Source organism: Triturus cristatus, chromosome 11, assembly GCF_964204655.1.
Source record: "Triturus cristatus chromosome 11, aTriCri1.1, whole genome shotgun sequence".
NCBI classification, from domain to species: domain Eukaryota; kingdom Metazoa; phylum Chordata; class Amphibia; order Caudata; family Salamandridae; genus Triturus; species Triturus cristatus.
Window position 1 is genome coordinate 1,049,864,759 of NC_140594.1, and position 128,846 is coordinate 1,049,993,604.

The window sequence follows — 128,846 nt, forward strand, 5'->3', positions numbered from 1 at the left end:
CTGACCAGATTTAGGTTTAACCTGTTCCATCACCTGCTTATTAGACCTAAGTGTGTTATTTTTAACATATCGGCAGCGCCTTGCGGCTGCGACGGAAAGTCTCCACAGGACATGCTGCATTTTATTTTTTTATGTAAATTTTATGAATTTCCACGCAAACAATATTTAGTAACTCTTTTAAAAAAACTTGGTTTTAAACAAATCAGGCCAGCACTTTTGTACTTGCAGCTTTTGCACAGTGACAGTATCCTCCAACTCAAGGAGTTTTTAAAATTATCCATTAGATTGAGAAAATGCTTGGACAAGTAAAACTCTGTCCTTTCTTTGTCCCTATATTGTTAATGTATTCCTTCCCTTGCATTTGTACCTGGTGAATTGTTTGGCTTTCTGTGATAATGTACTGTATATTTTATGTGTCTTTTATGGTTTGCAAATAACCGAAATAAAGTATCATGATGATGATGATGAAGACGGGAAGGTGCAGCCAGGTTCTGAGCTGGGATGGTGCAGTGAGCTAAAAAACAGTGATGGATTAAAACCATGATCTCTTGACTTGGTAAGAGTATTCTGCATCATTCAGAAACTCTGTCCATCACCACCCCCTTTTTCCCAAATCGATTTTATCCACACTCAGTGTGGGAGGGTATGCTCAGACGTGAGTCCCTTGCTCATCAGGAATCAGGCAAGGCCACCCCCTTTTTCCCAAATCGATGATGAAGACGAGCCATAAAAATGTGATAACCACCCCATCCGTTCAGTGATTTGTAAACAAACTTTACATGTCTATGAGACATTCCATTTCATTGATGAGTGAAAACCAATTCAGGATCCCCACTGATAACATTTGAACTCTTTGATTCATCTGCACCAAATTTGGCAAAGACTTAAATATCCCATAAGATATTTTCGCCCTAGGTTTGCTACTGATTGGTCAAGGGGGAAGGGAGCAAAGTCGCTCTGTAGCTGTGGTTATACCTCTGTTCACATTGAAAATGCATTTGTTCGTTTGCTTATTAGTTTGGTGCCATTTTGCCCCTCTGCATGAAATCTGACACTTGTCAAGTGCATTCCTGCATGTCAAATTTTGTGCCGACCTGTCCAGAGGATGAACTGTTACAAGTAGGGCCACAAAATGGTATTACCTCCCATAGGAAAGTTTGTTCACTGATGAGGCAAACTCTCCTGAATTAAATGATACCAAACCTGGTATGAAACTACTATTGCACTCAAAATAGGGCTTTTTGTCGTTTGTAAATAATTCTGCTCAGTAGTTTTTTTGATATTTGTGTTACAAAAAGATGATGGGTGGGCATCAAAGGATTAATCAGAGAGAGGTGTTAGTATATCCCGTCTGCTAGTTCTCAGACCTCCACATGCCTTTGCAGATCTGAAATTACACATTTTGAAAAATTTACAAAATCCATAAGAGGGTGTTGTCTTTTCCTTCATTCAATCGCAGATTCTAGAGTAATAAAAGTGGAGAAGGCTCACAAAAATGAGGCATTTGCCTAGAAGTGCATTTGGGGTGCCTTTCATTTGTAGGTCCTGCCTGAGCCAGTGCATGCACTGCTCTGCGAGACATTTAGTAAGTGGGTTTTCAAAGTTCTACCCACCGGCTTTTGCTGGCCTAAAGCTTGCGTTCACGGGAGCGTGAACGTGCACAGCTGCCAGCTTTCAGCACCCGAGGTGCCATCTGGAGCGTGATTACTTTCACTTTTGGCACTGCTGCGCGCGCACCACTCACGTGTTTGCCGGCGCGCGCACCCTGTAATTTGCCTTCGAGGCGGTTGTATGACTTTTCCCATCGCGCGCGCGCACCACTCGCGTCCACTTTTTGCTTGCGCTTCTTGTTGTAATTTGCCTTCGAGGCGGTTGTATGCTGCTCTACAAATATTGTGAAAAACTCAAGTGAAATGAGTGAGGTTTTTCTGAGTGATGACCAATCACATTTTAGGAGCACATAACAAAGACAAAGCTGGTGTCTAAGTACTGTGCACGAAATTTGCAAAAGCGCTTTGAAATGGCCCGAGCGGGACCAAGCAGCCATTACCTCTCACCAGCGTCAATGTCTCTGAGAATGTTTACTGTGTGCTCTGCGCGTTTTTCTGAGGTGGCTGTACGTGCGCAGCTTGCCTGCAGGTGACACTCTCTTTCTCCTTTTCATGTGCTGCTCGTTGTTTAAATGCAACCTAATCCGTGAAGAGGATTGTGTGCTAAGAGTCTCCATTACCCAAGATGAGTAGACATAATCCATACATGCTGGGGTGTGGGAATCCTAGCCGAGCAGTCTCCCGCCCTGCCTTTTGTTAAAAAAAAACTGCTTACCAGTTCATTAAAAAGTCTCTCTTGTTTTGGTTTACGCCGTCTATATCTCAGATGTTTGGCAACAAAGGTCGATTTGTGCAAAAAAGCTTGGCTTCTTGGGAATGCTGTTGTGCTTTGTTCTCTCGCTGTACATATTTTTGATTGTGTGTATATCTTTTCAAGAAAGCAGCACTAATGGGGCCACGGTGCTTTTGATTTTCACGCAGTGAAAGTGTCATTTCTGGTCTTGTGTGAATGGGAAGCATTGAGGAATTGACTTAACTGCAGGAGTTTTTCATTTCAAAGAGCTCCATTCTTGCAGTTTCTATCAAGGGCCTGACAAAGGGCTTTTTTCGTTTCACTTTCGACACACGGTGGCTCAATATTTGAATGTTAATTTATTTTTAAACTTTTCTTGTGCACTAAAAGGTTAAATTTACAAATGCTTCAAATAACAGGAAAAGTTATGTAAACAGTGCCTTATTCAAATCAGGTCCAATATGGAAAAAAAACCTCTTGAATCACTTCTACTGAAAGTGCTGAAATCTTCCCAAATCTGAGAAATATTGAAATGGTCGACATTTTTTCTCAGTTTCCACTGACATTTCCAGTAGAGCAAAAATAGTCCCATGCTTACTCGCAAACATGTGTGTGATGAAGAAATAACTGTAAGTCTTTGAAAGTTTCTTGAATCTTGTTTTTTGCCCACCACTAACTTGGTTACAGAGGGACAACTCATTCTAGTATCCTTGCATATTAATTTCAGCAAACGTTGGGCCCAAGTAAGAGGGATTCCTGTGTTTGGAAAAGGTGGGAGCTAGAATATCTCATTATGCACTTTATTCTTTTAAGGCGATTTATATACCATTGTTTTTGAGTTTTATGAAAAAGAATCAGAGGCTAATTTTGCTTCAAATTTGGGCTATGTGAAAGCTGAGGCTTCTGAATCAGTGCCAAGCTGTATACCCAAAATGTAATGCATGCTTACCCCACTCTGTGCCATTCCTTCTGTTTTTATTTATTGACTCTTGTTTTATTTAGCGCTAGTGTCTCCTTATGACTTCAATGCACTCTTTAGTTGGTTAATACCATGTAGACACTGGACAATTAAATGAAGCGATGAAATACCGCAAGGCATCTTGTAACTGTCACAAATATTACAATATGAAATTCACCACAAGGTTGACGGTATTACATACATATTTCAAAAGATTTTAATGTTGTTTCTATAACGTTTTTTAACACTATAGTGCATTTGTTGTTTCACAGTGGTCTGCCTGAGACGGGTGTCTATAAAAATAGAAGTCAGTAATGCTTTTAAGGAGGTTCTGTGTTGCTGTTTGTCATCCCCTATTTAGTTGCTAAATGTCGTTCAGTGATTGTTTAGGTCTCGCCTGACCCTGCGCTGCACTGGCGAGACTTTTAGTGAGGGCTTAAAAAAATGTTACCATGGCCGGCCTAGAGCTTGAGTGCATGTGCGCGGGCGCGCGCAGCGCTTGATCGCGACCGCGATCACTTTCGCGGCCGCACGGCCACATTGAAGTTCTCCCTGAGCCAATCCTTGTTTATTCGTTTTGTAATGCAAATACTTGTTTAAAATGTAATCACTTGCTCACTCCCAGTTGTGTTCCACCACCCGTCCCCTCCGACCTGCTACTCCATTGCTCCTCCACCTCTTGTGATGGTTTTGTTTTTACATTCTTTAAAGATCCAGGCAGCTTTCATCTGCTATTGGGCCACATCACTTTCAGAAATATCCTTTTGTGTGAATGAAAATTATTTGTTTTACTGTCTGCCACCTTGGATCCGTAAATTAAAAAAGAATGACTTAAAGCGTGTTGGCTGCCTTCATTAGGATGACTTGGGCGGCAGTAGCATTGTGAGACACGTGTGGTTACTCTTGCATCATGTCATCACAATTTATTTATTTTTGGGCTGATGTATACAACATTGGCAAAGCCAATAGTCACAAAGTTGAGTCCTATTGGCTTTGCCACTGCTGTTTTGCATTGAAATAACCTGATGTTCAGAATCGGTATTTGCGTCGTACCACTGAGGCACTCTAACGCCCATAAGTTCTTTCCACTCTACAAAACTATGCGAATACGTCTACAGCCATCCCATGTGCGACGCAGAGTTGTTGAGGGAGAGATTTGAATGAACGGTGCATTTGCTATTCTAACTTGATGTCTCCACTTCGATGCCGTGTTAGGTTGTGCAGTGGAACAAGAAAATCTTTCTGTATTCAAACATTTGACTTTATATCGGACTTTATAAACAGTATAAAAGCTGGCAAAGTTGTTTACTGTGTATTATATTATTTAAAAAAGGCAGGCCCCCACATGACCCCTTGCCCCCTTTACCTCCTGTTTTAGTGACAATCTGTTCTGTGGCAGGGGCTCAACAACACTGATCACATTTCTACATCAGAAAGACTGATCCTGTAAATACATGGTGTCTGAAAGATCTCTACCTTTTTTTTAGGTCGAGCCTAGAGCAGGGCATGCGCTGCTGCTCGACTTTTAGTAAGGGGCTTTTCAAAGTGCTACCCACAAGCTTTTCCTGGCATAAAGCTTGCGTGCACGTTTCGCGTGCATGCCGCCATCTGCCTTTCTTATCTCTTCCTCCGCATCGCTGGCCTAATTACTTTCACTTTCGCGGCCGCTTTGATGTGCGTTACTTTTACGGCTGTGCTTGTTTTCCTCACAGCAGGCTCCCTTTAATTTGAATTGCTTTACTTTTAACATTAAATGTAAAGCGCAGGTTCCCCGATTATAGCAAAAGTAAAGAAATAGAAAAAAAACATTGATTTCTTTACTTTTACTATAATCGCGGCACCCGCGCTTTACTTTTAATGTTAAAAGTAAAGCGCCGGTGCCGCAATGCTTGTTTTAATGGTCCTATGAGTTTCTCAAGCTTAGAATATGGTGAGCGCTCATTTTCCATATAGCTCCTCAATTCTGCTTCGCCAGTGGGGACTATTATGCTAAATAGGGAGTTGGTTAGCATTGGAAGAATGGCACCAGTTTGAACAAACTGCACATTTCCCAAAGAAGGCAGGATTCCCCGCCATCCCTGGTGTGGGCTAGCATTTAGTTTACTACTTGGGACACAGCTGCCTCTGTAACTGTCTGACCTATTAAACACAAGTGGGAGTGGAGGCAAGAGGAGAAGCCACGCACTCTTTCAATATACACGCACGAAAGTTGCAGGAAACAAAAATAACTAACAGAAAACGTGGAACTATGCGCTGAAGGGATTGGACGACAAGCAATTGGGTATTAGTACAAAAATTAGTCCATGTAAGCGGTGCAAATAATCTGGCAACGTACTTTTTTCTTTACGAAAATGCACATGTCAAAAGACTGCAGAAAGCCCATAATTCGCCAGCCTCGGCCTGAACCAGTCTCCTTGAAAATCTCAAGCAGAGGTCACACACTTCCGTAGCTACTGGAAACAGGTCCGACTTGCTCAAATAACACCAATGACTGCATTGCACAAAGAATGTTGCTGCCAAAGAAGTGAGCTGCAATTTTCAGCAGTCTTTAGGTCCGGCGAGAGACAGCTTGAGCAGTCCGCCAAAGCTCATGTGAGGGGGGCTGGGGGGGATATATGTTATTTTATACTACAAAAATAAAAAGGAATACAAAGAAAATATGTTGTACCTAAACATGGCCACCGTATTCTTGCAATACAATTTTAAAAAACATTCAAAGATGTGGCTGTCTTGCTACTGATATGTTTAAACAATAAACCTTTCAGTTGCATCGTGCATTGCATTATTGTTTGTGAAGAAACAAAAATAAATTGCCACTTAACCAAGCACTCAAATAGCAGGATGTTACAATGTTACTTAAACACTGTATATAAAACATACATTTCAAAAAATGTACAGGCAAAATAAGTAACCCGTTTTTAAAGTGAATGTAACACAATTAATCAAAGAAAAACTGATGTTAAGGCACACTTCAAAGCAGACTTCGTTCCTTTCACTTTAGTTTTATTTTAAGCGGATGTGAAAATTGCACAGAGCCTTTGTGCAGTCACTCAGTGGAGGGAACTATCAGCACAAGCATTGGCATGGCCAATAGGTCTCGCTTTTGGGACCTTATAAGTATTTAGTTATGCAGCACAATTTCCTTGGTGCAACAACACTAATTGTTGCATGGCTAAACACTTATAAGGTCCCAAAGGCGAGACCTATTGGCTATGCCAATGCTTGTTCTCTATTGAAGCGGTGTTCTTGACAAATAATTCGTGCAATTGTGCCACATTTGTGAATGGAAGCACCCTTTGTGCTGGGGGAAGCATGCTGCTCTGTCCTCAGGGGGTGGGGGTGTTATTGTCTTCCACTGAAACAGTATATATTAGTCATTAGTCAGCTCCCTGCAGAGCAGGGCTTATGTTATAGTGAAAATGTCAACATTCTCTAGGCGCTGCGTGTCTTGTGCTCCCTTCTCTTGTTTTCAGAAACATGGAAGGGGTGTTTAGTTTCTCCTTACAGAAAAAAGCCCACTCACTGCACCAAAGGGAAACATGTTGTGCGGCATTTAATGAGAGGCTTAACTTATATTCTTTGTCATATGCTTTACAGGTTCTGGTTAGCATCACCATTTTGTTGCACCACTTAAGGCATAATTCTAAACAGAAAGGTACAGTAACAAACATTTGCAAAACCAATAGGTGTGTCTTTTGTGACCTATTGGCTTGTGACCTATTGATTTTGGCGATGGTTGGTAGCCACGCTGCAGAGCATCCCAGATGCTGCGCAGAATGGCTAAAGTAAAACAAGCAAAATAAAATTTAAGGCAGCCGCCAGCACCATTTGGTAGGTGTGCGCATGACGCATGCACGCACGCACGAACGCCGCAACTACAAAATGATGTTTTTTTAATAACTTTTTATTACTGATCCAAGCGGAATTCGTAACTAAAGCTCTCTCTCTCTCTCTACCTCTCTCTCTCTACCTCTCTCTCTCTACCCCTCTCTCTAACCCTCTCTCTACCCACCTCTCTCTACCCACCTCTCTCTACCCACCTCTCTACACACCTCTCTCTCTCTCTCTCTACACACCTCCCTCGACACACCTCTCTCTACCCACCTCTCTCTACCCACCTCTCTACATACCTCTCTCTCTCTCTACACACCTCTCTCTCTCTCTAAACACCTCTCTCTCTCTACCTCTAAGTGGCAGCCGGAGCCTCATAGCACTGCTAGTCCTTTAAAAAAAAAAAACAAGCATTGGCATAGCCAATAGGTCTCGCCTTTGGGGCCTTATAAGTGTTTAACCATGCAACAGTTAATGTTCTTGCACCAAGGATATTGTGCTGCATAACTAAATACTTATAAGGTCTCAAAAACAAAATCTATTGGCTATGCCAATGCTTGTTTTCGCTGGTGCACACCTGTCAGCCTGAACCCTATGACTTTTTTTTCACCAAAGACGAACGTCTACAACAAATGCACCCGGTTTTATTCTCATCTTTACTTCACATGCAAAGTATTTAATTTACAAGTGAGAACTCTCTTGTGCTCCACACAATGGTTAAGGACATCACTTTACACTTTTCAATGCTCTTGAAAATTCTCACTCATCTTCAATTAAAGCGAAGAAGAGTCATGCTTATGGCACTCTTTAACGATTAGATTGTATCCTACACAGGTCGCCTTCAGCGTCTCAAAGGTGGCTGCAAATATTCAAAAATCAGGTAAACATATTTTTTCTCATTCCCCAGGAACGAAACCCTATGAATCATACCCTCAAATCGCTGTATTTTTCCAAGTTTAGTGAAGTATTAAAGTTTAGGTTCTGAGCTTCCTTGTGCATAACCCTAGAACAGCTTTATTAGAGAATCTAAGCATACCGCCTGTGTGTACCACTGTCAATGAGATTAGAAAACAAGGTTTCCAAAGAGTAACACCTTGAGGCAGATGACTGGGAGCAGAGGTTTCGAATTTCTGGAATTACGGGAACACCAAATATATGTAGAGTATGTATAAAAAAAAGACATTTTGAAACTATTCATTTTTTTAATGAATCTCGTTTTGCTTTATTGAAAAGGAACTGCATCTTTTTTTTTTTTTAAAGATTGCTTTATTTAAAAGCAATCACAGGCATGGTGGTCTGCTGGCCCCAGCAGGCCACCATCCCTGTAATGACAACAAATCGTAGTGGGGCACAGTTTGCGACCTACCTCATTAAAACGAACGAGTGAAGTCGAAATTTCGACTCGTTACGATTAGATACTTTGTGAACCAATTTATTAGCACATAAGTCGGCCCTTAAAAACCTTTACTGGTTTGAAATACATTGGTCATTACATGCAATTGATATTTTGTAACCAGTAAAAAGTACCTATGGCCCAGTGCGAATATATATCATTTACAAAGGGTTTCGGGGCATTAAGGACATAGTAAAAAGTCAATTTCCCCTTGACCCCTCCTCCGCCTCGTGGCCTGTACTGTTGAAATAGGGAGGCTGCTGAATCATTGATTCTCAGCGCCCACTATCTCCTGAGAGAGGTTGACAAACTTTGTGTCCTGGTGAAAATGTTTGCCTGGACTTGCCTTATTTGAACTGTTGAAAGAGGGTAAACAGGGGCAAAGCTCGCCCTGCTGCTTCTCATCAATGACAGAATTCTAAACCAGGGTGGACATTAGTGCAGAATCCTCTCCAGGAGCCATCCTTACAAGATAGTGGGGTTGTGCACCAACCATGAAGTGGTTAGCTGTGCTGCTCCTTTGCTCCCAGGTTTCCTCCAGCAGGGGGGACCCCTCAACCATTCAAGATGCCAACTGCAACGACCCAAACGTCTTTGGAGCTGTAGACCTGGCACTGAAGAAGTACAACGCGGGCAGGAAAGAAGGGAGCCAGTTTGCCCTGCGGAGGATCACAGAAGCTGGCACCACAGTAAGGGCGTTTTGTATCCTTGTAGCATCTTTACATTGCCTCTGATGCCTATGGGGGCACACTGTGGGGTAAGGGTTGCACCCGCTTGAAGATGCAGGTTAGCATCTTAAGAAACAGTGATATTGCACTGTACTGCAATTACATTCTTCTAGCGCTTCTTGCCCCTGACAAAGCCCCAAAGCGCATTCTGTGGGTGCGTAGTTTACTCCGAAGGTTTTGGCCATGAGTCAGAACTCGCTGGAATGATAGCAGGATAGACCCGTTCTGTGCGTGAGTAGTTTATTCCGAAGGTTTTGGATCAATGCGTCAAAGCTCAGTGGCATGATAGTTGGATAGACCCGTTCTGTGGGTGAGTAGTTTACTCCGAAGGTTTTGGACTACGAGTCAAAGCTCACTGGTATGATAGATGGATAGACCCGTTCTGTAGGTGAGTAGTTTACTCCGAAGGTTTTGGACTACGAGTCAAAGCTCACTGGCATGATAGATGGATAGACCCGTTCTGTGGGTGAGTAGTTTACTCCGAAGGTTTTGGACTACGAGTCAAAGCTCACTGGCATGATAGATGGATAGACCCGTTCTGTGGGTGAGTAGTTTACTCCGAAGGTTTTGGACCAATGCGTCAAAGCTCACTGGCATGTTAGATGGATAGACCTGTTCTGTGGGTGAGTAGTTTACTCCGAATGTTTTGGACCAATGTGTCAAACCTCACTGGGATGATAGCTGGATAGACCCGTTCTGTGGGTGAGTAGTTTACTCCGAAGGTTGGACTACGAGTCAAAGTTCACTGGCATGATAGATGGATAGACCCGTTCTGTGGGTGAGTAGTTTATTCCGAAGGTTTTGGACCAATGCGTCAAAGCTCAGTGGTATGATAGCTGGATAGACCCGTTCTGTGGCTGAGTAGTTTACTCCGAAGGTTTTGGACCAATGCGTCAAAGCTCACTGGCATGATAGATGGATAGACCCGTTCTGTGGGTGAGTAGTTTACTCCGAAGGATTTGGCCATGAGTCAAAGCTCACTGGAATGATAGTTGGATAGACCCTTTCTGTGGGTGAGTAGTTTACTTCAAAAGTTTTGGCAATGAATCAAAGCTCACTGGGATGATAGATGGATAGACCAATTCTGTGGGTGAGTAGTTTACTCTGAAGGTTTTGGCCATGAGTCAAACCTCACTGGGATGATAGCTGGATAGACCCGTTCTGTGGGTGAGTAGTTTACTCCGAAGGTTTTGGACTACGAGTCAAAGCTCACTGGCATGATACATGGATAGACCCGTTCTGTGGGTGAGTAGTTTATTCCAAAGGTTTTGGACCAATGCGTCAAACCTCACTGGCATGATAGCTGGATAGACTTGTTCTGTGGGTGAGTAGTTTACTCCGAAGGTTTTGGACTACGAGTCAAAGCTCACTGGCATGATAGATGGATAGACCCGTTCTGTGGGTGAGTAGTTTACTCCGAAGGTTTTGGACTACGAGTCAAAGCTTACTGGCATGATAGATGGATAGACCCGTTCTGTGGGTGAGTAGTTTACTCCGAAGGTTTTGGACCAATGCGTCAAAGCTCACTGGCATGATGGATGGATAGACCCGTCCTGTGGGTGAGTAGTTTACTCCGAAGGTTTTGGACCAATGCGTCAAACCTCACTGGGATGATAGCTGGATAGACCTGTTCTGTGGGTGAGTAGTTTACTGCCAAGGTTTTGGACCAATGCACCAAAGCTCACTGGCATGATAGATGGATAGACCCGTTCTGTAGGTGAGTAGTTTATTCCGAAGGTTTTGAACCAATGCGTCAAACCTCACTGGGATGATAGCTGGATAGACCCGTTCTGTCGGTGAGTAGTTTACTCCGAAGGTTTTGGACCAATACGTCAAAGCTCACTGGCATGATAGATGGATTGACCCGTTCTGTGGGTGAGTAGTTTACTCCGAAGGATTTGGCCATGAATCAAAGCTCACTGGCATGATAGATGGATAGACCCGTTCTGTGGGTGAGTAGTTTACGCCAAAGGTTTTGGCCATGAATCAAAGCTCACTGGAATGATAGCTGAATAGACCCTTTCTGTGGGTGAGTAGTTTACTTCAAAAGTTTTGGCAATGAATCAAAGTTCACTGGGATGATAGATGGATAGACCCATTCTGTGGGTGAGTAGTTTACTCCGAAGGTTTTGGCCATGCGTCAAACCTCCCTGGGATGATAGCTGGATAGACCCGTTCTGTGGGTGAGTAGTTTACTCCAAAGGTTTTGGACAATGAGTCAAACCTCACTGGAATGATAGCTGGATAGACCCATTCTGTGGGTGAGTAGTTTACTCCGAACATTCTGGACCATGAGTCAGAGCTCACTACTGTGATAGATAGACAGACGATTATTAGCAGGAGTAATTGTAGCAACATTCAGCAACAGAGTTCAGGTTTGGGTTCAGGTTTGGGTTTTGTGTAGGGCTACTGAAATTATGCGGCAAGAGAGGACCACATTATATGGGAGCGGTGACTAAATTATGTGGCAGGAAAAGGTAATTTATGTGGCGTAATGCGCCATATTTTGTGATAGTATTACTTCATTATTTTGTCATTTTCACCCGTATTAACACTGATTTACCAAGGTTTTCGCTTCTTTAGTACCAATTTAACACCCAAATACAGCAATAAGCTACTGAAAAGTGATCAGTCAAACTTTGGGAAGGGCCCTCCACTGAATGGCAACTCAAGCTACTGCACGCTTAGTAACATTCGATCTGTTTGAGCTAGAGACATTTTTTGTTACAATCTGCAAATTATGCAGCAGATAATGGATTATGCAGCAAATTCATAACTATGCGGGAAAATGCCACGTCTGAAGAATCGCATAATTCCAGTGAACCTGCTTTTGTGTAGTCATGCACACACGGGGCACGTATCATACAGGGTGATCTCCAGAGCCCACAAAGTACATACACTTATAAGTAAATACTAATGTATAAGTAAATACTAAGGTATATACAAGAAGTCTTGAATGCTCGACCTAAAAACGGAGCCACTTATGGGATTTAAGGTTGTTGTGAACACAATGATGAAGGCAATAGCAATGATAATGGGAAAGTGCCTGTGAACTAAGAGTGACAGGGTCCTCATTAAGATAACTTGATCCTACTCTTAAATCCTACTCTTTTCCTTTCTCAGTCTAGTAGATGGATTCTACAGCAACTGAGAAGAATTAAAGGGTGTAGGATAAGGCAGCATCAGGCATCTTAGACGTAAGCACACATACTCGGGAGAACTACCTGGCCAAATCTTTTAACCCCTTCGATGCGTGTGACGGAGCGGTTCCGTCATGCACGTCGGTCGCGCTGTGCAGATGACGGAACCGCTCCGTCACGGCCCCGCCCGTGCACGAACCCTTCAGCACAGCGCAGTAATCCGCGCAGCGCTGAAGGGGTTAATACTCACGGAAGAAGTTCCAAGAGGGCAGAATAAGCCTGAGATTCCTTATGTAGCCACCACGCATACGTATCTCTCAGGGATATGCTTGGGGAATGCCACTGACTATGCATTAGCCCTAGTGAAGTGTGATCTGAGGAGGGATGGTGTTTGGGCTCCCTGTAAAGTGCAACAATCTGTAGCTTTCACTCCAGCCCAGGAGCATGCAAATGAATACGCCACACACAGCTTTGGATTGTACGTCTTTATTCCTCCGCATACAATCACATTCTGTTCTCTGATTATGCCATAACCATTAATAACCACACCTAAACACCTACCAGCAAATTACATACTTCCTTCACTAAGTGCACCCAGAACCATCAGGGTCCTGACACACATAGTCTCACACCACTACATCTCCCCCTTTGTTAAATAAAAAGTACAAACAACAGCTACATTATATTTCTTCAATGCACTTGCACAAGTCAGCCAGATGGAGTGGCGTGAAGTGGTTGAGATTCACACTGTTTATGCTCCAATGGTACAGGGTCTGATGCTTGATCTGGACAGTCAGGTGGGAGGGCCTCTTTTGTAGGTGCAGGAGCTGATGATCGCAGAGCTATGTGCTTCAAATCTGAGGTGCCCCGTATGATGGACTGTCCGGAATGATGTGCAGTCACCATATGTCCTTTGCACGTCAGTACTCTCAGAGGATAGACAGCACATGGAGGGTCTGTTTTCTGCTTTCAATTCTACTTGGCCAGGACTAAGGGCCTGATTATGAGTTTGGCGGTCCATCCCACGGTGGCAGAGTGGCAACCGCCACACCGGGGGTTTGATAGCCGTATTACGACATTGGCAGTCCGACTGCCTTAGAACCTCTGCTACCGCCAGGGATCCGCTATCCCTGATGGTCTTGCAGCGTTCTGAGGCCACATTATGCTGGCAGTGCAGCTGCTGCACCACCAAGCATAATATGAGTTTCTTCACTTCCCTCCTTTTCATTACGGTGAGCCCACCATGAAAAAGGTGGCAGTGAGGAAACTATGGGGGCCATACAGGGTCCCATGGTGCCCTGGTGCATGGGGGTGCATGCAGGGGGGGCACATGGTGTGAACCCTGTCTTCTGCACCCAAGTTCCTGCACACCATGGGCTTTACCATCTTTACAGTAAAGCTGGTGCCACTAGAAAGACAAAGCACCCTGGACCCTCCATGGTCTTCTGGATGGCCCTTAGAAACAGAGGTCTTGGACAAAAAGCCTATAGGAACACTTCTATCCAGTCCAAGAACAGGCTGCTCCCCAGAGAACTGGACCACCCTGCCCAGGCAGTGATTGCATATTGTGCTAAGATGCCTTTCAAAGATTTTATTTTATTTCATAACACAAAAGCAGCCATAAAAGATGCATAAATAATTACATGCATAAGAAATATTACCATTACAAAGAAAAATCAACATTAAAAAGCCAACACAATACAATCAAATTACAGCCATCCTTGACAAGCAGCACAATGGTCTAAACGTTAATTAAACTAGACAAATCCCAATGACCATAACATTTCCCCTAAGTCAATGCCCTGTCAAACCACCCCCAATTTAGTTTGACCACTTCCAAAAATATTTAAAAAGGTGCAAACGCCACAACAAACATTGTAGTCCTTAGAGACTGAAGAAAGATCAATGCACCCCTGCAATTCCTGAACCTCAAACCTTTTTAGATCGCCTTAATAAATAACTGAAAAAAAAGGTTTGTAAAATTTACAAAAAACATTGAAAAGTTTTCTAAGGCTGGATGTCCACCCCATTCCTCAAAGATAGGGTTCAGGACTTAATGGAGAATGTATCACTCAAGTGATGTTTCGAAACATCTAATACGGCTATCCTCTCCTGTATTTTGATCCTTGTAATGTTGGAGACTAACATGCTATAATAAACTGTGCATTTCCACAGAACGACTACCAGTAAGCAGAGTTGCAGAGAATGGTGCCCTCTCTTTTTTTCACATAAATGAGGACTGTATTGTTTTCTTTATGAATCTCCCCATTGGCAGGAAGTTGTTTAGCTCCTTGTTAGATGCTGCACATTTATGTGCTATGACAAATCTAACCTTTCATACAAGACAACGATAGAGAGTTCCCCATATAGTGAACACTCCCAAAATCTGAGGAGTCAGTAGCGACTGCGAGCTGTATGCAGGCTAGAAAGAAGCAGCAATCCACCAAGAGGGTGGGTGCATGTGTCCCTATCACAAGGTCAAGACCAGAGATGACCAGAATGCAGTGTGTTTTCACTGAGCATGTAGTTATGGACTCAATGTTCTGCTAGATGTGTTTGTAGGAAAAACCAGGGTCGGACTGGCCGTAGCAGGCTCTGGGCGTTTCCACGCACAAGCCCCCTCCACCTCCCAACCCGCCGTCGGTTTGACTCAATTGCCAGGGCTGGTTTGCGTTTCCAGTCCGGCCCTGGGAAAAACATATGGAGCTTGGTGGTGGCACCATCCCTATGCAAAAACCTTGAAGTCCCTGAAATCTGTTGGATATTTTAAAGTCTTGTCAGTCAGCAATGATCCACTTCCTTGATGATAATCATTACTTCTCTATGGAAGGGAAGTCTTTTCCCATGCTTTAATGTAAAACAGACCATATTACCTAAGTCCTTTTGCCAAGCAAGATTTGGCACAGGTCTCGTAGAACTCAAGACCAGATAGAGTGGTGAGAGACCCCTTTGACAGTGCATGGATGGTAAATTGCCCAGATATGGATATTAGAAAAAAATTTGCTACTAGAGAAAGGCCTCAACTAAGGCTAGGATCTTGTTTGTGTTTGTCACACACTAGGACAGAAGTGAGCTAGATGGTGGTCATTTCAGAAGCTGTCTAGCATAAGTTGGTTTTCTCCATCTGAGAAGACCTCAGCAGTTATCCGTGAATTGTAGCAGTAATGGATTGGAGTGGTTCTGCTGATATTGCACTGAGGGCAGTGACAGATCCCCAGAGTGGTCACTGAGACATTTCAATTATTCTTCTCTATGAAAGGCCTTCTCTTTGAATACCCTTTTCTTAGGGAGGAGGAGGCTCCAAAAGGTCTTAAAGCAAAATAATTCACTGGCCCTGGAAGTATTGAAGGCTTTTGTTGCCTTCACGATAAGCAAAGATCTTTACAATAACAGCTTTCATGGTGCTCAGCCATCAATGGATCAAATAAGATCTTCCCATAAAAGAGAATATCATTGTCTTTTTCTAGGTTTCCAGCTTCAGATCTGAGGACTTGAGATATGACTTCTAGCCCATGGCAAGAGTGTTCAGTTCAGTTCAAAAATAATGTTTATTTAGACCAATTGGTCTTTAAACCACAACATTTACAAGAGTGAATTTCATGGTCTAGTCGCAGTGTGGAGTAAGTCCCAAGATATCAGCAGCCTTCGCCCTGTAGTTTCCTTGCTCAAGTTTAACATGAATTCATACTTTTCCACATACAGTTTGGGAGCAAGGCGATGCACTGGATGAATTTGTGACAAAGATGGCCCACGAGGCTGCCCTGATTTAACTGAAATGTACCATTCTCAGGCAATACCACCAGATTGCATTTAATTGTTGTGAGTTACTGGATACGTGGCCTGTCAGAGAACATCATTTTACCGTGTAGAGAAGTAATTGCCACCAAAGACTGATCTGGGGATAATGATGGGAGAATCATGGGGTGCCCAATACTTGTATTCAGAGCATTTTGAGATGGTTGACTCGAGATGTAGCTTTCTCCAAACCTCCTGAGCCTTTGTGAAAACATGCAACTCAATGGACAGAGCTGGCAAAGGTGTGGCTGTGCAGCAACCACCAAAAAATAAATGCCCTTATTCTCTACTGAGGACCACAGGGTAATGTTTCCAAACGTCTTACAGACTCTCTCCTGAGGCGGAAGCCGGGAGATTATAGCTCACTAGCACGCTGTTGTTTTAAAAAGCATTTGACTGTCACCTGCATTTTCGTTGAAGCGCTCGCTCGCTGGTTACACCTGACCGCCCAGCAGATCCATTGCTGTAGCGGAGAGGGTTGCCACAGCAACGCCGCCCTCGGTCACAGGACACGCCCAGCGGCGCTCACCACGCCCACAAGCCTGGCCTTATATTGACTCGCGCTGAGCACTAGCGCTGTCTTACAGACTCTCTCCTGAGGCGGAAGCCGGGAGATTTTAGCTCACTAGCACGCTGTTGTTTTAAAAAGCATTTGACTGTCACCTGCATTTTCGTTGAAGCGCTCGCTCGCTGGTTACACCTGACCGCCCAGCAGATCCATTGCTGTAGCGGAGAGGGTTGCCACAGCAACGCCGCCCTCGGTCACAGGACACGCCCAGCGGCGCTCACCACGCCCACAAGCCTGGCCTTATATTGACTCGCGCTGAGCACTAGCGCTGTCTTACAGACTCTCTCCTGAGGCGGAAGCCGGGAGATTTTAGCTCACTAGCACGCTGTTGTTTTAAAAAGCATTTGACTGTCACCTGCATTTTCGTTGAAGCGCTCGCTCGCTGGTTACACCTGACCGCCCAGCAGATCCATTGCTGTAGCGGAGAGGGTTGCCACAGCAACGCCGCCCTCGGTCACAGGACACGCCCAGCGGCGCTCACCACGCCCACAAGCCTGGCCTTATATTGACTCGCGCTGAGCACTAGCGCTGTCTTACAGACTCTCTCCTGAGGCGGAAGCCGGGAGATTTTAGCTCACTAGCACGCTGTTGTTTTAAAAAGCATTTGACTGTCACCTGCATTTTCGTTGAAGCGCTCGCTCGCTGGTCACACCTGACCGCCCAGCAGATCCATTGCTGTAGCGGAGAGGGTTGCCACAGCAACGCCGCCCTCGGTCACAGGACACGCCCAGCGGCGCGCACCACGCCCACAAGCCTGGCCTTATATTGACTCGCGCTGAGCACTAGCGCTGTCTTACAGACTCTCTCCTGAGGCGGAAGCCGGGAGATTTTAGCTCACTAGCACGCTGTTGTTTTAAAAAGCATTTGACTGTCACCTGCATTTTTCGTTGAAGCGCTCGCTCGCTGGTTACACCTGACCGCCCAGCAGATCCATTGCTGTAGCGGAGAGGGTTGCCACAGCAACGCCGCCCTCGGTCACAGGACACGCCCAGCGGCGCGCACCACGCCCACAAGCCTGGCCTTATATTGACTCGCGCTGAGCACTAGCGCTGTCTTACAGACTCTCTCCTGAGGCGGAAGCCGGGAGATTTTAGCTCACTAGCACGCTGTTGTTAAAAAGCATTTGACTGTCACCTGCATTTTCGTTGAAGCGCTCGCTCGCTGGTTACACCTGACCGCCCAGCAGATCCATTGCTGTAGCGGAGAGGGTTGCCACAGCAACGCCGCCCTCGGTCACAGGACACGCCCAGCGGCGCTCACCACGCCCACAAGCCTGGCCTTATATTGACTCGCGCTGAGCACTAGCGCTGTCTTACAGACTCTCTCCTGAGGCGGAAGCCGGGAGATTTTAGCTCACTAGCACGCTGTTGTTTTAAAAAGCATTTGACTGTCACCTGCATTTTCGTTGAAGCGCTCGCTCGCTGGTTACACCTGACCGCCCAGCAGATCCATTGCTGTAGCGGAGAGGGTTGCCACAGCAACGCCGCCCTCGGTCACAGGACACGCCCAGCGGCGCTCACCACGCCCACAAGCCTGGCCTTATATTGACTCGCGCTGAGCACTAGCGCTGTCTTACAGACTCTCTCCTGAGGCGGAAGCCGGGAGATTTTAGCTCACTAGCACGCTGTTGTTTTAAAAAGCATTTGACTGTCACCTGCATTTTCGTTGAAGCGCTCGCTCGCTGGTTACACCTGACCGCCCAGCAGATCCATTGCTGTAGCGGAGAGGGTTGCCACAGCAACGCCGCCCTCGGTCACAGGACACGCCCAGCGGCGCTCACCACGCCCACAAGCCTGGCCTTATATTGACTCGCGCTGAGCACTAGCGCTGTCTTACAGACTCTCTCCTGAGGCGGAAGCCGGGAGATTTTAGCTCACTAGCACGCTGTTGTTTTAAAAAGCATTTGACTGTCACCTGCATTTTCGTTGAAGCGCTCGCTCGCTGGTTACACCTGACCGCCCAGCAGATCCATTGCTGTAGCGGAGAGGGTTGCCACAGCAACGCCGCCCTCGGTCACAGGACACGCCCAGCGGCGCTCACCACGCCCTCTACGTTAATTCGACTCAACACTATTTACATGCATTGGAACCGGAAGCGCAGCGGACGAGCGCAGCGGGCGCGACGATTGCGCGCCGAAGGCGCGCATAAGGCAAGCTCGTCTGCGCTCGTCCGCGCCGAGGCCGGGCCTAGGGCCACCCCCCCTGTTCTGCCCGGTCCGCGGCCCATCGCCAATTCTCCTTTGCTATCCTACTCCTCTGCCGAACTCCTGAGATATAAACCATACGCCGAGAAAGCCCACCCCATACCATTTCTTAACTACAAATCTTGCATTGGACCGCTTAAATGCCCGACTTGCACGGAAACGCTGCCCATAGACACTACTATTTTCCCACCCACAGTGTCTGCAGCCCTAATAAACGTCCGCTCCTTACCTAAACACAGAATTGAAATCGCTGAGTTCATTGACTCCCACGATCTGGATATTCTATTTCTTACCGAGACATGGGGAGACGAATCCTCCGGACCTGACTTCAGAGACGCTACGCCTAACAACTATTGTGTAAGCAAGCTAGATAGACCCTTAAGAAAAGGCGGAGGAATAGCAATTATACACAAAGAACACCTAAGACTAACAACATCGGAAATAACTCTTCCGGAGTGCGAGGCCCTCCTTTTCACCATTTGCATCTCCAGTAAAATTACTTTTAGAGGTCTGCTAATCTACCGCCCCCCAGGTTCGAGATCAATATTTCTCTCTAATATAGACAAAATCATTGAGATGTCTATTGGATCCCAACACTTCACCGTTTTAGGTGACTTCAATTTTCACCTTGAATCCTATGAAGACCCGGATACAGGAACACTACTCAGTGACTTGGAGACAGTAGGCCTCATGCAAATTGTCAAATCACCTACCCACCTAGCAGGGCACACCCTAGACGGCTTATTTACCAACAATAAAGACATCACAATCACTAAGGTCATCCCTTTAATATGGACAGACCACTCTGCAGTATGCTTTTCATTTCCCAGTAATCCTTGTCTACCCTCCCAGACAATTTCTGGATCAACAAAATTCAGAGACTGGAAGAACATTAATCTAAACCAGCTCACCCAGATCATACATGATAGCCCTCCGCTAAACACTCAGGACCCTGTAGCTGCTTCAGCTACCTATCTGGAGAATTTGAACGCAGCCTGCAACAAACTAGCCCCTATAAAAACCTCTCATAGGAACAGAAAGCTGAGATCCGCCCCCTGGTTCTCGGAACCCCTTAGACTACAGCGCCAATATTGCAGAAATTTAGAAAGGCAATGGCGCCGACACTATAATAACGCGGATAAGATTAGCTATAAACACGCCCTCTCTAATTACAAAAAACTGATTACATCCGAGAAAACCGCCTACTACACCAACCAAATAAATCTTGCCAAAAACTCATCAGGTAAACTGTTTCAGGTGGTAACATATCTGTCCAATCCTCTGATGCCCTCCTCGGAGGGATCTCAGGCCCTTTCAGATACACTGGCCACTTTTTTCGAGGATAAGGTCAGAGCCATCTTCTCCACCTTTTCGCCTGATCCTTCCGTATCCCATACCGAGCACTCCACTGCCAATAATACGACACAATTTTTAGCCTTCAAAAACACCACGAAAGAAATTGTTCAACCCCTGATCGTCCGAACTAAATCCGGATCACCTCTCGATCCATGCCCTCCTGCCGTCCTTAACCTCGTTGCAGAAGCCGTTGCCCCTTCACTCACTACCATTTGCAACGCAATGTTTACATCCGGCACCTACCCTTCTGTATGGAAAGAAGCCATCATTAAACCACTACTCAAAAAACCCAGCTTAGATCCTTCTCTTCCAGCCAGCTACAGGCCTATTGCATGTCTCCCGTTCCCGGCCAAAATCTTTGAAAAGATCATGAACCAGCAATTGTCAACGTACATCCATAACAACAACTTATTGGATGACACTCAGTTCGGGTTCCGTCAGGGACACGGCACGGAGACAGCTCTCCTGAAAGCCGCGGACGAGATACGATCCATTATGGACAATGGAGGAGCTGCAATCCTCATACTTTTAGATCTGTCCGCAGCCTTCGACACGGTCGATCATACCATACTGATCGACCGTGTCTCGGCTATAGGAATAAGGGACAAGGCTAAGGAACTTCTCGCCTCATTTCTGTCAAACCGCCTACAAACGGTGAAGTTGGGACAATTCACCTCCCAGACTTTCTCCCTGCCTTGCGGTGTACCACAAGGATCCTCGCTAAGCCCGACACTATTTAATATATATGTGTCTGACTTGGCGAGGATCATCAAATCCTATGGAATTTCTCTCACCACATACGCAGACGACACACAACTGGTGTTGTCCGTATTCGATGATGGCCATACAGTAGCTTCTAACTTCCAATCTGGCATGAAAGCAATAAGCTCCTGGATGTCATCAAACTGCCTTAAGCTGAATTCTGATAAAACAGAAGTGATGACATTCGGGAGACTACAACCAATCTGGTCTCCACAATGGTGGCCCCAACGAATGGGACAACCACCAGAACCAGTAGTTAAGGTACGAAATCTGGGGGTTGTCTTTGACAACAAATTGTCCTTCCAGCAGCATGCAAATTCAGTGGTTTCATCCTCCTTTTACACCTTAAAAAAGATCAAAAAACTCATTCCGTACTTACCATCTTCGGCAGGCAAAACTTTAGTCAGCACGTTAGTCTTTTCTAAAACAGACTATTGTAATGCCTTGCTTCTAAATGCACAACAAAAGGTCCTCAACAAACTACAGACTGTACAGAATGCAGCAGCCAGGATCCTGCTACCCATTCCCAAATTTGCATCTGTCTCCCCTTACATCCAACAGCTACATTGGCTGCCGGTGAGGAGCCGCATCAAATTTAAAGCCTTGTGCATAGCCTATAAGGCGATCCACAATTATGGCCCTCTATTCCTAAAACAAGCCTTACACCGGCCAGAACAGCGAAGAACACTGCGTTCATCCTCAGCCCATTTGCTAACAGTCCCCCGTACAAGAAAGGCTAACTGGGGAGACAAACGTTTCACCGTTGTCACAGCTAGACTGTGGAACACTCTCCCTCTTCATATCAAATGTGCACCGACTTTGCTCAATTTCAGAAAGAAATTGAAAACATGGCTGTTCCAAGCCTAATCCCCCCTTCCCCTACAGAGAGTTCTGTGACAACAGCGCCGAGACACCCTCGGGTAATTGCGCGCTCTAAAAATCGCCATAAATAAATAAATAAATAAATAAACATCAACAGCAGGGTAGTGACTTGGGTGCAGTTTCTTATGGTAACTAGTATTGGTGTAAGGGTCAGTGTGCAGTGCTTCCAACCAACCTCTCTTGCCGTAGGACTGGGAGATGTATCCGTGAAGGGTTCATCTATTGCAAATGGCCTTACTGGAGTGGTTGGGAATGATGCTGATACTAGCACTTGGGATGAGACTGATGGTTCCTGTTCGGACATTGGGCTGTGGGGCATTGAGACTGGTCCTTGAGGAGGTCTTCAGTCCCTGGAAGATGTTGCAGAGTCTAAGGGAGCTGCACCGTGAATAGCAGGATCTACACCAGAGCGGCCTCTATAGCCTTCAGCTTCATGCTCATAATTGCCAATCTGCTGATAACTGAAAGCAGACAGAAGGCAAATACCTTCATCCAAATCCAGGAAGCCTGTTTAAACAAGCAAAATAATAAGTGTAATGTTTTGTATTTGGTGCTCTTGAATATAGAGGTTACCAAACACTTTGGCTGTCCACTGCCATTGAAGCAGCTCTAATGATTTTGTCCTTCCTCGCATTTCTCAGGACAGCATGGTAGTTAATGGTTAAAGTCATAATTTACCATACAATGGCTCACTTTTGTAAGGTCAGTCTGGTTTCCCTTTCTTAACAGATGGCATCGCTGCCAAGTGACCCATGTTTTCCAAGTAACCCCATGTCATGTGTCACAACAGCACACAGTTCTGATGTTTTGAAAGCCACAATCACATTTTATGATAGGATTTTAGGGCCATATGTATGACCATAGTAAATTGCGACTCACAATTTGCGCTAGATTGCGAGTCGCAATTTACTATGTACAACAGTGTCAGACACACTGATTGCGATTCCCAATGGGGTCGCAAAATGCGAGGCTCATGAATAATAATGAGCCACTCACATTGTGCCACCCCATTGGGAATGGCTGGCCCTCCCAGGGATGGTGGCCTGCTGAGCTCAGCCGACCACCATGTCTGGGAGTGCTTTTAAATAAAGCAGTTTTTTTTTTTAAATGCAGCCCACTTTCAATAAGGGAAAACGGGATGCATTTAAAAAATTAAAAATGAAACTGTTTTGTTTAATTTTTTAAGGGCAGTCAGTGGTCCCTGTGACCACTGCCTGCCGTAAAAAATATTTTCGCCTGCATTTTCAAAGGGGAATGGGTCCCCTGGGGACCTCTCCCCATTTGCGATCTCATTACCATCTACTTGAAGTAGGTGGTAATTTGCGAGTGTTTTGCGCCCGCAATTGCGGACGCAAAACATTCATACATGGCTCATGAGTCGCTGTTAGGAAGGGAACGCCTCTTCCTAATAGTGAGTCACAAAACCTATTTTGTGAGTCGCTAATTGATTAGCGAGTCACAAAATAGGTTTTGTACATGGGCCCAAGGTTTTTAGCGTGCGAAAACGGGTCTAAAACCAGTTTGCGCACGCTAAAAACTGTCGTACATCTGGCCCTTAGAGCCTACGCCTACAAAGCTAAAAGCTGAACTACAATCGTAGAAAGCTTGCTATAGGCAAAAAAGTCTGGGCTGGCTTAAAGTGCCACACATGGCATCCAGCCATTTGAGAACTATTCTGATGAAAGTAGCTGGAGTGTGCGGCTCTGAGGATGATTCCCAAAGCCAAAGTTATTAAGAGTAGGAGGTTTAGCCGGAGACTAAAAAATTCAGGTCACACAGTCATACACACGCTACTCAGATCAGGTTGATTTACCTCCATTCCCCAGAATCCCCTTAGCCACGCCTGAGAAGATACCATATAGCTCTCTCACCTATTCCACTTTTCAACTGTACCTCGGCACTCTCCAATATTCATATCACTATTTCTAATGGTGTAACAAATTTATGGTTCAAAAACAATATGACTACTCACAGGAAACTAGTCAAACCAGATAAATTCTGCAAAATTATATTTAATATCAAATGACAATGTTTCATTCGCAATTGTAAAAGTCCAATATTCAAAATACAATCTAAAGCAAGGACATATGTTGTATTACAAGTGTGTTGTTATTGCTAGTTGATCCATGAAGGTCATATTCATAGAGCCTCCCTGTTGGCAATGATGAAAACTGCCGACACGTGTTTCGTCACGATTGTAACTTCTTCAAGGCTTATACACACAAGAATGTCGATCCAAAAGATTTGGATTGTCCAATACGCAAATATATTGCTATTTAACAAACAGAACTGGGAGACCATTTGAAAGGTGTCAATCTCTGGCCAGTCATGGGAAATTTCTCCAATAGGAAAAGTGGAGTAGGAAAGGATGTGTCCAGCATTTATCCTCCCATGATAGATGCGTACTCTCTTATAGATTGTTTGTATAACTCTCTGGCTAGTACTGGGAAATGTCCCCAATAGGAAAAATCAATTAAGGAAGGCTGTATCCAGCTTTTGTCATACCACCATGGGTGCGTACTATCTATAATGCATGTGTCCCCCACTTTGGATTGATAGTGAATGTATTAATGAGCAAGTCAGTTCGTATGACGGTCTTGTTAGTGGTGTGGAAAAACGAGGGCTATGATTTGCCTCTCTATATCTGGCGTGATCGCCGTATTACGGCATTGTGTTTCCAGTCAGGCAAAGACTTTTAATTGCCTAGAGGGTCCTTTATAGTTTGGATGGTGGCCTGCAATCTCACCAGGTTGGTGGAATCCCTAAACTCCTCAGTGGAGAACCACACATCATATTTAGAGATCCCGAGAGATTTGATAGCTGAAAGTGCATCTACAGATTTCGAAGATGCACTTTAGACAAATATGAATGCTGAGTTGGCTGACATGTTTCAACCCATTTAATATTTCTTTAACTTTTAACTTTTCATATACTATCAAAGTGGAAGTTTGTGAATATCAAAAACACAATACTACTCAACTGCAGTGAGTTCTCTCAATGTATGTGGGCCCATTGTTTATTATCAGGAGGACCACCCTAACTAAGCAGGACTTCCAATGCTTCAACAGTAGTGTGCCTGAGGTGGATGAGGAGCTGCTGTTGACTAACTGCAGGTGGAGCTCATGGAGGCCATACCAGTGGTTAATCTGTGGTCTTCCTCCCTCTAATTGAAGTAGGGAACTGTACATTTAGCACCGATTTACAGTGGTTGGGCCCACACCATATGCTAAAAGAGCCCCATGTCACACAATGCACCTAAATTGAAAATAACTGGCCTATTTAAAGTTTTGTGGACAGGGTACTGGGGGATGATTTTTTTACTGGCAGACAGAGTATTTTCATTGGCCTGGTGGAGGACTTTACGTTCACCAGGTACAGAAAACTCCGTCCGCCAGTTTTATAAATGTTCACCTAACCAACAGTGCTTCCTGTCAATGCATGTTACTGTTCTTACAGGGCTGCATAGGAAGGACTAAGTTCTGTATGAAACACTATTCTGTTTTTTCTTTTCAAAAAGAAAATCCCAGAATGGGATTTTCTTTTTGAAAGAAAAAAGTAATGCTCCTCCTCACCACAGGAGGCTTCTCTCAAGGAAAGTGGAGCATTAGAATGGTTTTACTGTTCCTCACAGCTAGGTTTTACCTGGCGGTAAGGAACAGTAAAAAATGATTACATGTCTACTCATCTAAATTGGGTGGGCGCATAGGTAGCCATTTCTTTGATGGCCCTTACTCCCCAGGGCCATCAGAGTTGTTCGGCCACGGCAGAGATAGAATAGTCTCTGCCATAGCCAAATCTAAGGTCTGCCCGCAATTAAAATTTTCCGGCGGACCACTGTATTGGCAGGGAGGGAACGCCATTGCTACTGAGTACCATCTCCTCCAATATATCAATCAGGCCATTAGTCATAAACAAACAGTCCCCTCTGCCATATTACAATATTACAAGTGCATTATAGCCAAAGCATTTGTCATACGGTAGAAAGGAAATACCCCTCATTTGTGACCAATTTCCCTGTGTGACAACCTCTAAATAAGGCTCCAAGTGATTTTGTCACAGTAGTAATAGGTAGCTACCCAACCTTAGACACTCAGTTCTGGACCAAATGGGCAATATGATCAATCGTGACTCTCTAATGCCTAGCCAACACAAGGGAGCGTTTCATCCCCAAATGGAGTTCAAGGAAGTCAATCAAGTCGAAGACGTTGGGGTTCATTTAGAGTTTTGTGGATTGGAAGAACTGCAGTAAACTGGCCATCTGCCCACCCCAGCAAGCGCCCAGTAAATAGGTCTCCCTATGTGAAGGTTTCACATTGCAGTGCACATGGTTGTGCAATAAGTCTTGGGCAGAAAAGTAACAGACACATTCTCCATGCTGGAAGCTCCAATGTGTATATTGTCTGACATTGTGTTCTTTTGGTCTCTATGATGCATAAATCCATAATTGGTTGGACTTGGCATGAGGACCTCAGGATAAAAAAAAAGGTGTCAGCAAGTCCACCAACCAACGCCACTGTTGTCACATATGTGATTCCTGACTGTGGACAACATAGTGAAGAGCCAATTCTAGAATTCACATAAACATCGGTGACACGCTGAGAGATACACACACACTGGGGGGCATTCAAATACATATATGTGAAGGACTGTTATAGTTCCAGTGTTGGTTCAGGACAAAATGGCCTTCAATGCAATTGGAACCCTAATTTGAGTGGCCCATCAGATGCTATTTTGTTCACACTGAGATTAACCAAATGGCTAGTCCCAATGGTACAGCTACTCCACCATCGAAACATCACTTACTGCTGAAATCTAAATGGGGAAGACATAGAGAGAGGTCACATGGACAGGACTTTCACCTGCTTTTGGCAGAAATCCCTTTCTCACCTTTTATTGAATGAGGTCCTCAACTTTTTTTAATGTCAATAATTCTATTTTTTTTTCAAAACCGCAAAAATTATAAAGAATGAACTTCTTATGGGCAGATAGTAAGCGAGCTTACAAACAAAAGCAGAGCTCTAATCAAGGATCCCTTGATACCTGACTAGGTGTCGTGGTGGTCGGATAGCAGTGGAGCCTTCACTATTGACCTGCTTTTGTTTCTATGTGATACGGTGGTTAGATAGCAATGGAGTCTTCACTATAGACCTGCTTTTGTTTCTATGTGATACAAAGGTTGGATAGCATTGGAGCCTTCACTATAGACCTGCTTTTGTTTCTATGTGAAAAGAAGGTTGGATAGCAATAGGGTCTTGACTATAGAACTGCTAGAAGGAGATGCAGGTGTATAAAAAAGCCCCCCTTGCTATCCAACCAAATTTGTCTCACTTTTGTGCTGTTTTGGGGTCCCGGTGGTGGACAAAGTTAAAGAGCTGACCCTCAATTTTCTCACTTAGTGATGCTTCTGTGAAAAATATGCACATATCTATTTCTGCTACACGAGTCACGATCATGTAGTTTTTAAAATTTCTACTTCCTGTTGATCAAGTTCACTATCAATGGGCCAATCCTTTCTACTGCTATTCAGTGCGCTGATCTCTATCGATTCATTGGTGGATCTCATTTTTTTATTCTCACTGCTCACACTACCAAGATAAAATTGTTACCACCCAAATAATCTTGTTGAATGATGCCATTTTGTAAGTAGAGTATTAGAGGTACCCCTCTTGGAATCCTCAAGGCTATGAAAGGGACAAAGTATGTGAAAGGTATTGAATGTACACATGCTGTAAAAAGCACCTTCTAATTTATTTCCTATCATTTGTATCTATTAACAAGCACCGACATGCCAGTAGGCCTCACTTTAATGTACTAAGGAATGGAAACAAAGGTGTAAACTAACAACATTTTTGTGCATTAACACTTTCAAGCAGAAAAGTGTCTTTGCCAGTGTTTTTTTGTGCATACACAGGTTAATAATGTATGTGGTGTTTTCTCCACAGGTTTCAGATGAAAGTGAGCAACAATACCACGTGGCCTACGAAATCATAGAAAGCATATGCGCTGCTGGGGACGGTCACGAGTGGCAGTATTGTCAGTTCAGACCGATCATAGATGCGGTATGTTTCCAGCTGGTGATAGAAAATCACAAATATTTATTGGTTAAACTTGACTTTTGCATTTAATTTGCTTAGTATGTTGGTCACCTGGTTCTCTTGTGGCCAAAGTTATGCTAAAAAAAATAAAAATGGAGCAATTCCACTTTGCACCATTTTTTCTATTGAGTCATAAAACTTGGAGCAAATATGATTTGCACCACAGTAGAAAAAGAGAACAAACTCATTTTGCGATAATTTTATTTTGTTAACATACTACCAAATTGAGGAGACACCTGTCTATACTTTTCAAATGTAAATGATGGAACTACTTAAAACCATAATTTAAAAAAACATTTTTTAAAATGATAAAATATGTTTGAGGGAATATCAGTCTGTGTCAATTTAATCAAATAAATACATCAAGACCAGCGTTGACTATATATACTGACAATTTCCTATTGAAAGTACACAGGGGATTCAGTAAGTTTGTATTATGCATGAATCATTTACCTGCAAAACAATAATGCTCATTGTCCCATTACCACTTCATAATCCAAACCAAATCCATTGTATTGTACAGTAAGGCACATTAACATTAGAACATGAACAGTAAAATCTTTAATAATTTACTAAACTTTTTAGGTAAAGAGACTGCGTACATAGACATTGTCAGCTAAGGACATCAAAAACTACAAAAATAAATAAAATCAAAAACACTTTTCACATATACAAGTGTCCAACAAGTATATTGTTTATAATATCAAAAAGAGTCCAACATATAAATACATATACTGCATTAAAGACTGGAGAATCACTGGTCTCCTTTGGTTAGGGAGTGAAATCTTTAGGTGTCTTTTCTTGCCTTTTATGAATAGTGAAAAGAGAGCTTATACAGGACCCGTCCATTATTGGGGCGCGCTCTCTTCAACCCTACATACACTGCAACGCATTTGGACCTACTAAGAGGGATCTGCTATTTACGATGAAGGTCTTTCTCTGGGTAAACCTAAATTGGTGTAGGACACTAAGTGAAACAAAAAGTAAAAACTACTTGTGTTTCTTACTCCACATATATATGTAATTGATTGTCTCATGTCAAAATATGTTGTACATACTCCACAATGCCCCTATGTTTGTGTGGGTTAAATTCAAAAGCTCTCCAAGGGCATGTGGTCCCCAAAGACTTGAATTGATCAACCCAGCCTGCACCTATGCTGAGGTATATTAAAAAGAATAAGCAGCTCATATCTTGCCCCAGAAAGGACTCATTTCAAGCTCCTTTACGTTTAGAAACTGTTTCCACCACTCGGGCCACTCGACAAGGAAAGGAGCTGGTTTATAGTGAGCAGGGCACCCTGTGCAGCTGTTGTAGTCCTACTGAAGCTTTCTGTTCCCCTGAGAGGGATGATGTGATGGTACTGTCTCTGATTGTAAGCGGTGAAAAACTCAATAAACATATCTTTGAAAAAAAAAAAAAGAATAAGCATCTTTATTAGTGTCTGCAGTGTTGACCCCCTTGATTAAGCTCCACCACCTTTACCCCAGTCACTCACCCTTCCTTTTTAGGTCCGGCCATTGAGACAGATTTGGCTGTTTTGTCCAAAAATTATTTTTCCAAAAATTCAGACATAATATTCAAATATAGAGGGGCTTTCAGTCAGCAGGCTTCATTCACTGCCCTTTAAATTATCGTTCACATTTTTCTTTCACTGACCACAGGTTATAGCATGTTGCAATCGTCTCCCTAATTTACTGATTGGCTCACTTGTCTTTGAGTGGCTGCACAGAGCCTGTACATATTGATCAGTTTCACTAAAAAATAGTTCTTTTCTCTTAAGTTGTAAATCTGGTTGTTTTTTTAAAATGTTATTTATTTATATATGAACTTTAAATACCAGCACTTTATGTTGCCTCTTTTTAGATATGGCATTTCCCAAAACCATTTTAATTTACTAAAATTATATGTAATATATTCTTATTTATAGGGGCTTTCAAAAAAAAAACAAAAAAAACAAAAAAAACTCTCTTTATCTACTGTTTTGTTATTGAGACACTCATGTTGTCTCACACCCACTAGAGCAATGGGTAGGTACTGACTAAGTTCAGTGTGAGCGACATTCTCCTCTTCCACAGGGAACACATCTGTACACTAGTAGTTCCATACAGTGTCAAGAACTGCTATGGCAAAGTTGCTTTTTTAAAACCAAAAAATACTATTGCTTTCTGTCAGTGTTTTTTTTCTATACATTGACGAGGACCCGGCAGCTCTCTTAAAACTAACATTTTAAAAAACCCATGGCAAAACAAAAACAAGCATAGAAAAAGCCAGTGCCAGGCCCATTAGCTTTGCCAATACGTGTTGATGTTTCAACTTTTTTCTCTCTGTCTTAAAACTTAGATAGCAAATTAAAATTTACTGGTAACTGCCAACATTCTAAAAACTTGTAGAACATTTGCAAAAAAATTTTCAGGGATAGGAAAATCAGTTGATTTGGTCAGAATCATATGCTGCTGAGCCAACGCCAGGGCTTGAAGCTGGTTCCCCACTACCAAGATCTGCAGCTCTCTCTGTAACGCCACATCCCCTCCACCTCACTAGATAAGCAAGATGAGTACTTCCAACAATCAGCCCTTCTTAGAATCACACTCAGCATCTGTACCACACACTTCCGGGTCTGCCCACACTTTTATCTACAAACATTTAATTATCTGGACTGTGTCACACACCCATGCATGCAAACATTTAGGAAAAAGAAAGTGGGAGACTTTAAAAAAACATAATCAGGAGAATATATTTCCACGATTGACTTCTATTGGAGCAGAGACAATTTCAGGCAGGAGACAGCCAAAATAAAGTCATTTTTGGCTTTAATATCAGGAGTGTCCGACTGAATCGGGTCTATTGGCATGTAGGCACACCAGACAAGGGTTGCCCTAACCCATAGAAGCCACTCTTCCAACCTCTGTGTCTTTTCCATTTCTATAATTTCTTGTTTACAACCTCTCTTAATTTTATTGTCTCTAAATTAAATCACAAGATGCAATGCCATGATAGTCCTGTCCAACACAGAGTCTTATGTTTACACTACTTAAGGCGATGCAGTACATTTCTCCTGTATCCTGTCGGCAGAAACTTTGCCCAAACAACTATTCCAGCTTTTTTACATTGAGGGGAAACTAAGTTAGCATTTAATAACTTCAATCTGATTCATTATCCAGTGCAACCCATTAGCTACACAGTGAGGACCAGGAATCGGTAGCCAAGTTTAAGAATGTTTATTACAAATGTGTAAATAAATTCAAATAAATCACTCTCAATAACGTGCTATAAAGATACAAGATTCCTAAAGAAATGGAGGCAGAGCCGAATTAAACAGACAAGCAATTCAGTGGCAGAGATGCAAAATAACAATACCAGTAACTGATGTTCAGGAAACAGTCATCTATATCCCAAGCACAGTCCAAGGGAGAAGATGGTTCAGTTAATCTACTAAGTCTCAGAAATCAGTGAGTTCCTTTTAGGAAACAGGGACAGGGCAAGGTAAATCCAGTAGAAGAAGTGTTAACTTCTCAATCGCTCGATCAAGAGTTTTCAGTGGGTCGGAAATAAGGGTTAGCTTAAACCCCACTTAGGGAAGAATCCAAAGGAAGCATTGACATCTAAACCTCTCAAAGTCCATTCAAAGGGTAACGTGGAATTATGGAAGGTGTCCGCAAGAAATACAAGGGTAAGTTCTGCATAGAGTCTGCAGAAAAGGGAGTTCAGCAAAGAAATCAGTGAAAAGTTTAGCAAAGTCTGTAAGTGACACCACTTTAGTCACACCATCACAGAAAGTCCATTGTCCATGTTTGTATACATATTGCAGATTGTAACATTCACTAAAGGTTCGACACTAGACATGGGAACAACATCTTATTCTCACACCCAGGTCAAGAAAGAATAGTCCTTTCATTAGTGCTCCAGTTTCCCACGTGCTTTTGTCAAGGTCTGCTTCTCAAGCTATGTACCTATCTCTAGTACAAAAATGTATCTATTCTAATCTAACAATGCATGTGAATACCTACAAGAACCCACGTTAGCAGAAGCTGGAATACAGTAATTTATGAAATGTATGATCGGGAAATACAGGCCTAAACCATTAAGTCAAGTTAAACATTTAATTATATGGTGCACATTTAACATGTGTGCACAATTAAACATATTCAAATTCTTCAGTACATTTACTTCATATTGAATAAGGCATTGAGTGAATAAACAAATTACTCAAAGGTAAGTATGACTGAGAACTACGTTTGAGTATGCATACATGTAACTTTAATGCATATATCACATAAGTTTTGTCATTTAAATTGAAATGACATTTTACACATGTGAGAATGGTTTTGAACTAATATTCAAAATACTAAATGTTACTCAGACAATATAGCACACATTTAGGAATCATGAGTCATGTATTACCAGTAAAGCACAATAATGTGAGGACGGTTTTAGAATTCTTATACATTTAGCTGTCAATGCTCACCACTTTATTAAACATATATCAAATTATTAATTCTAGGTCATCCATTTTCTATAGGTCTACAAAATAAAGATGAGTTTTTAATCGAACATCAAGTAATACTTCAATCAACATAGTTAAACACATACTTGTGAATAAATTCTCAAGTTCTACAGTAAAGGCACTCTGTAATAGTATTATAAATCATTGTACAAACATTTGTTGTACGTGTCCGTGAACATTATGTGTAAAGAGGTGCACCATGGTTTCTTTTGTTTATTATCAGTATTATTGCGGTTTATCCTTGTTTACTAGTAAAAACGCAATAAGACTTCTTTGAACTAAAAAAAAATTGAAAAACCTAAAACGCTGGCTTTCATAATTGTTCTCTGAACTCGGACTGCCCCCTAGTGGCGCAACCCTGTTGGCACGCCATATTGGAAAATACAATTACTTTAAGGACGGCAACAAATGTTCTAAATGGTGGTACGAAATGTCGGAAAAATAAGTTGTTCCGCATCTTGGCCTATTTAGATCAATGTAGGATGCGACCAGAAACTCTGCTATATATACATGCAACAGATGAAGCAACTTATTTAAATATATTGCCTTAAATATGCCATATTTCTGCTAAAAGGCTTCAATGAGGCTCACATTTTCTCTTTGTTTTTAGGCAACAGGCGTATGCAAAGCTCATATTTATATCAAGAAAGCAGAGAACCGAAGCAGCATCATTTCTCAGCAGTGCAATATTACCAATGGTATGTAACTATTAATAATGGTACAAAGCTCAAGCCTGGTAGGTGCCTGGCTCTGTCTCAGCCCGAGGTTCTTTTTGACCCTTGAGCCAAAACAAAATAAGTAGAGCTTTCATGTGGCTTCTGCCTGCAACCCACACTCTAACCTTATACGACAAGAATTAAACACAAAGGATTAACCTTTGATGTAAAAGAAGAGAGAGCAAGAGATACCCATCTAGTGGGTGCTTTGAACAATGTGAAACCAGAAACCTGGCTTGACAAAACTGTGATCTTAGGCAAACATTTCCTTTCAACAAGCCTTTGTTTTCATCATTATCACATGAGAGCACCTTGAAATACACAAGTTCAGGATATGCAATTTATCTAAATCTCTCAATACACTGTAATATTGCTCCATTTATAATAAGACTCTAGAGCAAATACAGGGTGCACAGGACAATCGACATGCCACGTACTTCACTAATGTCATTGTGGTCAGAGTGGGTGAGGCCAGACATGCACATAAGTTTAGGTTTAGAAAGTGTTACTAATAATAGGTGCCTCGCTGCAGTGATATAAACTGATGCACTAAGGTGAAATGCTTCTGCATGTTAAAGAAATACACTTTTTTGAATTTTGAAGAAACTGTATCATTTTTACATGATGTTTGTGATTTACTTGCAAGAAGTTTTCATACCTCAGTTCGTGCAATGGCTCTTAGAGCAAACCAAGACCCTTGGCTCAGCTTTCCATGTTAATTTGTTGCTCGCTCATCTCTAATAAATGGCAGACCTATAAATCGAAAACTTATGTCCTCTGTAGTTGGTTGAGCAGTTCTTATGTCAATAAATCTTGAAAGGTGCCTGTTACACAGAGTTGCAGTGAACCACTCAAGCTTCAGGTAGCCTCTGTAAGCAGCCTTTGTGCCTCTGATTTCTACATGCCTGATGGCCACTAAACTTCAGTAAACTAACCATAACCCCTCCTTATGAATAATAAACTTTCCTTCTGAGTTACCATTCTTGCGATACCAAAGCCTATCTACTCAACCAGCTCCCACAAATCACAATGTCTCATTCTGTTTACCCTCTCCTTGATACCTCACAATATCTAATCTCCTCCACCCTATTTCCTCGCCTTACTTTTTCCATGTATACTACCACACTCTAAGAATTACACTTAACTCCTAATAACTTAATAAATCATCATTTGAAAATAAAGGAAATTATTCATTTTCTGCACAGTACTAACCCAGTAACCAACAATTCTACAAGAGTAATGAATAACTACTGGATTAACCTGTAACTTTGGGCTACTGAATAGTGTGCTTCCCATTATAAAATGCCTCAATGCTTTGTCAGGAGTAGTAAGTGTTTTGTCAATGCAATCACATGGCATTGGGTGGAGCAACAGAGATGCTGTCCGAGAGGGAGGGAGAGAGGGAGGTTTGAAAGGAAATGGTACTTGGCTTGAAGCTGACATCTTTTATGTTGTTCTTTAAGCTGAAGGTCCTGTGGTTTCTACACATTATACGTGTCTTGGATGTCCACATCCCATACCCACCAACAGTCACGAGCTGGTGCCCATCCTTAAACATGCCGTTAAAAAATTCAATGACGAAAGCAACCAACCTAATCTCTTCAATGTGACAAATGTAAAGAAGGCGACCAGGCAGGTATGTATTTGCAATATTTGTATGTGTGCTGCTCGGTGTCCCTTTCCATGTGTTTTGGGGCTATATATTCTTTCTGACTGGAAGTGATTGCATGTGTGTTCATGTGGGCATAGAGCCTGGGGTGAGCCTATAAGTGTATAGCAAGTACAGTGGCACCAAGGCCCTTGGACGTGAGGGTCCCTCTAGATCCCAATTATGACTGTCCCATCCTGCGGCTGGGTCAGTCTCCTTGCGGGCAGCGGGGATCCATGGTACCCTTTCTACACCACTGAATAGACTAGCTACATTTAAGGGGAACTGCATGGATCATAGAGCAAGGGCCTGAGGGAAAGAAGTCACTCCCCCTCCCCTCTCAATGAGCAACACTGCTATTTTTAACCCCTTAGGTTCTGGTCTACCTCCCACCCTCTGATTCTGGACAATTCTTGTTACAGGCTTTGCTCATTAAAATGTCACCAAAATAAAAAATTTAAAAGTAAACACAACTACTTTTAAAAGCACATATTCAAATATACATAACAACCAATCATTGGCAATGACAAAAGGTTTTGCTTATGAATAAAAGAGCCTTTTGTGTTAATAAAGGGTTTAGGCACTCAGTAAGATCTCATACAAACACTCTGTCACTTATCTTTGCACGCATGCATCCATTAATCCATCCACAGACTCAGTCTTGCATTCACCCTCTGACACAACCTCAACAAAACACACACAAGCTCAACAACATATGGACGATGAACTAAAAGAATACAAAAGTAAAAAGAAGAAAACATACTGCCATCTAAACGCAACTGCATATGCTTTCATTAAGTAATCTAAGCATAGCAACGGGTGTCTGTCCTGCAAAGGTATAGTAAATAGTCTATTGCTTTAAAGTGTCCGCTGTATTTAGAACCAACATGTTGGCTATCTTGGAATGATAAAACAATGATATACCATGGACAACCAAATTCTATATTGGGCTTGTGGTTTAAAAGAAGTGGCTATGTAGGATGCGGTGCACTGCAGATGAAGTGAGCGGCATGCAAACAACCCGTTAGCACTGCCCGGAGAGCTGTCGTATCCTCTTAAGATGGATGTATGTCATTACATCGCATAGTAATACCACGCATGCCATTACAACGCGGGTATTACTACGCGATGCCATTCCATCGCAAACTTTTACCACAAGTATGCTTTTACCACGCATGCCATTACAACGCAAAGGCATGCGTGGTAAAGCTATACTCGTGGTGAAAGTTTGCATGGTAAGTGACTACCCTACCCCTACACAACCCTCCCCCGCCATCCAGTCCTCTCACTACAATAACACTACACTACCCTGCATGAACCCATGACACTACATTAAAACACTACACTACACACTACAACACTACCCTAAACCCTAATGCACTACAATACTCAAACACTACAACACTACCCTAAAACACTACACTTCTAAAACTCTACAACAGTATCCTAAACCCTAAAACACTACAACACTACCCTAAACCCTAAAACACTACACTACACAAACACTACCACACTACCCTAAACCCTAAAACACTGCACTACCCTAAACCTTAAAACACTACACTACACAAACACTACAACACTACCCTAAACCCTAAAACACTACACTACACAAACACTACTACACTTCCCTAAACCATAAAACACTACACTACCCTAACCCCTAAAATACTTCACTACTCAAACATTACAACACTACCCTAAACCCTAAAACACTATGCTACATAAACCCTACTACTCTACCCTAAACCCTAATACACTACACTAAACAAACACTACAAAACTACACTACACTACACTACAAAAAAAACACACTAAAACGTTATAAAAAAACCCACACAAACATTACAACACTACGTTTACACTACCCTAAACCCTACAAAAGTAACCCTCACCCCAAGCTCAAACACCCTTACCTCTCTCCTCTCCAGCGTCGCCATCTCTGCTCCTGGTTCCTGCTTTCTCCTTCCTGCTTGGTGCACGTCGTTGTGAGGAAACAGCCTCTGTTTCCTCACAACGACTTGGATAGCCACCGCCATTACACATTACATCACATGCGTTGCAAAAGCGCATGCGATGTAATGGTATGTGTGGTTTTTACCAGGCGTTGTAACATCGCATGCGTTGTAACGCATGCGATGTAATGGCAACGCGTGGTAAAAACCGCGTTGTAATGGCTGTTCCCCTATTAAGATACAATAAAAAAGCAGAAAAGCAAAGAAATGAAAGGGGAACTATATGAGGAGAAACTTCCAAGCTAAAGACTGGTCAACCATCCCTGACACTAAAGCGCTCTAACTTTCGGATCATTTACACATATAATCGGAAAATACCATAATGCACAGGGCAAGAAAGCCAGTGACTGTAGTGAACTGAACCATTACCCCATGCAGTTTGTTGTCATGGATGGAAGTCAGTGCTTAACTTGTAAAAGAATGAGTGCCAGTTCCCGGGGCTCTGCTCAGAAGCACGCAGCCAAAGCAATTGAAAGTTGGGGGATACAATACCACGTAGTCCTGTTTCCACCTCACGCCTCTTTAATCCACTACCAGACACTGCCTGCCCCTTTATCTCTCTCCTACAGGTTTCTGCTTTCTTCCTTTGTAACCGTTTTTCATCTTTCTCCTTCTTTGCCCTTTGTGTGTTTCTCCCTCTCTTGCTCTTGTAAATGTCTGACCTGAAAATATATGTGTCGGTCCACAAAAGTGAGTGCTGGTGGCCCCCACCGGCAACCATCAGCTCAAATTAAGCACTGATGGGGGCATGCCCAGGGAGGACACCCGACAATTTGGTCTGGGCGTAAAACGACACTATGCTCGCGAAGTGTGCCTAATTTGCGCAACTACGCGCTACGCGAATCGCACGTAGCACAGTGCAAAAACGTGTAGCGTAGCGGGCATTTTTTGCTCACTCGTGATCCTCAACGTCAAGTTGGCGACCACGAGCGAGCAAAATCAACATCCCGGCGAGACTTTTTCCTAGTTCGCGATCGGCAACATCAAGTTGCCGATGGCGAGCGTGGAAAATAAACCTCCCGGTGAGATTCTCAACGCGGGGAGGTCAGGTTTCGCATTCCGAGTGGTCGCGTATGCTCGCGACCGCTCACGATGAGAAACTACCAGTCCGCGTTGAGAAAGCAGCCGCTCGAGTACAAATCTACTCGAGAGGCAGAAAACGACCGCTTGCACTGTGCATGATACCGTTTGCAATGATTGCACAGTGTGGACAAGCATCCGGCACTGTGCAATCATTGCGAACAGCATTTCCCTACCGCACTACACAGTTCGCGTAGCTACGCGTAGTGCTACTACGCGAACTATGCCCAGGGTTACCGACAATACACGTCTCTCCTGAGCTCTGCACAACAGGGCCCCCAATCCACCCCTAAATGGCAGGTTATCAGCGATAATTTACCCCCTGGTCCTCCCTCACCTCAGTGGGATGGCAGGATGGCAGAGCCCCCGCAGAGGCCGTCTTGTGTTGTGGGGGAGGGGGTTGGCTAGCTGGCGTACTGACCCCCCTCCCAGAAGTCGCCCTTCCCTTCTTATCATGGGGCAACGGATTGCTGGGCGTGTGTTGGCTCGGAGGTCAAATCGGGCCATGGCCGCGCACGCTGTCACTGGGGGTCGGGGAGTGACTTGCCCCTGAGACCTCCCTTGTGTTCTGCTGGAGGTGAGAAGTGACGCCTTAGAGTTTGGGGCACGTGGCGGCTCAGGGGTCTCGTCGCCCAAGGCCACCTGCAATCTATGATTTCAGATTCGGTACCTGCAGCTGAAAGCCAAATAATTGTTGAAACTCATACGAGAATACTAAAATATCTTTTCACATTTTCAGACTAGCGGTCATGTATTGTGCTCCGGTGTATGCATTTAACTTTTATGTATTGTTTATAATTTCTTTACGTAATTTACATTTAAGCATATTTTAAATTATACACATTTTTCATGCATGATTATTACAGGTAGTAGCTGGGTGGAACTATGACATTGAATATACAATCAAAGAAACTGACTGCGCCAAGAATACAATTCTAGAATTAAATCCGGACTGCAAAATGGGTGAAGTAAGTAGATCGTACAAGTAACACATGTTCTACCAATGATATTAGGATCCAGGGTAGGTGTCCTACATTTCTTGTGCTAGTGTGCTACAAATGTTACAACATAGAATCTTGACTTAGGGTCTAATTTAATTTTTGGTGGGAGGCTCATTTCTCAACCATGGCGGCAGAGTAAATTACGCTGTTGCCCTGGCGGAGATGCCACCTGCAAATTTAGAAATGACCACCAAGCTGGGGGTCATTTCTCAAGCATTGGCTTTTACAGTTTGGTGCAGGAATCCGTCAACATGATGGAGCCTTGCACCAATCTGGTTTCTTTTTCTCGAAAACAAAAATTCTGATGTGGGATTTTCTTTTTGAAAATAAAAAAGTTAATGTCCCCCTCGCCATGGGAGTCCTCTTCCATGGTGGGGGGTGGGGTATTTTGTGTTTTTTACTGTCCCTTACGGAGTAGTCACCGTCATGGCCAAACTTAAGGTCTGCCCGCATTTAGATTGGGTGGGCCGGGAGGGAACACGATCGCTATTGCAACAGAGTTCTCTCTCTGCAACATATAAATTAGGCCCTTAGTGTTTCTTAACCATGTTTGAAAGTCAGTGTAAAACTTTTAATCTCTTAGCTCAGATTTATATGTTATTGTTTCACTTTCCTTCCAGTCACACTGAAGTTAACATGGCAGACAATACTTCAATTAAGATTAACATCTGCCACACCTTCTCACAAATGTTTATCAGGGAACACAAGAAACTCCTCCTAACTGTGGTACCTACACTGGAGCATTGTAGGTGTTAGAATGGGGAAGGGCATCACCCGGAACTGGTAATGCCCATCTGGTGTAGAGAATGCGGACCTCTCTTTGGCCCCATCAGTTAAGGCGATCTGCCAGTACCCAGACGTTAAATCGAACGTGCTGAGGTACCGTGCAGCCCCTAACCGATCGATGAGCTCATCAGCTCTGGGGATGGGGTGCGCGTCAGTCTTCGTGACTGAGTTGAGTCCTCAGTAGTCCACACAGAACCGGAGTTCGGGCGTGGCACCCGGCGCTGCAGCCTTTGGGACCAAGACCACTGGGCTGGCCCAAGGACTGCTGGAGGACTCAACCACCCCTAGGGCAAGCATCTTCAAGACCTCCTCTTTGATGCAGGCTCTGACCCTGTCAGTTACCCGGTAGGCCTTGTGCTTCACAGGTAAGCTGTCTCCTGTATCTACATCATGGACGCACCAATTTGTGATACCAGGAACCAGGGAGAACAGGTCAGGGAACTGCCCCAGCAGCTGGCGACAGTCACCCTGTTGCTCAGGGGTCAGGGTGGGTGAGAGGTTAACTCCATCCACTGACCCGTCTCGCTCTGAGGCTACCAAGAGGTCAGGAAGAGGCTCGGACTCCTCTTCCGTCCCATCATCGGTAGCCAAGAGCATGCCCACTTCGGACCTCTCCAAGTGGGGCTTCAGTCGATTGACATGTAGGACCCTTAAGGGGTTCCTAGGAGACCGCAAGTTCACCAAGTAGGTGACAGAACTCTTGCGCTCCACAATCTCAAAGGGTCCTGTCCACTTGTCCTGGAGTGCACAAGGCTCCACAGGGGCCAGGACCCACACTTTTTGGCCAGGCTGAAGCTCAACCAGAGTGGCGTTCTGGTCGTACCACCACTTCATTTCCTCCTGGCTGGCTTCCAGGTTTGCCTCAGCAAGTTGCCTGAAACGCCTAGTCTGGTTCCGGAAAGCCAGCATGTAACTGTATACATTCTGGGGAGGTTTCCTGGGAGATTGCTCCCAGCCTTCCTTGACCAGACTAAGAGGTCCTCGTACTGGGTGGCCATACAAAAGCTCAAAGGGACTGAACCCTAGAGACTTTTGTGGCACCTCGCGGTACGCAAAGAGAAGGCATGGTAAGAGGACGTCCCACTTACGCCTCATGGGTTCCTCGAGACCCATAATCATGCCCTTCAGGGTTCGGTTGAAGCGCTCAACCAACCCGTTTCCTTGGGGATGGTAAGGTGTGGTGAACTTGTAGGTTACACCACACTCTTGCCAAAGGGACTTCATATATTTCAATATGAAGTTGGTCCCCCTGTCAGACACCACTTCTAGAGGGAATCCTACTCGTGAGAAAATTCCCATCAGTGCCCGTCCCACCACGGGGGCCGTCACTGTCCTCAGAGGGATGGCTTCAGGGTACCGGGTGGCATGGTCCACCAAGACCAGGATAAACCTGTTGCCCATGGCTGTCTTGGGGTCCAGCGGCCCCACAATGTCAATCCCCACCCGCTGGAATGGGGTACTGACCACAGGGAAGGGTTGGAGTGGAGCTCTCAGCTTCCTTCCACTCTTGCCACTTGCCTGGCAAGTCTGGCATGTCCTGCAGTGAGTGTCAGAACTCCTGCGCATTTGGGGCCAATAAAAGTGGGTGACAAGCCTTTCAAAGGTCTTGTCCTGCCCCAAATGTCCTGCTAACGGTACGTCGTGAGCCAGCCCCAGTAGGAAGGCTCTGAACTTCTGGGGTACCACCAGTGCACGGGCTGACCCAGGTTCAGCAACCTTAGGCTCGGAGTATAGGAGGTCGTTCTCCCAGTAGATCAAGTGAGTTCCGGACTGATCACCATTGGCCTGGGCTGCAGCCTGCTGCCGCATACCCTCTAGAGAGGGGCACTCTTACTGCTCCCTGCAGAATTCCTCCCTGGTGGGGCCTCCTTCTTGCTGCCAATGGGTCAGCTCAGGCAGGTCCCCCAGTTCGGCTATCTGTTCCCCGGTAGGCTCCAGGGCATCCCCCTCAAGGTCTGCTTCCTCCTGGGCCGTGGGAACTTCAGGAGCCGGATTCCCGTGCCTCCCTTGCCCTCTCTCTAAGGCCGGTTCCTGGGCCTCTCCCTCAGGCTCCAGGGTTCCTTCAACACCCCTACCGGCTGCCATCGACCGGGTGGTCACGCGCGCCCAATCAGGCAATCCCACCATCCGCAGGTGAGTTGTCTTCTCCACCTTTTCCTAAGGGGAGCTCTCCAAATCGTTACCTAGGAGACAATCAACAGGCATGGCCTCTCTCACAGCCACTTGCAGAGTACCAGAGACCCCCCCCCCACTCAAAGGGAACCTGAGCCATTGGACACTGACTCTCTGTGTTGTCGGCGTTGACAACACGGCAGAATGCGTGTGGGACAACCTGCTCTTGAGACACCAGGTGTTGCTTGACAGCAGTCACACTGGCTCCTGTATCTCTAAGAGCCCCCACCCTCTTGCCATTTATGGTCACCCACTGCCCATACTTTTGAGTATTGGGGGCAGCTGGGCCTCAGCGACCATCTCACTGTCCTCTAATGAGACTAGGGTCATCTGTACGGGATCCCCCGCCCCTTGGACATCTATCTCCCTCCCCAAGGCTACACTATTCACCTGCTTGGGGGGTGGAGCACCAGAGGGTGCTGGTTTACCATACAGGGGGCACTTGGGATCCACGGAAATGTGCCCCAGGTTGTTACACTTGTAACATCTGAGGGGCCCTCTTTGAACAGGGTTACCTGTCGGGGCCCCGGTCTGCTTCGGGGGTGGGGGTGGCTGAGAACCTTTCCCTTGGTTCCCTTGGGAATTACTTTGGGGCCCTCTGTAGAACTCCCTCTGTTTACCCTTGTCCCCCCCACTCTTCTGCTGGGGACCCTGAACACCTTTGGCGGGGCCTCCCACGGGACCCTTGTGGACCCTGGTACTGATCCAGCGGTCCGCCTCCTCAGCAAGCTTCCTCGGGTTGGACAGCTTGCTATCGATCAGGTGCTGGCGTAGCTCAGGAAAACAATTATCCGACAAGTGCTCCCATGCAATTAAATCAAACAGCCCTTGGTAATCATTCACTTTGCTACCCTTCACCCAACCATCCAGCGCTCTGCAAAAAAAGGTCACATATTATACATAAGTGGTACCAGGTTTCTTGGTGCAATCCCTAAATCTCTGTCTGTACAATTCAGGAGTTAACCCATACCTTGTCATAAGAGGCTCCTTCATGTGTGGATAGGATGTGGTGACATCAGAGGGGAGATCCAGCAGTGTGTCCCGCCCCTCACTCAGGAACCTTCCCCACAACCCCGCTCCCCAATCCTTCTCAGGGACCCAGTGGGAGGACATGGCTACTTCATAGGCCCTGAACCACTGCCCAATATCATCCTGCTTATAATATTCTTTGACTACATCTTTAGGAATGTGCACCCTTGACTCTGTTGAATTGCTGCCACCAGAGGGTGAGTTGTCTAAACTCCTGGCCTTGAGATCCAACTCCCTCATTTTTACCTCATGCTCCATGGCCAGTTTCTGCCTTTCCATCTCCATTTGCAGTTTTGCCATCTCCATCTCATGTGCTTGTGCAGCACTCCTGTCGGCCATCTCTTCGGGCGACAGGCCTCTGTTAGGCTCAAAAACACCTTCCAGGGGTATCACCTCCTGTGCATTCTCTGGGAACTTTGATTCGTGCCAGGCTCTCAGCGCTGTCACGTACTGATCTTTGTTGCCAAGTCCACTTTGCTTAATTCTGTACTTGGAGAGATATCCCTTCAGGACATCATTTGTGCACTTCCTCAGTGCCTCGGGCTCCCAATCGATGTCGTCCACTCCAGAGAATACAGAGGACGCTCCGCCTCCATTGACTGAGCTAGGCATGGTTTCTTAAGGTGGAGATTCTTCTTTAGCAACAACTGTCAATCAATCTGTGGCTGCGTTATAGGTCTGCTCTATGTGGGGATCAATAATTCACTGTATGTAAATCATAAATGCAAATTCGAAATCCCACCGCTGCCACCAATGTTAGAATGGGGAACCTCTGGTTGGCACAGGTAGGTACTTGTGACAAGCAGTGGTCCCTTCTTCTATTCAGGGCGAGAGAATTACCCCTTCAGAACAACCCCTGCTCACCCTATAGGTAGTGTGGCGCGAGCAGTCAGGGCTAAACTTCAGGGCGCTAGTCAGTTAAGCATTTATGATCACACACAGTAAACCACAACGATCCCCCACAAATGGTCACCAGGCGTAAGTTGTATCAAAAATACGGATGCTTTATATAAAAGATTCTTTGTTACGCAGGCATGTACAAGACCATCAATAACGGTTGCGAAATGGAAGCCACAAGATGATAATTAGGCACTGTTCCTTTCTTTGGTAACTTATTCGATCACGAGCGCTTCACAGGGCTCGGTTGAGTCGGTCCAGTCACAATGATGCGCTGTGCACCCGGGGTACAGTGATACGGGGAAATCAGAACGTTGCGGACCCCGAGTCCGATAGAGAGTTCACTGTACCTGGGAACGTGCGATGTGCTTGGACGAGTCTTCGGGGGAGATGCAGGTTCTGCACCTCGCGGGTTTCCGGATCAAGAATTCAGCGGGCGGCTCTCGGTAGACAGGTGCGACCCAGGGCCTCCGACACGGACTGTGCGGGAGGTCACTTCGGGGGGCGGCACGGTCAGACTCAGGCTGGGAGGTGAAGCGGGGCGGCCGGATACGTTACGACGTACGGGCGGCCGTCCGAGGCTTGATTTCACTTCCCAATTAGAAATCCGGCGGGAGGGCGAGAGGGCACCAGGCACGCTCCAGTGGCAGGCAGGTGACAGGGAAGCGGGGCGGCCAGACTCGATGGGTCCAGAGCGACTCAGGCAGAGCGGGGCTCTTGGCGAGGGGAGGCGGCCAGGCTTCTGGGTGTCACGGCCCTAGGAGGGGTGGCAAGGTGCGCAGAGCACTCCGGCGGGAGAAAGCACACGGCTCGAGTTCTCAGACGAGCGGAGACACGGTGAACCCACTGGTCCTGGGGTTCAGTTCAGGGGGCAAGCTCTTCTTCCAAGCCCTTGGAGATAGTTGAAGAACAAAGTGCAAAAGTCTCTTTCAGTCTTTTTCCTCTCCTTCCTCAGCAAGGCACCTACTGCAGGCCAATCCCTCAGGTCAGGGAAAGTTACTCCTCCTTCAGCTTCTTCCAGGTCCTTCTAGTCGGGCAGAGTTCCTTCGTGGTTCAATCTGGATCTGATTTCTTAGGAGCCAGGCTCCTACTTTTATACAGGGATTCTTTTGTTCTTTAGCGCCAGGGGGCCTGGGCCTGGCTCAGTCCAGTTCTGGAGTACTTTGTTTTGGTGACTCTGCTCTTTCCTTTCAGCAGCAGGGCAGAGACATCAGCCGCTCCACAGGGGGGCGGAGCCGGCTTTGTGGTGGCAGAGCACAGGTCTATTCAAGAGTCAAGGTGTACTCCTCCCACCCATCCTGGTGTAATCTCTCTACCCACCACCTGGCAGCCAACCTGTCTCCTGGAATCCCCCAGCCCTGCTCCTGTACTGTTGCTAGGCAGAACACACACCCACAGCAGAGGCGGACTGAGATGGTCAGGCACGCAAAGGCTAACTTTCTGAAAGTAGCATTTGCAAACCCAGGATATTAAAATAACCTTTACTAAAAGATGTATTTTATTACCCCGAGTTCAGGCATACTAAACATGACTTTCTACCATACTCTCTGAGTCCACTGGGGTCACAGCGTGTAGCGATCCCAGCAGCCCATACTGGCCTATGGAGAGCAGGTAGCCTTCAATAGTGAAAAACGAAAATGGTTGTAATTCACTATTAAGACATGCCACACACATCAGGGCATGTCCTACCTTATGCCTACAATGCACCCTGCGCTTGGGCCTACCAGAGGGGTGACTAACATGTAGTTAAGGGAAGGTTTAGGGACTGGCAAGTGGGGACACTTGCTCAGTCAGCGCGACGGTACCAGACCGCGCGCAGGTTCTGCAGTGGCAGATCCTAGACACATTTTACCCCGATGCTTCGGTGGGTGGCACAATCAGTGCTGCAAGCCCACTAGCAGCATTTGGATATACAAGCCCTTGGCACCCCTGGTGCACTCTACTAGGGACTGACAGTAAACCAAATATGCCAAACGTGGAAGTCAATTCACATAATACATTTTACCATCGGGAGCACTTGCACTGTGGCACTGGATGGCAGTGGCACAGTGCCCTGAGCAGCTAACACCAACACAAAACACATTGAGGCACAGACAAAAATGGAAGGGTGACCCACGCCAATGGTGCCAGGTCTAACAGTAGGCATAACAGTGCCACTCATGCACTTTTTGGATAGGGTGATTTTGATGCCAGGGCATACTCAAATCACTCAGTACCCCACTGTGTACTTGAACTTTAGCTTCAGGTGATCAAGATGTGGAAAAAAAACTGCATGCTCCAATGGGTGTAATCTATTTTCACCACAACCCAGAAAGTGAACACCATGATTGCTGTGTCAATTCCATCCTGACCCACACCACTAATGGGGAAAGTGAAGAAAAACTACATTGAAGTCAAACAAAGTAGCTTTAGTATTTCAAAGGTGAGCATAGATTAATGACATGATTACCTAATCGTTTGCTTGCCGGTACAAAATTTAATACCAAGAGAAGACACCTGAGATCTAAGGAATTGGCTTGTGTTTTGCAAGTTGGAGCAGGTCAAGCCACCAGTGCTCAGCAGAATTGGTTCCTATGAGTTGAGGAGCAATGTGTTGTGTCTTCAGGCCACTGTGGACGCCTAGAGAATAGTAGACAACAACTGCAGGAGATTGCACCCTTTAAAACCCATTAAAGTTCTGAATACAAATATGAACAGCAAGAAGCCTCTGTAGCACCCAACAGACCCTTCTCTTTTGTAAGAAGAAGAACTGCCTCTTAACACATATAAACGGATAACCTTGAATCCTTATACATTTCAAGGAGATAACCTTGTGAGAACACACAACTCCAACATCCATATACACATGGAGTTCTACAACCTTAGATAAGTTTCAATATTCAAGAGCTTGGTAACATCACTGATAGTTTTTAAAGCAGGGCTGGTCACACACAACCTTGTCATATTCCTTTCTCAACCCTCAAAGATTGTGTTCTCAGTACTCAACTTCACAACCTCAACTTGATCAAATTAGCATGATATAAGGCAATGATGTACCTTCGATTTCTTTTCCACGCACCTGTTGGACAGCACGGCTGTGTGAGCCTCACCTCTCCCCTCTTTAACTCATCAAAGGCACTCCTTAGATTAATGAGGATTCATGATTTGTGAGGTAAATCGCCTTTTGACACTGGAAGGACAAAACCTTTGCTTGATCTATCATCTACCAATGGTTGGAACCAAGACTGGGTATCTAGAATAAAGCCATTTCGCCAAACCAATTTATCAGCAATGTTTGAATCATTTTATCAAACAATTATTCAAGGGACTTAATTAAAAAGGCATTTAACAGGCAAGCTTACCTTTCTAAAAAATGGGTGTGAATTCTTTTTGTTTTTTAAGACAGCACAACCTGTGGTGTAGCGGCTATTTTGTTAAATTCTTTATTACTTAATAAGACCCAGACTAGAGGAGCACTCTTATGAGGATTTACGGGTATCCAGTGAAGCCATACACCTTTACCAGATTTTTACCAATTCATGATTCTTTTTGTTTCCCTGATAGATGAAGGAATTATATTAACACTGCATTGTGTTAACAAATAACTGGGGTGCATCTGTTAAGTTAAAGTGAATCTAAATAGATGGATCCAAAGTAAGAGAACTCTGGGCATTAAATAGAGTTTGGCAGTCAAGTCACTTGATCACAAACATGGCTGATAGCCTGTCCACCGTATTAATGCTTGAATTAGTCTCAGTCACTGGTAAATCTTCAGGCTACAATTTAGTTCATCAGTTTTTACAATGTGTTACCATAGACAGTGGCCAACCACCTCAAAATCATCGTAACCCAATAGGGCAGTCTAATCAGAACTGCCACGCAAGGCCTGCTTTGGATGGTAATACAAGCAACCCCGGAATTGTATCACCTTGCTGGGCCTCAACATTGTGATGCATCTTATGTCATATGGCACAGTGAGCAACGGGACCCATGACACAGCATACGCAATACACTTAGGGCACCTCACTGAGATAAACAAAAGGTTGAGGGACTGCTTGAATCAATCTCAGCCATCAGTAATTACTTAGCCCCTACTACAGCCCATAATATGTTTGCACACTGTGCCACTTTAGACAGGAAACAACTTTCAAATTAGTTTTGGCACTGCCCCAAAATGCACACTGCATCCAGCCATGGCCTGTGCAGGTGAGAGGGGTGGGGCCAGTTGAAGGGTAGATTTCGACAGATGATGACGAGGTAAAATGAAATAAATAATTAATTTTCCCTTGTCATTGTCTGTTGAAATCCCAGCCCCCCCCCCCATCCGGCCCCACCACTCTTGACTGCATCCCAACATGCCAGGTCAAGTCCCATCCGCATGCAACCCCAGACATGTGCCAGCTTTGTTGAGCCTTGTCAGTGAGGTCCAACTGAGGTCCTTGGGAGCTACAGGTCAGGTCTGGAAATACCCACCATTCTTATAGGGTCTCGCTGAGAAGAACAAAATGTCGAGCCAATAGTAGTTACTAGGGGCAGCATTCCAGTCCAATATTTTTTGCTCAATCGCAAGTATGTCTGTCTTAGGCCTGTCCTGAAAGGGGCAGTCCAGCCAGATTTATCAGGCAAAGTCCCATCTGCATGGGATACAAGTAACCTTGACACGCTTCCGCCTTCATGGGCTTAGCAGTTTGGGCTGGACTGTTTTAATTGGAGCAACACGAAGGCTGATTTGCATGTAATTGGTTCTCTTCAGTAATACCCCAGACAAGCTAGAAAATATTGGATTATTTTCATGCATGAGTACACTCATTAAGGGGTGTGCAAGCAGCACCGGTGTACTATAAACTCCCCCAGTTTGCAGCAGGGAAGCAAACACCCGTTTTAGGCCCAAACCAGAGTTTGCAATTTCAATTTGTGAAATTTCTGTCACCAGTTGTTCCCATTTGCAGGTCACTAAAATGCCACTGTAGGTAAAAACAATTATTGACCAGATATTGCAAAATTAAAGGTATGTTGTATGAATTATTTACATTTCTGCGTTCTGTCTTCTCCAGTGCTTCTTTGTTCACTCCACAGTAAGCTCTATGTTATATTTGTTGACAGATTTCAGGTGTTTGCAAGGCTGCTGTGTACGTCGCCACCAACGGTATCATAGCTGCAATTCATCAAGACTGCAAAGTAGAAGGTAAGATGCTAGACTGCACTATATATCTATTATATATATATAGATAGATAGATAGATAGATAGATAGATAGATAGATAGATAGATAGATAGATAGATAGATAGATAGATAGATAGATAGATAGATAGATAGATAGATAGATAGATAGATAGATAGATAGATAGATAGATAGATAGATAGATAGATAGATAGATAGATAGATAGATAGATAGATAGATATATTACCTATTGGCGGTCCTTGTTTCTATTCAAAAAGTGTTTTCTTTTGCCAATTTTCAAAACTAATGGTTCACTCAGGTCAGCTCCTGTCTTGAAAGTTTCTGGGTGATTCGTCAAGCGTGGGCCGATAAAAAAGGGGGGTCCCAAAACGCATTTCCCCTATGTTAATTTCCATAGGAACTTTAGAAATGGGTAAAGCCCGAACTGCTGAACGGAATTACACCAGATTTGGCAAAAAGGTAGCTCTTGGTCCAGAAAGCGACCTTTTTTTTTAATGGTGTAAATCCGTTCAGTAGTTGCTGATAAATTCAAAAAATGAAAATTTATATATCTGAGCACCGAGGAGGATTCGCGAACCCTCCCGAGCACAAGCTTAATTCTTATTGGCTGCCAACAATCCAAACCAGAATGTGTTGGCAGCCATCTTGTGACTCAGTAACCGAGTCACAAGAAAACAGTTTTAAAAAAACATTAAAAAACATGAAAAGGGGACAGGGTAGAAACACCCTGACCTCTAGGCCGACTTAGGGTGTCCCACAAGGATCCCCCCACCAAAAAAAAGCATTTTTTGAAAATAGAATCGCCCCCCCCCAGCCCCCGGGGCCCACCACCTCCCCGGGCCTATTTTAAATGTTGGGAGGGGGGCCATGTAGCCCCCCTACTAGAGCCCTCGATGGCCCTGGGGACCGCCCTCGGGACATTGCCGTTTGCTATAGCAGGGCGGAGTGCTCCCGCCCTGCCATAGCAAACACTGCTTTGCTTTTTGGAAGCGAAAGCAATGCCAGCTCCCGCAGGAGGCGAGGAGCCAGCAGGGAACGTGGGGGCATTGGGGCTCCCCCAACAGTCCCCAACGCTGAGGGCCGGCCCCAGGGGATGGGGTCTCCAGGGCCATAATTGGCCTCTGGAGTGGGGTCAAGCAGCCTCCCTCTAAAAAAAAACAAAAAAAAATCAACAAGGCTGGCAGGCCCCGGGTCCATAATTGGCTGCAGAAGGGGGGGGGGGGGGCACGTGGCCCCCCTCCTCATTTTTTTAATTTTTTTTTTAAATAAAGGCTGGTCAGGCCCGGGGGATGGCCACACGACCCCCCCCCCCATAAAATACAAAAATGTAAAAAAGAGAAAAGAAACCGGCAACTCGCCGGAGGCCCCCCCTTCCCTGCATGACTGTGCAAACGCGCCCCCAGCTCGTTCGAAGTTGGGGGATTAAGTCCCTTTCATTCCTGAGGGTCCCAAGGGCCCAACTAGCCCACCAGGTACCTCCAGTAAGCCCCACCCGGTGGGATTGCTGAGAGTGGTCCGAGGCCATGCCCCTTTCTGCACCACTCTGCAAACGCCCCTCCTGGCGCACTGCTGGTGGGGTGATGAGGTCCTCTTGTGTCCTGAGGGTGATTGTTTTTAATTCTCTCTTTCCTCTCTATTTTCCAGAGCCAAACTTGTAATTTGATATTTGATGATACAGTGTAGAAATACTATCTCTACTCTTAGATATAGTGTGTAAAAATTAAGCCTGTCAGTGATACATTTTGTGATTAATACATTTTGATTTTCCAGTGGTAAACTCTCACTCTTAAAAACATCATACATTAACCACAGATGTAATTCAGTATCACGAACAAGGTGTGTCAACATGACACAAAACTACTCCCTTCAATCCTTAAGCAAATAAATGCCTGCTCACTTTTGCACCTCCTGGGACCTTAGAAACATGATGTCACTATCGAGCTTCTCAAATATGCAGCTGAACTGGAAACTCAACAAATCTCTCCACTCACCCCCCCCCCCCTTCCGATGCATCTTCTCCAACTTTGAGGAACAAGAATACCCCTCAGTGCAGACCACGCAGTCTCAGATAACCAACTCCTCTACAGCTAAAATTTCTGCAAACTTCTCTCCAACATGAAAAACAGACACCCACTGTTCACTCTCCATTCCTCTATCTCTATTTGTCTGTTGATTTAAGCATTGTCTTACAGTAGGAAAATGGACCTCCGAACCATCGACGAAAAAGCGAGAGGTGAGCTTCCTCATGCTCCATCTATGTGAATGCCAGCTCTTGATGTAGGTGCACAACGGTCAGCCTCTCCTCTTTGAATACCCTGGTATTGATCACCCTGGTTGTGGGCCAGGCAAGGACATGTGGTGCTTTGCAGGTGCTAATCGGTCTCCTCCAAGAAGGCATTCACTGACCAAGATGGTGTTGGCTTCCTGCCGCTGCAGATCTGAAAGATCTGAAATACTGATATCATCTCCCTCTTGGTTCTGGCATCAACATTTGCCCCTTTCATGTGGCCCTTTGCCAACACAGAAGAGTCCTCTAGACCCAGTATGCTAATGAATGAGATCAAGATAGCGTTGGATGGCGAGGAGCCAACAGATCAGCCGAACACAAGGCAACTCTATTTTCTTTAAGTTGGATTTGGGGATTCAAGAATATCATACATTTGCATCTTACTGTTGACTTCATCTGCTTCCCGGAGGCGTATGGCAGTTCACTCACTACTACGCTATGCAGTACATTCCGCCCTTGTCTTCTAGTGGGGATGTCAGTGGTGGAGGCTACTGCAACTCACATGTGTCCCAACATAAACCATACTGGAGATGGATAGATAGATAGATAGATAGATAGATAGATAGATAGATAGATAGATAGATAGATAGATAGATAGATAGATAGATAGATAGATAGATAGATAGATAGATAGATAGATAGATAGATAGATAGATAGATAGATAGATAGATAGATAGATAGATAGATAGATAGATAGATAGATAGATAGATAGATAGATAGATAGATAGATAGATAGATAGATAGATAGATAGATAGATAGATAGATAGATAGATAGATAGATAGATAGATAGATAGATAGATAGATGGATGGATCTATCCATACTGGGCAGGGTGGATTGTGGGGTGTCATTCAGCCTACTGGCCTCCTGGGTGCGTTCCTCTTCATTTTCTTTCTAGGCTCCATATTAAGGAGTAAACGGATTCATGCGGCTTGGCTAATTTCCTGCACGGCGGCCAACAGTGCTTTCCGCTGTCGTGTGGCAAAGAGGGTGACAGTGCTATTTCCAATTTGCCAGTAGGGGATGCTTCATTGAGGTCCTACGCATGTGCTGCTCAATCTGCCAGAGGCCTGTGAGTAGCCGGGAAACCTTGTGAGGACTCGGGTTCCAAGGAGATAGCTGGTACCTAGCCTGCTACTACTAGTTGCAAGCCCGCTGTCCAGCAAGCATCCGTTTCTCAGTGGTGACATAGTACAGTTCTTCCTGGGGTTTTCCCTAGCGTACACTGTGCTTGAATCCTCAAGTCCTGATCCTCAGATTCAGCGGAGCTCATGCCACTGAGTAACAATGATGCCAGCTCTCCCGTTGGGTCTACCAGAAGCCAAGCATCATACCTTGACTGCCACTCCCACTGTTAGCTATGTAAGGGCGATCAATGTGCCTGAAGGGTTGATAAGATATGGCATGGGTGCTCAGAGTATTGCAGTGCTGCCGCTCTAGTGGGCCAGGAGTTCCCAAACTCCAGAGGGTGCCTGATTAATTACTCCATCACTTGGAAATATTTAACTAGTCCTCTGACTATTCTTGGGATACCCAACCTTCAGTATGGAACATTGTAGTACGTTGGTCACTTGGGTGTCACTTGTGTCGGGAATGGGGACACATTTTATTTTCATTCAAGAGTTTTGGGGAGAGGATGTGGCTCAGTGGTCAGAGCTGCCGACTTAGGAGCTGGGGAATCGAGTTCGAGTCTCGGCATCAGCACAATAATCCTGTGATTCTGGGCAAATCACGTAATCTCCCCGTGTCCATAGACCGCACCTGGATACCCACCCTCATGGGTGATAAGCTGCGCTCTATAAATCTACAAACTTTAACCTAAATAGGCAAAAACCTTCACCGGTCTAAGAGGTGGTACTTTCAGAGAAATATGCACAATGCAAATATGTGGTGCACAGATGTGAACACAGCCGGAAAATGTGCATGTCCCTAACTCATAAAAGGAACCCGAACATTCTGAGGAAGATGGAAGCAGTGCCCCAGGAACAGACACACCCCGCTCCGGTATTCTCCAGCATGTAGGTTGGGTTGAGGGTCTGCTGTACAAAGCAGGCTTCTGTTGTTGGGGCCAAAAATAACATGCTGAGGACAGGCCTTTTAAGGATTTCTCAGAGTAAAATGTAAGACCCATGTTTTGCATTTCTCATCAAATGCAATAATGATATTTATTATCTTCTTGTAGTTTTAGCCATTGTAGCATGAGGCCTTTTTGCCCTGAAGGAGTGCATCCTATGCAGTATGTGTGTGGCTGAAACATCCAGTATAACATAACTTGACATCAGAGACGTTTTAAGGCATCAGCAAAGTGGGCTCTTGCCCAGGGCCCAGTCTCTCAGGGAGCCCCCTGATAGACCCAACTCTGTTCTGCAGAATCTTGCCCTGATGGCATTGAATCATTCTTAAACAGATTGCTTTAAGTACAATTTTCATCTAATCTATTTTAATACGGGTGATGTGCGAGAGTCAATTACAGAGAGTTTGCAGAGAAATGTTGTGTTTATGTGTCCTGCAACATCTATAAAAAAAAAAGTTTATTTTAGATCAAAGAGAATACTTGCAGTAATATTAGCCAGCTGCGGCTGTATTACAATATTGAAAACACATGTCACTATCCCTAAATATTATACGTAAATACATTTAAAATTTGGACGAGTGGGCCTATGCACTGCAAGTGACCTGGCCAAAGAGTGCATGAAAGAGCTGACATTGGTTCATAAAGTCAAAGCTGTTTCGAATAGATGGCCCCAAAATAAGTTTGGCTCAGGGCCCCCAAAATCCTTAAATTGTCACTGCTTGTCATAACATCACTTGCACCCCCTTTAACAAAGGCACATGGTGTCTGTAAAAGGGCACAATGGCAGTCCATCCCTCTGAGAATAAGAGCTACAGACCCATGGTGGCAGACCCCTCTGCAGCATCCGCTGCCCCACAAACCTACCCTTTTTGGGAAATTACCCTTAGGCTAATCAAGGAACTGCTACAGATGTGGGTGCATGCCTGTCTATTTTTCTAGATCCATGATTTGTACATTTTTCTCAAAACCACATTTGGATGAGAATAACATTTGCACTGGCTCAAACGTTTATTGAACCCAATCCAATATTCCTACAGCAGTTGTTTGTAATACTGGACAGATGTTCCTGAAATGTATTTTATCTTTCAGTTTCAGAAGTTGTACCAACCCCTGCCCTTAGGTGCCATGGTTGCCCAACGCCGCTGGAGACCAACAGCACAGAGCTGGTGGAGCCACTGCTTCACACAGTGCACAAATTCAACGCGGAGAGCAACAATACTTTCCTCTATATGGTGACCGACATCGATGAAGCCACGAAACAGGTGTGTGGGAATTGTCTTCATGTGTTTGGTTTTACCCTGGACAAGCAGCGCGTTGCTTGCTTTGGCACTCAGGCAGCAAGGAATATGGGTGACATCGTCAAATTGTGACAGATATGGTTTCTGCTACATTACAAGTGCCAGAGGCTTGAATGCATTTGTAATACAGCAGACAGGACATCAGTCAGGTTTGTGATGGAGAATCCCATCTGCCAAACTCTAAATAAGACCCTAAGGCCCTGATTACAAGTATAGATGCTATTTAGAGCACTTGATAAATAACAATACAATGGGGTATGCTATTTATCTGGTGCGATAAATAGCAGCTATTATGAGTTTGTGGGGAATACATGTTAAACAGGGGGAGAGAAGTTGGCCTAATGGCTAGGGCGGTCGACCTCGAATCTGGGGAACTGGGTTCGAGTCTTGGCAATGACGCTCAACATCCTGTGATTCTGGGCAAATCACTTAATCTCCCCATGCCTAACAAAAATGAATGTATCCTCATGGAATGCAACTGGTGCTATGTAAAGTGCTCTGATACCCGATTCGGGTCAAGTTCGCGCTATATAAAACTCCGGGGGGAAAAAAAACACACACAAAATCCACATGGTACGGTAAAGTACATATTTACCCTCCTAAAGGTTTGACCTGCCAAAATTTAAGGGAGCTTGAAGTATTTAACACAAACGATACCTGCAAACTCGTAATTCCAACCCATTTGTAAACAGGTGTTTATGCCTGGGTCGGAATTAACCGACCCACTCGTAATCAGGCCCTAAGTTTTCAAAGATGTCTGAAGGATAGGGTACTATCGTTGAGGTTGAAGGTTTGCAGCCCTCACCACATCCCACACCCCCCTCGGCGCCTAGTCAGAAAGTCAATCATCGGCCTGCCACTGATCCCACACTCTAAGTAATCCTCAATGTCTTGCTTCTCACTCATCAGTTACTTACAGGTAGTCTTCATTACACTGTATCATTATCCTTCTTATCTCAGTCCTAATGTCTTGGGTGTGACCCACCCCTCTGGAAAGGCCCTGCACCGCTACTTAGCTCCTTCCTTTCCTTGAAGGTCATGCAAGGGTCACCTTTGTGTGTGCAACTTCCTGTACCATACATCAAGAAAGCAAAAAACTGAAATGAATCAGCACAAATCTGTGCTACTGGGAAGCCAGAAGAGAGGTAGGACAACAATGATGGAGAGAGCAGAACTCAGTGCAGTGAAATCTACTGTAAGTAATTAGGTGATTACCACTTCCTCCCTCTTCCTCCCTTCAGTCCTTACATACAGAAGAAACAGTAACAACAAGTTATCAATATCCAGAAAGGGACTGAACACTTCAGGATCTGTACACTTTAAAACATCTACTAAATCAATATACCAGACCCCAGCCGAGCTGAGGACTCTTAGGACGGGTTAGGGAATGTGAAAGGTGCGCCCCCACCCCCCTCATATTTGGAGACACAATGGAATGCATGAATGGTTTGTGACGACAAATGTGGTCACAAACCTTTGATAAGTTATTGATTCCTGATTTAGGGTGGTAACTGGCCCGCAAAGGGGAAGCTGTCCCACGGGAATCCATGATGACAGCCTTCGGGGAGCTGGTGGTAGCCAGGACCACTGTCTGTTCCCCATTATGTGTTCCCAAATGGGTGACATGTTTTTTAAAGCAGCTCCTGTCCCTTTAATGGACAGGGCTACTTTAAAAAAACGTTTCAAGCTTGGGAACACAAAGGCAGGCATGGAGGTCTGTTGTCCCCTGCAAGCCTCTATCTCTGTATTCGCAGAAAGTTACAGCAGGTTGCAAATTACAATCTTTCTCATTTAGATATATTAAGAGGATTATTCTGCAAACCTTGCGAGTGGACAATTTGCAATTAGACCTACTAGTACATAGGTTGCGTTGCATACTGCATTCTCAATCGCTAGCCAGTGTGCCAATTGCCATCCCTGGGTTGGGAATGGAACTAGTACAGTTGACCTATGTTTTTATTGGCAAATTAAAGTGTTGGCAAGACCAAAGTCATGGTGGAATGACGGCTACCCGTCAAATCTGTTTGCACCCAGTCCATGAGGCTGTAAAATCTATGGTAGACGCAGTTGGTCCCGAGTCAACAGCAAAGAGTGCCATTTGAGACATTTCCATTATCAAGGCAGGTGGTACACACATCCTCAGAGTAGGGGTGGGCTGTTGCCTATAATTGTGGCTAAGCCTAAAGGCAGTAGATGGATTGCATTGGTAAACAACAGCGGCTCTTCCACTATGGCAGAGGAGCTTCACCCCCCCCCCCCGCCAGCACTCTCAAAAACGTGAAAAAGAAAACATGTTTAAAACCCATTTTATTATCGTTTTATTTTTCTTGTGCCGAGTCTTGGGGTCGGGGCCAGGGTGATGACAGGCTGGAGGAGAGGTGGGCACTGCCTTCACTGCGCATGTAGGTTTGGCCGGACATCTCAGGCCGGCCAAACCCTCATGCGCACTGAAGCTCTCTCCAGCCCCAGCTGCGATGCAGAGTTGGAGAGAGCCGGCACAGGCGCCCAGTCTAACTGGGAGCGCAAATCATCGGCGCTCAGGCCAATCCTGAAGCTTCTCTAATTCATTAGAAGCTTCAGGATTGGCCGCAGGGCAGTCTGGGAGCCAGCGCCGGTCTGCAGTGGAGAGGAGCAGAAGAGCCCGATCCTGGAGGGCGGCGGGTAAGTTATTTTTTGTTTTTTTCATTAGTCTCCTTCATGCCCCATCCACCCCCTCCCCCCCCGCACCGCCTGTTTTCAGTGACATGAGCAACTCCTGTTAGTATACGCAATGTAAAAACCTAGATGGAAACCATCAGTGTGTTGTACATAGCACAGGATGGGGGAGGAGCCCATGGAAAGGGAGCTACACGGGCTTGTAAACCTTACTGCCTCCCAAATAGATTCTTACAACACTCCCAATATCCTAGAACTTCAATAAAGCCTCCCTCGAAGGTGGCGCCTCATGGACAAGAGAGTAGTAGTAGTAATTTATTTAGCATAGTTACTTAAAACCATTGCTATACAATATAGATTAAGAGCAGAGAGTAATAAAAGTACAATTCTAATAAAATCAAAATAAAACATTCACATGGACAAGAGAGGGAAAAACATCTCAGTCAGAGTGGAAGCCTGTCACAACGTTTAACATAAAAGCAGGAGCAAGATTGCAGATCAAGCCCCAAAGGTAGGGGAAAACAAGAATTTTTCAGGGAATGGGTACCATAGTGAAGTTTATGCAACAGCGGCAACTCTGCATCTTTTCTTGGGAGAGATTAGACATCAGCTGCCCTTCCAGGAACTGTCTACATCAGCATCACCTTCTATTGTGAATCAGGCTAAGCCTGCTACATCAAACCTCCATCCCTTAATCTAACAACAGAGGAACGCCCTAACAACATAAAGGAACACATTTTCATGCTTACAAATGAATAGAGTAATGACATCACCAAAACAAAATCCTGAAAGATGCAGGTAAGTATTAAGAGTTACGTGAAATGGTAAAAGGAAGGGTAAATGACATGGGAAGAAGAGATTTAGGTTAAAAAAAGAGAGAGTTAAGATCTATCACGAAAAAAAGGAAAGAATGGAAAGGTTAAGTAAAAATGTATAAGGGTTAAAGAATACAATTAAGATAAAAGGAAGGAATTGGCAAGTGTGAGTTATGCATAGAGGCTGCTACCCTTCTATTAATTTCTTTCAAGCATCCCGTTTCCCTCAAACTTTGTTCGAAGATTCCTTCACATTACGATACCCTTGAAAGGTTCTATAAATCTCCCCTTTCACTTATTACATGGTTTTCTAAAGCAAGATGCTTCATTATGTTGTCTATGAAGTCTGTTCATTAGATTTTGTTTCATTCTGTATTGCACACATTTTTTGCTTTCAGTGAAAAAGCGAATACATAAATGTGTTGAAAAATTGAAAAAATACATAAAACACATCTGGATTTCAACATGTGGGATGCCGCATTTACGAAGGAAACTCTCGCGTGAATAACCTCTTAAAAATACAACCAATTTTTTCGATTCATGGGAATGTAAGCACAGGAACCACAAAGCAGTTCCAGTTTCTCCATGAATTTTCCTCCCTGTTACACAAGCAAAAATTGGCACAAACGAGCATTGGCTTCATTTTGCCACTAGTGCAAGTCCAGGCGGTAGTATAGTCGTTCTCTGCACTGGTAATCTGCCTTTGGAATGTATTTCCTCAGGCCATGCCATTAGTTATGGGCAAATTATTAGAATCTGTCCAGTATTTGTGTTTCTGTGCCAAATGTCCTAGCGCCCAGACGCCATTTGTGCACATAGGAACTAGAGGCCATATTTACCGTCACGTGGCGCAGTGCAGCAGCCGTAAATGCGGCACTGCGTGAGAAGCAGAGAGCAGGAGAGGGCCAAATTTGCTCAAATAAGCCACTCTCCTCCCCTATCCGTGGCACCGGTGCTGAAATCAGCTGCCGTGCTCCACGGACACACCTTTGCGCCATGGTGCAAGGGTCTCTTCGTGAGTCTAGCATAGGTCTTGTACTGGAAGGATACCCTTGAAGTACAAAACACTATGCACAGACTGACTTTAACCCTTTTCCCTCTTTGTATGTGTGCTGTACAGTGCAGCACACCAAGCACAAAAGTCGGAAAAGGAAGGAGAAATGAAAGCATTTCATCTTCCTTGTGCCTACTTCAAAAGGGCGCGCTAAACCATGCCTACTTTGTTCAGTAAATTGGGTTTGGCATCAAAAACCTTTGGTGGTTGCATGGGGACTCCTTGCTCCTCCCATGGTATGCCCCCTTGGGGCTAAGTAATTCAAAGGAGCCCTATGCGCTGCTTTGAGTTACTTTCAACGCTGCAAGGCGTATCAGACAAAAAGGATTATGCGGCAATTTGCATCACACACGGCGTAAACTCTCAATAAATCTCCCCCAGGTCTAAGGTTTGCATTTAGAATCAAAGGGTATTTTTTGCTATCTGCCGCTGATCCAGATTCACGGTAGTTGCACTTCTATCAGTAATACAAATAATAGCACACCTTTCCCCTGCTCAGCTTTCGACAGGTAAAAGCTGACAGAATTTTGTGCAAGGAAAACACTGCACAGTTTGAATTTTGAAAGGGGGGGGGAGTAAAACATGTCATTTTACTATTTTGTCTCATGATCTGAGGTACGGAATTCGTTGTGAAGCTGTTATACCACACCAGGTAATTACCCCTCCCTTTATATTGTTATTTAATCATGGTGTGGCACCCTGGCTACCCCACTGGACTGTATAATAATGTCAATCTTTTAGATTAATCCTGGAAAAAAGTCTCAGATGCACTGCATAGTCAGCAAATCTTTCTCTCTTGGATTTTGATTTTCATATTTATTTGGTAGTACCAGTGCCTTCATCAGTCAATAAAAACTTTACTTTTAACACGTTTCTTCGTCTGCTTTACAGGTGGTTGCTGGGTTAAAATATGTGGTGAATTTCAGAATCAAGCCGACAAACTGCTCGAAGAAGGAAAATGCGAATCTGCATGAGGGCTGTGTGATAGATGAAAGTTCGGTAAGTAACCGTATAAAAATGGGATCAAGGGGCATATTATCAAGCCAGGCGATAAAATTATCGCCGCTCTAGCGGCAGAAAACTGCCGCTAAAATGGCGATAATGGGCTTGATAATATGCTCTATGGAATTCCAATTGAAGCCCATGTTAGATGTGAAGGACCTGTCTTGATAATATGCCCCTTAATGCCTTAGCATCCAAGCTTGCAATGGATCTGATGTATGTTCCAGCTTCGTCCCCATAGCAGTGACTGACCATTACCTTGCCCGTGAACATTACCATGATCATTACTGTAACCATCAGCTCGAGCATCTCCTTTACCTCTATAAAAAACTTTACCTCTACCATTGCCATTAAATCAAGCATCACCTCTACATCATCCATCATCCGTACTCCTCATCCCAGTCCTTACGATATTGAGCAGCCCTGCCTTTTAGACAGAAGTGTTTTTTAACCACTTTTAGGAAGTTTTAACTATGATTAGTCCTCTTTCTATGCCCATATGTATGACATTAGCATAAAACCTCCTTCCTCCCTCCCATCATTCTGTATGTTTCCTGTCTCCCAAGAACAAATATATCTATTTATGTTTCATGGCTTGCTTGCTTTTCAATGGAGTCCATCTTGTTAGGCAAGCGGATAAAATGTGTGCGCCGTTCTTCAGCGCACTCCCTGCTTGGCTGGGGCGGAGACAGCATGGCGAGCTGAAGCCAGGCCGAGAGGATGCTTCCCAGTGTTGGGTGCATACTAATGCACACAGAATGGGGAAAGCATCACTAGTAGTCAATGAACTAAGTCTCAATTGATGTTATTTGGTCGCTAGTCACCATTATATATACAGGATTACTCCTGCGCTAGCGCGTATGAGTCCCTGTATAATGGAGACACAAAAAACTGTAGACAAGTGCCACAATGTAGAGTCTCCAGAAGAGGAACAGCAGATTTCTAGAAATTAATTGGAGACATTTATTAAATAAGCAGTACACTTTGCTGTAAATTAGCCACAAACAAAAAGGCAGAAAATAGACTCACAATGAGCAGGTCTCTGCTCCCAAAGGCATCCATAGTACTGTTGATGCTCTAATTAGAATAATTTCTAGGGTTGATGCATATGATCGGGTCTCTGAATATTCGTTATACTTTGTGAGTGTTTGTATGACTGAATCCAGAGCCAGTTCAAATAATTTATACAAGACACAATTCCATGTCAAGCCTCATGGGTTTACTGTAAAATTAAAATCATTACAGAAGGCAAAAAGGAGTTATGAATTAGCTCAACCAAAACTAGTCAAAGCCGTAATCTGCAAGATGACCAGAAGTCCATCACTGAAGCAAAGCAATAGCCAGAACAAAATTTAATCATATAAACAGACTAACATAGAGTCTGCTCTCTAAGCAAATGCAAAATGTTCAAAGAATGAATCAAATGGCAGACTGACATAGAGACTGCATTGTTAGGGAAGCCAGGAAAGTCTAAGTATATAATAAAAAAACAGTGTTTAATACACAGTTTAATAAACATAAAGTCTGCACAATTAGAAAAGTAAGAGAAGTCTAAGTATGAAAACAATAAACACTATGGGCCTGATTTTGATGTCTGAGGCTTTCTGACCAACATCAACTGTTTCAATTCCAACCACCTAATTTCAATCTAGGCGGTTGGAATTTAAACCGTCCAGTCATTCAGGCTGGCTTCCGATGGGCTCAAGGAGCCCGTCAGCCACTCAGAACCGGCACGTAATCCCTATACAGCGGCATTTCCGCCATCAGGATTACGATGTCAGTTTCCGACAGGCTTTCCATGTCGGGGTTTCCGACATAGAAAGCATGTCGGAAAGTGACTTTGGGGGCCCTAGCAGGGCCCCCTTCTCTCTGCGGCCTCCAGTTGGGGGCCAAGGGGACACCTATGGTGCCCCCTGTTAATCCTTGCACCGTGAGGTACCTGCCACACGGTGCAGGGATTAACAGAATATTCCATTTCTCTATGGGAGCTTGTGCTACACCGGTTTACGCGCAGCACAAGCCTCCATAGAGAAATGGGAGTATGCGACCACACAATGTGCTGTCGAAATGTAATACTGCGGTCAGGACCGCCGACCGGAGGTCGGTCGGTCCCGAATCCACGATGATGTCAGTAGGAGCCAACTCCAACCGACATTATAATCAGGGCCTAAGTGTGTTGCCATTCCTTGCTGCTTGACCTGGGCCAATGGCCAATTTTAGGTGCCCCCAGTCAAGTTGAGCAGTGAGATTACAAACCACTGCACAGAATAAACCACAGCTGCTTGAGTCCATCACTGTCCATTTTGGTATCGTGCAATGAGAATGTATTTTCTATTAGCCCCTGGTTAGGGTCTCAAGCCATTGCAATCTTCTGGATGATTAAGACATCAAACGTGCACATTGTATCTATTCTTTCTTTAACCCACTCTCAACCCTTCAACCCGAATTCCTTACAAAAGTAGTGTAGATAGTGGTGTTGAGACTTTTTGTTGTGTGGAACTCCATTAATATTTCAGTGTCTAATTAGTTGTTGGTGAAGAGCGTAATAGCTTGAGTAGAAGTTAAAACCTTACCAGGTTTATGTTTATTGTGATCTTTCCAAGTAACCTAAGAGTTTAGTTTCTTTCATAATGTCTAATCCTTTATTATCCAGTTACCAAGCACACTGGTTTTAATCAAAAAATCTTTATTTTCACATTTTTGGGGTTTACTGCCGATCTCATCCCCTCTTTAGCATTCCACTGTGGTTTCTATAACTTTACGTAATTTCCTTTATAATCGTACAGAAGAGCAACATTGTCAACATATGAACATTCAAAAAAGTCTTCTGTCCAACCTTAGGCTCCAAGGTGACATGTTGTAAGAAACCATCTTGGTGGTCAAAAAGATATGCAGTGAAGAAATACGCAGCAAGACACAACCTTGCTTTGGATCACACTGTACTCGGAAAGTTGCTTCGATTCGCCCTGTGGTTTGCTGTGTTTGTGTATCTTTATGCAGTTCGACTAGTAATGTCAAAAGACAGTTTACATTTTGCACCCCTTTTCAACCTAGTAATAAATAAATAAATTCAGGATTTGTAAAGCGCTGCAAATCACCCGTGAGGCTCTCAAGGCGCTGAAGTGTAGGCACGGGGAGATTCAGTGATTTGCCCAGAATCAGAGGATGTTGACGCCAATGCAGAGACTCAAACCTGGTCCCCACCGCATCTGAAGTCGGAAGCTCAGGTCTTTATGCCACATCCTCTCCTAGTAATAAAACAACCAGAGCAGGACGTCAGCACCCCATGCACTGCATCACTGCAATCATGCACTTTTATATCACCCCCCTGCACAGCAACACCACCCTCTAGTGCCACATTACTAACACCCAGTACTGAACTGCCATATCTGGCACGCATGACTACCCACCAGCACTGCCACCCACCTCTCAGCACTACACTGCACCTCCAGCACCATCCCTCAGTGCAGTGACACCATGCATCATGACTCACCAGCACTCTAACTCCACCTCTCAGAGTGGCACCATTACCGAGCAAAGTACTGCCACCCAGTGTTGTGACATCATCTTGCAACACTGCAAAATCACATCTGCAACACTGCAGCTCCAATGGCCAGCCATAGGCAACCTCTCTTAGCCCGCCAACACCAACCACGACTATGCAACACCACCCTGTTTATTGGACCACCCCCAGCATTCCACCACATTCCACCAGAAGTGCAACACCCTCTACATAACACCCAGACACTTTAATACCCCCAGCATTGCACAGCTCTGCAACACCATTCCACGGCACAGTGACATTTCTTAGAACAACTAGAACAAAATTTCCTAGACCTGGAATACACCACCCCAGCACTTCAATAACAGCCAGCACTTCCATAACCCTGCCACTGTGACACCACCGCCTGGCCTTAAAACAGCAACAGCTACTCCCACCCCAATTACGACAGTATTAATATAATACTGTAAATTATACTCTTCAGTGTATTTCCAAAGTAAGCACTTCATCTATGAAGATATACATAAATTACATATTAGTATGTTGCTTTTCCAGGCTGCTTCCGGTGAATTGCTGCTTTTTAGGTTTCGTCTGGCGTTAGCAGCGCGCATGCGCTACCTTCGCCATGCGAGGGCTTCTTGGAATCAATACGATTCCAGATGCTCGCTTTCTGCTCCGCCCGTGTTTTGCATTGGTGCGCGTCATTTTGCATCACCAATGATGCAAAACCTAGTGTTACGATTGTCCAGGAGGCTTTTTAGTCCCTCCTGGTTACCACCCTGGCCACGTTTGGCCCCGCCCACCAGGACTGGATCTTTTACTTGCGGCGGGAGACAGTGTCTCTTAATTAGCCGCTAAACACTTTGTTCTTTTCTTTGTGAGCCACTCTCACTGCAGGCACGACGTGTTTTTTTTAGTAACGGAGCATTGCGCTTCAATGCGCTTTAAATTTTAAATGCAGTACTGGGCTGTACAAAGCCCTCATTGCTGTGCGTGCGCTATATGAACGGATATTTGTTTGTTGTGTAGTGTGCAGTACTGGGCTGTACAGAGCCCTCAGTGCTGTGCGTGTTCTACATGAACGGATATAATAGGTTCTTGATCTACAAGGTCTGCTGGCTGTTTGTTTGTTTAGCAAATTCATACAGCGCTAACTGAACTCAAGAGTAGTAGAGACCTTTACAAGACACCCAGTTACATTACACAAGTGCACATTCACACAGGAACACATTGCCTTTTAGAAGGCACAGGAGATTAACTAATTTGCCCAGAATCACACATTGTTAAGCCAACGCCGTGACTCGAACAACACCAGCTACCGCACGCGATCATCATGCGTGATTAATCAATTAATCACACGCGATCATCATGCGTGATTAATCAATTAATCTCCCCATGGTCCCCCTGTTTTACTAAAAACGGGGTACTAAGGAACATTCACATAAGCTATGAGAAGGGACCACCCCGTTAAATCTGTTTTGTGTTCTATCTACTCGCCATTTTTTGTTTCTGCCTCTTTCTTCTCTCCCATATGCCCCCTTCGAGATCCTCCTCTCCTTCCGCATTCTGCCAGCACCCTCCAACCCAATAGTCATCCACCACCATGTCCACCACCACCACATCCACCACCTCCACCACCACCACATCCACCACCATGTCCACCGCATCCACCACGTCCACTACCACCACGTCCACCACCACCTCCACCACCACCACGTCCACCACCACCTCCACCACCACCACGTCCACCACCACCACATCCACCACATCCACCACCACCACCACGTCCACCATCATGTCCACCACCACGTCCACCACCACCACGTCCACCACCAACACCACATCCACCACCACCATGTCTACCACGTCCACCACATCCAACACCACCACGTCCACCACCACGTCCACCACCACCATGCCCACCACCACCACGTCCACCGCATCCAACACCACCACGTCCAACACCACCACACCCACCACCATCACCACGTCCACCACCACATCCCTCAGCATCACGTCCACCACGTTCACCACCACGTCCACCACCACCACCATGTCCACAACCACCACCATGTCCACCACATCCACTACCACCACGTCCACCACCACCACATCCACCACCACCAAGTCCACCACAACCACCACCACCACCACGTCCACCACAACCACCACCACCTCCACCACCGCGTCCACCACCACCAGCACCCCCACCATGTCCACCCCCACCACATCCACCACCACCACATCCACCACCATGTCCACCACCACCACGTCCACCACCACATTGACCACGTCCACCACCAACACAACCACCATGCCCACCACCACCACATCCACCACCACCACGTCCACCACCACCACATCCACCACCATGTCCACCACCACCACGTCCTCCACCACTACCATGTCCACCACATCCACCACCACAATGTCCACCACCACGTCCACCACCACCACGTCCACCACCACCACCTCCACCTCCACCACCACCACCACCACATCCAGCACCACCACCACCACCACGTCCATCACCACCATGTCCACCACCACCACATCCACCACCACCACCAGCACCACCACCACATCCAAAACCACCATGACCACCATCACCATGTCCACCACCACGTCCACCACCAAGTCCACCACGTCCACCACCACCACGTCCACCACCACGTCCACCACCACCACGTCCACCACCACGTCCACCACCACCACGTCCACCACATCCACGACCACCACCACCACGTCCACCACAATCACCACCACCACAACCACCACCAAGTCCACCACCACCACGTCCACCACCACATCCACCACCACCACGTCCACCACCACCACATTCACCACCACCACGTCCACCACCACCACGTCTACCACCACCACCTCGCCCACCACCACGTCCACCACCAGCACATCCATCACCACCACGTCCACCACCGACACCACGTCCACCATCACCATGTCCACCACCACCACCACATCCACCACCACCACGTCCACCACCACTTCCACACCACCACATCCACCACGTTCACCACCACCACCACATCTACCACCACCACCTCGTCCTTCACCACGTCCACCACCACCACCACATCCACCACCAGCACATCCACCACCAGCACGTCCACCACCACCACATCCACCACCACGTCCACCACCACCACGTCCACCACCACCACCACACCACCACCCGTAACAGGTAAAGTGTCACTGGAGGGCAGGGGTAATAGGAGTGTCAACCCCGGCTGTACATGGGACATTTGCTTTGCTATACAATACCATTAGCAAAGCAAATGGCTATAACTTAATCAAAGGCGAGACCTATTTTTTCAATGCTTATTTATATGTATTATGCTTATTCTGGTGACATGCAGAGACATACTTTGGTACTGCTGCACTGGTTTCAGCATTTCCCAAAGTGTGAGTTTTGTATTTAATGTTTTCCTCAGATGCCTTTAAAGATGGCAACTGCGGATATGGGCTTGCAAGAAACTATGATCATTAATTCTGCCATCTCTGGCTAATCTGACATTAAAATCACCAGGAACTATTATGGACACACCTATTAGCTATCACAACTCTATTTTGCATAACTTGATTGTACAGTACCAAACAAAGTAATACACTAATACATTTCTTTTTTTATAGGCATCTAAATATTGCAAAGCATCCATATACGTGGTAGCGGTGCTGAATACAGTGGATACTCAAGAGGTCAATTGCTCCTTGCCTGCATATAAGGTAACAAGTACACCTTACCTTACAATATTTTCCTGAAATATCAACGTACATAGGACCTCCGAAGAGAACATAAAATTCTGGATCAAACAGTCCATGTGTCTTGTGATGCAGCCGATGTCTGCACTGGGAGGGGTGTCCACCTGCTCTGCTGCTGTTTCACCAGTATGTAAAATCACAGAATGATGCAACATTTTGTCTTAACTGCAAAACATGAATTCTATATATTGCGTTAAAACATATCCACTCCGTAAAAAAACATTAATAAAACTATCTTGCAATTCTGAATCTTGAACTTACCAACTCACCTTCCTCCCTACCCCTTGTAAAGCCACTTTTAACAAAGGACAGCAATCACCAGGGACCAATAGCAAGATGAGACTTGTATGACGAGTCACATTCTTCTGTGAAGAATGGACCTTCGAAGGTCTTCCACCATAAGACGTTGATTGACGACCTACAACTCACAAAACTAAGCAGCGTCAATTTTGTGGCACTGATACAGATACCAAGGGCCAGATGTACAACCCACCAATTGGCAACTCGCAAATTGCATCGCATTTGCAACTCGGAAATTGGGATCTACAATAGTGTCTCAGACATTGCTTGCGATTCCTAATGGGGTTGCAAATTACATGTCTCATTAATATTAATGAGGCAGGCGCAATTTGTGACCCCATTAGGAATGGCTAGCACTCACAGGGATGGTGGCCTGCTGGGGTCAGCAGACCACCATGTCTGTGACTGCTTTTAAATGAAGCAGTTTTTTTTAATGCAGCCCATTTTCCTTACAGGAAAACGGGATGCATTTAAAAAAAAGAAAAATTAAACACTTCAGTTTCATTTTTTAAGGGCAGGCAGTGGTCCCTCGGACCACTGCCTGCCCTTAAAAAATATTATTTTACCTGTTTACAAAGGGGACCCCTTCCAATTTGCGAATGGTTTACCACCTACTTGAAGTAGGTGGTAAATTGTGAGTGTTTTGCGACCGCAATTGTGGTCACAAAACATTCATACATACAAATGTGAGTCGCTATTAGGAAAGGACGCCCTTGGCACAACCCTTCCTAAAAGCGAGTCACAAACCTCATTTTGCGAATCGGTAAAATTTAATGATTCACAAAATGAGGTTTGTACATGGTCATGCCCTAAATTGCAGTCGCAAAAGGGCCGATTGCCCGTTTGCAACCCCAATTTAGGGTCGTACATCTGGCCCCAAATGTAATACATTTTATGATGGTAAAAAGCCAATGTTTTTCCACCACAATGAACCAAAATTGTAATTGATCACTGCCTCGCTGGGACAGCAAGGCTCTTCCAGGCCACCAACCCCATCAGATTTCCATGCGTGCCACCGGGATTACAGATGACTCCCTTTACCTTGTACGGTTTTGTGGTCTAAACATTAAGGCTTTCTCATGTGGACAGTAGATCAGTACATCAATTGAGGACACATTAAACAATGTTAACATAAATGATGTGATTTCCTAACCTATAAATTCTAATTTCAATTTTAATCAAAGTAGTTTTAAATAATGCACTTAGAAGTGGGAAGTAAAGTCCCTGTAATCGAAAACAAACATTTAAGCAAACCTGAAAAGAGTGAGCAGATTTCAACATCACTAGCACTGGAAAACTAAATATCATGGGCCAGGGCAAAATTGTAATTACACCAGTGTAATTTGCGCAATTTGGGGAATTTTGCATTGCAACTGTTTTGGGAAATTCCTACATTTGTGCCATTAATTTACTGTGAACGGCTTTTGTTCACAGAGTTTTTGTTTCAATGCATCCTTGCCCCAAAAATTGACATGAAGATGCATTTGGTGCTAAAATATAGCATGCAATGACAGATTTGCATTTTGCATAGTTATGTATAATTTGCATAATTTTGCTGTAATTTCATGCAATTATGTGAACGCAAATTACGTACACCTCATAGCGCCCTAGTTCCGATGGCTATTTTTTCCAACTAGGAATCAAAGAACAGTGAAATTGCCACGATCTCAGGACATTCCTTCAAGAAAACAGTTAACGAACAGTCTCCATATTCTTGTCAAATGTAGGAACAAAATTCTTGAGCCGGCGTTAGTTGGTTAAATAGTGACCGATGCCTTAGGCTGGTGATGTCTTATGGGCTCTGTAGATGCTAATGATAGAGTAGCCAGGGACACTCTGTGGGCTTCCAAAGATATGATGGAGATGAAGAAGCTGCTTCTGGATTGACTCTTAACAAAGCAAAGAGATTGTAAATGTATTCTTTTAGGAGGGAAAAGAAAGGTTGCTATTATTTTGTCCAGACACAAAGTACAGTCCTCCATATTTCTCCTGGTTCACGCTCTGCTCCAAAGAACTAAGGAACATGTTACCGACTTACTTCATGATCCAAGAATCGATGTTTGACCTCCCGGGTGTACTCCTTCATCCCTGCCACGTTCAATTTCAGAAACTCAATCTTGGCTCGGGCCCACCAAAAATCACTTGGCAGATGAGCTTGTCACCTTCCCTAACAAATTCGACCAAATCACACCAAGAGTGCATGAACTCTACTGGCTTAAGTTAAGATCTTCCTTGAGTTCATCATGCCAGCGACCAAATCCCCAATAAATGACCTTCAAAGTTGTTGTAAACCAAGACCTCTTGCTTGTACAGTTCTACAGATATAAACCCCCCTTCACTATTTCTTATTTAGACCTTACATATGCAGGGTCTCACATATGCCTTGCTACGCTGCCCTACGCCAAAGTGAAAGGGCAGGAATGCACCGTATTTAAGCAATATGATGCATTCCTGTCCTTTCTGCGTGTGATGGTGCCCTTTTGGCAGCCTAGCTCCAATGTAGGCATCCTTGCAGCATGGTGCAAGGGAGCCTCATGTGCAGGTAAGATTGTTTTTGTGCAGAATACAGCACACATGGAAAGAGGACAAAACAAGGAGAAATAAACACATGTCTCCTTGTTGCGCCTCACCTCTGGATGCGTACGGACTTGGCGCTACCCCAGGTTTACATCACTTTGTAAATCTAGGGCAGCGTCAAATTCCATGGGTATTATGTGGGAAAACCCACCTCAACGCCCATGGAACGCCTCCCGGGTGCAGAGTAAGATGATGCAGCCATATGCGCTGTGTCGCCTTGCTCATGATTTATGAGGCCACTCAGAGTCTCGCAGCATTGCTTTGCGTGGCTACATAAATCTCTTGTCATGCATGTACCACTTCACGCGGTGCAAAAGTGATGCAGGACTCTCATAAATATGCCCCTTAGATTACAAAATTCTTGATACATAGAGGAAGGTAAAGCTCAATATCCATTTAAGTAACAATTGGTGCATAAAACTGATAACAATAAGTTACTTAAATTTGATAGACACGCAATTTTAGGTTGCAAGATATTAAAGTGAATTTTTCCAAATTCATCCTATCACCAAGTTAGTAATCTGTGTTAAGAGGGTGACCCATATCTTGTATAGATCGCAAGACATTCCCTTCCGGACATAACATTTTCCCCAGATGGCTGAACTTAAATTTCAGATTCCCACTCCCTTTTCTGGAAACAGACCATGTCTTTACATTTTTGGACACTGACCTAACACGATACCAAGGCTAAAGTCCTTTCTATCTGCAGTGCCGCATATGGGTTCCCTGTGCCTTGCTATAATTCTAGCTTAGACTGTAAGTCTACTGGAAGCAGTCTTGGGATAATGTCCTTCTTGATGCTTGAAGAGACTATTTATGGACATTTGGCATTCCTCCAAGCTTTTGGGCCAGAAAGAAAAGTAATTTGAAGAGCTGGAGCCTGGAAAACAGAGAGCAGTTTCCAGAGAGGGACTGCTGGCCAATTTGCATTCCTCCAGCAAGATTAAAACAAAATGGAGGAATACAAGTGGAACGTCAGCGTTCATAAGAGGGCAGTCTCACAGGAGAGCCAGCTGGACCTCCTAACTCTCACGCTTCATTATGGGCCCTGTCAGTCATAGTTATGCCCAAACATACAATCATCCATCACACAAGATGAAGTGTTGCACTATTCTATCTGTTTCTACAGAAATCAATTACTCTGGGGATTCTTGCAATAGAAAAGTAAACAATAAAAGACATCTGAAGTGGAAAAAGCACAGCTTTAATGGCTTCCCTAAAGGCCAACTGAGAGGAGATGGCATTTTTTTTTAAATTTTAAATTTTATTTATTTTGCATTTAAAACCAAGGAAGGAGCAAGGTTACAATGAACCACCAAAATTGATAAACCTTTCATACTGCAAAATGAAACACCTTAGCTACGCATTTATACGCCTCAAAAATACAAAGAGGTGGGGATCCGATTGACACCACGCACTGAGGGACTCTTTCAAGCTAACTTCCCTTCCGCTCTCAACCGCATATAAAACGAACTTGCAAGGTGGAAGCCTCTCTTCATATCATGGTTGGGTCGCATACACGCTATTAAAATTACACTCCTCCCCAAACTCCTTTATCTCTTTTAGGCCCTCCCGATAGAACTCAAGAGGGGCTTCCTCCCTAAAGTCAAATCCTTGATCCTAAAATATATTTGGCAGGGTGGAAGAGCACGCTTCTCCTTTTCAATATTACAACGGCCATGCACGGCGGGAGGAGTGGGCCTACCGGATATCAGTCTCTACTACAAGGCTGCCCAGCTGAGGGTATTGATGGAATGGTCCAAACGAGAATCGGAGAAGCACTGGTTGCACATGGATCGCTCTGTGGCGGGAAGATCCATATGGGACCTCATATGGCGCCCCAAGAGAGAACGTCCGTAGGAAACATACATTAGCACTCCCACTCGCACCACCCTTAAGGTTTGGGACTCTGTTTCGGGAAACGACCAATGGACCTCATTTCCCTCACCCCACACACCCCTCCATTTTAATCCAGCCTTCCCTCCGGCTTTACACGAAGGTCCCTTCGACGCCTGGAAGGAAGGAGGCTGTCCAGCGTTAATGCACCTTTTCCATAATGCTGATCCCCTCACATTCGACAACTGTAGATGAGATTATGGTCTAGAACGCACGGAACACTTGCACTATCTCCAATTGCGACATTGGGCCCTCACCCCCCTTGTACACGAAGCTGCTATGCGTCCTCTCACGAAGTTCGAGTCTTTCGTCCTAAACGCAGAATCCATGAAAGGAGTGATATCTTTTCTGTATAACTACTTACTTACCACGGCACACTTCCCCTGACCACGATATATGAATATGTGGGAAAGCATTCTCCAACGGGATATATCGGATAAGGAATGGACAGAGTTATGGTCTGATATGAATTCATTTAACCATTCCATAGGCTTACGAGAAGCCCATCTCAATACCATGATGGACTGGTACTTATATCCAGCTAAGCTTAAGACGATCTTCCCTCATACTTCTGACAGGTGCTGGAGGGGCTGTGGGCTCTTAGGCGACTTTCGACATATATGGTGGGATTGTCCTACTATACGCCAGTTTTGGGAAGAAATTTTAGCGCACATCAAAGATATGCTAGGCTACCCCATCCCGACCACTATTGCGGAGTGTCTGCTGGGCCTTAGAGACCCGACTGTAGAACACCAAACTAGGGCTGACAAAGCTATCATGTGGATGGGTATTGGAGCAGCCAAATTGGCTATAGCAGCGACCTGGAAGAGGAGGGAGGCCCCTGCGATATCCCTTTGGCACTCCCGGCTTTGGAGACTACTCAGCTTAGAACGACTGTCTGACATTTTTAGAGATGACTATAAAAACTTTGAGTACAAGTGGGGCCCCCTGGTCACATTTCTTTCACGAGGTCTGCCCATGGCTGTCTGCCCTTCGTCTGTTGAAGATATGCATCTTTTCCAATTTTAGCCCACCAATGACTGGCCGACTCTGAACACGTTAAGAGCCATGCCACCACCACCACCCTGCGTGAGGGGGGAGGGGAGAGGGGGTTTTAGTTTATTGTTTTTTGGGGTTTGGTTAGGGGGTTTGTTCTTCTTGATTTATTTCTTCCCGTTGAGAGGTCGCAAATACACACCGTCACATAAGAAAGACGGATTGGGCTAGAGATCTTTGGAAATACTACGCTATGCGACCTGATCAAGGCCTCCCATTGATAGAAACTGTACTCTCCTATTTGCACTACCACACAAGAAGTTGGCGTGGATGCATACCTTGTCTTTTACCATATCCCAGTTCTTTCATTATTGTGTTATTGTAGCGGCTCACTGCGCTGAGCATCATGCAACATCAAACAGTGACTTATTGCGAAATGTCAATAAAAAGAGGTTGGACAAAAAAAAAATACAAAGAGGGTATGAGTTACTGTGCAAACAAGCGTCTGAACAATAAATATCGTACAGTACAGATTGGTGCAAAAAGCCATACGGTGTGCAAGTGCCTCGTACAGTACCACGATTAATTAAGCATTCATACCACAGAATAGAGCAGCCCAATTTTCGGGAGGGGAGAGGGTCTGGAGAACTGTGCAAAAAAAAAACGCCTGAGTCGTAACTATCATACAGTCAAGATAGTACAAAGAGCCTCAAAGTGCATCATACCTCGCCAAATTGATTAGGCCCACCCTATGGGTAGTTTATGACAAGCTCTCAATCCATTTTGTAATAGAATGCCATACCCGGGCTTCCCATTTTTGCGACTTTCGCACTTTACATTCATACAGATTATTCTTCATATTGTATATTGCCAAGACCCTGGATCTCCACTCATTGAATGTAGGGGGTACTGGATTCAGCCAGCTCAAAGCAATACACATCAGTGCCACTTCTATGGCGATGAACACCATATACCCTTCTTTTTTGGCTGGCGCGGTATCCACCGCATCTTCACCACCCTTAATACCACCAGTATAGGGTTAATCCTAATATGACCCCCTATAACATACTTTAAAAACGAGCCAATCTCTCGAAAGCAGGGACATAATACCGTACGTAAAAAGAACATATATACTATTTCAGCTTACGCAGCCCCACAGCGTAGCAGCAGTCGTTATCTCCCCTGCCCCATTTATGTAATTTCACTGGGGTATAATAAAGATCAAATATAGTTTTAACATGTTGGCTCTTCAGACCTGTTGTCAGCAGCACTTTGCTGCTTATATCAAGTGATTCTTGCAATATCAGACCGTCCACCCCAAGTTTGATTTCCCACTTTTGGGAATCCAGATCATCTGATAAGTCCTGTACCAATAAATCATACAGAACCCCAATCCTGGCCCCCTTGTCAATAGCCTCTATAATGGGAATGCGGCTGGCCAACAGTTGACTCTCAGGCAGCTTGTTAACAAAATCCAGACTCTGTAGATATTTAAAAACATTGCAGCCTAGTAACCACATATTTCTCCTAAGGATCAACAAACGAGCATACCTGTTCAAAATTAAAAGATCCCCCAGCTGAGAGGTGCCACACTTCATCCAGCTTTCTAACAATTCGATTGTGGAATATAGAGGGTAAAACCAACCTATGCCCCCCGTATAGGTGTATAGCAATTATATTTGGTGATGCTCGCTCTTTTTTTAATTGCCGCCATAACCGAAATGCGCCTTGCAGGACCTTAAATTGTGTTTTCTTATGATAGCAAGGTTCGATATTTTTCAACAGGTATCCTCTGTCTTCCTCACACATGATGAGCTCATAGATTGAGGGGGCTTCAGCTGATTTAAGCATGTGTGTTCTACCCGTAATCAGGATTCCTATATTTTGCAACATGCATGCCCAATAGTACACAGTTATATTAAAGCTCAACCTCCATGATTCTTTGGGTGGGTCACATGTTTAGAGGCTTTTCTTGCCTTTTTAAATCCCCACAAAAAAAACATAACACATGCTTTCAATTTTAGCCAACCAGCAACGATTAATCTCCAAAGGGTGGCCCTGAACAGATATAGTAACTTGGGTAAATGTTTTATTTTGAAGACATTGCCCCTCCACACCCTGCCAATGACAAACGGAGGTGATAATTTCTCCTCAGATCCCGCTCTACATATGGTGCCAGGGGAGTCATATTTAGATCTACTATATGCCCAACATCTAAAGAGATACATATCCCCAGATAAGTTGCCTCCTCCACCACTCAAGGATCAAAGTGCCCAACATCTTTAGTACACACCACTTGAGTTTTCTCCTGATTCAACTTATAGCTGGAAATAGCCCCAAATACGTTTGCTGTCTTCTCTGTCTCAACTAAAGCCTACAGAGGATTTGCTGTAACAACTGCTCCGTCGTCCGCAAATGCCAGCACTTTATATTCAATCAGACCTGCTAGCATTGGACAAATCCACTGGTTCCTTTCCAGCATTGTGATAAAAAGGGTCGATATACAAGTTATGGTAATGGTGAGCATGGATAGCTTTGTCTTGTCCCCCTAGAGAGACGAATTTCTTCAGACTCTATCCACATAATCCATAGTTTACCCATTAGAGCAAGATACAGTGATTTAATAGCTTTAATGAAGCCAGGGCCAGATCCATATCTCCCCGGAACTGCCCATAAGAAGCACCACGAAACTCGATCAAATGCCTTCTCAGCATCGAGTAAAATCAGGCCCATTTCTTTCCATGCTGTTTCAGAAATATCACACTAGGTGATCACTTTCTTTATGTGATCAACAGTCCACGACCAGGGGTAAACCCATGCTGTCTGAGAAAGACTAGCGTAGCAATAATTCTGCCTAATCGATTTGCCAAAGCCTTAGAATAAATTTTAGCGTCACAGTTAATCAATGTTATTGGGCTATAAGACCCTGGGTTCAATGGAGGTTTATCCTTTTTTTTAAGAACAATTATATTTGTTGCTCCCCACGAAGATGGGATCTCCCCACCATGTGCCTTTAAAACAACTAAAAGCATGTCTTGGGCCAACTCAGTATATAATGCCTTATAAAATTCATGGGGAATATTATCTGGCCTCATTGCCTTCCCTGAGGCCAATGATCTAGAGGCCAATGATGTAAGTGTTACTGCTATTTCTTCTGCAGAGATTGGCTGGTTCAAGACAACCTGTTCATCCATAATAAGCCTGGCCCCATCATTTATGTGTAACACCTCATTTTGACCCCCCAATGGTGCAACTGCTTCCTCGGTATACAATTTCTCATAAAAATCTTTTTAAAAGTTCACTATTTCTCCCAGTGAATCATATTTAGATCCCTGGTCATCCTCAATTGCCTCTATCCCAGTTGCCACCTTCCTATGCCTAATGTGAAGTGCAAGAAGACGTCCCACATTCTCGCCATATTCATAGCACTCCATCTTGTGATTACAAAATATAGCTGTGGCCTCTTTGCAAAACACTGTTGTGACTTTAGATCTTACAGCCGCTATCTTCTGCTGGATCTCTGTGTTATCCAGCCTGCAAGAAATCACTTGAATCAGGTGCTCCTCTATCAGTGAAAGATCTCTAAGCTGGGCCTGAATCTCACTGAGCTTTTTTCTTTCTTGATATGGTGTGTAACTTAGCATTTCTTCCCTGATTCTGGACTTTAGAGTATCCCAAAGCAAAGTGTCTTTAGCAGAGCCCTATTAATCTCTAGAAATTCCGCAGTCCATTTTCACAAGTGATCTTGATATTCTAATTACATAGACTTTTTTTAGCAAAAGTCGAATTAGTCCATGGTTTAAAAGCCCCTGCAACAGGGACCTCTACAACCAGTGGACTGTGATCTGAGAAGGCACTTGGGAGTTTCTCAATCACAGCATGGTTGCTAAGAACCATAGACATATAAATGTAGTCTAAACGGACTAGTTTATTATGTGGATATGAAAAATATGTGTACCCCGGATCTGGAGCGTTACATTTCTCCCAGATATCCACTAGACCATGATCTTTAACCAACCAGCAGAGTGTCTTAAAGAGTGAGGGTTTCCTCCCTGTGTATTTCTGAGGGGCATCTAGCTTGTTATCAACCTCCAAATGTATATTAAAAAAACTCGCAGAGTATAAGTGGAGTTGGCCAATTTCAGAGTTCAATATTAAAAAAATCCAATGTATCAGGATTGTCTGTATTTGTTCCATAGATTGAACACAGCGTGAAATACCCTCCACCAATGCCACACTCTAAAATGACTCACCTGCCCAACCTGTTAGTTAAGATCCACAATGCTGTGCAACTAAACTTTTTGGCAAGTAAGGCAATCCCTCTGGAAGGCAGTCCTTGCTGTGTGAAACCCAGGAGCACCTATCCAAGGGAATGCGAGTCTCTTGGAGACAAAAAGTATCACATTTCATCAGCCTAAGAGCTGATGCCACCCTGCCTCTCTTGGCTCTATTTTTTAGGCTGCAAATCTTGAGTGTAGCAATACACAGATTATTATCCCCCATGACACCCAATTGTTTAATTATCTTTCATGATGCTCCCCACAGAGCCGGAGATGGCTTCAATAGCATCACATACTTATAGAGGTTGAGCATGCCAACAATAAAAGCCATGTTCCTCCTTGTTCTCTTTTCAAAAAGAGACTTAACATATCACATTGTTATTAGACCCAAGTTCTCTTTTATGAATACATGCCTACATTTGTCCACTAAGTGTGCACAGTCCAACAGCAAAGAAAGAAAGAAATCATCAGCATCTTATATAGAATATTTGAGCATCTCCAAATAAAGCATTATGATGGTGTTGAGGAGCAGGAGAGATGGGACAGAGGGATTAGAAGAGATGACTAAGAAAGTCCAGATAAAGGAAATGAGAGAGAAGACTTCTGATGGAGCTTTCTTCCACAAAATGCTAGTCTCTTATTGGACACGGTTATGGGCATTATGTTTTGCTGGACTTAGGCATTTTGTCCAGAGGAGGCGGGGAAAAGGAAGTGTAAGACTAGGAGACAAAAATGAAATGAAAAATGAAAAAGCGTCACAGATAAGTGTGATGGGGTTGTACACTGACAGCGAAGCTAGCAGAGTTAGAAATAGCCCTAACACATAGATCACCAGTGGTAAGCAGCTAAAGAGGGGACGTGGAGCGAGTGCTTGCCAAGCACTAGAGGAGAAAATGTCATCAGAGTTCAGGAAGGAGCCCTCCAAAGGGTGCCATAAGCGTAGCAGTAGCACACATCTACTTTAGCGTTACCTGGACTAAGCTTTTAGAGCTGGAACTCTCACCATAGTTCACTCTATTGGCTACTTCAGCAAGGACTATGTATGAAGGTTAGTTTTAAATTGCTCTTAGGCTGCCTAAAACACTCCAGTGAATATGAGAGGAAGATTGGGGTAAGGGGGGGACAGAAGAACAATTCCAGTCTCATTTGAATTCACGCTGAGTCAGCCTTACCTAAATGCAGAATTGTGAACTCAAAGTCTAACACATATCTCTATAGCAGGACCCAAAACAACTAGGTTGTACTGCCAATCGCTAAGACTAGAATGCTGGGTTTAGAATGAAGTGTTTTCCTGCCTTGGAACCGTCCAACGCAGGAAACCAATAATATGCTGCCACCAACTTCATCCTTGAGCATTTAAAAGTCACACACTAAGAACTGTACAACATACTTCTCCCTTCCCAAGGATCCCATGACGTATATTCCTTTAATCTTACACACATATTCTTCAAATCAGTACAGCTAGGTACGCCTTGTGCTACAGTCTACACTTTTGAGTACTTTACATGTGTAATCTACTCTTACACTTTTGAGTAACTTTGCAACTTTTGACTATTCATAAAATCCGAGTGTATAGTTACTCTAAAGAGTAAGAGTAAATTACATTGGTGGAATATTGAGTCCAAAATATCATGTGGATAAAATATTGTGTCAAGCATATTGAGGACAAGAATATCGTGAAGGTAAGTTTGTATGGTAAAGCAAAGTTTTACTATACTTAACTACACATATATGCACCTTGACTATATATGTCTTCAAGGTATGTAGATGTGGGGTTCTGAACAGTAAATCTATACTTACCTATTTGCACTTACCCTTTTGATATTTTAATCATCAATATTTTTGACATGACATTCCGCCCACATAATATTTATGCCCTCAATCCATAGATTGCATGTGTACATTACTCAAAAGTGTACATTATCTTTGTTAATAGCCCCTGCTGTTTGTGAATAGCCCCCAGGCCCTTCAGTTTGGTGGGGACATGCAAGTTACACTTTTGGAGTGAATTTGAAATCGGATGTCGTGAATAGCCAAAAAGTAGCAAACTTACTCGAAAGTGTAAATTACTCAAAACTGTAAAATAGCTTTGTGAACAACGCCCTATATTGTTACAGTACACACTATATTTCTGATATGTCTCCATGCCGTATTATGGCTATGTAAAGTGAGTTCCCTCTGCTTACATTATATGTTGTGTGCGTATTACAAGGTGCCTTATAATTATGTGTAAATTCTCAACAGTGTATAGAAATGCCACTTTAAGTATCTTTATCTTTCTAATCACTTACGGCAAAAGCAGGTTTAAGCACAGAGTGCCATAAAAGCAACTATTTCTCAATATTCTATCCAGATTACCTTATATGTAATAATCATGTGTTTGGAATATGAGTGCACTAACATGTTATATTTCTATTAAGAGAGGAAGAGGTATAGCTGGCATGAGCCCCTTTCGAAGAGTGAGCTTATCGAAACGTGAAGTGGGGCATCCTCCTGGTCATGGAAAAGGGCATGGAAATAAACACGAGGATAAATGTGAACATCCCCATGGGAAAAAAGACAAGAAAAACAAAAAGAAGTGCAAGAATAATGATAACAAGAAGTCTTCAGAAGAATCTCAAGAGCATTATACCCAGACACGGGTTCCTACCACGGTCAAGGGACTGGCAGAGCTTCCAAAACCCACCTCTGGAGTAGTTGCTGAAAATCCAGCCTTGAAGACCACTACACATTCTCCCTCAAGTACCTCTACACAGGGGGCAATTGCAGCAGGGGGGGCTGCAATGTTTCCCCTTCTGCCTCTGCATCCAGAATTTCCTGGTCTTCTTCCAAATCTACCTGTGGACCTGCTACCTGATCTCCCAGAACCTCCAGCCCCAAAATGCCCTGGAGATCCCTGGACACCCAAACGCTTGAGTCAGCCTTCTCCGTCACCAGCACATAAACCATTTGATGATTTGGATCTCTTGTTGGCTGGTCATGAGGAAACAACTCCAGCAACTGTGAAGAAGCTGGAAAAATCACCAGGCACTGTTGCCGAAATCTCAGATGACGATCTCTTGTCACTTTTCTCATAACCTGCAGAAATAAACACATTCTCATATAAGTTTTATTTGTTTCAATGTTTTATTACTGTTGAACGCCACAACATTACAATCACAATGGTATCTGGTTTTGTAGTTTTTAAGATCTTTGTAATCCTTTTTTCCTGCTAAGTAAAATATACTAACCCATCAAGCGGAACCTCCCCAATGGGTATCCAAACCGTGTTTGGCCCTATCTATAGAGGAACAGGCACCCTACCTCTTCCCTGTGCTCACATGTTATATATGGAAACAACATATAGTCAGGGCCACTGGAATTATGCAATTGTGCACCAGATGCGTTTTTCTCGTAATTATTAGTTTGCCGCATTTGCCACATAATCCATCATTTGTTGCATAATCTGCAGATTTTAACAAAACAAAATGTTGTTTCTAACTCAAATTGTTCAAAAGTTACTAAAAACGCAGTGGCACATGGAAGGCCCTTTGCAAAGATCGACTGGTCACCTTTCTGTTGCTTATTGCTATATTTGGGTGTCAAACTGGTATTAATGAGGTGCAACCTAAGCCCAGACAGTATTAACAAGTGTAACAAGAATTGGTAAATGCATTAGGTTTCACCTATGTGATTAATAATAAGCTGTTTTTGTTGTACTTTGTAGCTTGCTGGGTAGCTGTACAATATAAGATACAGAAAGTCTGTTAAAGTGTTGTGACTTGTTTATGTACAAAAAGGCAATCTATCGTGCTGTTACTAGTGGTATAGTGCGGGTAAGTAATAGCAACATTTTGAAAAATGAAATGAAAGAGGAAAATGATAGAATTAATTGATGTAATAGCAATATTATGTGTTTAGAGGAGTTATGACAACTTTTGGCCCCGGTGCCACTGCATCTGCTGCACCATTCAAATCATGACCCATCTGCCTGTAAGCTAACTGCACTTGTGATTGCCTGTTTAGTAGTAAAATATTACAATATTTGGTGTTTAGAGAGGTTCCTAGAGTGTTGGGCCCGGTGTAACTGCACCTGCTGCACCATTTAAATAAAGCCCCTTTCAACAGTAAGGTAACTGCAACTGTGACTGCTTGATTAGTAGTAAAATCTAGCAATATTAGGTGTTTAGAGGAGTTCTGACTACTTTTGGGCCCGGTGTCACTGAACCTGCTGCACCATTCAAATCATGACCCTGTGGTCTGCAAGGTAACTGCACTTGTGACTGCCTGTTTAGTTCAACATTTTAGCAATAATCTGGGGTTATTGGGGTCACTAGAGCTTTTGGCCCCGGTGCCAGAGCACCTGCTGCACCATTCAAATCAAGTCCCTTTTAACTACAAGCTAACTGCAATTCTGACTGCTTGTTTAGTAGTCGAATATAGCAATATTATTAGGAGTTCTGACAGCTTTTGTGCCTGGTGTCACTGAACCTGCTGCACCATTCAAATCATGACCCTGTTTTCTGCAACGGAACTGCACTTGTGGCTGCCTGTTTAGTAATAAAATATAGCATAGCTCTTGTATATTAACTTTATTTTTAATGTACAAGGTTTATTACAACATTCAGAATTTGATCGTAATGACCAAATAGATTAAGTTGAAAAATGTAATCTGATAATGCCTACACAGTGTAAAGGAAGGTACTGAGGCGTGAATAGGAAATGCTACAAACATTCTAAGGCTAAAGCATCTGCTTTACACAGCAAATGAATACAAATCAAGCATTCCTGCATACTGTTAGAAGCTGTCTGCCTTTTCCGTGGGAAGAGATCTTATCTTGACAGTGAATGGGGCTTAAACAGCGTCAATCGCTTTCGTAGAAGATAAGTATCATAAATGCGTGCAGGCAGGGGAAGTTAACACACAAAAAAGTTCATTCAAAAGCGGATGAACACAGTAATTTGGCAATGGGAACTGATAAGAGCCCCCTTTTAAGATATATAAAATACAAGAGATTTCACAAGCACAAGCGCTGTGCAGGAGAAACCTAAAAATGAGAATATAACTGTATATGTATCAAGAGGTTGTCCCAACAAGTCGTCACAGATATGGCAAAAATGGAACGCATATAGGGGAGAGATCTGCGAGCCACCGATGGACAGACAAAGGTTGGACCTTGAGTAATAGTCTCCAAGGTCGATAAATTGTATAATAATCTACTCTTGTCGGGGCAATGCATATATTGTGGACCGCTGCTGACTGCCGCACTGTGAACAATATTGCTTGTACATCGTTTTTCCAAGTGACACCTTGATTTTATTAAAAAAAGAATCATTAAAAAAAAGAATATAATGAAGTCATATCAGAAAATATGCCGCATTACACTGCATAATTTACCTTTTCTTGCCATATAAATTAGTCAACCCTGCCACATAATTTGGCCTTCCCCTGCTGCATAATTCCAGTGGCCCTGCATATAGTTGTACATCTCTAAAGCCTTAATTCTGAATTGCCTATCCACAATAAAAAACATTTTCGTACCACCAATAAAATAGGTGGTACAAAAGTTGGCTGTTTGCAACATGTGCACACACACACACGTTTGCACACACACAAACACATACCCGATAATGTTTTCTCATCCTCACTCATGTTCACACAAGTCAAGTTATTACCCTCCTTCACTCCTTCTCATGAACATCTCAACCCTCCCTGATTGACAGTGATATTTGTTACAGGCAAGGATGCTGAATGGTAATTACTTGTCCCTTGAGTATGGGTGGGAATAATGTCCGCTCCCCTCATGCTGCTCTCAGAAACAGGCTGATATGAAAGAACCCCAGCTGGAAAAGCCAGGACTATGGGCCAAGGATTGTGGGAAGGAACCACCCATCCTGGAAGTGTATGCTACCCCGGTGCCGAGAAACTTACCCATGGGTTAGTAGCCCTTTGTGGTGACACACATCCCTTTTCAAACTTACTAACCACCAAGGCACTGTGGCTCTAGTCCAACAACTTCTTTGACTCCTGTACCTCTGCACCAAATTCTGTAACATAAAGAACCAGGATGTAACCTGCCTGCTTGAAGCTCAAAAAGATCTCTTGCATGGCTGTTCAGCTTTTGATCCCCAAAGGGTCCAATCCTTCCAGTCAAGTGGGGGCCTGCACAAGATTATCATCTTTCAGAGTTGATGGCAGTTCCCTCCCTCCCATCCCGGGCTTATCAGGGCAGTGGCTAAAATATAGCTTTTCTGCAGGCCACAACCACGTCTCTCCTCTCTTCAGCAACTGACTCCAAACTTAATGTCAGATCTTCGAAAGTTCCAATCCGACTTCCTCGCGAAGGTGTAGTCAACCAGATCCCAGCACCTCCCTGAGGCATGGCCATCTTACATAAGTGTCCATTCCTGGAGTTGATACATAAGCCTCCATTCCTGGAGTATATCAATTCCATGCCTCCTTCCAGGCTTCCAATCATATTGCTTGCCTGGTGTTCAGCACGCACAGCACCTCGCACAATCCTCAAATAAAGATACACAATGATGCAAATCTGTCAGGAGATAGTATTGCATATGCTACACTAGATATCATTCTATCTGGGCCTATTAAGTGGAAGTCTTTAGCCCACTTCTTTTACCATGACTTCTCAAGAGATAATTCTGAAAAGAGAACATACTGGTTGTCAACAAGAATAACAAGAGAAAAATATCTCAAATCGTAATAGCACTGAGAATTAATGAAAATTGCAAAAAAAAGACTAAAAAGTAATTTTCTGGATATAAACGTAAAATTAGAACTCTTACAATGTGACTCCACAAGCAAAATACCACTTCTCTATCCCACTGCAAACTGCCTCAGGGTGGACTCCACACAGTGCTTAATTTATAAAAAATGAAGAACCAGGGCCCTCATCAGGAGCCACTGCAGCCTGCAGCACCCATTGCCCCTGCCAGCGTTGCCAATGACAGTACAAGCACAGCTACTAACCATCACACTCCTACAAGTGTGCTAATTCGGACTATTCCAGACCCACAAATCTATAAGACTAGGATGGGCGGCAGGTAATAGTCATTTTTAACATATATTGAATTAGTAAACAACTGTTGTTGTGCTCACTCTAAATCATGCAAACAGCCAACCATGTGGCAGACTGTCATAAGTGCCAGTGCTGCCAATTAAGTGCTGGTGCTGAGCACAGGAACCACTGGCTCGAATTAAGCACTGACTCCACACAATACATACCTGGTTGCTTAAGAAAGCAAACCGAGGGTTTGACCTCTGCCACTTCTGAGTAAGCTCCACATAGCATACAGACTCTGGTAGACCTCACTGGCCCACATGCCAAGCACTCCATGTTGGCCTCTGCAACAGGAAACTGACTTGTCCTAAAAATGGTAGATATGTGCAAATGCATCTATTGTTACATTCTCAAAAACACCAGGATTCCTAACTTTACTACTACTAAACTGAGAACAATTCTAACTTTACGACTTTTGGTATTCACAAAAGGCATTTAGTAGTAGTAAAGTTAGGATTCCTAACTTTACTACAATTAAACTGAGAAAAATCCTAACTTTACGACTTTCGGTATTCACAAAAGGCATTTAGCAGTAGTAAAGTGATTCCTAGTGAATAAATAAAATATATTATTCAGTAATAGTGTAATACAAATGGAGTACAATAAGCTGGAATACGCTCTAACATGGCAGCTGAGGTAAGTAAAAAATGCTTTCCAATGTATGTTGAGTGTATGTTTGTGGATAAGAGTGTTGTTGGAGATGGCCCATTTTGCAGGGTTATCCCTAAATTTTTGGTTCTTCCTCCTATTTTTTCCTGACCTGCTGTTGTTGGTTTTAGGACTCTGGGCACTTTACCACTGCTGATCAATGCTAAAGTGCATATGCTCTCTTTGTAAATTGTGTTATGGATTGGTGATAACAAGATTAGCATATTTGATTTACTTATCAGTCCCTAGTAAAGTGCACTGACTGTGCCAGGGCCTGTAAGTCAAATGCTGCTAGTGGGCTGCAGCACTGGATTGTATCACCTACATAAGCAGTGTCTAAATGTAACTGTGGCCTGCCATTGCAGAGCCTGTGTGCAGTCTATTTTCACATACCAACGTACGAGAAATGTGCAACTACTACAGATGAAAAAAGAGAACACAGTTCCAATTTATACTGGGACTATCCCATGTCATAATTGCGGGAACTAAAATAATATTATAAAAGGGACAATTCTGACACATCCTACTCAGGGGACTCCAATCAAGCTACATGTGACTGCTACTTGTGACCCTGGTAACGTGGTGTATCTGCTCAAATGTCCCAGCGGGTTACCCTCTGTAGGGAAAACTGAACGCAAAATTAAAACACGCTTGACAGAACTTAAAGCAACATACGGCTAAAAGATTTGAAATCGACCGTGGCAGCACATTATTCTGCCATGAATCATAATATCAGCCAATTGAGATTCTTGATTCTGGAACAAGTTGTCGTCAAAGCAGGAAGAGACTATACATTTTTTTATTACAATGTGAACTGTTTTGGATACACAAACTTAATTCATTACACTCAAAAGGCCTTAATTAACGTTTGGAATTTAGCTGTTATCTATAATCAATCACATGTTAAACATGCAAATGTCAACATCCTTTTTTGGTCGCAGTTGCTTTCTGTGATTGTTCTATTCATATCTTGATATGCACAATTTATTGTAATTGGCTTTACATACTTTATTGTTACGTTTTTTAAGAACTGTTCTGTTCCACTTAGCATGTTTTTCTTTAGAACTGTTCTGTATCACTTGTTCTGAATTCTTTTCAGAAACTTTTCTACTAATCAGGATAATTTAATTTGGATAGTAATATTGGTATTTAAATTTTTGTCATTTTACACGTGACTGCTCTTTTAATTTACTCCTTGGTGGTGGTCCTGATTTTCTATCTTTAATTTACCGAATTTCGGCACATTACACTGCTCGCTCCCTACGAGGATGTTTTCAAGTCGGTTTACACTTTTCATTTCTCATCATGGTTTACTTCTGTTTATTTTACCGATTTGTACCGGGTTTACATACGCTGACACACCCCTGCACTTCGCGGACACAATTACACGGATCACGCTCTCTTCAGAGCTTCGTCACAGGTACGATAAATCATACAGCGGTTTTATTACGCTATACGTTTTTTAAAAAGTTGCCGGCTAACTTCGTGGGAATTAAGGTGGTCCACTTCACGTACTGTTCTCGCTGTTTCATTTATATGCTCGCATTCACATGGGAACGCTTTATTATGTACTTGATTAATTTTCTCACGCTTATGTGTTGCACCTTCATCCGTAACACAATCTCGTAATAGAATCTCTTCTGACACGTATATTCTTACGGTATTGCACGTTCATTTACTTGCCATATATGCGCACTGTTCCGATGATTACTTTTCACCACTTCCTCTTGATTCACCTTTATTTTAGATTATTAGACACACAAAGAACGTTCATTCACTTACGATAGTGCACCATTCTAGTGATTTTATGTCCTACTGGGTCTTCTGTTAGATTCATGATCATTTCAGAATATTATTTTTAAACATAATACAGCGCATTTAGTTCAAGGACGACTTAGAGAACCTTTTCTCTTGTTTTAGGGATTTCCTCTGAAGAAGGGCGAGACCTGAAATGCATCGGGGATATAATATATAATTCCTGTGAAAGATTAACATGGATGACTGTACATGACTGTCGTAATGAAGAATTAAATTACGATTTCGTAAAGTTTGAATAATACTTCAGCTACAAGACATTGAAGCAGAAATTACGCAACAAACGAAGTATTGACTTGATTAAGCGATTTTATTTCGCACCGGAGTGCTCACTAGAGTAACCCCTCCAGTGACGAGGGTTTTCTTCTTTTATATTACATTTAACACCTCAAGGTCAGAAGATGATTCTCTACAGCACCCTTACATGTTATACTTAAATTTATATTGTTTACCTTTTTCTTAAAATCAAGGAGTGCGACCACTCTCACAAATATGCAGTCTGGGACTGCCATGTCGATTTGGCAAGTGTAACCACTTGCCAGGCACTAACCTTTCCTTTTCTTATATGTCAGTCACCCCTAAGGTAGGCCCAAGGTACCCCTGTGGGCAGGGTGCAGTGTATGTGTAAGGTAGGACATACTCTGGTGTGTGTGGCTTTTCCTGATAGTGAATTACTGCCAATTTCATTTTTCACTGTTGCAAGACTTCCTGTTTCCCATAGGACAGAATGGGGAGTTTGTTTATAACATCTTGTAAACATAACTGGACCTGGGAACAAGGTAGAGAAATACATTATGCCTGGACACAGAATTTAAAGATGCATCTATTAGTGAAGGTGATTTTTACATTCTGTGTTTGAAAATACCACTTTTAGAAAGTAGGTATTTTCTTGTTCAGCCATCCAGTGGGCCTGGGAAGGAGTAGCGGCTCCAGAGAGTCTAGATGGGTCAGGGAAGGGCTGAATAACCCTGGGCTGCATTTAGAGTAGGGGGAGGAGATTTCCTTTCACCTGAATGGGCCTGGTCCGCCTCTGACAAAGATGTCTCCACCTCCTGCCAGGAAGCTGCACCAGAGAGGACAGAACTGGTTCTGGCTCGGCACAGATACTCTCTGCCTGAGAGGACAAAGGATTTTGGGCTATAAAAAGTGGTGCCCATACCCCTAAACTTTAGAACTCTTTTGGACCAATAAGACTGCCAAGAAGAAGAGCTGGAGAAGCTGTGAGGAGAAACTACCACTTTGCTCAGTGCTTTGTTGTGTTGGCCTGCAGTGGCTGCTTCTGTCTTGGGCAGTGAAAGGACTGAACTTTCTCCAAGGGCTTGAGGTAGAGCTTGCCCCCTCTTTAAGAAGTCTCAGGAACAGCAAAAACTTCAAGTTCTTCTGTACTCAGCACTGGGGACTGTGTGTTTTGTGCTGCAACAGAGGAAAAAGCAACCCGACACCGTCTACGACACCGTCTACGACACCGCTGCCGCCTCCGTGTCCTGAAGGCACTGCAGAGGGCACCGCCACAACGCCGCACTGTGACCCTGGTCTCACCGACGATACCATCTGATGCCGCCACCGAGCCGTTGCTTGCACCGCGACCTGTGGGCACCGCACTCCGCATGGACACCGCTGCTTCCACTGTGGTTGGAGGGTACCACTCATAACGTTACACAATGCACCGCCCTCATCCCGCACTGCAGCCTTGGCCTACCGATGCCAGCGCCATCGACTCCAGTTCGTCAGCTGACGACTGCGCTTCAGTTACAACGATGCCGCTGCTTGCACCGTGACCTGCCAGCACCGCGACGAGCACCGCATCACTTCGCATCGCGACCCTGGTCTTACCGGCGACGCCACTTGATGCCGCAACCGAGCCGCTGCTCGCACTGCAACCTGAGGGCACCGCACGCCGCACCGCTGCACTTCGCACTGCAGCACCCGACGCCTGCCGACGTCAGCGCTCCTGACATCAACCGCGAGGAGTTTGATCTGCAACACGTGTGACTTCGAGGGCCCCGACGACTCCTACACCAACCTCCAGAACCGACGCCTGCAGATGTGTGCTTTCGGAAGCTCAACGAGTGGTCGCTGAACCCCCGCATTTCTAAAGGTACTGTTTTACAGGTCTTCCCGACACCGTAGCTGGCCCGCGGCACAGCGGTTAGCCAGAACTGTTTGGATCTGTTTGTTCACGACGCCGTGATAGCCCCGGAGTGAGCTATCAACTTCAAGGAACTTTATTGCAAGGTTATTTTGATAACTGAAGATTTCTAAAGTATTGTATTGTGGATTTTTATCGTCTTTGGCCTTGTCTTAAGTATGCAAAAATATTGGATATTTTTCTAAACTAGTGTGTTTTTTTTTGTAGTACTTACACTGTATTATTGTTGGTTATGTGCAAATGCTTTACACACTGCCTCTAAGATAAGCCTGACTGCTCATGCCAAGCAACCAAGAGGGTGAGCAGGGGTTATTTTAGGAGTGTAACTCCCTTATCCTGACTAGAAGGAAGGGTCCCTACTTGGACAAGGTACCTACCTCTGCCACCTAGAGACCCCCATTTCTAACAAGTGTGTTTATGTGTCTGAGAGTGTATATGTATGAATTTGTGTGTATGTGTAAAGGATGTGTGTGTGAGTGAAAGTGGAGGTCAATGGTGTGTGAGGTCACTTCCGCTACCCCAGGCATTTCGGTGAATTGACATCCATGGGAACAGTACCACCAAGAGAATCTCTTCATCCTGGGCTCCCATGGATGAACATTGCCCAATGGAGCTCTAAACTAAACTAGTCCTATTAACAACTCCACAAGGCATGGCAACACACAGCCAATCCAGTGAGTATATCAAGGCCACACAGGTTCCTACATACTGGAATTTTGTGGCAGACAGCTAAATACTCTCCTAGTCGAAAGCCAAACATTAAAGGATGACAAGGCTATTTCCAAACATCTAAACGTCATGGGATTTTCTGATAAATTTGAAGAAGTTCAGACAAGGTCTATCGATATTTTGAAAAGAACAATCGTGTACAAGTCCAATTAAGCAATTCTTAATTTTCGGGTTTGCTATGGCACAGAACCCATGGTGGGTCCTCATAACAGAAACTAGAGCACCCTTTCTTATTTAAGTCTTCTATGGACAAGTTAGGAACTTTACAACCCATGCACCTATTTTACTGTTTTTTCATCTAATACATAGTTAAACTACACCATCCAAATGTGGTGATTCTAAACAAATAGTTTTTTCAAATATCCCCATCTAGAGCTGGCAAGACCAGGGCATAAGGCTAAAATATGAGATGCATTTCTGCATTCAAATTACACAGATGGCATCTTTGTTCAAGCATCAGGACCTTTTTCAAAGTCCCTGAGATACCTAAAATATCATGTCCTCAATCACAGGCCGTGGTGCAGACTTCTGCAACAAAGTGAATGGTTTGCACCACTTGGTAAATACTGACAACTCATGACATCCTAAAGTTGACCCAGTCACCAGAACCTCAGCTGGTGCCATGATCTACAGAGTCAATGGGTTCATGAAAAACCTTTTGAAGGTAATTAAAATGGACAATGGTTCACCATTTCAGGGAAACTGTTTACCAGCATATCTCACCAATATGGGCTACAAACAATGCTAGATTACATTGATGTCGCTGCAGGCAAATATGGACACCAAATGTTTTATGAAAATGCTAAAGTGCTACGCATGGTCCCAGAACAGGGAATTGAATTGGAAATCACCTGGTTCATATTCTTGCAGGAATACTGCACTACCTGACATGTGTCTATCAATAATACTTAACTGGTGACAGCCCCCATGGGTTGCATCACCCCAGGAAGCATACACAGGAGACGTCTGGGAAGATTTCTGGTCAAGTTCCTGAAGCTTAAGACTAATACTGAATCCAAAACAATGAAAAGATGGAAAAATGAAGATGGGCGTGGCTTTCAGACATTCGTGCGGGGAATCAAGTGTGAGTGAAGAAGTTTGACTCAGAAGGCAAATTCCAGACCCCTCTTGAGACTTAGCGTATAGCAATCAATGGAAAAAATGACCAGTGATGACAGCAGCGCAATGCCAATACAAGGTCACTCATTATGCCCCTTAGTTCAGGTAAGCGCGGTGGGGCGGTGAAGCGGGGCGGGAAGGAAGTCGACAGACGACGAAATAGGTTTTATGTATTTATTTTTACCCATTCCTTCGTCTGTCGATTCCCCCCACCCTGCCCCTGCCCCGCCGCACCACGCTTACCTGCACCGACCGCCACTGCTGGAACCCTAGCTGTGCTATGCCAGTCATCCGACCATACAACACATCCAAGTCACCTACCTGACTAAAGCATTTAATGTGTAAAAGACACTGCACTTCACACTTTTTATCCTAAACTAAGCAGAATATTACTGCCTGTACAAAACTTAGACACACTGGCTGAAAGATGTTGAGTTCCACTTGTGGGACGCCTGAGACTTGCTATGGTAATCAGTTCAGTGTTTGACAACATATCACAATACACACATCTGAAAGGATGGCATAGAACTAAATAAGAGATATTCCAACACTAAATCAGGAAATCTGAATGATAACTCTTGGGTGAGAGCATAATGCTTTATGTGGCATTACCGCTTGCTAACTCACTAACACTGCACACCTCGCAGGGGGGAATATGATATAATAGTTCCGTTCTGCATGTCTGGTTTGCTAAATTCAGCTGCAAGATGTTCTGCCACAAAAATTAAAATATAATAAAGACATCCCAGTTTGCTTTAAAAATGCAGAACATCGGGGCGGCGGGTGGTGGATGCAGAGGCTGGGGTGTGCATGCGTGATAGCTTTAATAAATGTCAGGAATTACCAATGTGCCAACAAAGGTATTGCACAGCTGTGATATGTAATGACGAAAGGTGTATTTTTGCTTTTTGTTTGTACGAATAAAAATTGTTTTAAAACATAAAAAAATAAAAAATAAAGAAAAAATATAGAACACTAACAGTCTCCTAACCAAACTATACTCAAACTCCAATCCTCCTTGTAGAGGTTACAGACAACGCAGAGTTCAGCTGTTGCCTCCTCTGTCATGCTCTTGAGCATGCTTCTGTTTCTGCCCAGTTCGCAACATTCACTGGCTGACTATTGATAAGAGCATTACGTTTAAAGGCCTGTACTACGTGCACACGCCATGACGCAGACAGGACATAGGATCTAAGGAATTTAGTTCATCCTTACCGCCCTAATTGACAGTTATGTTTGGGAAACCAGAATCTAGCGGTGAGCCCATGAGTCAACCTGGCAGGACAAGAAGGTTGTTTTTTCAAATATCTTTGCCCTGAACTTTGGAACTCTCTGTCCTCCTTGTTAAGGCTTTGTACATCTACTGAGAGCTTCTGCTAGCAGCTGAAGACCTGGTTATTTTAATTCCTTTGGGTGTGACTTGGTCTGTTTTCTGCTAGCGCTGGGAAGCCCTTTGGGCAGCTATGAGTTTGTCAAATAAGAAATAAAGTTGATTATGCAAATATTCAGTTTTTATAGTGTACTTCTATAATGGCAGCAAGCAAGTTTTATGCTTTCCCACATTTAAGAGATGTGGCCCTAAATCCCGGAAACTAAATTAAGTGGGGAAGTCAGGCATAGAAACAAAGTCTCAGTGCTCTCAAGTTTTGACGATTCTGCAGAGAACTGATCAGCATGGAGGATTACCTCACAGAGAGTGATGTACATAGCGTTTGACATGAAAGGCGATATAAGAAGTGAAATTGGTGGCAAAACAAAACAATTTAAACAATGTAAAGTCCAGCTCCATATCATGATGGATCTAAGCTGACTCTGTCCATGTTGTAAGAGGGACATGTCACTCTGTATTATGTCAATTTCTGATGACACAATGTTACTCAGAGAATAAATTCTAGTGGAGAACGAGGTCATACCATTATTGATAACTGCTAGAGCCTTTTCTAAATTAACTCTGTCAATTTCATGTCTAAGCTCGGCAGCTTCCTGCTGGGAAACCTTTTATATTTCGTTTTACATTATATACAAAAAGCATTTTTGATGTGCCTTTCTAGGACCTAAAAAACCATCCTGTAAATACATGTCATCAGAAAGAATAAACAAGCGTTCTTTCAACTCATCTAATGTGGAATGTTTTAGCCATTCATGGTACAATGTTACCTCGTTATATGTTGTTACTATTCCTAACTGCTGTGTCTGACCATAAGGCAGAACTGGTCTGTTTTTTCTAAAGCCCTTTGTATTGTTCAAAAATCATGCATGACAAATATTAGTATCTAATGGCCACATTAACCATCCCTCTGGAATGGAATGTGAAGAACTGTATGTACCATTCCTGAGCATGTTGTTCAGCTTTTCCTCCGTGTACAAGCTGACAAACTTCATCGGAGAGAACGCCATACTCGACTCTTCCCAATCCGGATTCCGCAGTAACCACAGCACTGAGACCGCCCTCCTTGCCGACACAGACGACATCTGCACACTCTTTGACCAAGGCCGCGCCGCGGCCCTCATCCTACTAGACCTCTCTGCAGCCTTCGACACCGTCTTCCACTGCACTCTCACAGCCAGACTCCACGATGCCGGCATACAGGGAGCCACCCTCGACTGGCTCTGCTCCTTCCTTGCCAGCAGAACTCAATTGGTCAGACTCCTGCCTTTCCTCTCTGAACCCAGAGAGATCAACTGTGGACTACCCCAACAAACGTCGCTCAGTCCCACGCTCTTTAACGCTCTTTAACGCTCTTTAATATCTACATGGCCCCTTTCGTTGCCAACGTCAGACAGCATGGACTCAGCATAGTATCCTATGCTGATGACACCCAGCTCATCCCCGAAGCCACCAGACTCAACCTCCAGGAAGGAATGAAAGACGTTGCAGCTTGGATGAGCAGCAGCTGTCTGAAGCTCAACTCGGAGAAGACAGAAGTCCTCATCCTTGGACCCACCCCCTCAGCTTGGGACAACACCTGGTGTCCCACCGCCCTGGGCAACCCCCCTCCCCCACGGACCACGCCTGGAACCTCGGCATCATACTCGATTCCTCCCTCACCATGACCTGTCAGATCAATGCCGTCACCTCCACCTGCTTCAACAACCTCTGCATCCTTCGCAAGACCTTCAAGTGGATCCCCCCTGAAGCCAGAAAGACTGTCACCTACGCACTCATAACAAGCAGACTGGACTAAGCAAACACCCTCTACGCTGGAATCAACAAATCCCTGCTACGCAAACTGAAGACCATCAAGAACACTGCGGCCAGACTCGTCCTCGGCATCCCACAACGTGCGCACACCACCCAACACCTGCGAGACCTTCACTGGCTCCCTGTCGAGAAGAGAGTAACTTTCAAGCTACTCAGCCAGGCCTACAAACCTCTCCACAACACCAGACCTAAATACCTCAATGAAAGAGTCTCCTTCCACGTACCCAAAAGAATCCTCCACTCCGTCTACGTCACTCTAGCAGAAACCCTGCGCACTCGCAGAACCAGAGCGGGTGGAAGAGCCTTCTCCTACATCACGGCTAAGGCCTGGAACGAGCTCCCGGTCAACATCAGACACGCCCCTACTCTGTATACCTTCAGGAAGAGCCTCAAGACCAGGATTTTTGGCTGATTCAGAGCTGCACCCCCCCCCCCTCCAGCACCTTGAAACCCTCACGGGTGAGTAGCGTCCTTCACAATTCCCTGATTGAGTGATTGCAATTTCTGAATTGCTGCCTGTTGGAAAACGAGGCAGTATCTGTGAGGCATACACAAATAACACAACTACATTTGTCCTTCACTGGGAACCAAACACCCAATTGTAGCACCTGACTCTCAGAGGGTAGCGTTGCAGAGCAGTCTGAGGCTTACTCAAGGGAGGTGGTGTGGGCTAGTAATCGCTATGTGCAGGTGCGCAGAAATAACACTAAATAAATGATTGTCCAGTCTGTACTTTGCTTTATAACAGTAAGAGTACAATTAATAAACACACACACTACTCAATACTATGCACCAATTTACAAATATACATAAGCTGTTGGAATTACTTTGTGACATTGCATAACATCTCCACCCCTCCCACGGGGGGTAGGGGCCTAATACCACCACTCCCATGTATGCACATCATCTTGCCCCCAATGCAGTTAGTTGAGCATAACCTGGAGCGAGGGCCCTGCGCACTGCCACTTTCCCAGTGGCGACCCCCCCCCCCCATTATCTCAACAAGCATTTAAAATAGGTAACCCTGCCTTAGTGACACACAACCCTAACTGAGCAGTTCCTACTGACCATGAAGTATACACCTCTACATCTTAGGGCTAGCAGTCTGGGTTCTTCACCTAAGCGCAGTAGCAAGAATACATGTTTAAGCATCGCTTTAGAATGACAGTACTCATCACCTTTGTGGATCATTAGAATGCATTACTATTACAGCCTCTAGAGGCATCACAGACGAAATCACAGGATTACGCATATAGTCAGACGCCCTAGCAGGAATGTCTCGCACAATATAACCCCACTTTGCTTTTACGTTAGAGGAGCGCCTGGCAAAGGGCCCTCTGTGTCATTGAACAATTTGATAGCTTGGAGCGCCTGGTAAAGGGCTCCCAACATCGCCGTTAGTAAGATTCACTTAAAGTTTTAACATTGTTTTACTGTTTTAACATTGTGTAAAATTGTGTATCTTTTAAAAATTACATTTTAACTTAACAAATATCAGCACGGCATTCTTACCGCCTTACGAAGCACATAATCCCCGGTCCACCACCGATTTTTCGGATTGTGTGGAGGGAGTCACGTGCAACAGGAAGGGGCCGGCACTTCCGGTCCAACCCTCCAATCAGCTAAGGGCAAAACAAGTTAAAACCCGATGACCAGCGCAACGCGCAGCGGACGCGCTTAAAGTGAATGGTGAGAGCGAGAACGAGAGTGCCTGCTTTTACGTTAGAGGAGCGCCTGGCAAAGGGCCCTCTGTGTCATTGAACAATTTGATAGCTTGGAGCGCCTGGTAAAGGGCTCCCAACATCGCCGTTAGTAAGATTCACTTAAAGTTTTAACATTGTTTTACTGTTTTAACATTGTGTAAAATTGTGTATCTTTTAAAAATTACATTTTAACTTAACAAATATCAGCACCGCATTCTTACCGCCTTACGAAGCACATAATCCCCGGTCCACCACCGATTTTTCGGATTGTGTGGAGGGAGTCACGTGCAACAGGAAGGGGCCGGCACTTCCGGTCCAACCCTCCAATCAACTAAGGGCAAAACAAGTTAAAACCCGATGACCAGCGCAACGCGCAGCGGACGCGCTTAAAGTGAATGGTGAGAGCGAGAACGAGAGTGCCTGCTTTTACGTTAGAGGAGCGCCTGGCAAAGGGCCCTCTGTGTCATTGAACAATTTGATAGCTTGGAGCGCCTGGTAAAGGGCCCCCAACATCGCCGTTAGTAAGATTCACTTAAAGTTTTAACATTGTTTTACTGTTTTAACATTGTGTAAAATTGTGTATCTTTTAAAAATTACATTTTAACTTAACAAATATCAGCACCGCATTCTTACCGCCTTACGAAGCACATAATCCCCGGTCCACCACCGATTTTTCGGATTGTGTGGAGGGAGTCACGTGCAACAGGAAGGGGCCGGCACTTCCGGTCCAACCCTCCAATCAGCTAAGGGCAAAACAAGTTAAAACCCGATGACCAGCGCAACGCGCAGCGGACGCGCTTAAAGTGAATGGTGAGAGCGAGAACGAGAGTGCCTGCTTTTACGTTAGAGGAGCGCCTGGCAAAGGGCCCTCTGTGTCATTGAACAATTTGATAGCTTGGAGCGCCTGGTAAAGGGCTCCCAACATCGCCGTTAGTAAGATTCACTTAAAGTTTTAACATTGTTTTACTGTTTTAACATTGTGTAAAATTGTGTATCTTTTAAAAATTACATTTTAACTTAACAAATATCAGCACCGCATTCTTACCGCCTTACGAAGCACATAATCCCCGGTCCACCACCGATTTTTCGGATTGTGTGGAGGGAGTCACGTGCAACAGGAAGGGGCCGGCACTTCCGGTCCAACCCTCCAATCAGCTAAGGGCAAAACAAGTTAAAACCCGATGACCAGCGCAACGCGCAGCGGACGCGCTTAAAGTGAATGGTGAGAGCGAGAACGAGAGTGCCTGCTTTTACGTTAGAGGAGCGCCTGGCAAAGGGCCCTCTGTGTCATTGAACAATTTGATAGCTTGGAGCGCCTGGTAAAGGGCTCCCAACATCGCCGTTAGTAAGATTCACTTAAAGTTTTAACATTGTTTTACTGTTTTAACATTGTGTAAAATTGTGTATCTTTTAAAAATTACATTTTAACTTAACAAATATCAGCACCGCATTCTTACCGCCTTACGAAGCACATAATCCCCGGTCCACCACCGATTTTTCGGATTGTGTAGAGGGAGTCACGTGCAACAGGAAGGGGCCGGCACTTCCGGTCCAACCCTCCAATCAGCTAAGGGCAAAACAAGTTAAAACCCGATGACCAGCGCAACGCGCAGCGGACGCGCGCAGCGGACGCGCGCAGCGGGCGTGCCGAAGGCGCGCCAAAGGCAAGCCCGTCTGCGCCCGTCCGCGACGGGCCGGGACCAGGGGCCACATCCCCTGCACAAATGGGCAGCCCCTGCCCAGGTAGAACGAACTACCGCACTTACTACTCTAGTGATGAGCTCAAGAGCCTCAACAATATAACAACTAGTAATCCAGCACTATGTGCACGAATGGGACCTGTAAATACCACAGGCCCCTTCTGTTGCATTAATTGTAGATGGGAGAGTGTCAGCTGGCTCGAGCCCACTTCAATAAATACCCCAAATCTTATCCTTAAATGCATTTATATCAATGCCAGATCCCTACCCAGACATGCTATGGAAATATGGGACATCTTGACTGAAATTAATCCTGATTTAGCCTTTATAACAGAAACTTGGCTTGATCATCATAGCACCCCCGACATTGCAACTGCCCTCCCAAATGAGTATAAAATACTTCATTTAAATCGGACAGAGAAGAAAGGCGGAGGGGTAGCCCTACTATTTAAAGATTCCCTCTCTTGTAGACAGGAGGTAATCACACAGGCCAACAGTCACGAAGCCATGGCCTTCTCGGTGTCCATAAACACCAACATTCTACTTGGTGGAGCAATAATTTACAATCCCCCAGGCAGTACGATGGATTTTTGTGCTCAGCTCCTTGCACAAATTATGCCAGTCTGTCTTAAAAATAAAAACTTCCTGCTGATAGGGGACTTCAACGTACACCATGATAATGGTAACAATGCCCTTACTAAACAACTACTAGAGGATATGGAAATTCTACAGCTTACTCAGAGAATCAACCAGCCCACACATATAGCAGGACACACTTTAGACTTAATCTTTTCTAACATAGAAACTATCGAAATTAATACAATAAAACCAATGATCTGGACAGACCATTTTCTAATTGGGTTTTCGATCAAACTATTTTCTAAAAACTTCAAGCCACAAACCTGGGCATCAGCCAAAACCAAGAGCTGGAAAAAATTCTCGGTTAAAAAATTTCAGCAACATTTTTCACACATAAATACATCTACCATCGACCCGAATGATGAAATAGAGTTACTCCAGAATAACATTAGTAAGGCTCTAGACCACTGTTCTGTCACACAATCCCAACACAAAAACAGATCCACTAGATCTGAGAAATGGTACGGATTAGAACTAAAGTTAATGAAAAGGAAATGCACACTATACGAACACAAATGGAGACTCAATAAAACTGATGAAACTAGAGCCACCTACAAAAAAGAACATACACTTTACAATAAAGCTATTAGGAAAGCAAAGAAGGAATACTTTTCGCATAGAATAACAGAAAACAAAAACTCCTCGAAAGAACTTTTTAAAATAGTCAAAGAACTATGCAATCCTACGAATCTTTCAACAAACCTCCCTCCTTCTCAAGAAAACTGCAATAAAATTAATGATTATTTCGGTGACAAAATAGACACAATCTATACTTCATTCCCCAGCACCGAGCTGAAACATATAGAACCTCATGGGCCACCCTCTACTCAGGCGAACTGTCTCAAGTTCGGCCCCTTCTCAGAGGAAGAGGTGAGCAAAGTCATGCTAGAAGTAAAATCAGGCTCCTCTTCAGATCCATGCCCTCACTTCATTTTTTCACAGTTAACCCCGATAATATGTCCGGCTGTTACAAAAGCTTTGAACTCCTCTCTAAATTCCGCCGAATTTCCCAAAACCTGGAAAAATGCCATAGTGACCCCTCTACTAAAAAAAGTGGGCACTGATATTAACAACCCGGCAAATTACCGGCCCATATCTCAACTACCCTATTTATCTAAAGTGCTGGAAAAACTAGTCAACAGACAGTTGTCCAACTTCCTGGAAACCAATGATTTATTGGATATATCTCAAACAGGGTTCCGAACGAACAACAGTACGGAGACAACCCTCCTAGCAGTAATGGACAACATCAGAACCAAGGTAGATCAGGGGAAAACAGTCGCCCTGATACTATTGGACCTCTCTGCGGCATTCGATACCGTACCCCACAATCGTCTACTGGAAATCCTTGCAGCAAAGGGAATTCGGGAAAAAGCCCTAGGGTGGCTACAGTCCTTCATCCAAGATAGGACACAATCAGTACAGATGGGTGATTTTCTATCTCCTCCCCGGAACATCAAGTATGGGGTCCCACAGGGGGCTTCATTGAGCCCGACTCTGTTCAATGTATTTGTGTCCTCACTGGCCAAAATAGGACGAAAATGGGGTGTCGGGATCTGTTCTTATGCAGACGACACCCAACTGATGATTTCACTGGATGAGGAGAATGACCCCAAAGACAGATTACTCAACTGCCTTACGGAATTAGCCATTTGGATGCATAGTCATTGTCTTAAACTTAATGCAGACAAATCTGAAATAATGCTATTCGGCAGACATTCCCAGCTATGGGACAACAGCTGGTGGCCCACAACATTAGGCACCCCCCCTGGCCCGACTACAATGGCCAAGAATCTAGGGGTGTCATTGGACACCACCTTAAGCATGAAAACCCACGTATCTACAATATGTGGTAAAGGCTTCGCATTACTGAAAATGCTTAGAAGAGTCTTTCCATGGATACCATTGGAATGCAGAAAGATCTTGGTCCAATCTCTACTAATGAGCAGGCTGGACTATGGAAACTCTCTGTTTGTTGGAATGAGTGATTATCTCTTCTCTAAACTACAAACCGTACAAAATGCTGCAGCCAAGGCAATATGCAATAAAAGAAAATACGACTCAGCCAAGTGCTGTATGAGAGATTTGCACTGGCTGCCGATGAGACAAAGAGCTATTTTTAAGCTACTATGCATAACGCATAAAACACTGCAGAATACAGGCCCGTGCATTCTAAAAAACAAAGTTACACTCTATACTCCATCCAGAAATCTACGCTCCCAAACTACTGCTAGAGCCAGAACCACACGCGTGAAAACTGCAAAGATGGGGGGGCGAGCCTTCTCCCACTTGGCGACAAATAGTTGGAACAATCTGCCAGTGAACCTTAGATTAATAACTAATTACCTGTCCTTCAGGAAACAGCTAAAAACATTTCTCTTTCCTAAACCTGACTAAAACCTAACCATCTAGCACTCACCCCTCACTACCTATTCACTTTTTCACTGCAACTATAGCGCCGTGATCTCCTATCCGGGATGATTGTTTGCGCTCTACAAGTACCCCCTAACATTAACATTAACATTAACATTAACATCTCCAGACATCCCCACCTCAGCTCTTCACTCCTTGATGCACTTCTCACTACACCCTCAGCTGTAAAACAAAAGTTCCAGCCTAGAAGGTGTTAAATGCTGACTGAGCCCTTGAGGGGTTATTATTTTCAAGTCCCCATGAGACTTAGGGAGGGACTTCTCTTCGTGCTGGGGGGGGAGACTGCGCTCCTCCAGCAGCTCCCCCAGCACCTTTTTCACCATTGAGGGTGACCCCCCTCCTCGGGGGGCCACCAGGTACCAAAAACAATGATTTCCCCATGCCTTGCAAGGCATTATGTGGCGCTTCAGGCTCCTTCTTATGAATATTGTAGCAGCGGCTCACCCGCTGCGTTGGGGAGAGCCGCGATTGCACCGCCGTGGCTTTGCCACCTCTCCAGGCTTCGTTGGGGGGCCCGGTACCACCCAGACCCCCAGGTAAGTCCTGCAGCGCAGGGAGCCCACCCCCGGCTGCTCTTGTCTGTGCTCTGGGCCCGGTCCCACCCAGGCCCCTGGCACCTCCTCTTCGGTTCTCGGGGTCCCAGTCCCACCCGGGACCCCCACATGCTTCCACATTGGAGGGCAACCTGTGGCGCCCACCCCTGGCTGCCCCCGCCGGCTCCCTGCCCGGCTAGCACCCGAACGTGCTGTCGCGGGAGCCGGCACTTCTCTTCTTGTCTGCCTGCTCCAGCGGGCGGACACAGAGACTGCTGCCGACACAGTGAGGCCGCTGGGGAGTGCGACGGCACTGCCCCCTCCTCCGTCCTGCACTCGGAGCCCGGAGATGGGGTCCCGGGCCCCCTCCCTCTCTTCACAGGGAGCGCGCTGGCGCTCTCCGTCTTGGCTTTTTTGGCGGGGCCAGGGTGGGCTCCTGGCACCCCGCAGGGGGAAATCTTCATAGGAGCGTGACGGTTTCCTCGTCTTCTTCATGGTGGGGCAGTGTGGTGGCGCGCCCCCCCTTGCACTGCACACGGGGCCCGGAGTTGGGATTCCGGGCCCCTGCACTTTTCCCAAGGGGGCGCAATGGCGCTCCCCTGCTCCAGTTCTTCTCAGGGCCAGGGTGGGCTCCTGGCACCCCACTTTACCAGCTTCACGGGGAGCGTGATGGTGCTCCCCGGCTTTGCTTCCTTTGCGGGGGCAGCCCCCGGGACCGGACCTACCCCGGGGGGCCATTAAAGACCGGCGGCAGAGCCCCACACGCTTCGTCGTCGGTCTTCTTGGAGGTCAAAGGTCACCTACCTTCTGGGGGCATATCTTGGCCCCCAGGAGTCCAATTTGGATTATCTTGGCCTCTTCTTGCTCCTTGTGGCGCTCCCCAGCCACTGGGAGCACTCTCTTTCGCCCTCCTTGTCTCCAAGATGGTGCACTCTGCAGGGAGCAGTCTTCACTGGCTCCCTCGCCAGCCTTTCGCCTGGCTCTCCTCCTGGGCCTCTCTTCTTCCTGCGCAGAGGCCCTTGCTTCTGCGCACCGGTCCTGGACTCTTCTCCTGGCACTGTTCAGGATCCTAGGGGCAGTCAGGGGGTTCCTCCTTCCAACTGCCCATTGTGCCAGGCTCCAGCACCTTCTGCCTCAGCAGACCACACCCCAGAGAGAGCTTCTCTTCCTGTGCAAGCACTTTTTAAAAGTTGAGTAGGGGGCTGGCAGGAAGTCTCTGCTTGTCCTATCAAACAGCGACACATCACTTCACTGCCCCTGCTCACTCCTTCCTGCCCAGCCTCTGGGTTTGTTCAAAAATGGCATCGTCCAGGGTCTCTTGCCACATGGTCTCTGAAAAAGCCCCTTCCCCCTTGCTGCCTTCCCTCCTTGGTGCAGCCGGGTGCCTGGCACCCAGTGATAGCTGCTGATGGATGAGCCTGTAGCTCCACCCATCTTCTCTTCGTGGAGAGGAGGTCTTAGCTCTAGGAAGAAAGGACATTAATCTAACCTGCCAGGTCCAGACCCCAGCCAGGTCCTGATTATGAGCTGACTCAGAGAAATATGACATTTCTGGATGACCCAAAAGCTGTACAAATATTACTTTGGACTCTGCAGAATACTTGTTCTCACACCTTTTACAGTGGACTTTAGTGCGTGTCTGGAATCTGTAGGCCTTAGGAAAGTTAATCTAGCCCATAGGCTCCACATCCCCATAGGGGAATAAGGAAGTGAAAAACAGTAAAACGCACTGACCTTCCCTGGCATGTTCCTTCCCAGTGTATAAAGCATATTCCATTTCATCACCCAATTCTGCATAAGTCCTGCCACACCATTCACTTGGTAGCTGCTCCTGGACAGCGCACACTAGGAATCTCCCTTGCGCAGCCCCTACACGTGTGCACACGCATGTACACCTGTGTCTGCATGTAACCAGCTGGTGTCCTTTACTCCAGCTGCTGTGCAGTGGCCTGGTCAAGCTAGGGGAACACCAGTAAAATCCCCATGCAGTCTCTTTCATTAGGAGTTCACTGTGGGGGAGCCTCATAAGTTGGGACTCACCCACAGTAAAAGCTCAACAATTAGGTTCTCAAAAAGCTAAAAATCCGGGCGGCCGATAGTGTCAGGACCACCTTCTAACACTGCCAAATCTCAAGCGGTGCAAATATGGGAACATTTAGCATGTTCATATCCTTTATCTTAGCCAGGTGGACGCAGGATGTTTATTGCACAGTTTTTTAAGGAAAATTATTTGCTTGGAATAAGACACACTCTAAACAAAGCCTAATTTCCTTGAACTTGCGAGTCTTTAGGTTCCCAAACAGACTTGAACTCAATATTGTCTTTCCAAAAGTCATACCCTTCCATTGACAACTGGCAAATAAAGAGGGTCAAATAAATTAATTTTGACTCTGTAACATATTGTTCTTTGCTAGGGAAGGGAGACGTTTATAATAATAAGATGCTGGGTTTACAGGGTTATTGCCAAAAAAAGTATGAAAACTTCTGTGCGAATGTTTTGGAGCTACCCACAGATGGTGTAAAGCAATGTTCCAAATGTTTATAATTAAATACTGCACATGGAGTATGAGCTCTGCACAAGTAATGGTGTGCATAGTGGGGAAAGAAACAAAACATTTCATCATAATTACACATGCCGCTATACATATCTTCATGTTCAAATACAGTATACTGTTCTAGCTCATCGAGCATAGAATTGACTGTACGAATGTCCCATTCATCAGTGATGGTGTAAGGAGTAAATATATCATTCAGTGATATCTTAAATACTTAAGGCATCTGTAAAGTTTCTGTCAGTCCAAAAATACCATATGGTACCATATCCCAAACAATTCCATCAAGTACCGGAACCACTAAAATGTTTACCAATGACAGGTGGTGATCCTGGCCCTTTTTACAGGGTTATCCCAAAATGTTGGCTTCCTCCTCCGATTTTTCTGACCCCCTTTTTGTTGGCTTTAGGACTCTGGACCCTTTACCACTGCTAATCAGTGCTTAAGTGTGTGTGCGCTCTCCTTTAAACATGGTATGATTGGTTTACACCTGTTTGGCATATTTGATTTATTTGTAAGCCCTTTGTAAAGTGGTATACCATATAGCCAGGGCCTGTAAATTAAATTATACTAGTGGGTCTGCAGTGCTACTTGCACCACCCACAGAAGAAGTCTTTCAAACCTGTCTCAGGTCTGCCACTGCAGGTCCTGCGTGCACAGTGTATTGCCATATTGACTGCATTTAAAAACATTGTCAATCCTTTAACTCCCCTTTTACTGCATATGGTAACCATGAAGGTAGGCCCTAGGTAGCCCTATGGGCAGGGTGCTGTGTAGGTAAAATGTAGAACATGTACCTTTAGTGTTTGGCATGTCCTGGTAGTGACAAAACAGCATATTGTGTTTATCACTACTGTGAGGCATTCTCTTTTCATAGGCTAGCATTGGGACTTCTCTTTTATGTGTTTAAGTGTTAATTCCTGATCTGAAAGAATCATGGCGCTGCCATGTTTGGTATGCTTGGAATAGTAGTGATAAATCCTGCTTACTTGTGCAGTTGGAGTTTACATTACTATTTTGGAAATGCCACTTTTAGAAAGTGGGCGTCTCTCTGTGCTATGGCTCGTTGTGCTTTGCAGCCTGACTCCAATCCACGCCTGGGCCTGGTTGACAACTACATGTTGTGCATACATTCCAGAGAGCCATCACACATTAAGGGTTGGGTGTGACAAAGGAACATCTGCATACTGATGATCTTCCTGAGCTGGGAGAGAGGGAGGCGGGCTGACACACAAAGGGTTCGTTTACCACCTAATGTGCATCTGGAGCCAGAGCTGGGATTAAAAGGAAGTGTTGTGCCCTTGTAAGCTTCTTTTTAAAGTGCCTCCGTATAAAAGACAATTTGAGCATAAGTACAGGGACTCTAACCCACATCTTTAGACAGTGTGTGGACTTGTAACCAAGTGCTGCTGGCTCTAAAAACTGCACATTGCCAGAAATAACTGTTATGCTGCCAGGAAGAACCTCCATTGAACTTATTTGCTTGTTGTGCTGATCTGTGGCCTTCTGGGCTGCAAGAAGGACTGCCACTTTGCTACAAGAACCCTGATGTGCTATTCTGCTCCTTGTTCTCTGCTCTCATGCCTCAGTTGTTCTCCTGGGACCGGTGACTGACCAGACGTGGCCGTGGAACTCTGAGTCTGGCCTTGCCAGTTATCTGCAATTAACTCATAGAGAGTGCTTCATTTGGGGACTTGACACTTCCTAAAGGTGAAGTGCGAGGTGAGCCCTTCCTTTTGTAACAAGTGAGTGGTGTGCGCTTTATTTTACATTTCACCTGTGGCTACCAGTCATCGTTGGAGGAGCACTAGGGATTTCCACACATAGCGTGTGTTGAGTGCTTCCTTATAGACCACAAATCAGCACTTTTCCCCTATGAGCTATGTCCAGGGAGAAGCACATCGAGGGCCACCGGCGGTGCCTCTGCAACAGTGAGTGCTTATAGGAGCCGTGCCCTCTAGTATTGTGCTGAGGATTTTGGGTATCTCTTCAGCGGCGCCTTGGCAGCGTTGACTGTCGCTCCATGGAAACCAACTTCAGTGCGGCCCCTTCTCCAAATACTGCCATGCAGCCTTGCCACTGCAACTTCAGAATCCTCCTCACCAGAAACTCCAACTGGGGTCCATGTGGTACAGCCCTCAAGATCAACCGTGGAAAGAGCCCGGCCGAAAGGAGTATCACCACATCAGTGTTGCTGGAGCTCAGGACAGGCTGCTGAATCTGCCCTCATGGACGGCCACCCATTACAGAAGTACAGAAGGCACTGGGTTGGGACCATAGTCCACTGTGGTTCCCTTAGCTGCCCTGCAGTCTGCCTGACTCAAACCCTCCATCCCGGAGGACCCGCACAATATTTAAAAGGTAAAGTGTAGCTGCCCAATGCTGCGGGCAGCTCAGGCTGCCATACACCTCCCACCTCTTACACCTACTTGGGAACACTTGAGGTGCTGAATCGTGTGGGTGTATGACAGGTGAGTCCTCAAAAGCCCCCGATTCCTATGAGGAGTTTGCCACATTGTTTTGAAAGCAAACCGAAGCTGCTGTACTTCTGTGGTAGGTGCACAGGTGTTCCTGTAGGTTACAGTGTACAATTGGATTTATCCCCAGATGGGGCTCATCACTTACCACACATATCACATAACCTATAATGGAAGTGCAAGTGCCCTGTAGCCTGCCTTGGGGGGTGCTTGGCACATGGTGTTTATGGTGTTATTTAGTGGTGGATATACACATGATAATACCTGGTGATTTATGGGTGGCTTCTAAAAAACCTTATCTGCTGCATTTCATGCCCTAATTTATGATTTATGTTGTTTATAACTTGCATTGTCAAGATAACAAGTAACATATAAATTGACTGCATAATATTCACAGTAATGGTGCAATATAGAAACATTTCTTTTATTGCAATCATTGTGATGTTTGGCAATTGCCTTGTTGGAAAAGTAATTATTGGTTTATGTCATTTTGGTCTATGTGATGTGCACAATATATTTTGTATTTTCATATAATCCTGTGTCGAGTCTCTTGTGGTCTATTTATTGCATTACTGGTGTGAGTGAGTTGTGCAAATGCTTTACACAGTGTCTCTGGGGATAAGCCTGACTGCTCTGTGATAAGCTACCAAGGGGGTGAGCACAGGTTAGCTTTGGTGTGTAACTAACTTTCCCTGACTAGAGTGATAGGTTCTGCCTGGTTTAGGTGCATACCCTAGCCAACTAGAATCCCCATTTCTAACAACAGGTCTCTTCGCACTTTGTGTGATGTAGAATGAGGCTTCAATAACTCTGTTACCAGTTCAACAGCAGAACGTTCTGGGAGATAGTGTCTATTCAGAAGCAGAAATAATACTGTCACAAACCAATCCAAAGGAAAAGGACTAGCAATGAAATGGAAATCCAAAGGTAAGTCCAAGGTTGATCAAAAATATGTCTTTTTAAGCCAAATTATAAATGCACAAGTTCCATGTGGAGTTACAAAACAATGGGGGAACCCAAATATCCACTGGACCTGGGTAAAGTACGGTACAGAACAAACGGTCACAGTAAAAACAAACTCAGCAGACGATACAACATCACATTTGAGCAAATCAAAAGTACAATTTATTTGTACTTAACACATGATGATCTTCATATTCAAAGACAACACAACAGTCTGCTTTTTTGTGAAGAGGTGCTCCAGAAGGCAAAGAGGGAGTGTATAGCAATGTGCAATAGTGAAGGTTGGTGAGAAAGGAAAGGCAATGTGCACTATATACATCAAAAGATTGGTGACCTATCCAGCCACTGTCAAGGCTAAACATACATGAAAACCATTATATTGTAGTGACACAGTGAATCAATCGCTGTTGTCTATACATGGAAAAATAGGTAAAACAGTTGACGTTTCGACCCCAAGGGTGTGTGTAGGGTCTTCATCAGGACAAAGGGAGACACCTGAGAATGGTTTAAAATTAAATGGGCCTAATTAATTCAGATGATGGTTAAAATTAATTAAAAATAATTATTCAAGGATAGGCAATAATGATTACCCTTCAGTCCACCTAGAGAAATCTGGTGAAGATGTTTAAATGATGGGCCCAAAGGCTCCTTTGTCGTGGAGTGGAATCAGGACCTCTGGTAGTGTTGCTGAAAATAAACATTAAAGGTATATCAGCACCAATGTGGTCTGGGACGTAGAAGAATATGTTAACTTGAATTCACGTCCCCAATATCATGAAAATTAACAAACTTACTTAAACATTGTACAGGAACTTGCACGATAATTTGAGGGCAGTACTAATCAGAAATCTTAATGCATGATCTATTGGGGAAACAGAGGAAAGTAGAGTAAACATCACCGCATCCCTCAAGGTATGGACAGACAATTGATCAAATCACATAGAAAATCGGGGAAAGACCATACCTCCGCACTCGTTCAGAAGCAGCCATCTGACTTGAAGCGGAGCCCTTGCCGTGTCCGGGTTATGTAGCCGCGGGGCTGTCAACATGCACGTGCCAATGCAGCACATAGGCCGAACAGCCGCTAGATGCTTCTATAGCTCAGCGGATGTCAGCGTGTGAGCTACACCGTCAACCAACCGAACGGAAAATCCTCCCTCACCCTGGTTGGCGCCACCGTGTGGGCGGTTATGATTTAAACGTCATCAAAGGGATCTGGGAATGATGACTAGGTGATCTTAGCATAGCAAATAATTGGAAGGTTAGTCAGACGTATTACATGAAATACTATCTCTCAAACATGATTGAAATAAATCTCAGAGTTGTTCAAACAAAACAGATGGAAATCATGTGGCAATGTAAACATGTAAGCTTAAGAAAGCGATATATGGTGTAAGACTGCACCATCCAATTCTGGCATGATACATTGCATGACAAAATATAGCATAACCATTCATTTGGAAACACACGGGTTCATTCGTTAGAAAGACGTGATAGTTGTGCGCTAGTGGCATCAGACTCATTTATCCCATTCCGGACTGTGTTTAATGAGTGCATCCACTTGCACTCACGGGTATCTCAAACTGAATTAATGTCCCCTTCCCTGATGTCTAGTGATACCCTTTCAAGGACCACCCATTTGATACTCTCTGGTGGGTGGTTCAGTGTCTGAAAATGTTCTACCAGCGGTGTCCCAACCACGCCGCACATAACCCTGCTGCAGCGCTGAAGGATCCGTACTTTTACCTTATGTCGTGTCTGCCCTATCTACATCTCATTACAAGGGCACGATGATGGCGTAAATGACGTCAGTAGTGTTGCAGTTTGTGTGGGTTTTTAAGTCAATTGTGTGGTGTTTGTAGCTTAATTGCCTTGTTTAGATAGTCAAGCTGCATGCTTTGCGTTGTCCATATTTGTAATGGCCCACTATCTCTGGTAGGTGCCTCAGAGTCCGAACTGAAGGTTGAGGTGGTGTGTCTAGGAGTGAACGGACCACATAGTCACGTATGCTTTTTCCTTTCTTAAATGCGGGTTCGTTTTACTAATCTCCTTGGGTATCCTCTCTCAATGAGACGGTTAGTGAGGTTCTCTGACTCAGCCAAGTAGTTAACTTTGTGTGAGTAGTTCAGACGGATCCTAAGGAATTGTCCGAAGGGCAAGTTGTCCCTCAGCCCTCTGGGATGATGACTATTGTATCTCAGTAGCGTATTCCGATTGAAAGGAATATTTAATTGGTGAGTAGAGTCTTTAGGCACAATTAAGAAAACTACTTGAGAGACCCATTAAATAAGTAACCAAGCTAGAACGTTGGTGGCGCCATGTCGTACGGGTCCTACTTTCTCAGTACGACTGTGCATTTAGACAACATAAGCTTAAAAACTATGTGGGACTGAGTCTCCTCATACTATCAGAATGTCAGCTTAATTCCTGGCTAGCTCAGAGGGTGCAATCTGGGCTCCTAAACTAACAGGGCACCAGATGATGTCTGCAACCTCAGAACATGACAACCCTAATTCCCTCAAGGAAATTGTGGTAACAGATTCTACCCTTTTGTTATGAGCTCAGGCGTGCCCAAAAGGAGACAGAACATTTATGGAAGCTATTATACCCTTACGTAAAATTTCTGTGCTGAAATGATTAATACGATGGAGCAAAACAATGTTTCCAGCATTACAAGAATGGTGTACAGAATGAATATTTCAACCATTATTCCTTTGCATTAGATGATATGAATACATATAATTGCCGACCTACCTATCGCTGCCTATCCTATAAAGCATAGGGTGTGCGGATCTGTCAGAATACTTTACAATGGTTTTGCTCTCCATTTATCTGTGGGCATGTGTCATTTGGCAGCCAGCCTTTGTGTAGAACAGGCCACCGCCCTCTTCAGGATGGTGTTGAAATTCAGCTGGGCTAGAATTCAGGCATGGGGCACCTTCAACACTCTATCAAGATGCTCCTCTGCCTAAACAGAGGTGTAGTGTTGTTTAAATAATTAACTGCACTCATGTGTTCCGTACCCAAGTCCTGGTCCTCTTGTCATTGTTGATTCTATCCATCCAGAACTGTTGCCGAACGGACAACAAGCAACAACATTTTTGTCAGGAATCACGGACAACGCGCCTGCCCAGCCTACAACCCCCATAAGGCCATCGGAAAAGGGGCGGAGCTGCAGCCGTAAAAGGAACGCAACGTGCACGAGAAATCGTGCGTAATTCCGGAAAGCGAGTCCGTTGTTTTCTTCCTGTTTCTTCCCCCGTTGGAGAAGTCGTGGACGCGACGTCTCCTGGATTTCGCTGAAGTTTTGTAACGACGAGACGAATCAACACTGCGGCTTTACACCACCTTCCAAGCCCAGGAGATGCTGCTGGCGCCTGCACCCCTTCGGCGACAGAGAAGCCAGATAAGTAACCTCGCTCCCAGGCTGGAGCGGTATTCCGCGCTGGCGTCTCTGAGAGGCACTTGTTTGTTTAAGAGCTCCGAGACCGGAGCGGTGCTCCCTGGGGGGCTACTTCCATGGCAATCACTTTGTTAGCAGCACTATGGGCTCCGAGGCAGGAGCTGCGAGCAACGCTGGCGCTTGCGAGAAGTTTTGCAGACTGTTTATCCCATCCGTGAAGGTCTTTAAGTGGGTGCTATTGTAAAGTACGTCATTAAGCTCCGAGGCAGGAGCCACTTGCTGCAAGATACGTTTCTTTTTCTGATGTCTCCTAAATGCTGTGATGGAACCGCATGAAGCGGAAGGCATAATATTGACCCAAGGAATGTTCTATAGACATGAACTCCTAATGTGAGACTGGCTACTAGCAGCATATTCACAGTAGAGCATTAATTTTCTTGATTTTCAAGTTCTTGTTCTTTTAAAGGGGAACAGCAAAAACTTTGGTGCACAAACATAAACAGATAGAACCCCTGAACAATAGAGGCATACTACGGCTTAATGCTTCCCTTTGTGTCAGTCTGTAGCACAGACTCCAGCAGACACCACAACGTTCTTCACCTTCTCTCGCTCATTGTTGGTGGGTGTCTTACCATAGAGGTCTAAGGTGTCCCTAGGTATATATGGCCGGGGTATTAATATATGGGTCATGTGTTTTGTGATGCATTCAGGTATGATGGAATACCGCTGTTAACAAGAAAGAAGAGGAAGCTTGACGCATAGTGTGGCAAGTATAAGGTAGCGGCCTCCTTAGCGAGAATTCATGAGTAGTGTTGCATGCTATTGTGTTTCATTGAGGTGTGCTTTCTCTTGCAGGTTCTACTCCTCGCTGTTCCCTTCCTACCCTTCCCTCACTTGATCGCTCTAATCCTCCGTGCAGTAATTGCTGGAGTTGGAGATGTCAAGGGGTGGATACCCTATTGCATCGCTCGAATCCTGAGGAGTACTGAACTGGGGACAAAACCGTAACAGAATTACGCAACCACATATTTAGACTCCTCCCGGTTCGGGGGTGCTATGGGCGGGGCCCCATGGAAGAGGTCCTACAGGCACTAACCGCAGCTCAACAGGAACTGGCGGCCTCTAAGGCAGAAACAGAGTCTTTACGAGAAAAGGTAGAGAGGCTAGCTAGAAACCCTTTTGATGTAGGTTCCGGAATACCTCCCATACATGTCACCGTGCCTCCTCCCATTCTGTTAGCCAACCCAGAGAGATACGCAGGAGACCCCCAGAAGATCCAGGTGTTCTCGACACGAGTCTTGATGCATTTTTCTTGCAGACCTCCTTCGTTCCCGAACAATCATTCCAGAGTGGCTTTTGCGATCTCCTATCTGGTAGGCGACGCAGCCAATTGGGCTGAGCCTTTGGTGCGAAATAATGACCCCGTCTTGTCCGATTGAGACGAGTTTAGGGCAGCCTTGGAAGGGGTTTTTGATAGACGAACTACTACCTTCAGAGCTAACAAAGAACTCTTGGAGTTGAGACACGGTAGGAACGATTTTGTGACCTATTTAACTTCTTTTAACCGGTTGGTGACTGAGGCAGCTTGGCCGGAAGAGAAGAAGATGTCTCTTTTTTATCAAGGCCTATGCGATGAAGTAAAAGACGTCATAGCTTTTCATAGAAACTTTATTCAATATATAGAAATACCATAAAAGCAACCAAATTTGTCAAAAAGCAGTTACAGGTACAAGTTTAAAAAAGCTTAATAATACAACATTTTTAAAAAACCATATGATACAATTCCCGTCCGAACATTAAAAAATGATGTTACCCTTGTCACATATGCAACCAATTCATCTATAGTTATGGGGATCATTCATAAAACAATAAGTAATTATAACAGGGAAACTACAGGTTACCGCTGCCCCTTGTGTTCCTTAGTCTGAATGCAGCCCTTAGAAAGTTTAGAATACAAAACAGCGTAAAAGTATCTGGGGCCAACTTTAAAAATAACAGTGTCACCCGTGCCTGTTTAAATCTGGATTTCTTTAAGATTCCCTTCAGGAAGAGTCTCCTGGGGTAAGAGAAAAAAGGGCATAATAAAATTAAATGAAGGGTGTCCTGAGGAGATCTATGATCGCAGCCACAGGGCCCCTTGAACCCTGCCGGGTCCGCTAATACGTGATGCAAGAGATTCAACCTGAAACAGGTCATTAAAAATCTATTGTGTGCACTGTTTATGCACGACAGGTATGGTTCAATGCCTCTGACAGACCTAACTACTAGGTGTTCCCTGACCGACTGCTTGACCAGCTCTGTGTCTGCCCGGAGCATTAATGCATATTTAAAAAACTGGTCCTTAGCCAAAGCCTTGTCTTTCATGCCCACTTTGGAGGGGTTGGCAAATAGGTCTACAGAACCAATTTTCTCCAGAGTCTCCTTCACGTATTTAAGCCAGGGAATTTTTAGCCCGTGGTCCAGGGAAAGGCAGTCTTCTATAACCTGCCTACTAAAAGCAGCCTCCTTGTTTGCCCAGATCTTTATCCAACAGACTAAGGGCTTGACTGCCATACTGTCACTGATATATCGTACACCCAGTTCTTCGTGAACAATCTGGGCTGGCGTGCTTTGAGGTACTTTTAGCAGATGCCGAAGATATATATTCTCTTCAGTTTGCACCTGTGTGGCCTGGGTAAAGCCCCACACCTCACTTCCATACAGAACTTTGGCACAGCACATAGCATTATATAATCTTAATATCTGCTCTGGGGACCAGCGACCTAACCTATGCGCAAAGCTCATTATGGACTCGGTACAGCTGGTCATGACCAATATTCCCTCTAATTTTTTCCCTCTGTGTGCGGCACTGTAAGGTCTCTGTGCGCTGCAGCCAAGGTTGTGTGCGCCAGTAACCCGACCGCGCGTGTGGTTGCAGCAACACATATTAGTGCAGATTGTATGAGTATTCATGTTAATCGCAGTGCCAGTCATGTGCTGCAATTACCATGAATACTTTCTCAGAGGCACACAATATGCCCCGCACAGGGCCGGCCTTAGCGCTGGTGGCGCCCTGTGTGAGAACGTTTGTTGGTGCACCCCAATGACCACCCAGCCAATGATTCCCTCACTATTATCCTTTAACAGTGCCCCTCAAGGTCTCCATTACAACTCTCTCTGACTTGTATTTAATTTTGTATTATAACGTCTCTCATACCAGTGTAGGGTGTACTTTCCATTGCACACATATTAAACAGAGACAGAGAAAATCAATCATTATTTTGTTTGCAAACAGATTTTATTGAGTTTTCTAACAATCACTATCACATTTATCAATACAACTTTAGATTCATTCGTCTAGTTCCTATTATGATATTGCAAAGAAACGCCCCAGAGTGGTAAAACATTTATCAATGGCATCTAATAGCTTGGCTCCATCCGTTTACTACCAGGGCATCCACGGCTGACTTAACAACTCGATAAATACTCATTTGCTTAGCTGTAACTTCAGGGTTCCTGTGTATCTATTCAAACTATCCCCAACAGTTCCCCCCACCTGTCCCTTCCACCCAGGCGTGTCACATTAGGCCCTTCATTATGCAGCCAGTACAATGACAGAACACCACTTTTGTCCATGATCTCAGGTATAGTCTCAATGATCAACCTTACCATCAGAGGGGACACGTTAAACATGCATTTGCTGCTTTTGCTAATGTTGCACTGTTGCAGCGAACACTTCCCAGCTGCTCAGCCATCCACTACTGCACTCTTCAGTTATCAGGACATGAGGGGGGGGGAAGCACGCTCCCAACCCTCATTCATGCTGCGGCTAGGCCGTACCGCATGCCAGCTCCTCGCAAGGCCTCCCAATGGCGAATCTCTGCCTCCACAAACAGTTTGGTCCTTACCGGGCTGCAAGGAGATGAAACAACAGCTGCCGTCTAATGTATCTGCACTACGGCGCACACCCAGGAGTTTCCGGTCTCATCTGGGTGCCACCTCCGACATAGGCCTCTCCGCTACTCGGACGCAAGTGCAGTCCCAGTGTTCGCTTCGCTGTGACGGGTGTGAGGGCTCAACCAGGTCTTCCGCCAACACCTTTCAAAGTGCGGCGTCTCCGCTTCCGGCCCACTCCGCTGAGTATCGTGGGAGATACTCTTGGCCCTCGGTTGCTCAGGGTACAGTCAGAACGTCGAGGGCTAGCTGCTCCTCCCCTCGTAAGCCGCCATCTTATATTGTTCCGGGCCGCTCACTCTCAGTTCATAGCCAGCCACGCACGCCATTCAGCAGGCACAAAATATATGTGCCCGGGGCTCAGGATAATCATTTACCGGGGGTATGCCGGCCGGAGCTCCGAAGCCTGCCTCCTCTCACATCGGCTCCAGGCCACACCCCCCCAACAGAGACAATCAATCATTGGTGTGTAAATCAGTGTAGAAGAAATGTTACATATGACAGAGGACTGCAAGGTATAGGAGTGACATGTCATTCACACTGATAGGCAGTATAGTTTAAGAGTGCTTTGTCTAGAGAAGCACAAATTCAGAATTTAAAATGTAACATCATGGTTAGGATTTCTCTTTAATAAGAAGCACTTTGCGCCCAAATGAACCCTATTTGCAACATTAGGATAATGAATGGCTGGGGAAAAAAAATCATAACGCTCCAATCTATACCTTGCAGTATGCATGAAGTTCTTTGATGACAGTTAATAGTTTACTGTTCTATATTAGGAATAAAATATAGATCTGTTCTTTGCAGCAGGCATATTAACCTACTTTAAGGCGAGTCAAAACTGCCACTAGACAAAACTCCATCTCAGTCTCTCTAGCAGGAGCATTAATTACGAGTTATCATGAAAGCTGGAGGCACAAGGAACTCTGCAGCAGGTGATTTTAAATTGTAAGTTGTTGCTAAACACTGCACCCCCCCTGAGGCCAGTGCCCCCCAAACAGATCAGCACCCAGTGCTGCTGCACCGGTCGCTCCACCCTAAAGCTGGCCCTGATTCCCTCACTACCATCCTTTAACAGTGCTCCTCAAGTCTCCATCTCTCTCTCAGGTGCATTTAATTTGATGTACAGCGCCATTGATACCAGTGTAGGTTGTCAGAGCACTTTACATCACATACATTACACAGAGACAATCAATCATACATGTGTAAATCACTGAATAGACAATATTACATAAGACAAAGGACTACAAGGGGTAGGAGTCCCATGTCAACCATACTGGTAGGCAGTATAGTTTAATAGTAGTTGGTCTGGAGAAACACAGACTCTGAATTTAGAAGGCAACACCATGGTTGGGGTTTCTCTTTAATAGCCAGAATTGATTTCTATCCAAATGAACCCTTTTTGCAACATTAGGATAATCAAAGACTGGGGCAAAAAACAATGCTCTAATTTATACCTTTCAGTTTCCATTCAGCTCTTAGAGGACAGTTAATAGCTCACTGTTCTATGTTATGATTTCAACTTATAAACTGCAAGTAACAAAAAGATCTCTCTGACAAAAGCAGTAACCCACTGACCTATTTACATTATGTGCAGTTTGTGATCTGCATGGTACATGTTCTCTGCGGCAGGCACATTAACCCTCTACACTCCCTTTCCATGAGTCAAAACTTCCACTTGACAAAACTTCATCTCTCTCTAGGAAGAACATTAATCACTAGAATTATCATGGCATTTTTATTGTTGCCGAAAATTGCTGGAGGACAGGAAGGAGGAAGCAAGTGCTTTTAGAAACATGGGGGCAGATTTATGAGCCCCTTGCGCCACTTTTGCGTCACTTTTAACATGGGAAAAGTGATGCAAAAGTGGCGCAAGGGGCTCATAAATCTGCCCCATAATATATTTGCCCATAATCCTGTGAGTTTGCAATCCTGTAGATGACTCCTTGTGAAAATAAAAAAATACAAGTCTTTATACTTAAACAAGTTTTATATGGGAATACTTCTCTGATTCCAGACATGTATTTTGATGACTTCTCAGATTAACAGGCCACAGGAATTCTAAATTCCAACCATCTGCACAGCTGCAGCAACTACGGATCACAATTGCCTTAGCAAGGATGCTATGGACCACAAGGAACTTCAGGTGTTTACAGTGGAGGCCGCCGTTTAAAGTCTTGGGAGAGTCCTGTGACTCCTTAGAGATAAGCGGTTATATTTTTTCCTGGGCTAATTTTGAAACGTGCTTCACTTTTCCTGACCTTAGTGTTCTTGAAAGAGTAGAGCCTCCCTATGAAACCTGCCATGTATACATTCAGCCGTTTAGTGCAGCGCCTCACTCTCCATTGTGAGGCTGGTCTTCATTCAGCCGTTTAGTGCAGCGCCTAACTCTCAGATGTGAGGCTTGTCTTCATTCAGCCGTTTAGTGCAGCACCTCACTCTCAGATGTGAGGCTTGTCTTCATTCAGCCGTTTAGTGCAGCGCCTCACTCTCAGATGTGAAGCTTGTCTTCATTCAGCCGTTTAGTGCAGCGCCTCACTCTCAGATGTGAGGCTTGTATTCATTCAGCTGTTTAGTGCAGCGCCTCACTCTCAGATATGAGGCTGGTCTTCATTCAGCCGTTTAATGCAGCGCCTCACTCTCACATGTGAGGCTTGTCTTCATTCAGCCGTTTAGTGCAGCGCCTCACTCTCAGATGTGATGTTTGTATTCATTCAGCTGTTTAGTGCAGCGCCTCACTCTCAGAGAGAGTAGACACTGTAGCGCAAGGAGAAAGTGGAAAGGAGCTGGCGTGTGTAACTCCCAACTCCATCAAGAGGTGAACGGAGTCCTAACCGTTGCCACAAGTCACCCAGAGCTCTCCCTGCTACAGTGATTCACCGACCAGGCTCCAAGTCTAACTTTCTGGCCAGTGCTTCATTTTACATTTTGGTGCTCTTAGCCTTTAAGATCTCTCTAAAGCGCCTATAAAATAAAGCAATATTTGTTTAGTTATTGTTACACATTTTGAACCTTTTATTTCTCTACGTCTCTGCGCTTTATAGAAAAATGTCCGAAAAAGACATTTCCAGCAAAAGTGATGTTCGTTTTTGGATCCATTTCACAGAGGAACAAATAAACGAAAGGAGGAAAGAGAGGGTGAGAAACCGTTTCTTGAAGTCACAGTTTCCAGTAAGTGAGGAGAAGCTAGACAGAAAGAGAGGGAGGATGAGTGAGAAAGAGAGGGGGACAGCTGTCAGCGGCAGAGCAGAGGTCGACATTGACCTTGTCTTCTCTGAGGAGGAAGGAAGAGACGTTGCCGTTCCTTCTCTGCCCGCCCGCCCGTCCCTGGACGTGTGTTTAAAATAATAAAGTAGGGGAACGAAATCATTCAAATTAAAGAAGTAGGGGCACGCCGTGCCCTGTCGATCCCGCCCACTTCGACCACTGACTTTGCATTTCTTTAGTTAAAAGGGCGCGGCTGCAGGCAGATTGTATGCCTTTGTTAAAGTAATCATGTTAATTGCAGCGCGTGATGGGCGCTGCGATTAACATGAATACTTTCACAAAGGATTACAATCTGTCCTGCAGCCGTGCCCTTTTAACTAGAGAAATGCAGCAAGTGCAGGAGGCACTTGCTGCTGGACTAACCTGCTGTTGTGCGCGCTTCAAATGCCACACTGCGCGCTCGAAGAGAGACTTGTGCGCGCGTGCCGATGCGCGCAGCTTACTGGGAACAATGGTCATGACCCGACGCTTATCATCTATTAGATATTTAAAATTTAATTGATGATCAAATAAAATCCCCAGATATGAAAAGGACTGTACCTTTCCTAACTGATGCGATCCAATTGTATACTTATAAGATTTACTTGTTTTTTTTCCCACCTCCATCACATTTGCCAGGTTGGGCGATAAGTCCAGAATCTCCATGAATGACACAAACCCATCAATTAAAAGCTGCAAGCCTTTGGGGGTATGAGCTAAAAGTACTGCGTCATCTGCATAAAGCAGAACAGGGATCCCCCGGGTACCTATCCTAGGGGTATCCACCTGTAACATGCTTAGTTCGCGGTCCAGACCGTTTATATATAGTGTGAACAAAAAGGAAGCTAATATGCAACCCTGTCTGACCCCACTGGAACACGGAAAGGGTTCTGTTGTATTCCCCACCTGGCTATATCTGACCACTGCCGTGGTGTGCGAATGCAAAGATATTAAAATGTTAATAAGCCCTGGGTCCACACCAAGCCCACCCATGATCGCCCACAATTTCCCTTGATTTACTCTGTTGAAGGCCGCGGTCAGGTCCATAAATGCCAGATACATCGTTCCTTGCTTCACTATTGTATATTTGGCTGAGATCAGATACAGATTGAGACATTGGTCGGTAGTGGATTTTCCAGGTCTAAAACCAAATTGAAGACCGCTTATAACCCGTTGCTCGTCTGCCCAATCGATCAGTCGGTTTAAAACCACCCGTCCTAACACCTTCGCTGACACATCAATGAGGGAAATGGGGCGATAACACTGCGGGCTGTTCCTATTGCTTTTTTTAAAAATGGGGACAATTGTAGCGGTGGTCCAGGAAACTGGCATTACCGTGTGCACCGCTGCATTTATGACCCTGGTCAAGATTGTCGCCCAAAGATCTACTTTGGTGATAAAGAGGTCGGGTGGAATCCCGTCTGGACCCGGGGCCTTATTCCTAGTTAGGCCTCCAATTCCAGTTTTTATCTCTTCCAGTGAAAATCTTAGAGGGGGTGTGGCCTGTTCTCAGTGGTCCTCCAACAACTGGTTTGTGCACAAGGTATAGTTATAGAGCCTCTGAAAGTGCTCATACTATTGCTCTGGTAGAATGTTGTTAGTCAGTCCTGGATTATCAGCCTCTTGAAAGGATGGGTTATTTATAATTCTCCAGAAGGCGGTAGAATCCCTTAGTGCCAACGCCTCTGATAGATCTTCCCAGGCTTGTATCTGTAGTTGACTTTTGCACCCCTTGACCACCAGCTTATAGTTTTTCTGGCATAGGGTCACCCTCTCCCTGTCTCTAGGAGACATTTTTAAGGCGTTTTTTAGTTCTCTTAGAGCACGAGAACATTGCTGGTCAAACCATCTTGGGGTATCCAGGATAGTCTTACGGACTGGGACTCTCAAAAGACTGTTGACTATTTGGGCAACATCTTTAAAAGCGTTCACTAATTCTACCCCTTCCGTTTCAGGATCTAAGCACCTCTGGATAGCAAGATTGCCCTCCTTTAAAAACACTTCATAAAAAGCCTCTCCATCAACCTGTGTCCAGCGCAACCTCCTTCCTTGATCAGTGGCCCTGGTCGCCCCCCGCCCTATTCCAGGGGTAATCTGTGCCTGGCCTCCATTAACAAGTGATAAGGCGAGAGGATTATGGTCGTGGAATGCGCTATAAACAATACTCAACAGAGCCACACAGTTTTTAAGTGATGTAGAGACAAAAATGTAATCAATAAAAGAGGTACAGCCTCTGCCTTTGAATGTGGGGTGGACCGTTTTATCCTGCTTAGTGGTACCCAAATCCATTGTGTGTGCTAATGCATAAGTATCAAGAATGCCACTAAGTTCCTTTCCCTCCTTTGTATGTTCCAGATGTGGACCATCCTGTAACATACATGTTGTCCAATCCCCAGACGAGGCTCTCAGATTTGGACACAAGTGACAGTTAAAGTCACCTGCTAAAACTAGCCGGAGAGACAACTGCCCTTGCACCTGTGACTGATTAATTCTTGTATCTAGTTCATGCAGACTTACGGAACCCTGTCCATTTGGGTTAACAGTATAAAAATTAATAAGGCGTAACCTGTAACAGTTATTAAAAAATGTTAACCCCTGCGCAACTTCCAAGCCCCATGCTAGGTCCAACCATCTTCCCTGTAAAGTAAGATCTACATAAATAACCAACCCTCCCCTAGCCCTACCTGATGAGGCCTTTTGTGCTGGGCAAAAGAAGGTTTTATATCCTTCTAGAAAGAGGTTGTTATTAACTGGTTCCCAGGTTTCTTGTAGGCAAATTATCTGAAACTCCCGTATATAGAGCAGCCATTGCTGGTCCTTAAATTTAGAAGACAAGCCTGCTATATTCCAGGAGACTATTTTTATGTCTTTTCCAATTTGCCTCTCTCTATTAACAGTCGCCCGAGGGTTTTGCGGCCTATCAGTTGGCTTACTTATACCCTTAATCTCAGGGTCACTTGCCACCTGGGGATTACAATTGTCTTGATCTTCATCTATCCCCAGGCTACGCTCCCCGCCCCTTCATCTTTGATTTATGCTAAGCACCTCGTTATTAAAAGCGCTATCTGCTTCCTCCACCCGAATTAGTCAGTCAATATCATCCAGATCTCCAAGTGGTGCAAAAGTGTTACTTATCGGCACTATATTAGCCTGCCGAGGCTCACCCTCCTGTCGGCCCACATATCCATAGGCCTTATTCAGGTTAACCGAATGTCTATAAAAATAACCCAGCTGAAGTATTTTAATGCTTGGTCCGCATTAGGTAAATAAGGCCTTCTACTCTGGGCAAGGGTCTTACGCACGAGTTCGGGGAACCTAAGTGTCACAATCACGCAGTCCCCTGAAAAAGCTTTTCTTGTACCGTCGACCCAAGATACTCTCCTTGCCATTAGGATATGTCTATGGTCTTTGATGTTAAACCCCACATCTCTGCACATCCAGTGCGCCACCTTATTAATCAATTGTGTCGTGGGTTACTCCCTTTGGTTAGTATAAGCTGGGACGCCTGTTAAAACAACTGTAAGCGGGCTTGAGGCAGGGGGAAGATCTAAAACAGGTAAACCAGGGGTACTCTGCGCCAGATGGGAAACCGTCTCTTTTGCTTGTTGCGTCACATTATCTCCCCTTCCTGGTCCGGATGTATCCACTAACTGTCTTGGGGGATTACCTAGATTCACTGTCCTAAGCTCCCTTGACCCCCTATTCACGGGACTTGGGTTTGGTCTCATTCTGTCAGGACACTGATGTTGGTTGCTATCGACCCCCCCCCACATTCCACTAATCCCTTATCATTGACCCCCTTTGCCCTCTGCACCATCTCATTAATAAGAGATGGGACTTGTGCGTTAATGACTTCTGCTCCCCCCTAGCAACACAAAAACATCTGCAAGCCCCTGCAATGGTTGATGCATTGCCAGAATTATGGAGAAGCAACTGCCTTTTTTCTATTGCCTCTAGTTTACATAAAAGGGGTCCCAAAAGAGTAGCCATCATAGTCTCCAGTCGTGTCCATTGCTCGGGCCAGTGGCGGCTCCTCCATAGGGGCGTTTGGGCGCCGCCCCCCTGCTTTCTCGCAGTGCGAGAAGGCAGAAACATAAATGGTAATAACTACCATTTATGTTTCTGCCTTCTCGCACTGTGAGAAAGCAGAAGAGCCTGATCGGGGGTGGGCGGTCCTGCTTGAGGGCAGGGGGGAGTGGCTTGCCCACTGTTGTGCATACGGACTGTTTGGTCTGATCAAACAGTCCGTATGCACAACAGTGGGCAAGCCACTCCCCCATGCCCTCGAGCAGGACCGCCCACTCTCCTTTTTCTCTATGTAGGCTGCTGCAGCCTACATAGAGAAAATGGTCCCGGCTGGGGCGCTCTCCACTGCGCCTCAGCGTTGTGATTGGCAGAGCGGAGGGAGTGAGGCTGCCTTTCATTGATGACGACGAGAGCTTCAGGACGGCGGGAGCAGCAGTTGGGACGCATCCAGAAGCTGCGGTGTTGCAGGACGGAGCGGGAGTTGGGACGCATCCAGAAGATGTTGCAGGACGAGGACGGTAAGTTTTATAATATTCTTTAATTAAACCCCTCCCGCCTCCACCCCCCGTGACGACCCCCACCCCCATCATGCCGGCCGTTACTGTGAAGTTATGAATGTACAAAACTATTTTAGGCCCTCCGTAGGCCTAAAATAGTTATGTACATTCATTACTATTTTAGACCCTCCGGTGCCGTATCAATGCCAGCCAGGGCCGGCTTTAGGGCGGTGCGATCGGTGCCACCGCACCGGGTGCTGGCTTCCTGGGGGCGCCGTGTTTGAAAGTTTATTATGCATTTGAAGCACCTGCTGCAGCGTTTCTTTCCCCCCGCAATTACCAGGCCGCACAGAAATGTCAAGATAACTCGTGTGATTAATTATCTTCCTGGAGAGAGATCAGCATTTTGTATAGTTGTGGTTTTGACTTAGGTGCAGTTAGTGCAGAGGGTTAATATGCCTGCTGCAAAGAACGTGTACCATGTAGATTACAGATGTAAACAGATCAGCAGGTTACTTGAAATGAATAATTTAAAGTCCTAATATAGAATAGTGAGCTATTAACTTTCATCCTAGAACTGCATACACTCTGCAAAGTACAGAACATTGATCAATGTTGCAAAAAGGGTTAATTTGGCTAGAAATCGATTCTTATTATTAAAGAAACCTCCCAACTATGCTGTTTCTTTTTCGACTCTGAGTTTGTGCTTCTCCACACCAAGCACTCTTAAACTATACTGCCTACCAGTATGGATGACATGTGACTCCTACACTTTTAGTCCTTTGGCTTACGTAACATTTTCTACACACTGATTTACACACGTATGATTGAATGTCTGTGTGTAATGTGCGTGTGATGCAAAGTACTCAGACACCCTACACTGGTATGAGTGGCGCTATATAACTAATTCAATGCATCTGAGAGAGTGTGGTTATGGAGACTTGGTCACTGTTAAAGGGTGCTAGTGAGAGAATCCGTGGTGGAGGTGGTCATTGGGGGGGCACCAACAAACATTGTCGCACAGGGTGCCACCAGTGCTAAAGCCGGCCCTGATGCCGGTGGGACGGCCCCGCGCCTTATATTCTTTAATTAAACCTGTTACGGTGCTCTGTTCTCGGGTGGCGAGGAGGTGATTTACCACATCACTTGTAATATCTCATACTCCCCATTTCCACCTTTTATTTGGCCAACCTTTCCTTCTGAGTGTGGAGTCACCTACGAGGATACACCATGCAACACAGGCTTGTGGGACACCGGCTCTGGTGCCAAGCGTGTGAAGATCTCTGTTCCCAGCGTCTTGACACCTTTGGGCATTTGTTTGCACTTTATACATTTATTTTTTTCATTTTGTTTCTGCTGAGTCACAGATGAACGGGAAGAATAAAACTTCACAAACTATGTCAACCAGCACTCGAGGACGTCGCAAAACTTCACTTATATAATAAAAACTTTGCACTTTGGTACGTCCAGGCATGTTTAATTTACTTTAAAGATAGTTTTAGGAATGCAAGTTAGATAAATAAGTTTACAGGGCTATTTTTAGGTTACTTCAGCCAAACAATAGGAGCGAACACAGCAATCTTCACTTTGAAAAATCCACAAATATTGAAATATATTTCTGGACGATAAAAATCGAGAAAGTGTGACGTCCATTCCAATTGGATAATAAAATAGGTAAGATTTCCCATAAAGCACCGGCTTTATTCCCTTTCCCTAATTATTGAAAAGTTTAAAAGTTCAGAAACTTAATAGGGCATTCCATTTTCCACTGTCTTACTTCATGCAATATTCATACAATAAATATCATTACTTTCCAACGAGTTTGTAATAAAGGGAACTAAAGATATTCCGCTGGGCTCTGTTTTTATGTTGAAATAGGCAGTCTCTCCTGGAAGAGCTCTAATGACAATCTTGCCTTTGCAAACAGCTATAAAAGTAGAAAAAAGTCCCCCTTTTCCAGTATTAATCCATCCGGAAGCTTTCAGGGATATTTCTTGTCTAAAATATTCATAGACAGCATAATGTCCTGAATGCCCAGTGACTACTAACCTTGACTTTCGCCACAGCCTGTAATCCCTGAGGTGCGTGACTCAGAAGGACCCAGAGGCCTACCCTGGTGAGGAGGGAGAGACTGGGCTGTGAGGTGATTTGGTTTGGTTTTCGCCTTAGAGGTTTTCGCCACCCAATCTTTGGCCCTAATGGAGACTTGAGGTGACATATAGTTCATCTTTCTTTGGCAATAAGGTCAGGCGGCTAACGCCAATGTTCCCTATTCTTTTAAAATAATGCAGTCAGGCTAAATGGATGGCACGGGTGCAAGCAGGAATGAAGCACGATATGGGACAGTTTTAAATGTATTTAATTATTTCAAGTCTACATATCCTACCTACTTTTATAAATATTCTTGATTTCTGAAATGTGGTTTAACCTGCATCCTTTGGTCCTTTTTTTTTTGTTCTTCAAAATTTCCTTGGCGTGAGGGTCCTGCAGTTCCCCTTTAGTCAATCAGGCTCGCTATGACACAAAACACATTTAGACCCTTTTTTTACGCCCACCACTTTCAAATGTCACCAGCCACCACTGGCTAGGGCTCATCCCTGGCCTCCACTGCTGTACTGTTTTTACCATCTGGTACACAGATCCCGGCTAGTCCAGTATTAGACTCTAGTATCCGCTTATCAAAAGACCTATTTGCTTGGTGTTTGGATCTAGGCTTAGGTTTAGTCTTCTGTTTTTGTGTGGCTACCCCCTTGTGCGCTTTGCAGGCGGCTCGTCGGAGCTTGCTGTCTGAGATTTCGATAGGCTTATCACATCATCCCTGGTGGTCCTTTTTGATCGAGTGATAGCCTCGTCGCTAACATATATAGGTTCTGTATTCACCGTAGACAGGCTTGCTATTTCTTCACTCAATTTGAGTTACATACTGATCATAAACCTTTAATACATGTTGGGAGATAGTTGTTCGAATAAAGCTTCATCAAGACTGATTAGATTGTTGGCTAGGTTACAGGAATTCAACTTTGACATAAAATATATTCCCGGTGGGAAAAATGTTAGAGCGGATTGTTTATCACGCCTACCTGTTGAATGTGACGATGTTGTGGATGTCAAAGAAAAAAAATGGGAAGGATTGGAGTATGTGTTTACTATTGGTGATATAAATGAACAGTTTCGGATTTCTGAGAAAGAATGGTTAGAGAATTGTGACAAAGATGAGTGTATGACACAAGTGAAGAAATTTGTAATTGATGGTTGGCCCAATGAAAGATCTATGTCTATGGAGTTAAGATGTTTTCATCAGGTTGCTTCAGAAATGTCGATAGTTAATGATATCTTGGTTCGACAAGATTTGTTTGTCCCTCCCAGTATTTTACGACCAAACATTATTGCTTTGGCACATGAAGGATATTTAGGTGTTTCGGCAACGGCAAAGAAAATTAAACAAATCTATTGGTGGCCGGGTATTGATGGGCAGGTTAGAAGATTTGTTGATTCTTGCACGGAATGTCTGTGCTCTGACAAGCATTGGAAGACCTCTACAGTTCTATTATGTCCGGTTACTTGGCCCAACAATGCTTGGGAAAAAATTGGGTTAGATTTTTCGGGGCCTATTAACATGGTGGGTTGCGATAAAAGGTTCTTGATTGTGGCTATTGATTATTTTTCGAAGTGGTTGTACTTCTCTTTTGTTAATTCTGCTGATTCTGCTTCCGTCATAACATTTTTGAAACATCTGTTTTATATAGAAGGGAGAGTTAAGGAGATTGTAACGGATAATGGCACCCATTTTATCTCTGAGCTGTTCACCAATTTTCTTGATAAAAATGATGTGAAGCACATAAGGATACCTTTATACAGTCCTTCTTCCAAAGGTTTAGTTGAAAGGGCAAATAGGTTAATTAAGGAAGGTGTTCAAACAGCAATTGCTAACAACCTTGATGTGAGTGATTACTTACAGTTCAAAGTCTGGAATTATAATATTACACCACAAAGTACAACAGATGTAGCTCCTTTTGTTTTGTTGAGAGGAAGAAAACCTATTACTGCTATTAGCCCAAATTGGTTATTAGACAAGGTGGAACGTTATAAAAAAAAAAGATTTACAAAGTCTCAGAGAACATGTCCGTGAAAGACAGAATTGTTATAAAAAAAATATGATTCCAGGATGCATGTTAAGAAAGGAACATTGAGTGTGGGGGATTGGGTCCTTATCAAAAAACCATATAGAGTTAGTAAGGGCCAGTCAAAATTCTCTGAACCAGTAAAAGTTGTAAGAATTAACAGGACAGCAGTTCTATTACAAAATAGGGGTTGGTGGAATTGCAATGCTCTAGTTAAAATAACTCCTACGCAAGCTTGCATTATTTCTGAAAGGGTAAAAGCACATGGTGGCAATGCAAGTCAGGATTGGTTTGACTTAGGTGCCCATACACATGCAGTCCGCAATAGGGATTTGCGAACTGTATCTTTTCGGGACAACGAAAGGACGGAAACAGTTGTGAATGATGATAATTTAAATAGAGGAGATGGTATGGGGAGCAGTGACAATACAGCTGTTTCTTCTTCACCATCCAGTTTTCTCTCAACAGGGGGTGGAGATGCTTTAGTCAGGAGTAGTTCTAGAATGAGATCTGCTCCCATCCATTCAAGAGACTTTGTATATTATTAATGTATGTGTAAATATATTTATATCCTGTTTGATTTTCTTTTATCAATTTAAGTGTCAATGTATTTTGTTTGCACCTGACTGTATATTTGTATATTTATTTCCTTGTGTTATTTCTTCAATTTCTCATGTGATTTATGGAAAGGGGGATGTGTAATAAATGGGAAGTGGATTATTTATTTATATATAGGCATAAGTGTTTATAGGGTGTATTTCTTGTATGTTGCTTTAAGGAATGTAGGTCTAGAATGCTGACTAGGTCATGTTAGAATGTTAGTGTTTGACTTTGTAGAATAGACTGGGGAACCGGAGGAAGAAGGTCGTGGGTCTTTACTGGAATAAACTTCAACTTTTCTTTAAGAAGACTTTCTCCTTATTTTGTTGGATGCGCATTTACTACAGGCGCGCAACACCCATTGGACTCACAGGGCTTCAGCCCCCACCCCCCCCTCGTGTGTGGCAGCCCGGGATGAGACAGCTTCCCGGCGCACACACAGCCGCACCCGAGCACTTCACAGGTATTTAAAAGACCATTTGCATGTTAATGAGGCCTCGCTGTTGTTTCACCCCTTCTAAGAGCCCCTGCAGCTCCACTCTGCCTATGGCTTAAAATATTCACCCCGCCCCCCCCCCCCCCGAATTTTTTTTTTTACCCACCCCCGAAATTTGGCTCTAGTTGCGCCTCTGCCCACAGTCATGTAAGTCCACAGGCTTTGAGGTCCTATTCCCACATCTTAAAAGAAAGCATGATTGCAAAGGAAAGAAACTGAGAGCCGGACCCCTAAACGTATTACACCCAGCATCGAACCTTCTCAAACAAAACACTGCTTTTGATGGCTGCCTTTAAATGGCAGGCTCCCTCCTTTTTCACAAATCAAAGGATGTCCAGTCGACGTCGGAACTCGTCACATCCTCATACCTTTCGTCTACCCATTGCACTAGTTTGGCACACCTTAGAATATGTTGTCCACTGTGGAAAGTAAAATAATGAATTCCTGGAAGTAGTATTTCAAGAATGGATGTTTATTCCACAAGCAAGATACACAGAAGAAAAACCCACAACCGGTCATCCAGGGCTCCTGATGTAACTGCCTGAGGAGCAGTTACAGGCAGCCACAACGGAAACCCTGGAATCAGCCTACCATTACGAAAGTATACAGAGCGCGGGGGATGCGCTCGGGAAACCAGATTGATGGCACGTGAATAACAAGTCGCTCTTAAAGGGAAAGAGCGACTTGTTACCTTAACATCATTTCCCTTTTATTAAAAAAAACAAGAAATACAGTAAATCACAGAAATACATAAGCCCAAAAATTGATTAACATCAACAACTAGACATTTGATTAAAAATAAAACCTTACAGCTGTACTACTAACTCACATCAAATAATAATCCTTAAACCTTTGAGGAACAGAAACATTACGATGCGAAACTCTAGCAGAGACCGTGGATGAAGGAATATTTGGTGAAGGTTGAACACTGGGTAAAAGATCATGACACAAAGCAGTTTCAGAATCAGTAACATTAGAACAATCATTATGCAAACGATTTTCAGACACAGAGTTGTTACTGACCAAAGAAGTCGAAGGAAAGTCGTCACAGAAGAAATCCATGCCAAAATCAAAACCTTCAAAGTCAGAAGTGCAAAAACTTTTCTTCTTGGTGGAAATAATTTTTGAAGCTTGATCATCTGTGATTTTAACCAGACTTCTCCTATTCCACCACCCCTATCGTTTAATAAAACAGCACTATTTGTCACATGAACAACCTTT

The 128,846-nt window shown here is 44.6% G+C and overlaps 1 protein-coding gene across 1 annotated transcript; it reads left to right on the forward strand.

Annotated features, from left to right (window-relative positions):
• Positions 1–8,802: 8,802 nt before the first annotated feature.
• LOC146785933 (T-kininogen 2-like) lies at positions 8,803–80,689 on the forward strand. Its single transcript, XM_085635333.1, has 10 exons — positions 8,803–9,214; positions 27,902–28,018; positions 33,170–33,257; positions 34,739–34,911; positions 38,885–38,986; positions 48,986–49,067; positions 54,518–54,690; positions 60,142–60,249; positions 67,406–67,498; positions 80,004–80,689. The coding sequence occupies exons 1-10, from the start codon at positions 9,020–9,022 to the stop codon at positions 80,658–80,660; spliced, it is 1,788 nt and encodes a 595-aa protein (XP_085491459.1). The 5' UTR covers positions 8,803–9,019; the 3' UTR covers positions 80,661–80,689.
• Positions 80,690–128,846: the final 48,157 nt, after the last annotated feature.

Coding starts and splice junctions, on each gene's coding strand:
- LOC146785933 (XM_085635333.1), top strand. CDS start 9,020: ATGAAGTGGTTAGCTGTGCTGCTCCTTTGCTCCCAGGTTTCCTCCAGC. Junction 33,258..34,738: donor GCAGTGCAATATTACCAATG/GTATGTAACTAT, acceptor TTGTTCTTTAAG/CTGAAGGTCCTGTGGTTTCT. Junction 67,499..80,003: donor GCTCCTTGCCTGCATATAAG/GTAACAAGTACA, acceptor ATTTCTATTAAG/AGAGGAAGAGGTATAGCTGG.